Source organism: Erythrolamprus reginae, chromosome 7 (assembly GCF_031021105.1).
Source record: "Erythrolamprus reginae isolate rEryReg1 chromosome 7, rEryReg1.hap1, whole genome shotgun sequence".
Lineage (NCBI taxonomy): Eukaryota > Metazoa > Chordata > Lepidosauria > Squamata > Dipsadidae > Erythrolamprus > Erythrolamprus reginae.
In genome coordinates, this window is record NC_091956.1 from 32,212,901 (window position 1) to 32,357,079 (window position 144,179).

A 144,179-nucleotide genomic window follows, 5' to 3' on the forward strand; every position below is an offset into this window, starting at 1 on the left:
ATGCTTAAGACCATCCACCATTCTTGTAGCCCGTCTTTGGACCCGTTCAATTTTGTCAATATCTTTTTGTAGGTGAGGTCTCCAGAACTGAACACAGTATTCCAAATGGGGTCTCACCAACGCTCTATACAGCAGGGTCACAATCTCCCTCTTCCTGCTTGTTATACCTCTAGCTATGCAGCCAAGCATCCTACTTGGTTTCCCTACCGCCTGACTGCCTGAAGTGAGCCAGAACTGTGTGCTCACAGAAATTTGTTTCAATAGCATTAATCAATGAATTAAAATAAACTAAAATACACTGTCAAACTCACAGCCCGCAGGTAGCTGTGTCACATATGGGCCATGCCTACACCTGGTTTAGCGAAGGGGGGGAAAGTGCCAATACATCATGTGACAACATGAGTTTGACAATCCTAGTGTAAACTGTGATAGGATAAAGAAAAAATGTGAGCATTAATAAACTGCTGATTTCTGACCTCGTATGTGGGAGGGATTAATAAGATGGGGTGAGATGGAACTTCTAACTTCTCTATTAGATGAGAAATCCAAGGATGGAAAGCATGGCAAATGCCATTCTGTAACTGAGACACTACCAGCATTGTGGCATAAGAAAAGAAGGACAAAGTTATCGAAATGATGACAGGGTTGTTGGCTCTAATTTTATTTTTCTGGTACAGAACTTGGTTTTACTAACTTAAATATATTTTCTAGAAGATCAGCAATTTCATCTATGTAATTTTTAAGAATTCTCAAATCGTGTTTATTTACTTCATATGCTCCTGTGGCAAATGTCATCTATTTGAGATGATTCCTTGACTGCCTTCTCTTGTTGTCTCATTTTGACCTTTTCGAGAAAGTCAGTACCAGATCAGGAATCTGCCCTATATCTTCCATGGTAGGAATACTGTAGATATAAAGAAGTCACTCAGTTTCTCTGTAACCTCCACATTTCCTTAAAAATTTCATTTATTCTTTTATGTCCCATTGCTTCTCCTAACCCAAATCTATTTCAGTTAAGATAGGCTCTTGTCAAGTGTGTTGCTTTTAAAAAGATGAATGTTACTGCTTATAAATGGGATACCATGGTTTGGTTAAAATTTGTTTTACTCCTAAAAATAAAACTCAGTGGTATTTCCCTCAACACTAATCTCCCTATACCCTTTCTCCATCTGCTTGATTCTATGATAACAATGCCATGGTGACTTAGGTAAACTGCTGACTGTGGCAATCCAACATATTTTACTTTATACACAAATGCTATCTAATAGACCTGTCCAAGCTTATTTCACGCATACATATTATTTCAACTCTGACGGAGTGGCATTATTCTTATCTACACCAGGCTTTACTTCATCCCAGCATTGTTTTAAACCCATTGTACCATAGAGACACAAGTGGACTGTTAACTGCTACTGTGTAACATGTATATATTAGTATATGTACATGTATATTAGTATATGTACATCACATTTTTCTCCTCAGATATCAGATAAATCTGCTACCTGCCCAAACTTGCTGCCAAGGATCTTCCATCTGTATATACTATTTCAATTCTGATAGATTGGCACTACTTTTCTTGCCTCTATGTCCGCATGCCATATGCTCCTCAAATGTTATTTTGCCAAGCTTCTTCCACATTATTGGACACATTATTTAAATTTTGGTAATCTGTTTCTTTCTATGTTACATTGTCTATATTCCCAAATGATAATATTCTGATAGAACATTTGGCACCTACTGCATATCTTCAATTCTCTTACTATGAGGATAAACCCTTCCAGAGGGCAACCATTCCAATAACCAACATCTAAGTGGCTGCAAGTTATAAATGTGGATATATAAGCCTATAGTTACACTGAGATTTGAGGTGTCCTTCAAAGTTATTCTCATAAAATGCTACATTTGTCAAGTTTACAGAAAGCATACCTACAATAGTAGTCAAGGTAACAAGTGATCAGAAGTGGAAAAAAATAGATAGTAGACCTTTGACATGCATATTCCTAAATTTCATATTCCTAAAGTAAGCTATTCCAGTAGTTGATCGTCCTAACAATGAGAACAATCAAACAGTGGAAAGGCTTGCTTTCAGAAGTTATGGGTGCCTTATGACTGGAAGCTTTCAAGAAGACACTGGACAATCATTTATTTAAGATGATATAGACCAGTGATGGTGAACCTTTTTTTTCTCTGATGCTGAAAGAGCATAGGTGCATGCTATTGCACATGCGTGAGTGCACACACTCATAATTCAATGCCTGGGGAGGGCAAAAACAGCTTCCCCCACCCCCAGAAGCTCTCAGGGGGCTGGAAACGCCTGTTTCCCAACTTCTAGTAGGTCCAGTAGGCTCGTGTTTCACCATCCCCAGCCTCCCAAAGCCAGTGGAGGGTAAAAACACCCTCCCCATCCCCCCTGGAGGGTCTCTGGAAGCCAAAAATGCCCTCCCAGAGGCTCTGTGTGAGCCAAAAATCATCTAGCTGGCACACACATGTACTTGGAGCTGAGCAAGGGCAATGCCTCATGTGCCAGTAGATATGGCTCCACGTGCCACATGTGGCATTCATGCCATAGGTTCACCATCACTGATATAGACTCTCCTGCTCAAGCAGGGTTGAACTTGATGATGTCCAAAGTGCATTTCAACTATGTTATTTTATGTTCTATGTTCTAAATAGCCATGCTTACCCAAATAATTGCCTGATAACAGGGTGACAAAATAGTATGGTACTGAGGCTGGTTTAAATTTCAATCAACATGAACTAAATGGTCAGCCACATACCTTAAAATATAATCTTAGGATTAAAACGGTTAAGTTGTCTCTAAATGAAAGAACTGCTAAGTTCTAATGTTTGATAATTTTTATATTGATCAATGGCTAGGTCTTTATTTTATCTCCTATTATGAAACAAAGGAATGTGGTTTCATTTCTTCATGGTCTTGCCAACTTTTTTATTTATTTATTTTATTTTATTTATTTGTCAAACAAGTATAGTATTATAGTACATATTAACATAACATAACATAAGTAGAACGTAGTAATAGAAAGGATAATAAGACAGTAGAACAGGGACATTAGGCAAAAAGTGCACTTATTCACGCCCCTTACAGACCTCTTAGAAAAGGGGAGAGGCCAATTGTAGATAATGTAAGGTTGAAGATTTTGGGGTTGGGGGAAGCAACAATAGAGTCAGGTAATGAGTTCCAGACAGTGACCACTCTATTGCTGAAATCGTATTTTCTGCAGTCAATTTTGGAGCGATTAACATTCAGTTTGTATCTATTACGTGCTCTTGTGTTGTTGTTGTTAAAGGTGAAGTAGTCACTGACAGCGAGTACATTATGATGTATGATTTATGTGAACAACAGTTAAATCAGTTCAGAGACGAAGTCGTTGTAAATTTTCTAAATTTAGTATTTGAAATCTGGAGGAGTACGGTAATTTGTTACGTGAGGAGGAGTGAAGGACTCTTCTTGTGAAGTATTTTTGGACTCCTTTGATTGTATTAATATCTGATACACGGTGTGGATTCTACATAGGTGAGCTATATTCTAAAATAGGTCTGACGAATGTTTGTATGCTCTGGTTAATAAATCAGTGTTTCTAGAGAAGAAGCTATGTAAGATTAGGTTTACAATTCTTAATGCTTTTTTGGCAATGCTGTTATAGTGGGTTCTAACACTTAGGTCATTGGAAATGAGTACTCCAAGGTCTTTGACTGAATGAGGGTCCTCTGTTAGTTCAGTTTTACCAAGTATGAATTTAGTATTCGGATTCTTTTTACCAATGTGTAGGACAGAGCATTTGTTGGTAGAGATTTGAAGTTGCCAGTTGTTAGACCATTCAGCTACATGGTCAAAGTCCTTTTGAAGGGTAAAAATATTGTCAGTAGTATTAAATAGTTTAACATCATCAGCAAAGAGAACACAATTGCTTGTGATATTGTCACAGAGATCGTTTATGTAGAGTATAAAGAGAGTAGGTCCTAAAACACTGCCTTGTGGGACACCACTGTCCCACAATAAATCAGTATTGAACCCTGCACTGAAATTACGGCTGGCCAGTCCCATTGAATGAATTATTGGCTCCAACTGTACTTTACATTCAGAGAGGGGTGGCATACAAATCTAATAAATTGAATTGAATTGAATAATGCTGACAGTCTCTCCACAATAAAATTGATTCTGTGTCAAATTTACAATGGCAGGTGCAGATCCAGATATTTATAGCTTTTTAAAATGGGGAGGCAGGTTAGGGCGGGGAAGATTGGTGCAGAGCAATTCTTTTTATGTCATTTACTTTCTCTTCCATCTACTGATTTCTGTGGCACTGTATTTATTCTGGTAGCACGAGCCCCTGAGTAACATCTTTAACTGCTAACAAGATCTGGTACAATTGTTTTCCCAGCAACTATCCTGGCACCCCAGAGGATCAGGCTTCAAAAGTAGCAAAACATAAGCCTCTGGTATTCTAAAAAAAACCAAAGGCCATAAAATAGAAAGTTAAGATTTTAGAAGAGCTTTACCACATTTTTCAGGAAGCTTCCCTGAAGCTTCCGTAGTGCAAAAAACCATCCAATGGACAAATCAGAAATCTGTTTTTATGAACCGTTTGCCCAATTGGCTGTTTTTTTACTGTTCCAGACTTCAATGAGGCCTGTGCTCATGCGTGGAAAGGCAGGGATTGTACACATGCACAGGGGGAAGCAGGTGTATGAGGGAAGGGAAAGAGTATGGGCAGAAATGGGCAGCCAATTTCTTTACACTGTGGGTGTGGCTTATTTTGTGGGTGTGGCTTAATGTTCATGTGACTGGGTAGAAGTGGCTTGCTGGCCATGTGACCAGGTGGGAGTGGCTTGAACAAGCATCATTGTTCAAGTGAACTGTTAAGTCCTCGACTTACAACCTTACCTGTGTCATTCGCGGGGGTGACAATTTGCTTCATGTTTCCTGTGTTCTGTTTCCTGGGTCGCCCTCAGACTGGGTAGCTAGGCAAACAGGTGTTGCTAGAAGCATAAATGCTGCCAGCGCCGCTTCCACCCACACCTTCTGCTTGCACCTCAGGCAGGAGGTAGTTGCATGAGGCTGGAGGGGAGCTGAGCAGGAGAGAGGGAAGCTCGTCCAAGGCCAGGAAGGAGGAAAGAGGAAAAAAGCAAGGAACGCAGACGCAGCAGCAGGGAAAAAAGAGAGAGCTGAGCCGAGACCAGTAATTCAGGAAGTGACAGCCACTGATAAACTTGAGCTGCGCATGCATCTTCATTTCTGCTGGTGGAACTGCGTTCCATCCCATCCTGCCTGCTGCCCACCTCTGGATATGGACATGTGGGACACACACCCTTTTGGCACGTGAACTAAAAAAGGTTTGCCCTCACTGGTGTAAAGTTTATCTAACTTTATCTATTTATTTTGTTTAAAGGAATGTTAAAATGCAAAAATCCAAAAAATAAAAGCCCAAACAAACAAAAAATAAAAAAACCCATAAAACAATCAAATTTTTTAAAAGTGCATTAAAAAAACTCCCACATATACACATATTGTAACTGACTTCTGATAAATAGGTTACTATTATATTTATTCCCACTCTTTACAAAACTATCCCCTAAACTAAACTAAAACTAAAAGTTTGAAACTAGTAAAACTATTTGCAAATTATTGACCTCTTATAAACTATATTAAAGACAAAACAGTTGAAGTAGTATAAATCAAATAAATAAATAGATAGATAAATAGATAAATAGATAAATAATATTAGCAATAACAATAATAAAGTTAAAATTTCAAAACCCTCTGTTAACTGTTTTGTAATCAACTTGTAGAAAATTTACCATGGCATCTTATCAATTCCAGAATATCCACAAATGTAAATCATCCTGCGTCAAGTATCCATGTTTGTTTCTTAATAGCACCTCTTATCAGTTGTTGTCTATTTAAAAGTAATAAATTTAGTATCCATAGTAATTCTATCTTCCCAATAAAGCCCAACAATGATGACAAAATAACCGCAGAAAATATATTTTCTAGATGTTTTGATCCAAAATTAAATTAAAAATTTACTCTGAAATAAACTCCAACTAGTTTGCAAATACAAAAAAGGCAAAAGCCTTGTGGTGAGATTCTAATAATAATAAAAATCAAAGCACTTCACATTCAGAAGTACACTGTTTTCCATAAAGAGAGAGCAGTTATAGAAAATAATAATATAAAGCAAAGGGAAAGAAAAACAAACAGGTAGACTCCATCAATGGGTGAAATCAATCAGCATTGCTCAATTGGTTGAAAGCAGAATAAAAAAATTCAAAAAGTGAAAGTTAGAACTGCTGTTTGCTTAGAAAACAAAACTGATGATAGAAAGATAGAATTTCCCAGTGACTTTCTGACTGCACCCAAAGAGAACTGGAATATTCAAAACTCCCCTTCCCACATGGATCTCTAATTGTCCAAAGTTTGTCTTGGATCATTCCTAATTTCTCCAGAGAGCAATACTGCCAAAGAACTAGCTTTGGCAGAAAAAAACAGCAGTTTGTCATTAAGAGAGAACAAAGGCTCGTTCCATACAGCAGCCATCTCAGGAAGAGTCCAGCTTACCAGTATAGTCTGGTGCTATACTTTTATTCTTATGATTTTTACATTGATTGCCCCTTATGTGATGTTATAAACTACAATCACACACAGAAAGCATTGAACCACGGCTTGCCTCCATTGAAAAAACCATCCAAGATCTGATATACGCTAAAACACCAAAACAAGTACCCTACACCACCCCACTACCACCACTTTATACTCCACCTAGGCCACCACAACCTCTACCTCCAAATACAACTACTGACATCCCCACCCTACTTAAAGATGCCATGGAGCGTGAACAAAAGCGTCAGAATGCCATCCTATTTGGCCTGGAGGAAAATGGGGAAACTGATTTAACAAATATACGTAATATCATCCGCAACCAGCATCCTCAAATAATTGCCCCTGATGACATCTTAGAGGTCACTAGAAATGGCCCTGTACAGTGATGGATCAATGGCTCCCTGATTTTGCAGAATAGTCTGCAAAAGTGAAACTACCAAACAACAGTTCATCAAGACCATTAACTCCATCGCCAGAAATAATGCCAAATACAACAAACTCAGATCCAGACCAGATCTAACTCTACTCCAACGCATCTGCTCTCGTGAACTATGGGCTGAACTTAAGAGACGTCTTGATCATGGCAAAACTAACCTATACATAGACTACCGCTCTGAATGCATCAGAACCAAAACCCACAACCCTCCTTTCATCTCCCAACCCACCGTCCCTCCTCAGCCATCCTACATTTCTCTACCTACCATCCCTTATCAACAAATGGACATCCCCAGCACTTCCAACAAAGAATAGGAAAGTGCACCCCTTACTACCTCAATTCAATCCAATTTCAATTCAACTCAATCCAATTTCATCCCTGAACATAAATTCAATCTCAAATGTAAACTAATCAATGCAAGAAGTATAATCAACAAGTTGTCTGAATTCCTACTACTACAGTACTTGACACCAACATATTTGACATAATCTTTGTTTGTGAAACATGGCTGAATACATCCTATCCTGACTCCATCATCACACCAAGTAACTTCCTTGTTTTCCAGTCTGACTGTGAATTCCTGCAGAGGAGGTGGTGTAGCTATATTCTATAAAAATTCACTCAATCTAAAAAACATCCAAGTTGCACATGATCTTATCCATCCTGAAACCATTATATGTGATCTTTCCCTCAATACTACAGTCCGCTTCTTACTTTGCTCCAGAGCTCCAGACTACAATATTACCCATGCAACAAAATTAACCTCCCTACTAATGTGGGCAACCTCCTGTCCCTACTCCATTATCTTCCTTGGTGACCTCAACCTACCACACATCAACTGGACCTTAAACAAATGCTCCACAGAACCTATACATACTTCCCTTTACAACATCGTCACCAGCTTGAGACTTGACCAATTAGTATCAAACAATACCAGACTCAACAGCTGTCTTGACCTCATATTCTATAATAGCAAAAGTGCTTTCTATGGACTGCATATAAAAGAACCCTTCTCCAAGAGCGATCATAGTATGATTAACTTCAACCTCAATCTACACCATCTTGACACTCACCTGAATAACATGACACCTAAGTACAATTTTAGGAAAGCCAACTATGAACTCATAGATGCCAATCTCTCAATTCTTAACTGGCAATCTTTGCTCTATAACTGTAACACCAATGATGATCTCTATAACACATTCTTACTCCAAATTAAATGACTTATCGGACTACATGTACCACTCACTTCATCCAGAGGTAAAAGAAAAAATAACTTGCCTGTCTCGATAAAGAAACTGCAAACCAAAAAAAGATCTCTCTGGCATAAAAACAAATAAGGCCAAGTAACCAACTTCAAAAGCCGCTACAAAAGCATATGCCAGCAACTAAAAGCTGAATGTCTCAACTATCACAGCAAACAAGAGGAAAACCTCCTTCGCACCAAATCTAACCAAGCCTTCTACAACTTCATCAACAACAAACTCAATGACTCTAGACCTATTCCACCTCTCGTAGGACCCAACAACAAAGAATACCATGATGATCCATCCAAAGCTAACCTCTTCAACTCTTTCTTTGGCTCTGTCTTTGTTAACAGTAATGGCTCATCCCCCATCTTTGCAAATTGCACCTCAAACTCTCTCAACCATCTAACCCAAATAGACTTCACTGTAGACCATGTTGAAAAAGTAATCCATGACCTCAAACCTTCCCTATCAGTGGGACCAGACGGTCTTTGTTCATACTTCCTAAAAAAGCTCTCTTCTGCTATAGCTGAACCTCTGAGCATTATCTTCCAAAAATCCTTCAGGACCAACACACTCCCCAATCTATGGTCAAAATCAGTAGTCATCCCCATCTTTAAAAAAGGAGAGCCTTCTCTTGTTGACAACTACAGACCAATATCACTATGCTGCATCTCATGTAAAATCATGGAATCAATTATAAATCAATCAATCACCCTTTACTTATAATCTAATAATCTACTTGGAAAAAATGTCCATCTGGGTTCAGTTCCAAGTGGGAAACATGGAGACTGCTTGGAAAGATGGTTTAATGGTTGACAGGACAACACGGTTTAAGGTCCTGGGCAAAAAAAAGCACATGGGTAAGAGAGAGAGAGAGACAGGGGGAGGGAGGGAGAGAAAGAGAAAGTATTGCCTCTCTGTCTAACTTAAGAAAGTGATAACTTCTGAAATGATGTATTTCAAAAATATATTTTATGAAGTAGAAGTTAAAACAATCAGTTCAAAGCAATGTCTAAATACCCTTAGGCAAAACAGAGTTAAAGCAGTAGGGACCGCTCCCATTAGCCAGAATGCAGATTCTAACCAATACACAAGTGTGAAAATGTTTTGTTTATCAACTGCTCTGAGAAATATACATTTCTCTGACTATCTCCTCTTATCCATATAAACCTTCTCCAAAGGTGAAGTGATCTCAATATGCTTGGCATCAGGGGATAAACTGTAAAACATCACATGACACAGGCAATGCTAATAAATTGAACCCAAGGTCCGCATTCTTTCAACTGAATGGCAGAATCACTCTTTGGGATCTGACAGGGGGGATAGATTAAAAAATTGAGGTTTATACACCATTTGGGGCCTTACCCTGGAGCTTCCTGTTCCTGTGTAAGAAATGTATTCCAATTGGTTGTCAGATTGCCGTGGAGTAATTTTGTAGGTTGTCTTGAGTCCCAGGCCTGGTTGAATCTTGCTGGGTGATGATGTAATGAAGGGGCTTTGGGCAATTTTTATTAGGACTTGATGGCTTTGTTCTGGTTTGGATCTTGTATGATGACTAATCCTATCATATCCTGAGGGCCATGTCTTTTATTTTGTAGATAAACTGGCCCTGCTTTTGTTTTGTAGATAGGTTGGCACCCAAATATCTGCTGGGTTGCAAGGAGCTGAGACTTTGAGTTTATGTCTTTAGAAACTTTTTCTCCTTTAAGGAAAATATAACATTCTGCCTTTTTAGTATTTCCTAGAATATTTCATTTTTCTAGGAGAGGGTTGGGTGCTAACCTCCTACAATGTCTTTTTTAAAAAAAAATTAAAAATCTTGAGGTATAATATTTCAATCATTAAATCTTACCTTGCTTTTCTCATCCAATATCTCCTATTCATCAATTACTTTTAAGAACAAGTGTAAAACCTACAGTAACATTGCAGCGTTCAAATAGAATCTCAGCTTGAATTGTTAGGAACAAAGATGGCTAAAATGGAATTGCCAGAGGGTGTGAAATTAATAAAGTCTAAGTGAAATTAACATGCTGCGTAACAAGCTGACAATCTAACAAGATGATTACTGTATCCCAAGAGCAATTATCACAAAGCAAAGCAAGAAAAAAAAAGAAGGAAGCAACTCAGACATTTATAGAAGGGGCAAAAGGATACAATGTAAAAGCAGCCAATTAAATAGCCTAGATGGAAAAGTGCCTCACATGTAGAAATTAAAAAGCAACAAAACAGGTGAGCAATTAACCAAGTAGCCTCCAACAGACACATAGCAAATGGAGATGAATGCAATTAGTGGTTAATTCTACTTACCATACCTTCCAATCAATGACACCCAAGATAAAGTAGCCAATTCAACAGGGTTTTTACTGAATAGGGGTGCAGAGACAAAACTGATGATTTATGGATTTGAGGATTACAGAGTGTTAAAGTAGGAGAGAAAAAGTAAGAGGGCAATTACTTGATAGAAAGAAGATCAGATGCCATGATCCTATGTTTTGTTTTGTTTTCCCACTTCTTTTCTATACATGTTTTCTTTATTTTTTCATTTAATACTTTATATTTTTATTATATTGAAAAATTCTAATGAAAATACTAAAATAATATATTATTTTGGAAGAAGGTGAAGAGGAATAAACAAATAGCCTCCAGCAGAAGAAACAGAAATAAAAATAAGTTCGGAATAAAATTATGTGAAGAAATACCTAAAAGAATAAATTTTAGCTCTGATGAAAATGATAATGATGTCTTGAATTAGAATATGACTAGAGGCACATAACATTGTGTATTCTAATTGACTATTCTAATCAACTTCAATCATGTAATTATTTCTGTGTATACTTCAGAATGTATCAGAGATAAACTGAGAAAAATCACTTCAAGTATCTATAGATTTTATTAATTGACAGATTAATAAAGGAAAAGGGGTGTTATTCTGTTTTTCTCAGACATTAAATATTTTCTGAATAAAAGAAAAGACTACAGTCTTTGAGTGAAAAACAGCTTGTCACAACATTCAGCAGGCAAACAATAATCAGGATGAATGGTAAAATTACCACACAGTTTTGACATATCAACCTTTCTGAGTTCTTCACATAGCAACAGTAGCACATTCCGCAGAAAATGGTGTTGTTATTAAGCCACTATGGTTACAGCTATTTAAAAGATGGAATAGATCTGTGGTTTTGGTAAGTGCTAGAACATAAGTGTGCTTTTGACAGTTTTCATCTTTCTTTGGAATAAAGAAATATAGGAAAATGACATATGTATTAGATGACAACTTGCCCACCGGGGCATCATTACAAACACATGCTATGGAAAATCAAGATAACATTTCTTTCCCCATAAACTGTAGCTGAAAGCTGTCAAGTTTAGCTCTTTCCCTAAATATAACAAGCTGCTGCTGTTGCCATAGTATTCTAATGGATCTAGATATTATAAATTATTCTTCAGGGTTGTCCTTTTACATTAAACATTTGCATGTGTTCAAGATGTATTGTCTTGAACATTTATTATATCTATAACCTAAGCTCCCTAAGCTGTTCATCATGGATCATCAGTGACAGCAAAAAAGTGTTTCCTAAGAAAGGGGCGGCATACAAATCCAATAAATAAATAAATTAACTAGAGATATACAAGAATGAGTGGGCTGCTGCCAGTTTGGACCAGTTTACCCATACCCGTGATGGGAATTTTCCTCCTCTTGTTGAATCATCAGCAATTGCTAACTGGCCACACCCCTAAACCGGTCTCCTGTTGTCACTTCCTGAAAGCAGCTTGCAAAGAATACTCTGTGCGTGTATGTCCACTTCTGACGTGATGCGAACTGGTAGGGAAGGTGAGTAAAACCCACCTCTGGTTTGAGTGTATCATATTACACGGAGTTAGAAATTGGAATAATCTTTTCTTTTTACCTTCTTCATTTTCATCATGTAGTACCAGATTGTAGAGTAGATTATTGTGTTGGTCCATTGTGCTTCATCGAATCAAGGGTCAATGCATCCATCTACCAGGAGATTTTGGAGCACTTCATGTTTCCTTTTGCTGACTTCAATTTTACAGCAGGACATGGCACCTGCCCACACTGCCAAAAGCACCAGAACCTGGTTCAATGACCATGGGATTACTATGCTTGATTGGCCAGTAAACTCACCTGACTTGAACCCCATAGAGAATCTATGGAGTATTGCCAAGAGAAAGATGAGAAACATGAGACTGAACAATGCAGAAGGCCGCTATTGGAACATCCTGGTCTTCCATACACCTCAGCAGTGCCACAGGTTGATAGCTTCCATGCCATACTGCGTTGAGGCAGTAATTGCTGCAAAATGGGCCCAAACCAAGTTTTGAATACATATGCATGCTTATACTTTTCGGAGGTCTGGTATTGTTTTATGTACAGACCTTGTGTTATTGATTGCATGTAATATTCTAATTTTCTGAGAATTAGTGTTTTCGTGATCTATACCCCATAATCATCACAATTATGACAAATCATGGCTTGAACTATCTTGCCTGGCATCTAATGAGTCTCTCTCATATATTACGTTTCACCTTTTAAGTTGCATTACTGAAATAAATGAACTTTTGCATGATTTTTTGAGTTTCACCTGTATTCTGAATTCTCCACAAAAAAAATACAGGAAATACAAAATACAAAAAAAGAGGACGGCTTGGTTAGATAAATAATGAAATCTCCACAGCCAATTTAACACAAATAAGACAGAATACACTAAAATCTCCAAACCAGGAATTTCCATTACCCAACCAAACCATCATAGATGATTTTCTTCTTTTAAAAAGGTCATTGGATTATTAACATATTGAGCTTATATTATCATGATATGCTCTAGAACAGTTTTATTTATGTATTTAAAGTTAATAGCTACCCAACTCCAGTAGATTACAAAATTAGAAGAACCCTCACCCCAATAAAATATCAGCATTAACAGGATGCAAGAAACTGCCCAGAAAAAAACATGTAAGCCTGAGTTTAAGAAAGTGACTAAACCAACATATTACTCTACATTTATATTCATTATCACAGAAGCATGAACATTTTCTTCTTGAAGCACAGTTCATATGTTAATACATGAACATATACATGTACATTTATATTTTCAATATTTTCCTTCCATTGATTCTCTTCAGACTCACCATACAAGATATCAATTATTATTATTATTATTATTATTATTATTATTATTATTATTATTATTATTATTATTATTTATTAGATTTGTATGCCGCCCCTCTCCGCAGACTCAGGGCAGCTCACAGCAATGATAAAAACAATATACAATTACTCACCAACAACCAATTACTGCAAAGATTGGCATGCTTACACTTCTAGAATTTCTGATAGGCATTCATCCTTTTATCGGGCTCAAACAATTGGCACTCAAATGGATAGGATTTGTGCTTCTCTCCCAAATTATACAAAATGGTAAAAGGGTAATATAGTACAAAGGGTTTTTTTTTCCCTTTTCAAAAGAATTTTGAAAAGCTTTCTGTGCTTTCAGTCACAAGGGTCTATTTACAAGAAGTGTTTTAAGTTCCCAAGGCTGAACTTAAGTGATCATTTGGCATTTTAGAACACAACTGCAACTCTTGTTAGTTTCTATCCAAATTCAAAAATCCAACCCCAAAGGATGTTGAATCAGAAATCTGCCCTGCAAAGCAAATCTGTAAATGTGAGGGCTATGACTAATAGAATGGGTTACTCTAAATGAGTGTTTTTCAACCAGTGTACTGCGGCACACTAGTGTGCCATGAGACATGGTCAGGTGTGTCGTGGAGAAATTAAACATGGGTCCCCAAACTATGGCCTGCATACCAGCCGCCTTCATCTGAACATAAACATTCCCTTCACAATCCCTGCAGTTATCAACAACAGGAAGAGTGGATGCAGAGGGAATGCTCACTGACTGATCACCTTCTAGGATTCATCTGTCCACTAGCGATGAACCAATAGCAGGCCGCCTCTCATCCACACCCAGGAAGGTCTTCACTCTGGCTGCCACGCACTTGTCATTGTGTGGCTGCGGCGAGTAGTTGAAGCTGCTACTCCTCCCCGTGGTCCCGATTTCTAATCCTGGTCGGGACTGGAGGTAAATGTTGCTACCACTAGATGAAGCCTCAGCCTCAGCTGGTTATGTCTAACCTGATGGTGTATATAGATATTATTAACAATATGTATAATATGTACTGTATTAGAGTGTCATTTTGGTTGGTGGTGTGCCCCAGGATTTTGTAAATGTAAAAAATGTGCCACGGCTCAAAAAAGGTTGAAAACCATTGCTCTAAACAACGTATCTGACAGGCAGGAAACACGTTATGGAGATATTTACCCTCGAGGAGACATAGATAAAGATATTTATGCATTTTGTAACAAATCAAGTTTCAAAACAGAAGGTGAATAGGGAAAGGCAGTTAAGAGCAAGATAAGGACCTGAACTGAAACTTCAGATTTTTATTAAAATCTAGCAACATCTAAAATACACATTAATAATAATTTATAAGGTACCAGTGAAGCTGAAACAATCAATCAATAGAATAAATAAGGAAACCCCAGTTAGGTTATCTAGGATTAGGGTGTGAACTGGTTCATGTTTATTTTATATTTTGCCCTTGGGATAAGCTGGTATCTTAATATAACAGTTATATCTGTCTGATTTATAAAGAAGGAAAGGATTCAACTCACCCAAAGTCACCCAGATCTTTTCTTTACTGAGTGTAAATTACTAGCTTAATACAGCAACACTTGCAAAAAGAATAAAAATAACTTTAACCAAAATGATACATCATGAGCAAGGGGAAAGACAAACAGAAACAAATGGCAGTAAAAACCAGGGTTTTCTGAGAAAGAATGCAGGCACCTGCAGTAAGAGTCAAAAAGTCAAAAACCTACATATAATACTCAATACTTAAGTACCAAACTATTGGGAAAAGAGATAAAAAGTATTTATTGTCCTAATCTCACTGCATGAACAATTCATATGGTTAAAAGCAGCATTGAGTTGAATATATCTCAGAAAGAAAAAAGAAAATGTTTTAATCCCACAAGCCACATTGAGAAAATATATACCCACTTCTCCAAAGACATTGCAATTTATTTAAACAATTAAAAAATATGGGAAAGTGGAAGTATTAATATTAATAATGCATGATTATTAAGGGGATAGTAGGTATGGCCATTATGAAACAAACAAAATGTTATAAAGTTATGATATTTATGTAGTTACTTAGCAAACACATCTAAATTATAATAAAGTAACCAAAATATCTTTACAATCCCCAAGGATTGTCACAACTTTTGTGCACCCCTAATGTTTGGAAATTGAAAGTTGAAAAGTTTGACACATGCTAGTGACCAATGTGATAGATGTGGATTGATTGACTGGTTGATTAATTGACTGACTGACTCATTGATTGATTGGTGTGGGAAAGAAGATATAGGAAACAAATCTGACTCAACATTTGCATGTAACCAGATATTTTTAATCAATGTTTAATTTAGCTATTCCTCCACAGAGAAATATGTACATTGTACATTTCACTAAAATCAGCCAAGAACTTTCTAGTACTAATTTCATTACTTATTCTTCAGCAACTGCTCTGAAAACAGATGCAGAAAACTACACTAGAAGTCTGGAGAATCAGGTAGCCCTGGGGAGTTATGTGTTAGACACAAAAGTTCAGTAAGTAAACTAAGCTTAATATCAGTTATGAATCTATAAGTTTGGAGTAGTGAATACATGATTGTAGTATCATGTTTATATTCTCCCTATATCACAAAAAATTGACTAAATTTGTAGTACGGAACATTAATTACCAATAATAAAAAAATATTGTTAGTTGTGTTTCTATCTTTCTCTCCATTTTAACCAGGATACTTTTGAATTATAATTTGCCACATTTTCTGCATGCTTCTAAATGTTTTGTCACAACATGCTATCATTCACCTGGGGGCATAAAAATGGATAATGTTTCAAAATTAATTCAGGAAATAAATGGAACTAAAATTGCAGAGCAAGTCCAAACGAAAATCTTAGATACCGGTATCACTAATGTGTCCTGAGTGCTGAAGTGGACATCTCTTCTGATCTCAGTTGGATGTAATACACCATAATTATTTCTGAAGGAGAAGCCATATGAGATAAGCAAAAGAAGGAGCATTTCTGCAATATTGAATTTTGTATTACTCCTAGTGATATTATTTTGAAAAGTAGGATTCCACATATTATGTTGGATATATATTCTCATTATAATGTTAATTTTTTTTTATGTAGAGTACAGCATGTGATAATCATCTTTTTTTCCCTTTAAGTCACCACTCTATTGCTCCCACCCTATTGGCCTTCCATAAGGCCACGAAGACCTAGCTCTGCCGACAGGCCTGGGGGCCATGAACCAACAACAACAATAGCCAATTGTATGAATGTTAGTATGCATGTGGGGTTTGTTTTTAGGTTTATTAGGGTTTTAATTAATGGTTTTAAAACTCAATTTTATATTGGACTTATTTTTATTCTTGTATTTTATACTGTTATAAGCCACCCTGAGTCCTTTGGCATAGAAGTCGAATTAATAAATAATAAATAAATAAATAAATAATAAGAATCCTTAGGGATTTGACAGTATTTAAATATGATCAATCAATAAAAATTCGAATGTGAGCAACATGATCATAAATTTTTGGAGAAAAAAAGAACTTCCTTCCTCTCATTTCTGTTCACCAGCTCTGTTTCTGGCTACTGCTTTTTTTTCCTTCTCCCTATCATATCCCACCTATTTTTGCCTCTCTCTCTCTTTGACAGCAGCACTTCTCTTTTTCCTTATGCTTTTCCTAGCATCAGTTACTTCCAAACAATGGTGAAGACTGTAAACAAAGGAGTTTGGGGAGCTTATTACAAGCAATTTAGTTTCTGAGAAGCCAAGTTAAAGGCATTCAAAGTAAATGATTTTTTGTCTTGATATGTCTTGATTTGCACTCATCTCTTCTATTTTCATTGAAGGACATTCTATGAAATCTAAACTAGTCTTGAAAACTGTGGGCTTAGATTCTTGTCAACGATTTGTTCTGGTTTTATTTAAGGGATAATATCAATGGAAGTTTCAGCCCTGAGAAATTACCATCATCCTGTTAGCTATGCTGTAGTAGAACCATGAATCATAGTATCATGAACCACCAGCTGCAAACCTACTCATAGAAAAAATAAAGATGTACTGTAATAGATTCAATGTATTTTTTCCACAGCTCAGAGAATAGACTAGTCATTTCTTCTATTTACTTCAAAATATCTCAAGAGAAGAAAAAGAAACAAGGAATTCAGTATATTTCTCAAAGAAACAAAAAAATAATAACAGAACCTTATTATGTAAAAATTGATATAGCTGTGAAATATTAAAATAATATTAAACGGAGATTAAAAGTATAATATTTTTCTCACCTTTTCAGTAAATTTGTTAAATTGTTAAATTTGTTAAATTTGTTAAATTGTTAAATTGTGTGAGCATTTGTTTTTCATTAATGGGCTCTCCATTATATAAACTAGATGTGTTAGTTTTTGTCATTGTCAAGTGAGAGATTAAGGAATACATTTCTGTTAGATTTAAGCATGTTCTTTGTTTACTTATTAATGGGGATGTCCATTGCTTGGAAAGATTTGACAATTCTTCTGCTAAGGCAACAGAAAATAGGCTGGTATATTGGAGAAGTATCAATTAGCAATAAGGAATTTGCTAGCATCTGGCTAAGTGAATTTCCAATTGAGCTTGGAATATGAAGTGCCATCAGCTCTATGTAACATTCAATAATACATCATTAGCCATTATAATTGAACTGACACCAATTTCCACTGATAATATAGGAAATAGTACAAATTAGTGACTTACTGACATGCAGTTTTGTGAAGTTATATTCAGTAATGTATTAATTTAAAATATTAATGGCTATGCCGTAGAAGATTACAAATGAAATATTTGTATGAGTGATTGATTTTTAAACAGTATATCAAATACAAATTCCTAAATAGTGATGGCTGTTAATTCTTCCATGAAGGGAAATCATTGGCCCAGCGGATTTCCAAGAAATAGCACCCTAGATCATCACTGAACCCCCACCATGTTTGATGGTTAGGAGAAGGCAGTCTGGATGAAATGATTCTTTTGGCTGTCTCCAGACGTAAACAAGGCCAGAGGTCGGAAAAAGGGTAAACAATGATTCATCAGAGAAAATCACATTTTGCCACTGCTCGAGGGACCATTTCTGGTGGTTTCTACACCACTCTAAACACTTTGAAACATTTGTCTTTGAGAGCAGAGGTTTTCTAATTGCAGCTCTTCCATGGAATCCAGATTTGTGAAGCTCCCTTCAAACAGTTTTTGTGGAAACTGGCTTCTGTACGTGTCTATTGAGCTCTGCAGTGATTTTAGGAGCTGTGGTCTTGCGATCTGCTCTAACAATTCACTTTAGAGTACAACGGTCTCTATCAGACAACTTCAACTTTCGACCAGACCTGTGCTTGGCTGATGACGTTTTCCCTTCTCTTTCAAAAGCAGTCACTACTTTTGAGACATTACCTCTTGAAACACCAAACATTTGGGCACTTTCTGTTACACTAGCGCCCGCCATTTGAGCAACAACAATTTGGCCTCTTCGAAAGTCTGAGAGGTCTGCCATTTCTAGAAGGTTATAACCAATTTCCTTAAATTTCTGCAAAAAAAAAAGGGAGTTTAAAAAAACATATCAAAGAACAGATTTTTTTTTTAAAAAAAAACATTAAAGTAGGTCAAGTTTTGATTGATTTGAACATGTTCAAACATTATGATGCCAAAAAGTCAAGTGTTTCCATTTTGCCGAAGAGACGGAGTAACGACACGGACACAAGAGCTGGATTTAAACTTGGGTCATTTTATTAATAATAATTTGCATAATTTATTTTAATAAATTAGCATAAATTAGCATAAATTAGCATAAAATCAACATGCTTAACTATGACCCAAACAGTGGACCTGCAGGGTCAAACAAATACTTCCGGGGCGGAAATGACGTAGCAATCAACATTCCTGGGCAACTATGGGCGTAGCTCGATGCTAGTCCAGGTGAGGGACCTCTCCCTCACCTGAGACCCTGCCATGCACTCGCATGAGGGGAGTCCCGCCGGCGCACCCCTACCCGGGGACTTCAATGTGCGGGACCCAAAGACAGGTTCCCCCCAACTGCTCAGGTAGCACCCCACCATGAGCTTGGAGAGAACCTGTCAATCATCCCCAAAGATGCCCAAGGGAGAACGCACAGTTGCTAACCACCACCCAGGTTTCCGCCCCTAACCTGCCACGGAGCGGGGGTCAGATCTCTATCTTGGCCCCCCGACTCCCCCCTCTAACTGCGCCAGCTCACGCAGAGACCACTGCAGGTCCTGTAAGAAAAATGGTGTTCCTCTGTTCTGACGGAGGAAGACCAGCAGCGAGGTAAGGCCACCGCTGAACTATGGTGATGCGGGGACGGGCCACTACCACCCCGCCTAATTCTCCGACTACCGTACCCAGGGCCTTAATAACTCCCCGCCTAATCCGGTGAAGGGCCCTAAGAGAAATGGCGTCCCACCAAGCGATCCCCGGGAGGATCTCGACCACACCACTTGCGTGGAGGGCCGCACCGTGCGAAGCCACCGCAGGCTTCACGAGCCTGGCAGATCTAAAGTAGACCCCCAGGCCCACACAGGTCCTTGCCACCGAGGTGCAAGACCCACCACCTGGGCGCCGCAATGGGATGCAGCCCTCCCAGTACCAACTGGGCGCAGCAATGGGATGCCACCCTCCCAGCACACATCCAGGCGCAGCAATGGGATGCCGCCCCCGGCACCAACTGGGCGCAGCAATGGGATGCCGCCCTCCCAGCACCAACTGGGCGCAGCAATGGGATGCCACCCTTCCAGCACACATCCAGGCGCAGCAATGAGATGCCGCCCCCGGCACCAACTAGGCGCAGCAATGGGATGCCGCCCTCCCAGCACCAACTGGGCGCAGCAATGGGATGCCGCCCTCCCAGCACAACTCTGAGCGCAGCAATGAAATGCCGCCCCTGGCACCGACTGGGCGCAGCAATGGGATGCCGCCCCCCCAGCACCAAATGGGCACAGCAATCGGATGCCGCCCCCCCCCCCAGCACCAATTGGGCACAGCAATAGGATGCCGCCCTCCCAACATCACCTGGGCGCAGCAATGGGATGCCGCCCTCCCAGGACCAACTGGGCGCAGCAATGGGATGCCGCCCTCCCAGCACCAACTGGGCGCAGCAATGGGATGCCGCCCTCCCAGCACACCTCTGAGCGCAGCAATGAAATGCCGCCCCTGGCACCGACTGGGCGCAGCAATGGGATGCTGCCCCCCCCCCAGCACCAATTGGGCACAGCAATAGGATGCCGCCCTCCCAACACCAACTGGGCGCAGCAATGGGATGCCGCCCTCCCAGCACCAACTGGGCGCAGCAATGGGATGCCGCCCTCCCAGCACCAACTGGGCGCAGCAATGGGATGCCGCCCTCCCAGCACACATCCAGGCGCAGCAATGGGATGCCGCCCCCCGGCACCAACTGGGCGCAGCAATGAGATGCCGCCCTCCCAGCACCAACTGGGCGCAGCAATGGGATGCCGCCCTCCCAGCTATAGCGGTAGAAACGTCCGTCCCACCGCACACCCCGTCTCCCCCGCCAGACAACAAGGACCCAGCCGCCACGACAGCAGGGTCCCCACCCCCGACGGTACCTTGTTGCTGAGTGGTCTCGGAGCGCTCATGACCCCAAGCAACACCGTCGGTCGCATCCTGGCGGGGTTGAATAGAAGGGGACCAAAAGGGAACCTGGCCTAAGATCTTATCCCGGACCCTCAACAGGCCGTTCGTACCCTAAAACAGGCCGTTGACCGCCAGCGGGCGACTTCCCCGAATCCTCCGTATCGAGAACGCCGTTACCGCACTGGTGGCAGCGCCTCTCGAGAACGATTGTTCCCTAATGGCGGGATCCATACCTGGCCTGGCCAAACCCTACACCCTATCACCCACCTAACTGAGGTAATGAGATGGAAGGCACAAAAAGACCTAGCGGCCTGCAATAAGGCCCTGGCCCTAACTTCCCGCACCGTCACAATGCGGAAGTCACCATAAATCAATAACCCCGCCCCCGCCGTAGACCAAAAGGCGAAGCCGGCCATCCTGGACCAAATAGTCCAAACTAAAGGCCACGCTGCCTAAGCTGGACACAAATATGGCCATGTACACAACTGGGGCGGGCCAGCTATAGGGGTAACCCGTATGCTGCCTGCAATCCCCAAACTCTTCACCTGCCTGCTGCTAAGCCCCCCAGAGTGCCAGACACTCCTGCGAGTGCCGTAGCCCAGCAAGCCTCTACTCTCTACTGCCCGGAGCCCACCCAGGCTCCAAAAGTGGATAGGAAAAGCCTCTGGCGACACCCGTGCCCACGGGGCCAGGGTCCGAACCGGGCCAACTGACCACGGGACAAGGCGTCAGCAACCCCGTTATCTAACCCGGGGACATGCTTAGCCAAAACAATGTGTCCAGGGACAAGGACCTGTGCGCAAAAATAGTGAGCAAGCCACATGACCCTGCCACTCGTAGAGGACAGGGCGTTCACAACATGGACAACCACTAGGCTGTCACACCAAATTGCCCATGCTTGCCCCTGAACAGCTCACCCCAAAGCTCTAGGGCCACTATCAAGGGGAAGAGCTCCCAAAAAGGTCAAAACCTTAACCAATGAAGAGGCCCTCCATTCTGGAGGCCAAGCAGACCAGCACCACTGGTCACCTAACATAACCCCCAAAACCACTGGTCTCTGCAGCCTCAGAACACAACTGCAACCCAGCTTCCAAAGGAAGCTCTTGCCTCCAAAAAGACAACCCATTAAAACTTTCTAAGAACTCCCGCCACACGTAGAGGTCAGCCCTGACCCCTGCACATAAGCGGGTACGATGCTGGGGCAAACGGAGCCCCTACATCGCAGTATAATAACGACCAAGCCCAGACCACTGCGCCTCCTGAGCGCCCACACCAAGACGGCGCTAAAGCTCTCCGCAAGAGAGCATGAGACAGCGCAACCCATGGGGAAAGCCCTGTCCACATAAAAGCCCCCCTCGAAGTGGAAGCCCAAGAGCCCGCAGCCGTCTGGGTGAATGGGGATGAGCCGGGATGCCGACTCAATGTCGCATTTATCCATAAGGGCTCCAACCCCACACTTCCTTACCACGGCCACGGCCGCATCAAGGATGCGTGCCGGACTGAACAAAGTTTGTCAGGAACGAAATCATTCAAGACTCCCTTTTAGGGAAAGACAAGTGGGGAATCAACCTATATTCACCACTCGCCTTCCAGGGGACCCCCCATAATGGGGACACCCCAAATTTGGGAAGGGCGGCTCCGGAAGGGCCCAAGGACCCTCCCCTCGGCCACCTCCTTCGCTATTCTGGACCGAACAATGCCTTCATGTCCCACAACCGACCTGAGGTTGTCGGACCTGAAGGCTTGCCCAAACCCCCATGTAAGGGATCGTGAATCCCTTTGAGAAACCTAGCAAGAGAGCAGCAGCTCCCGAGCGAGGGTGGTAGTCCCTCAACCAACCCTCGAGTGTTTGTAGATCAAGTGGGCTGGGCCCATTTTCCCCCAGTAGGTGGGGTTTGTTCCCTGGACCCTCCCCCTCTTAACCGTCCCCTTTTAGGGGCATGGGCACACTGAAGCGGCATGGGAACCCTGCCTTCCCGCACGCATGGCTGTACCTACACCAAGGGGCGAAAACAAGCCCCTTTGCAGCAAAACCATGACATGCAACGAACGGGTCCCACACCGTGGTGGCCCCCATACCTAATACCCCTGGCCCCGACGGGAAAGCCGTCAAAAACAGGGGCGGAGGCACTACTGCCTGCGTTGGCGGGGTCCAACCCCCCCGCCCCTGACACACCAGGCCCTAGCAAAAGGCTGCCCCAGGGGCCTGTGCCCCCGCAGTGCGAGCCGGCGGGGGGGGGGCAAACCTGGTTACAGGCGCCCCCCCCCCGCACAAAACCCCCAAGAAAACTGGGACCGGGTGGCACCAACCGCATTCCCCCCACGGCAGGACCCACCGGGGGGCCCTTCCTGGCTATCCCTGGCCGAGGGCCTCATCACCCTCCCAGGCACAGCTACCGTGGGGCTACCAAATATGAAATAATCAATGTTTGACTATAACATTACTGAAGTTGGACTATGACTTTACTAAAAGAGTAGTAGATCCTTGGAACAAACTTCCAGCAGACTTGGTAGATAAACCCACAGGAACAGAATTTAAACATGCCTGTGATAAACATATATCCATCCTGACAAGATACAGCAAATAGTATAAGGGCAGACTAGATGGACCAAGGTCTCTTCCTGCCATCAGACTTGTTTCTATATAAATATTTAAATAATTGTCTGCTCATAATATATATATATAAATATATTAATCGCGTTAACCAAAATTACCAATATAATCAGTTTTATTATTATTATTATTATTATTAATGTGTTATCTCATTCTTATTTTTACACAGTAATGCCAAGAGGGCAGCAAATGGCCTCTGCCTGCACAGGCAGCGCAGCAGCAAGGAGCTGCCGCCAAGGGCCTAACTGCCCCCTATACCGGGGCCACGAAAACGGGGGGGGGCCACGCGATCCCCCCCGCCCGATCCCCCACGGTCTTGAGGGGGCGACCAGAAGGATCACCCCCAGGGCAAAATAGAGGGCCGAAACAGACCCGGCCTTCACACCGGACCCGAAGCCCCCCAGACCGCTCCACGAGCCTCCGGTGAGGCTTCCAAAATGGCGGCCGCAACCCTCGGCCGCCTCTTACGAAGCGGGAGAAGAGGGGCGGACCACCGGCCACGGATGGGGCTTTCGCCCAGCTGCTCCAAGTAGCTGCAGCCTCCTCAAGCCTCCGATGAGGCTTCCAAAAGCGGCGGCCGCCCACGCGGCCGCCGAAAGAGACTCCAAGAGCAGACAGCCATGTGTCTGCTCCAGCTGCCGGTCCGGGCGAGAAGGCTTGGCCCAGGGCCCGCAGGCCCTTAAATAGGGCCAGCAAGCCCCGCCCCTGATTGGCAGCAACGTCAGGCCTCGTAGGCCTGATTTTCGGCCGAAATCTCGTCTCGCGAGATTTCGGCCGAAAACAAGATGGCGGCCGCCATGAGGGAGTCCGGTGTCTGCCCGGTCCCTCCGGCAAATGCTGCCAGCCGGTAAGTCGACCGGCGCTATTTGTCCATCCCCTGTACATATGAAATAATATAAGAATCTAAATATAAATAATTAAACATTATACACTCTGAATAAATTATGTGTCTAAACCTGAATACTGCATAACTATAGTATTACTATACAAAAATAATAGCTTTTATGCAAATGGCATTTTTAACTACATAAAATTTGGTTCACATAGTGATAAATTCATGTTTACCTTTGGTAAGGCCCCACAAGCTAACTATGCACAATATGCTAGACAAGGCTAAAATGATGTAGGTAACTTCTTTTTAGGCATATTTTAGGAACCCAGTCTTTATCTCAGCATGTTGTATGAGTGTCAATCTCATATCTCAGCATGTTAAATGATATCACTTTAAACCATAATATGATATATTTGTTTCGCCATGTAAAACAACCCCAACTATTCTATTTTGATAGTTTACATTCAGAATTAAACATGTGTGAATCTATCATTGTACCTGGGCATTACACAGAACCACAGGGAATGTACATAAAATCCTTTTTCTTGTCATTTTAATCACTCTGCTCAGGTTCTTATTTGTGTTGTGCATTTAGTCCCTAGAGAATCTCTGCAATTTGATTCTTACAGTTATACACTTGAAGATTCTTCAGGAGAAAGTGAGATGAAGCATTTCCAGATGGAAGACAATTAATCCTAAAACATGGAACGTGGAAAAGTTAGCAGTGGAAGAAAACAACATCTGGAACTGTCTCCCTTCCTAATAAGATTTGAAGAACAAGGCAGAGTTATGAGACAGCAAGAGCTTCGGAAATACCCAGAGAGAAAATAGGAGAAGAAAGGAAGAAGAACTTACAGAAACTATTTTATCCTATTGATCACTTGGGACCTAGAAATAAAAATAAAGGGCAAGAAAAAGTCTTCCTTTCAGTTTCTTTCTATATCTTTGTTTTGCTTTCTCCTCATGATCATGGGCTGTCCCTTTAGTTGCTCCCTACAGGAATAATAGATTGCTTTCATCTCTCTTCTCATTCCCCCCTTAAGGAGAAAAAGTTCAGAGATGCAGTCTTTCTGTAAGCACATTTGATCTGTGATATTGAACTTGAGAAGGGGTGTTTCAGATTCTGTACAGCAGGATATAAGAAGGGTAAGAGATCAAACATAGGCCTCCTCAGTGGTGAGTCAGGCCTTGTAGAACAGCTTGACTCTTAAGGTTGGGCTACTCCTACAATGAATGCTTTTAGCAAAAAGTGTGCTCTTTTACCAATCTACAATCTAAAATACTAACTTGTTGAATAGATAGGGTTTGAGATGTATTTGTATGTTATTATTATTTTTTGTATTGAAAAACAACATATAAAACTCAAAGTTAAAAGATATACTGTTAGGCAAGATAGAGAGAAAGAGGGAAGAAAGAAGAAAAAGAGAGATGGATAGATGGATACATAGATACACATACAATCAAATAATTTTTAAAATGTACATATAGGGGCAAACCAATTTAATTAGAAAAGCAATTTTATCAACATTATAGACTGAACATATTATATACTGCTCAAAAAAATAAAGGGAGCACTCAAATAACACATCCTAGGTCTGAATGAATGAAATATTCTCATTGAATACTTTATTCTGTACAAAGTTGAATGTGCACAACAGCATGTGAAATTGATTGTCAATCAGTGTTACTTCCCAAGTGAATAGTTTGATTTCACAGAAGTTTGATTTACTTGGAGTTATATTATGGTGTTTAAATGTTCCCTTTATTTTTTTGAGCAGTGTATATTATGCTATGGTAATTGCAACAAATTTATTGATGGATTCTATTTGGATATACAAGTAGTTCAGTCATTAAAATCACATAGAGGTTGCCAAATCAATCAGCCCAGGTTCCAGTTTCAACATACATTTATGTGGACATTTTGTACAGAGCAGACCCTCAAAAATTTGGTTACACTGACTCAGTATAGGTGTGCCAAAATAGTAGCAGGTCTGTGCACCATACAAAGGAGGACTTATGATACTGAATCCTGAAAACTTAGAAGCCTGGGAAGTGACAAGCCTTTGTTATTCATACCAGGTCAGTGAGACTTGGAAGGAGAATATTAAGTATTTAAATTCCTTGATTTGATCAAAGTCAAAGCCATTAATTTTCCAAGAGTGTCAGCGGGTAAGAATTTCTTTGGAGAATTCAAATACTTCGGTTTTATTATACTTGAAAATAAGTTACTCCTTTCTAAAGTAAGGAGTAAGGAAATGAAAGACTCCTTTGCCCTAGGGAGAGAATTAGTGCACTGTTGGCATATGAAAGTATCAAATGATGTTTTCCAATACGAAGAACTAAAATTTAGCCAGATCTTTTGCTAATGAACTAGTGAAAAAAATGGAAGAGCTTGGGGCAGGCAAAAAAAGAAGGGAGTTTGCCAGAATTTTAAGCTGGCTTTTTCAGTGAATACACTTAACTACACAGAAATTTGTACACAGAACTTGCCACAGTCATCCCTATCTTCAAAAAAGGAGATCCAAGCAACGTTGAAAATTACAGACATATTTCTTTGTGTTGTGTCACCTGCAAAATTATGGAATCAATCATAAACCAATCCATTACACTCCACCTTGAAGCTAATAACCTACTTTCCAATTTGGTTTCAGAAAAAAATTATCCTGTAATCTTCAACTCTTACACTGTAAGAACATTTGAACCACTCAACTTGACCAAAGTTATCCAATTGATGTGATCTATATCGACTTTTGCAAAGCCTTTGACTCAGTTGTCAATGACAAACTTCTTCTGAAACTCAAATCCTACAGCATCTCTGGACTACTACACAATTGGTTAACAGCAGTCATATCTAACAGACAACAAGTGGTCAAAATGGGAAGTGCCACTTCTCTTCCTGCTCCTGTTAACAGTGGTGTCCCTCAAGGTAGTGTTTTAGGACCCACACTATTCACACAATACATAAACGATCTTTGCGATTGCATCACTGTTGTGAGCCGCCCCGAGTCTGTGGAGAGGGGCGGCATACAAATCTAATAAATAATAATAATAATCTCTAGCAATTGCGTTCTCTTTGCAGACGATGTCAAACTATTTAATACTACCGACAATGCTGCTACCCTTCAAAAAGACCTTGACCACATAGCAGAATGGTCTAAAACCTGGCAACTTCAAATCTCCACCACTAAATGCTCTGTCTTACACATTGGTAAAAAGAATCAGAATATTAAATATAAACTTGGAGGAAATGAACTTATTGATAACTCTCAATCTGTCAAAGACCTTGGAGTACTCATATCCAATGACCTAAGTCCTAGAGCCCACTGCAACAACATTGCCAAAAAGTTAAGAGTTGTTAACCTAATCCTTCACAGCTTCTTCTCTGGTAATTTTGAATTGCTAACAAGAGCTTACAAAACATTTGTCAGACCAATCCTAGAATACAACTCGCCTGTATGGAACCCACATTGCATATCTGACATCAACACAATTGAGAGAGTCCAGAAATATTTCACAATAAGAGTCCTTCATTCCTCTTCTCACAACAAAATACCTTACTCCGCCAGACTTGAAATTCTTGGTCTAGACAACTTACAACTCCATCGTCTCCGTTCTGACTTAATTATAGTTCATAAAATCATATACCAAAATGTCCTACCTGTTAACGACTACTTCACCTTCAACCGCAACAACACACGAGCACGAAATCGATTTACTAAATGTCAACCACTCCAAATTTGACTGCAAAAAATACGATTTCAGCAACAGAGTAATCAACGCCTGGAATGCACTACCTGATTCTGTGGTTTCTACTCCTAACCCCAAAACCTTTAACCTTAGACTATCTACAATTGACCTCTCCCCCTTTCTAAGAGGTCTGTAAGGGGCGTGTATAAGTGCACCACTGTGCCTACCATCCCTGTCCTATTGTCTTCTTTTGTTACTTTTTATCATTACTTATCTAATGTTTTATTTGTACAAATTATCACCCTATAATTGTTTGACAAAATAAATAAATAAATAAAATATTTAAAAAGCTTGGTTGATAACTGATATTTTGAGTCATTTGGTTACAGTTGTAAATTACAACATAAAAACTCAAAGTTAATGTTAATATAAAGCATTTACATTGGGACAAAACTGCAGGTAAATTTTTCTACATAGTCCTGCAAACCAAATGCAAATCAGGATGTCCAATGACTCAAATTCTAATTGAACCTAAGCTTTCAAATCTCTAAAAATCTGTTTAAGACTCAAAATACAATAATTTAGGAGAAGTCATTAATATTAATATTTTTCTATTGCTTCACAGCTTCTTTACCATTTCCAGCACTAAAACATATCTCCTTCCATCTCAACTTTCTCCATTCTTCTTTTATGGAAATAGCAGCAAAAATAAGAGAATCAAAAATGGTTCTGTTCATTCCTTGATATATCTATGATTAACTAGGATAATATAGTACACGTCTAACATGAGATCCCAAGTGCCATAAAATAGTAGTTTTTAAAAATCTAAAAATTATTTGTTTTGGAAATAACCAAGTGTTTTCTAATTTTAAGCATAAAATAATTCAATTATATTAAATATAAATCAAAGCAAAAAGGAGTTACCCATAGTATGCAAATCATAGTCTCACTGATAATTTCTAGAATCAGGTCAGCTTTTCCATGAAGCAGGTTGGTGGCTGCAATGCTTTTTCTTTATCTCCCCTAAAAATTGTTTACTTAAACTTCCAAGGATAATATCACAAAGGCCAATCAGTCTGACATCAATACCTGAGAAGATCCTTGAAAAGACAATCAAGCAATAGATCTTTGAACACCTAGAAGCAAAATTATAAACAGAAGCCATCATGGTTTTGTTAAAAACAGATCATGCCAAACAAAGCTATTTTATTATTTGATGAAGTGACTAAATTAGTGGACCAGCAAATTGCTATTGACATAATATATTTGGATTTCAGTAAGGCATTTGAGAAAATGGACCATATCCTACTTCTTGGTAAGCTAGAAAAATGTGTAATAGATAGCATCATCACCAGATGGATTTCCAAATGGCTGACAAACCGAACTCAATGTGCAGTCTTTAATGCAACTACATCCACAAGAGGGAAGTAAACAGTGGGATACCCCAAGTTTCTGTTTTAAGACCAATACTTTCAATTTATTAATAAACTATTTAGATGAGGAAAGAATAAGGGGACTCATCAAATTTGTAAATGACACCAAGCTGGCAGGAATAACCAGAAGATAGACTCAAGATCCAGTAGGATCTTGACAGACTTGTACAATGACACTACAGAAACTAAATGAAATTCAAAGTGGAGAAAAGTAATTTAGGCAAAAAAAAACCCCAAAACCCCCAACCAGAACCAAATGTACTGGTATAGATTAGGTGAATCTTGGTTTAAGAGTAGTAACTTGGAATCCTAGTGGACAATTGCTTAAAAATATTTTGGCAGCTGCCAAAATCTCAAAGCAATCCTAGACTGCATAACAGAGGGATAGAATAAAATCATGTGAAATGCTAGTACTGCTTTATAATGCCTTCATAAGACCTCACTTTGAATACTGCATCCAGTTTTGGTCACCACAATATTAAAAAGATGTTGAGATTCTGGAAAGAAAGAGTGCTTAGTAGAGCAACAAAGAAGATTGACAGGAGTGGGTGTAGAAGCTAAAATGTATGAAGACATTGCAAGAATTGGGTATATCTACTGTAGTGAAAAGGAAAAGTAGAGGCAACATGCTAGCAATGTTTCAATATTGTTGGCTGCTATAAAGAAGGGGGGCTCAAACTCAACCTGTTTTTCAAAGCACTAGAAGTCAAAAAGGTAGATGCTTCATCACTGGAGGCTTTTAAAGAGACCCTGGATAGCCATTTATATGAAATGCTATAGGGTCTCCAACTTGAACAGGTCCCACCAACTTGTTATTCTGTTATATCTCTTTTTATATTTGAATCTCAAGGCTTGAGAACAAGTTATATTATGATTACATTGCTTATTTTTTTGGAATTCTGTAAGCTGTACATCTTTCTATATATTTAGCAAAATATCTGTAAATGTTCATCCCAAAGAAATTCAGAATAACACAGAGTAAGAAAATAGTAAATTTTATTTATTTATTGTTTATTTATATATTGGATTTGTATGCCGCCCCTCTCCATGGACTCAGGGCGGCTAACAACAGTGACAAAAAACAGAATGTAAAAAATCCAATACTACAACAGCTAAACACCCTTGTTATAAAAACCAATCATACATACAAACATACCATGCATAAATTGTAGAAGCCTAGGGGGAAATATTATCTTAATTCCCCCATGCCTGACGGCAGAGGTGGCTTTTGAGGAGCTTACAAAAGGCAAGGAGGGTGGGGGCTATTCTAATCTCTGTGGGGAGTTGGTTCCAGAGGGCCCGGGCCGCCACAGAGAAGGCTCTTCCCCTGGGCCCCGCCAACCGACATTGTTTAGTTGACGGGACCCGGAGAAGGCCCACTCAATAGATTTCAGTATACAGAGAAGATTCTGGAAAAGATAATCAAGCAACGAATCAATGAACACCTACAAGCAAACACAGTAATAACCAAATATATGTTAATTTACTTGGACTTCAGTAAGGCATTTGATAAACTAGACCATAACCTACTACTAGATAAAGTTGAAAAATGTAGGTTGGACAGCAACACCATTAGATGGATTCAAAACTGGCTAACCAACCACACTCAATGCTTTGTGCTGAATGGAACTGCATCTACATGGAGGGAAGTATGCAGTGGGGTATCCCAAGGCTCTGTTTTAGGCCCAATACTCTTCAATATCTTCATCAATGACTTGGACAAAGCGATAGATGGGGAACTCATCAAATTTGCAGATGACACCAAACTGGCAGGAATAGCCACCTCTCCAGAAGTTAGGCTCAAGATATAGAAGGATCTTGACAGACCTGAACATTGGGCACTATCAAACAAACTGAAATTCAATGGTGAAATTCATTTAGGCAACAAAGACAAAATGCACAGGTACAGTATATGTGGTACCTTGCTCAACTGTAGTAACTGTGAGAGGGATCTTGGAGCCCTAATGGACAACCATTTAAATATGAACCAGAGGAGTGAAGGGCTGCAAAAAAACTTTACTACCACACTGTGGGTGTGGCTTATTGTGTGGGTGTGGCTTCATGGTCATGTGACCGGGTAGGAGTTGCTTGCCAGCCATGTGACCAGGTGGGAGTGTCTTGACAATCATGTGACTGGGGGTGGCTTAAAGATCATGCGACTGGATGGGAGTGGCTTACTGATAAGTTTTCAAATAGGTGCTTTGACTCTATTTCAGTCGATTAAGTCACATTATTTGAATAGCCACTAAAAGGACAAATGATAGACAGCTTTATTTGTCGAAGAGCATAGTAACATTTTAAGATTTTGTACTGAACCTACAAGGTTTAGTACATAACAGATTAGGCAAGTAGCTCATTTTTTAAAAATTGCTATAAAAGTTCACTTCTAGATAATGATTAAAATGATTAAGGCATTTATGGGTAAAATATACTATTTAATTATTTCCTATTTTAAAAGTAATTAAGTAATTAAGGATCATAATAAGGTACTAGAGAAGGAAGGACAATAAAAAACTATTAAGTATTCAATAAGTAGTGCATAAACTTACTACCCCCACTGCATCCCCCCTGTGGGGGCAGCAGTTCATCACGGACCAACAGCGTGCAGCAGCTGCCAAAAGCCAACATAGTTAACAGTGCAGTCAGGCGGTAGGGAAAGCAAGTAGGATGCTTGGCTGCATAACTAGAGGTATAACAAGCAGGAAGAGGGAGATTATGATCCCGCTATATAGAATGCTTTTGAGACCACATTTGGAATACTGTGTTCAGTTCTGGAGACCTCACCTACAAAAAGATATTGACAAAATTGAATGGGTCCAAAGACAGGCTACAAGAATGGTGGAAGGTCTTAAGCATAAAACGTATCAGGAAAGACTTAATGAACTCAATCTGTATAGTCTGGAGGACAGAAGGAAAAGGGGGGACATGATCAAAACATTTAAATATATTAAAGGGTTAAATAAGGTCCAGGAGGGAAGTGTTTTTTAATAGGAAAGTGAACACAAGAACAAGGGGACACAATCTGAAGTTAGTTGGGGGAAAGATCAAAAGCAACATGAGAAAATATTATGTTACTGAAAGAGTAGTAGATCCTTGGAACAAACTTCCAGCAGACGTGGTAGATAAATCCACAGTAACTGGGATAAACATATATCCATCCTAAGATAAAATACAGAAAATAGTATAAGGGCAGACTAGATAGACCATGAGGTCTTTTTCTGCCGTCAGACTTCTATGTTTCTATGTTTCTAGTTGTAGGCTGCACTAACAGAGGGATAGAATCAAGATAACAAGAAGTGTTAATATCACTATAAATGACCACACTTGGAATACTGCATTCAGTTTTGGTTGCCAGGATGTAAAAGGGATGTTGAGACTCTAGAAAGAGTGCAGACAAGAGCAACAAGAGTGCAGACAAGATGATTAGGAGATTGGAGGATAAAACATGAAGAACAGTTGCAGGAACTGGATATGTCTAGTTTAATGAAAAGGACTAGGGGAGACATGATAGACATGATGTTCCAATATCTTCAGGATTGCTTGCCACAAAGAAGAGGGAGTCAGGCTATTCTCCAAAGTACATAAGGGTAGGGCAAGAAGCTATGGGTGGAAACTAATCAAGGAGACATTCAAGGAGAAAATTCCTGACACTTAGAACAATTGATCAGTGGAACGGCTTGCCTCCAGAAGTTTCAAATGTTCCAACACTGGAAGTTTTAAAGAAGATGTTGGATAACCATTTGTCTGAAGTACTATAGGGTTTCCTGCCTAAGCGGGGGGTTGGACGAGAAGACCTCCAAGGTCCCTTCCAATTTTGTTGTTGTGTTGTTGTTGTTGTTGTTATTTTATTCACAAAAAACAGTAATACACAGCAAACGAGATTGATATGCTAGATTTTGTATCACAATATCACAAGTCAAACACTTCCCAAGCATCTAGGACTGTGTGATGTATTTTCGTATGATGCATGCATAGCCAAGTATGGTGGCTTTTTGCATCGTGATTTTGTCAATGTTTATTGTTTTCAAATGCAGGCTGAGGTCTTTTGGCACAGCACCCAGTATGCCAATTACTATTGGGATCATCTGTATTGGTTTATGCCAGAGTTGTTGTAGTTCGGTTTTAAGATAATGATATCGGCTAAGTTTTTCTTGTTTTTCATAAAATGATGAAATAATAATAATAATAATAATAATAATAATAATAATAATTATTATTATTATTATTATTATTATTATTTAATACCAATTTACCACAAAACAAAATAATGGGAAATAAAAACGGATGGACTCAGTATGTGGACCGATACCATTGATCTTTAATATTTTTAGGCTAACATATAATTTTCTGAAGTGAAAACAAATCATATTGGTTAGAATACAATGTTACTACAGTATATTGTTTTCTTCTTTCACTACTGTGCCTTGCAACTGACAAGTGATAGATTTTTTTTCTGCTCTTATTATGTAAATCTGCATTGAGCATAAATGTGAAAAAAGCAAATGATTTTATTTCATTTTAATAAACATTTCTGAAGTACAACCATTTATGAACAAGCTAATATGAATAATCCTCCTCCTGTAGAGAGTAACTAGAGGATTAATATTTTTCATGCAAAATATTAAATGAATGATTTTTTTCTTGTAAGTTGCCTAAAGACAGGTGATCTCCAAATTTAATAATAAATAAATGAATAGTACAAGGCACAATTTGCCATTTTTCCTTTATTGCCTGTGCTGACTTTCCTCCATGGCAATGTAAAAAGCCTATCAAGTTTTAAAACCTTAAAAACCTATTTAGGATATTGGAATAAGATACAAAGTCCACTTTGACATAATATAGCTAAGCATGACTTCAGATCATTCCCATGAGGGGTGATGATGATATAAGTTGTAGTTTACAACCATTCATTTAGCAAACTTTGGAAGTATAACTGCACGGGGGGGGGGGGGGGTGTATGTGAAGCACTTTCACAATTACATTATCAAAATTTGGGTGCATCCATTTATGACAGTTGCAGTGTTTTGGAGGTCATATGGTCTATATCTGCACCTTGCCAGCAAGATTCCTACTTGTAAAGTCAATGGGAAAGTCAAATTTGCTTAATAGCCATATGTTTTACTTAACAACTGCAGTGACTCACCTAACAACTATGCAGTGATGGGCTCCTATGGGTACGGTAAGATACGCAGTACCGGTAGCAAAAAATTTGATTTTTTTTCTTTTTTTCCCCTTCTGGGCTCTGGGTATGTTTTTCCTATCGCAGTAAATGAGGTTGAATGTGTATAATTTTAGAAGAGCTGTCCATGCATGTGTGTGCATACACTTTATATACTAGATAATCAGGGGTGGGTTACTGCCCGGATGGGGGGGGATGTAGAGGGGTAGCGAAAATGGAGCTTCACCCCAGAGTACTCAATTTTCACTGAAAGATGTTGAAACAAAATGCATAAGCCACGCCCACAGTGAGGTAGTAAAAATTTTGGTAGCCCATCACTGCAACTGTTCTGGTTTCTGGTAGAATTTTAGCTATTACAAATAACTTTTACTAATTGCAGTATTTCATAAATAAAGAAATTCCATCTTTATTCTCTTCATTCTCTCCGTATTCAAAATACACTTCATACTAGCACATTTCTTGTTCTCCCGTTATCTCTCCTAATTACATTCCTTTTGCATTCCGCCCAGCCTTCTCCGTTCACCAAAATTTATGTACTCGCAGTGTTGAATCCCTATGTAAATAGCTGTCTCTATGTAAAAAGCTGTCTCTGTTGAAAATAGTTAAAAATAGTAGTCGCGCCTGATTGGCTAAGGCGCTGACAGTTCAGTTTTGGCGGGAGCCTGAAATGTATATAAGGAGCGTCTTTTCTCTGTAAACCCAGACGCGTTCCAGCTGAAGTCACTTTCACTAAAGAGCTGAAATAAAGGAACCGTCAGTTAACCCTGGTGTCTCGGGACTCTTCACTGGCGACGTCAGACGGACAAACCTACGCTCTCCACCATGGACAACCTGCCTGTCGGAAGAGCTCCTGAATTCTTCAACCCGGAAAAGTCCACCTGGGACGGCTACATCTCAAAGTTCGAGATCTTCCTCGAAGCTGCCAGGATGAGAGACGCCGACAACAAACGGAAGCGAGCAATCTTCCTGAACTACTGCGGCTCGGAGATGTACGATCTCGCCCAGACTTTAACAGATCCACTACCGGCAAACTCCATCGCTTGGGACGCCTTGAAAACCAAGCTCGCCGCCCATTTCAAGCCCACAAAGCCAGCCATAGTGTTCCGGCATCAATTTTCGCGAATGGGCCAGCTCGACACCGAATCGATCAACCAGTATGCCACGCGTCTTCGTACGGTGCTGTCAAAATGTAAATTTGACAACCCAGAAGCTCACCTAATAGATGCCCTCATTTTCGGCATGAAGAATGCGACTGTCCGCAATAAGCTCCTCACGGAATATGAGCCTTCTCTACAAGCTGTCATCAAACTGGCACAGACAGCAGAAGTTGCCGAAGCTGCTGCCAAAGAGCTAAAGAAAAATGACAAGCAGGAAGTCGTCGCTCAGATCGACTCTCAAACTTCCCGCGCCGGGTCTCCAGATGACCTCAGTCAACCTGCCACCTCTGAAGACAGCTGTTTCCTGCTCCAACAGGACCACTCGAGGCCACTCAGACAACCTCGCCCCATCGTTCCCTGCTCCGGCTGCCGAGGGAACCATCTGCGCCAACGCTGCCCTTTCCGAGACGCCATCTGCCGCCGCTGCAACCGCCGGGGCCATATCGCCGAAGCCTGCAGAGCCCCCATGCCGGAAGAATCATTCTCTGCCCAGCGTCCTCCTCGGTTCCAGAACCAACCAGCCCAGCCGCGCGAAAACCGAACTCCTCGGTTTTCCGGCCGCAGAAACTACTCCAACTTCAACCGCGACTACGCAAGAGGTAATCAACCCTATTCCATCAATAGCACGGTAACAAATGACAGGAGCAAAATTGTAATTTCTCTGCTCCTTAACAAACAGCCGTGCAAGATGGAACTGGACACTGGTTCTAAGTATACCATTATGCCTTGGGAGAAGCTAAAATTGTATATGCCTCATCTTACAAAAGCTGCTCTTCTTCCTACTGCCTTAATTATTAAGGATTTTCAGGGGGGAATTATTCCAGTGTTGGGGAAAGTTGATGTACCCATATTGTTCAAAAATGTGAAATGTAACCTTCCTTTAATTGTGGTCTCAGGAGCTAGGCACTCCCTTTTGGGTTTAGCATGGATGGCTCCCCTGGGTATTGAAATCTCTGGTATTTGCAATGTCAAAACAAATAGCATTCCTAACTTCTTACAAGAGTTCCCTGATGTATTTAGTTCCACTTTGGGTTCTTACAATGGACCACCAATCTCTTTCTCTATCGACCCTAAAGTTCCTCCTGTAAGGCTAAAACCTCATAGGGTTCCCCTACCGCTCCTTCCTAAGCTAGATCTCCAGCTAGACAAGCTTATAAGTCAGGGCATTTTGGTCCCTGTGGACCAAGCCCCTTGGGAGACACCCATAGTCACTCCCTTGAAGCCTGATGGCTCATTGAGGGTTTGCACTGACTATAAGTCAATGCTAAATAAGGCTTTACAACACCATCCATACCCTATCCCAGTTGTTCAACAGCTGCTTCACTCCCTGGGGGAAGGGGAAGTGTTCGCCAAGATCGATTTGGCGCAAGCTTATCAACAGCTACCTGTCGATGGGCCAACCGCCCTCGCACAGACTATTGTCACCCATAGAGGTGCATTTAAATGTACACGGTTACAGTTCGGGGTAAGCGTAGCCCCTGGGATTTTTCAAAGCCTTATGGAAAGATTATTGGCAGGAATAAAAGGCACCATTCCCTACTTTGATGACATTTTAATTTCAGGGGAAAATCAGTCCCAGTTGAACCAAAGAATAAGGGAAGTGTTAAATAGACTACAGAATAAAGGTCTCAGAATCAAACCAGACAAGTGCATTTGGGGAACCAGTAGCGTAGAATTTTTAGGGTATAGGATCGATGGAGAAGGCATCCATCCAACTCCTGAGAAGATAAAGGCCATCGGAGAAGCCCCAGAGCCACAAAATAAGACAGAATTACAGGCATTTTTAGGCCTTCTAAATTTGTATTCTGTTTTTTTAAAGCAGAAAGCAACAGCAGCAGAGCCTCTACACCGGCTGCTTCAGAAAGGAATTCCTTGGACATGGGGGAAAACTGAGCGCGAAGCTTTCTCACAAATAAAAAACTTATTGACTTCTAAAAGTGTAGTAGTACAGTATAGCACTTTGTTACCCGTAAGGCTTACGTGCGATGCATCCCCATATGGGGTCGGGGGTGTCCTGGCACATGTCTTGCCTAATGACACAGAAGCCCCAATTGCATTCTTTTCTAGAACATTGTCCAGCACCGATAGGAACTACAGCCAATTAGACAAAGAGGCCTTAGCCTTAGTGGCTGGAGTAAAAAAAATTCCACAATTATATATTTGACAGAAAATTTGAACTAATAACTGTCCACAAACCTTTGCTAGGCCTGCTAGCCCCCAACAAACCCACACCTCCTTTTATGTCACCACGACTAATTAGATGGTCTATATTCCTTTCAGGTTACAATTATGATCTTAAGCATAGAGGAGGGACAGCAATCAATCACGCAGATGGGTTAAGTAGGTGCCCCATAGCAGAAGCAGTAGAGGACCCAGCCCCATCTGCAGATGTGTTAATCCTAGAACTAGAAGACAACCCACTAACAACCGCAAAAGAGGTAGCTGAACACACTCAGCGAGACCCAGTTTTACTAAAAGTGATTAATTGTGTATTAAGGGGTTGGCAAAATGACTCCCTAGGAGAAGACTTGACTGATTTTAAAAGTAAGAGACCTGAACTGTCATATGTAAAAGGGTGTCTTTTGTGGGGAGATAGGGTCATCATTCCTGTAAGTCTGAGAACCAAAGTATTAACTCTGTTACATGTGGGGCATCCAGGTATCGTAAGGATGAAAAGTTTAGCTAGGGGGCACTTATGGTGGCCTGGTCTGGATGCAGACATTGAAAAGTGGGTAGCCAAGTGTGACCCATGCCAAGAATCAAGGCCAAATCCCCCCAAGAACACGCCAGTGGATTGGGAGCAACCTACAGGGCCATGGTCCAGAATCCATATCGATTTTGCAGGCCCAGTCGGGTCCCAATACTTCTTGATAGTTGTGGATGCATATTCTAGGTGGGTCGAGATTATTGTAATGAGTAACATAACTACGAGTTCTACTATTAAGGCCTTGTGCCATCTGCGGACTCTTCACACAGCATGATTCAAAAACAACAGAAATGACTAGAAAATAACACAGAATGAGTTTGCTTGCTTGGGAGCTGAACGGGCACACCTTCCATTTTTGTTCTACAACATTGAAACTCCACCCTTCTTCCCCACTGACCCCCTGACATACCAAATACATCACTCCAGTATTTAACCCATTCCTCCCCTTAATATCTTCTTCCAAACACTTGTTCCTTACGTTTTTGGACCCTTCTGAATTTAGGATCGACCCAGCAAACATCTGATTCTTCCTCGCTAGATTCTGGACTCATAGCAAAATTCTGTGGCTGGCCTCCCACCTATTCTACTACCTGTAACCCCAGGCCCACCACTAATTCATAAACACTATCTGTATCAGAGTCCTCAAGTTTTTCATTATCCTCCAACTGACCAGAAGTATGTACCACAGCAACTATGGCAAAAATAGTCATCAAATCAGGCACAACTTATTTAATAACCACCCTTAGCAATGGAAATGGAAACAACTGGTCCTAAATTATAAAGGACTACCTGTAAAAATAGTGTTATGGTGACTTAAGAGAAAGAAATGTTTCCGGGACATATTTGTTCAATCCAAAGGTGAAATTAAACATTTTCTGTGGACATGGCTTGGTGGGCATGGCAGGGGAAGGATACTCCATTACCATCCCACCCTGGGGCTAGCCGGAAGTGGTATTTGCCAGTTGTTGTTGTTATTATTATTATTATTATTATTATTATTATTATTATTATTATTAATTTATTTGTCAAACAAGTATAGTATTATAGTACATATTAACATAACATAACATAACATAACATAAGTAGAACATAGTAATAGAAAGGATAATAAGACAGTAGGACAGGGACATTAGGCACATAAGTGCACTTATGCACACCCCTTACAGACCTCTTAGAAAAGGGGAGAGATCAATTGTAGATAATGTAAGTTTGAAGATTTTGGGGTTGGGGGAAAAACAACAGTCAGGTAATGAGTTCCAGGCTGTGACCATTCTATTGCTGAAATCGTATTTTCTGCAGTCAAGTTTGGAACGATTTACATTCAGTTTGTATCTATTACGTGCTCTTGTGTTGTTGTTGTTAAAGGTGAAGTAGTCACTGACAGGGAGTACATTATGATGTATGATTTTATGAACAACAGTTAAATCAGTTCAGAGACAACGTAGTTGTAAATTTTCTAGATTTAGTATTTGAAGTCTGGAGGAGTAGGGTAATTTGTTATGTGAGGAGGAGTGAAGGACTCTTCTTGTGAAGTATTTCTGGACTCCTTCGATTGTATTAATATCTGATATGCAGTGTGGATTCCACACAGGTGAACTATATTCTAGAATAGGTCTGACAAATGTTTTGTATGTTCTGGTTAATAAATCAGTGTTTCTAGAGAAGAAGCTACGTAAGATTAGGTTTACAATTCTTAAAGCCTTTTTGGCAATGTTGCTACAGTGGGCTCTAGCACCTAGGTCATTGGAAATGAGTACTCCAAGGTATTTGACTGAGTGAGGGTCCCCTGTTAGTTCAGTTTTTCCAAGTATGTATTTAGTATTTGGATTCTTTTTACCAATGTGTAGGACGGAGCATTTGTTGGTAGAGATTTGAAGTTGGTAGACCATTCAGCTACATGGTCAAGGTCCTTTTGAAGGGTAGAAGTATTGTCAATAGTATTAAATAGTTTAACATCATCAGCAAAGAGAACACAATTGCTTGTCATGTTTCACAGAGATAGTTTATGTAGAGTATAAAGAGAGTAGGTCCTAAAACATTGCCTAATGATCTGAGATTAAGGGGCTTAGAAGTGTTGCCTTTGTCGTGGTCAGATCATTTCCTACTGCGGCTTAACTTCTTGGCTCCAATCCTTCCCCGCAGGGAGGCGGAACCAATTAGGAGGTTCCGCCCCAGACGCCTGATGGATCCAGAAGGTTTCCAGATGGCGCTTGGGGTTATTCCAGATACACTCGTCCACAGTTCGGCAGAGTCTCTTGCTGAGGCCTGGAACAAGGCTGCAGTGGAGGCTCTTGACCGGATTGCGCCGTTGCGACCTCCCCGTGGCACTAGACCCCGTAGAGCTCCATGGTTCAACGAGGAGCTCCGGGTGTTGAAGCGCCAGAAAAGACGTCTGGAGGAGCGATGGAGGAAGAGTAAGCCCGAATCCGATTGAACACTTGTAAGAGCTCATATTAAGACTTACAAAGTGGCGCTCAAGGCGGCAAGATGCGTGTATCATGCCGCCTTGATTGCATCAGCAGAATCCCGCCCGGCCGCTCTGTTTAGGGTAACCCACTCCCTTCTTAATCAGAGGGGAGTTGGGGAGCCCTTACAGAGTAGTGCCGAGGATTTTAACACGTTTTTCGCTGATAAAATCGCTCGGATCCGAGCGGACCTCGACTCCAATTGTAAAACAGAGTCGACTGACAATGAGTCAGTCGAGGTGACTGGGGCTAAACGTCTTTGTCCATCTGTCTGGGAGGAGTTTGAGTTGGTGACACCTGATGAAGTGGACAAGGCCATTGGAGCTGTGAGTTCCGCCACCTGTTTACTGGATCCGTGTCCCTCTTGGCTGGTTTCGGCCAGTCGAGGGGTGACACGGAGCTGGGTCCAGGAGATTGTCAACGCCTCCTTGGGGAGAGGGTCCTTTCCGGCCCTTTACAAGGAGGCACTCGTGCGCCCCCTCCTCAAGAAGCCTTCCCTGGACCCAGCCGTGCTTAATAACTACCGTCCAGTCTCCAACCTTCCCTTCATGGGGAAGGTTGTTGAGAAGGTGGTGGCACTTCAACTCCAGCGGTCCTTGGAAGAAGCAGATTATCTAGGTCCTCAACAGTCTGGATTCAGGCCCGGCTACAGCACGGAAACTGCTTTGGTCGAGTTGATGGATGATCTCTGGCAGGCCCGGGACAGGGGCCTGTCCTCTGTCCTGGTGCTCCTTGACCTCTCAGCGGCTTTTGATACCATCGACCATGGTATCATTCTGCGCCGGCTGGAGGGGTTGGGAGTGGGAGGCACTGTTCTTCAGTGGTTCTCCTCCTACCTCTCTGGTCGGTCGCAGTCGGTGTTAGTGGGGGGTCAGAGGTCGACCCCGAGGTTTCTTCCTTGTGGGGTGCCTCAGGGGTTGGTCCTCTCCCCCCTGCTATTTAATATCTACATGAAACCGCTGGGTGAGATCATCCAAGGGCATGGGGTGAGGTATCATCAATACGCCGATGATACCCAGTTGTACATCTCCACCCCATGTCCAGTCAACGAAGCAGTGGAAGTGATGTGCCGGTGCCTGGAGGCTGTTGGGGCCTGGATGGGTGTCAACAAACTCAAACTCAACCCAGACAAGACGGAGTGGCTGTGGGTTTTGCCTCCCAAGGACAATTCTATCTGTCCGTCCATTACCCTGGGGGGGGGAATTATTGACCCCCTCAGAGAGGGTTCGCAACTTGGGCATCCTCCTCGATCCACAGCTCACATTAGAGAAACACCTTTCAGCTGTGGCGAGGGGGGCGTTCGCCCAGGTTCGCCTGGTGCGACAGTTGCGGCCCTATTTGGACCGGGAGTCATTGCTCACAGTCACTCATGCCCTCATCACCTCGAGGCTCGACTACTGTAACGCTCTCTACATGGGGCTACCTTTGAAAAGTGTTCGGAAACTTCAGATCGTGCAGAACGCAGCTGCGAGATCAATAATGGGCTTCTCTAAGTATGCCCATATCACTCCAACACTCCGCAGTCTGCATTGGTTGCTGATCAGTTTCCGGTCACAATTCAAAGTGTTGGTTATGACCTATAAAGCCCTTCATGGCACCGGACCAGAATATCTTCGGGACCGCCTCCTGCCGCACGAATCCCAGCGACCGGTTAGGTCCCACAGAGTGGGCCTTCTTCAGGTCCCGTCGACTAAACAATACCGTCTGGCGGGACCCAGGGGAAGAGACTTCTCTGTGGGGGCCCTGACCCTCTGGAACCAGCTCCCCCCTGAGATTAGGATTGCCCCCACCCTCCCTGCCTTTCGTAAACTCCTTAAGACCCACCTCTGCCGTCAGGCATGGGGGAACTGAGGCATTTCCCCCTTGCTCATGTTGTTTTGCCATTTGATTGATTGACTGTGTGCCTGTTTTTATATATTTTGGGACTGTTTTATGAATTTATTAATTTTAAATTGTAATTAGATTGGTGGGTATTGGATTTGTTATTATGTACTGTTTTTTATTATTGTTGTGAGCCGCCCCGAGTTTGCGGAGAGGGGCGGCATATAAATCCAATAAATCTAATCTAATCTTGTGGGACACCACTGTTAACTGGATCAGATTAGATATGGAATTACCTATTTTGACCACTTGTTGTCTGTTGGACAGGAACGCTGAAATCCAATCATGCAGAGATCCAGAGATGCCCTAGGATTTTAGTTTCTCTGAACTACTCCAAATTCTTCAGGACCTGTCATAACCTGCTGGATTTCACCCCTGGCTCAATGCCAAAAAAAATCATCATTATCATGTCTTTTGTCTGTGACCTTTTGCAGTGACCAAATTACAGTAGGCTTTATTGATAATAAGATAATATGATTGATAATAAGATAATAGTTTAATAAATTTGTCTTTGTGTATTTGTTTTCATTTGTTTTATTTGATCAGTCAGCAAATGTATACATTATTTGTTAAGCTTGTCTGCAGCTGATGAACAGCAAGTAGGATAAATCATCCTATACAATTTAATAAAGACCCTTGTAACAAGATCATATTCTTTAGACATCTATTTCAGCCTTGAGAAATGCCCTTTGCATTGTCTCATCAATACTGTACATGCTTTTTCTGTGTGTTCTTACTAAAGCTTTGTAGATACAATTCTAAAATTGTAGTGAACCTCGAACCTCTGGTACAATATCTGACACTTTTACAGTTTGATATTTTTTGACATTCTGTTAAGATAACAACAAGAATTTATGTCTACTTGCCTCATGTTTTCTCAGGTGTGTTGCAATAGTAACTTCTAGAATATGAAAGGAAACCAACTTGTAACAGCCAGAGCATGGAAGGAATTAGATGCAGGTAGTCTTCAATTTATAACAGTTCATTTAAGTTACAACAGAACTGAAAAATGGACTTATGACCATTTTTCACACTTATGACCATTGCAGCATCCCCATGGTCATGTGATTTACATTCAGATGCTTCGTGACTGGTTTATCTTTTAGAAAAAGCAAAATCAATGGGGAAGCTGGATTCACTTAACAATAGTGTTACTAATTTAACAATGGCAGTGATTCACTTAACAAATATTTCAAGAAAAGTCATAAAATATGGCAAAACTTAAATAACAAATTTCTCATTTAGCAATGTAAATTGTAAATGTAAATCAATTGTGGTCGTAATTTGAGAACTAACAGTATTGGTTATCACCAAGTTACAATACTGGGTAGATAAATGAGTACAGTTCTTCAGTAGAGGCAGTATGTAGAACTGCATTTGTTAGAGAATGGATAGAGTACCCAGAACATATTACAACAGACCTTCACATTCATATGAATACATATAACATTTATTTTTGTATACATCATACACCTTCTGAATAACAGAATGACTGTGTGAAATATATTTTAAGGTTATCTGTATTAAAACTAACATGTATTTTCTTTTCTTTCTTTTTCTTTTCTTCTTATATGACTCAAATCATGTAGATTGTGTACTAGATTAACAATGGTGCAAGTGTGATTAGATTGACTAGACCAGCGTTTCCCAACCGGTGTGCCGCGGCACACTAGTGTGCCGCGAGACACCGTCAGGTGTGCCGCTGGGCCCAAAGAAGGAAGGTGGAAAAAAGGAGGCAGGGGCAGGGAGGTGCGGCAGTAGGAGTAAAGGGAGCCGCGGCTGCCCCTGCCTCCCCACGGTGCCTCCGGCCAAACGCGCCCCTGGCTTCTCCGCCCTGCCCCATTGCCCGCCCGATCCGGCCACTCTCCTCAGCCGCCGCCGCCTCAAGCCTTGGGGCGTGATCCGCCCCCTCTCCTCCGCCGCCGCCTCCTGCCTTGGGGCGAGCAATCCAGGAGTCCGGGACTGTGTGGCTTTGCGCCATGAAGAGAAAACGGCCGACTTTTCCCTGCTGCCGTTTTCTCTTTATGGCGCAAAGCCACACAGTCCCGGACTCCCGGATCGCTCGCTTCTCCGGTCAGCAAAGCCATCTGCCCAGGAAAGCGCCGCGCTGGCCGGAGAAGCGAGCGATCCGGGAGTCCGGGACTGTGTGGCTTTGCGCCATGAAGAGAAAACGGCAGCAGGGAAAAGTCAGCCGGGCTAACGGGAGGCGGCGCGAGGCCGGGCGCTGGGGACGTCTGGGAGGGCGAGGAGGCTGATGGCTGCTGCGCACTCCACTCTCTCTCCGGCTCTCTCTCGCTCTTTCTTTTTCTCTCTGTTGCTGGCGTGGTGAACGAGAGAGAAAGAGAGAGAGAGAGAAAGGAGGGGAGAGAGAATGAGAGAGAAAGAAAGCAAGAGAAAGAGAGGGAAAGAAAGCAAGAGAGAGAGAGAAAGAAAGGGGGGAAGGAGGGAGAGGGAAAGACATAGAGGGAGGGAAGGAGGGAGAGAGAAAGAGAGCAAAAAAGAGAGGAAGAAAGAAAGAAAGAGGGATGGAGAGAAAGAAGGGAAGGAAGGAAGAGAGAGAAAGAGGGAGGGAGAAATAGAGTGCAATGGAGGAAGAGATTTTTTTTTTGTCCAAACTTTTCTTTAGCCTCCCCCCCCCCGTTCAGTGTTCCCCAGAATTTTGAAAACATGAATAATGTGCCGCGGCTCAAAAAAGGTTGGGAAACACTGGACTAGACCAATCTCTTCATGTACAAGCAATTTCTACCAAAAGCAATTTTCTGCTGTAAGTAGATGGAGTATTGCTTTTCAGCACCAAAACATTGCACAAGGTTTAACAACAGAATTTCATTGCCATTTCTTTTTAAGGACAACAATAATGCCATTATGTTTTTTCCAAGTGGTTCTCAAATTCCAACTTTCATTATTTAATGGTCAGCAATACCATTCCTAACACAGATTAAAAAAACAAAACCATTTAAACTACTAGTTAGTTTTACACAGATTTTTTTAGAAAAAAAAATGCCACTTAAACAAATCATATGGAGAGTTGAGGGTTAACAGATTGGATAAAATATTTCAGTTACATAAAAAGATTATATTACACTTATCAAATTATACTATAATATATTCTAAGATCATGTTATTTCCTCTATTTTTGTAAAATAAAAAATAAATAAAATGCAATGCATAGATAGTCTTACCATAGAAATGTCAGTGGAGTATATTGTTCGGGTTCGGCGGGTTCAGGCGAACTTTAAAAAAAATTCAGGTGACGTCACAGAACCCTGAACCCGAACCGAACTCTGAATTTTTTAAAAAATAGAGCCATGGAAGACAGCGCAGCCCTGTGCTTGCCCACACAAATTAAATTTGCAGGAGGGTGAACAGGGACGCAGAGTAGGAGGAGGAGGCAACAGCAGCCACCCGCCAGATTTTACCCAGCAATCCAATATGCCGCAGTAATCTTCACAGTAATTTTCACAGTAATCCCGTGTGATGGAAGGCCATGCGCTCTGTGGCGCCATCAGTCTCTGGCTGCTGTGACCAGTAGTAACAGCTTGAGGCTTCAGCTTACACAGAAAAAGGAAAGGCAGAGAAAGAAGGTGTCCCTGCGGTTGACCCAAAATTACATTTAGAGAGAGCGCTAGTGGCTTTGTCTTGCATAGGAAAAGGAAAGGCAGAGAAAGAAGGTGATCCTGCGGTTGCTCACAAATTAAATTGAGAGTCAGTGCTAGTGGCCTTGTCTTACATAGAAAAGGAAAGGCAGAGAAAGAAGGTGGTCCTGTGGTTGACCCAAATGTACATTACAGGTTCTCAGAACAAAACTGTGCAAAAAATAGGTTTATTGAACACAAACCTTAGTCAAACACAAATTATACCCAAACTTTCACCATAAAAATATAACTGACTATATACATACATAACATGATGAATTTTACAACTGTCTGTGAGGGTGGTATTGGTGGTGGTGGTAGCGAATGCTCTAACCACTCACTCAGGTAGTGGCACAGCAACATCCTCTGTGATCCACGACTGGTTCATTTTTAGAAATGTCAGTATGTCAACGTTGACTGTGGATAGGTGGATCCTTCTGTCAGTGATGACCCCTCCTGCGGTGCTGAACACATGCTCTGACAGGACGCTTGCTGCAGGGCAGGCCAGCACTTCGAGGGCATAGAGGGCAAGCTCTGGCCGCGTGTTCAATTTTCCTACCCCAAAATTGAAGTTGGTGGAGGCATCACTAAGAACCATCATGCGTGTGGACAGGTATTCGTCCATCATAAGGGTCACGTGATGCCTTCTGCTATGGGACATCACATCCGAGGGTGGTGCATCTGTGTGGAGGTCGAATAAAGTATCATGCATATTTGCAATGTCTTCCAATGACCACCCCCCTGTGTTGCTGCCAATGTCCCCACTACATTGCCGACTGTGTCTTACTCCTGCTCCTACTCCGCGTGCCACCACTGGGCACTCCAATTTCTGTGGGAACTCTTCCAATAGTGCGTCCATTAGCGCATGCTTGTACTCACCCGTTCTGTACTCCTGCTCGTGCACTGGTATGAAGGAGGTGATGCGGTCCTTATAATGGGGATCCAGCAGGGCGGCCACCCAGTAACTGGCCAAGTCAAGGATGCGGGCTACCCTGGAGTCGTTCTGCAGGCACTGGAGCACGTAGTGGCTCATGTGAGCCAGGCTGCCCGGAGTCAAGGTGATGTTTTCATCAACAGGTCTCTCCTTCTCCTCCTCCTCTTCATCCTGCTCCCGCCTCCAGCCACGCTCCATTGGTGCCTGTAAGCTGAACTGGGGGCTGCCCTGCTGCAGGTCCTCCTCCTCCTCCTCCTCCTCCTCCTCCTGCCCCCAAACTCTACGCTGGCTGGACAGCAGAGTACCTGGCTGCTGTTGGCACAGACCCCACCCTGCGAGACATAGATTTGCTGGGAAAATGGGCCTTCCTCCACCTGCTCCTCCTGTTCCGCCTGCCACTCTGTTTCCTTCTGTCGCACAACCTTCATGGCCTGAAGGGTTTTTTCCAGTAGGCAAACCATGGGGATGGTAGCACTGATGACAGAATTATCAGCGTTGACCATATTGGTGACATACTGGAAGCCATTCAAGATGGAACAAATATCCCTCATGGAGGCCCACTCATTGGGAGTAAAGTGCTGTGGGTTATGAAACTGGTAATCCACTATTGCCTGCTGTTGCTCACACACCCTTTTAAGTATATGCAGCATGGAATTCCACCTGATTGGCAAATCGCAGATGAGGCGATGGGTGGGAAGGCCTAAGTTCCTCTGCAGGGAAGATAGGTGAGCAGCAGCAGGGTGGGAATGTCGAAAGTGTGCACACACCGCACGCACTTTACCCAGCAGCACCGGTATGCCCGGATAATTGGCCAGGAACCTCTGCACCACCAGGTTGACCACATGCGCCATGCAAGGGAGTTCTGAAGTAGGCGGTTGCCAGGCTGCGCTTACTGGGTGTGGAGGAAGAAGACGGGGAGCAGAGTAAGAGCAGGAGGCAAGAGCAGGCACCAATTGATGTCCAGTAATCCTGGGTGGTGGACGGATATGTGCTGAACTGCTTCCCCCCTCATTCCCGACCACCACTACATTCACCCATTCATCCAGTGGGCAGTGAGAGAGAGCTGGTCCACGTGTTGGTGGTGAGGTGGATGCAGGAACTGACAGCATTTTTCAGTGCACACCGAATTTTCTCCAATACATGTTGGTGCAGAGCAGGGATGGCCTTGCGTGAAAAGTAATAGTGACTGGGAACGGAGTATTGTGGGACAGCCAATTTAAGAAATCTCCTGAAACTTGGTGTCTCAACCAGGTGGTAGGGTAGCATTTCAAATGCAAGCAGCTGTGAAATGCTGGCATTTAGGGCCAGGGCTTGTGGGTGGGATGGCCCGAACCTCCGCTTTCTCTCAAAACTTTGAGGGATGGACAGCTGATGAATGCTTCCCTGGGACGGTGTAGACATGCTTGACGATGGTGGTGGTGGTGCTGCTGCTGCCGGTGGTGCTGCTGCCAGTGGTGCCAGTGCTGCTGGTGGTGGTGGTGGCAATCCATCAATGTCCCTTTGGGGACAGACAGGTGACCTTGTTGTTGGGGGGGGCATTGGCAGTGTCCGAAGCAGCCACAGCAGAAGAAGAAGACCCAGGCGTTTGAATACTGGGTACTGGTTTTAATACTAAGGTACTGTCGCCACCGAAGGTCATGTTTTGAAATCAGGTGCCTGGTCATGCAGCTGTTGCTGAGATTATGAAGATCTCTCCCTCACTTCAGGGACTGGTGGCAGAGATTGCAAACGACCTTTTTCTTGTCTTCTGCTAACTGCTTGAAAAAATGCCATGCTGATAAGATTCTTTGTGATTCTTCTCCCTCCGCTTCTGCTGGCTGCCTGGGGCTGTGGGACTACAACAGCCTCTTTCTCCTCTGAACTCTGTCGGCCTTCGGTCCATGTGGGATCTAGCACCTTGTCATCTTCTTCCACCGACTCCTCCCCACTAGCCTCTTTCTCAGACTCTACATTGCAGTAAGCTGCAGGAGCGGGGATCTGGGTCTCATCATCATCAATCGTGGTCTTCCCCAATGATGCCATGGACACCTCCTCTTTCTCCGGCAGAAACTCCTGGCTATCTGGAAACTCAAGGTCTGCAACTGCGGATTGGGCAGGTGGACACCCCATGGCATCCCAGTTGCAAGTTTAAGAGAAGAGCATTAAAGACGCCGCTGCTTCTGGGTGATACGGCCTTGCTGCTTTGGAGGGTGGTGATGACTTTGGAGGGTGATGCTTGGAACAAACTTCCAGCAGACATGGTTGTAATGGTAAATCAACAGTAACTGAATTTAAACATGCCTGGGATAAACATATATCCATCCTAAGAATAAATATAGGAAATAGTATAAGGGCAGACTAGATGGACCATGAGGTTTTTTCTGCCCTCAATCTTCTATGTTCCTATGTTCCTGTGTTTATCCATAGTGCATAAGCTCTCAGTGTACATTAGAACAACAAGTACTAATAAATCATGATCATAAATAAAATTCATTACTTTGTGCTAGTTTTTAACTTTTTGTTTTAAAGTTTTTATCAGATCTATGTATAAAAAATGGTTTAAAAATTTGAAAGTGGAAGTATAGGATAGAGAAATAAATAACCCCAACCCCCCCACACACAAATTAATATTGTTGTGCCCTTCCATGCATTTGTACACAAAATGAATGGAAGGAAAATGTAAAAGTGGAAGTGTAGCAGAGAGCAACTGTCCCCATGCCTCCCCCCATTTTTTTCTTCTTCACTCACCAAAGTTTTCTTGTCTCTTTAACTTGTATGAAGTAGAAGAGTCTTTGAGGTCTCTCTTTCTTTGCAGCAGAAACAAAGTGAAACCTAGTCTATCTCTCCTTCTCAGTAAGTAACACAGTTTTTCCCTAGCTGGTATCTCTCACAATGGGGCTGGAGAGCAAGGTGCTGCCTTTTATAGAGGCAGGTCAGGTGTCCTTGGGGACCAATGCAAGCCATGAATACTGCTAGCCAATGAGTGGTCAGCAGGGCACATGGCCAATCCCAGCCTTTCATTTACCTTGATGTCCGGAGACTGCATGGCTTCAGGTAAAAAGAAGGCTGTCCATTGGTCCGCCACTTCACCACACTGCCCGAACCGAACCCGAACTTCGGCACGGGTTTTCAAAAAATTTCGGGTTCGAGTCCGGGGTACCGAACATCATAAAATTCGGTATGGACCCAAATTGTGAGGGTTCGGTTCGTCCATCACTAATTACATATTAATTACCTTGAATTTACTAATTATCAAGAACAAATTGATTTTGTTATAAATTATTAAAAACATATAATACCATGGTTGATTTTCCATTTAGGAGGGAAAATATAACCACTTTTATCTTTTTTATAACTAATTATATATTATATCAGCATAATTTGTAACAAAACATATAAAAACAATTGAGTCAGTAACAGACTAGACTAACAAAAAGAGGGGTTTAAAAATGTTCACTATTTATTGAAAGAGAGAGCTAAAAACTGGCCTTTTTCTATATTTTCACTTGAGCAGATATAAATTCAACTGTGCAGTAGAAAGCAATATGCAATGTCTTGTCTCTCTTCTATAAAACTAAATAAACAATGCACCTGAAAAGACCAAGCAGAATTGCTATCATATATACAATTTATATACTATACTGGTATGAATGTGTGTGAGTATATATTTATGGGTGAATGTCTTTGGAGAGTCTCAATCATCTAGGTAATGGCTGTCCCAAAGGTGCTTCTTCTTCAGTGAAAAAGCTTCTTGGATGAGAAATTAAATATTTTCGAGAAAAACACCAGCTGCCTTTTAAAAAGCACATTTGGGACACCTTTATGGGTGGTACAACCACTTGGAGTGGCAGTTTGCCAAATAAATGAAGGATTTCTCTGAACCTTGAATCTCTTCTAAGTCATCTTGTCCTAGATGAGTGTGATGTTCCACCTTAATGAAAGTATGCTTATGTGTTGTTATGAAATATTTATTAATTATGTATTTTATATCCATGTTTATTGTTTTTATAAACAACTTAAGGTGGTGAAGATACTCTCCTGCCTATTTTCCCCAGAAAAATAACCATATGAAGTGAGTTGGGCTGAGAGAGTAATTGGCCTAAATTCATCCAGCTGGCTTTTATACTTAATGCTGGCCTCCCAATTTCTGGTGCCTTGATCACTGGACCAAGCTGACTTTCTATCCACTTACTTTATTATTTTTTTGTTAATTTTGAATTCATTGAAAATGCTAATTTTCCTCTAATCTATATATGTAAAATAATTTTGAAAGAAAGGTTATTTACATGATCTCTTTTTCAGTCAAACTCTGTAGAGGAGTTAAGGAAAATCTTTTCTGAAGTGTATTTAACTTTTCATTGATTCCAAAAACAGTGGTGCAGGGAAATAAAAAATAATAACTTATTTTAATTGCTTTGGGATTTTCTTTATATTATTAAATTCAGATTCAGAGTATTTATCACCAGAGAGCAGCAATGATGTTGTGACTAACATCAATTTTGGCAGGCAAGAAAGTAAATAAATAAATAAATGAACATATTTTTCAGAACTCATCTCAATCTTAGAAGAAAACTGATACTTGTGAATGCACAGAATTTTTATTTTTATTAAAAGTTCTTTTACATTTTGTCTTATACATTATTTACAGTAATTTTTTTCAATATCTGTTTTATTATTTATAGTGTTGCCTTTCTCTTATTGACTTTAAAAGCACTAATTATATATGTCTGCAACAGAGGTGTCAAATCATGTCACTACAGTGTCATGTGACCTATCGGGAATTTTCCCCCTTCACTAAACAGAGTGTGGGCGTGACTCATACATTCCTGGAGCCAGGAGTTTGACAGCCCTAAATTCCCTAAAAAGAAATTATTAAGACATTTCTTAATAAATGTTGAAGAGGAAGGGAAGGAGGAGGAGGAGAAGGAAAAGGAGAAAAAAAATAGTACAATAGTACAACTACCGTGTTTCCCCGATAGTAAGAAACCCCTGATTGTAAGACATATGGGGGTTTTCAGGGGGGTCGGCTAATATAAGCCATACCCCGAAAGTAAGACATTTGTCTTACTTTCGGGAAAATACGGGAGTATTGCGTGGGGGAGCCCGATGACATCGGGAAGAACAATCCAGGCTCGCCAACCCAGAAATGCGGGGTCACTCGGAAAAATGGAAGTTCTACAACTTCGGACCAGCGCCGTCCTTCGCCTCGCATTTCCAGGTTGGCGAGCCTGGATTGTTTTTCCTGCGAGCGAGAATTCTCCATCTTCCACTGAAGGGGTTGTGGTGTTTTGGACCAGCGCCGTCCTTCGCTTTGCCAAGCTGGGGAAGAGGCGGTGGCAGCGAGGTGAAAGACGGCGCTCCCCTCCGCTCAGCTCGCTTCGGACCAGCGCCGTCCTTCGCCTCGCCGCCACCGCCTCTTCCCCGGCTTGGCAAAGCGAAGGACGGCGCTGGTCCCCGCTAAGCCTTCTGCGCCTGACTCGGTGAGGCGAGAGGGAAGAAGGAGAAGCGCAAGTGGATGCGGAGCGCCCGGGAGGCATTTATCCGCCCGCTCGGCTCGCTTCGGACCAGCGCCATCAAAGCGAAGGACGGATAAATGCCTCCCGGGCGGATAAATGCCTCCCGGGCGCTCTGCATCCACTTGTGCTTCTCCTTCTTCCCTCTCGCCTCGCCGAGTCAGGCGCAGAAGGCTTATCGGGGCTTCCCGGGCAAAGGCCGGGGCGCGGCGGCGGGCAAGGCGCGTAAGAAAACCCCGCGCAAGAAGAGCCCTCCGGGAACGGCTACCTTCACCCTGTCAATTTGCTGAGTGGAGGCGGGAAACAGCGGGGGGGGTCTGAAAGGACACGTGCGCCGCGACGCTCACACCTGGCTCCGCGCCTTCCCGGCTCCCGTAGTTCCCTTCACTTCCTTTGCCTCGCGCACCCCCCGCCCCCCCAATTGTCTGGCCCGTAAAGCTTCCCCCGCGCGCTCCATCGACTCGGCCGCTTGGGTTTGTCCCGAGCGGGTGACGAAACCTTCCCTGGGTCTTCCCCACCGCCCACGCAAAGGGGAAACCCCAATCTTCACCTCCTGCAGCCGCTGAAAGGACCCTTTCATTTTTTTCCCCAATGTAAAACATACCCCGAAAGTAAGACATAGTGGGGCTTTTGTGGATAAAAAAAAAGTAAGACACTGCCTTACTATCGGGGAAACACAGTAGGTTAATGTACTAAATACTAATTGAAATATTTTCACATGTTATTACTATTCCATACATTTCCCCTGTAAAAGATCCTGAAATTTAATAGGTAATGTTTCAAGATTCACTCTTCATTTTCTTTTATACCTATAAAAGAACAAGTAGAGATTTCGATAGTCAAGGTGCTTCTATTGTCAAATAGAAATATCCTACTGATGTCACAACTTTAAGAAAAATTGCATAGACTTTGTTGACTGTTAGGTACCTCAGTAAATAAAAAGTACATGTCTAAATCTAGACAAAGAATGCTGGCACTGAGGAAAATAATATCTGTGGTGAAACAGTATACATTCAGAATGAGTACTAAGACAAAAGAAGAATTTGGGCAGAGAAGATAGGCAAGAACATGAAAATGCACAAAGTAAATATTTTTGTAATGGTACCAGTTTTTAATTAATTTACCTCAAATCATATGTCAATACAATATGATATTATACATTTTAGCCACATAATCCATCTGTTTTAATAACCAGTCATATGAAACATATTGATCCATGCCAACTGACTGTATGGTTCTGTCTATTATCATAAACATTTATCAGTCCCACCGTATTCTGCCCATTTCTTCTCCCCTCCCCCTCCCAGTCAGTCGGGGCTGCAGCAGGAATCACTGAGAAAGAACAGCTAATGTCTGACAAGGGGCCAAGGATAATTGCAAGGCGACAACTCACTCAGTGTAAGGTGGGAGGGGGCAAGAGAAGGGGAAAGAAGTAGATAAGTAGACAGGCAGGCAGGGAGAGTGAATAAGAGAGCGGACATGCATGCTCACACACACAATACACACAAACACATGCAGCATGTGAGATCTGTGAAAGGGGTGTGCAGAACTCTGCAGAACTGATCTTTTCTCAGAGCTGAACTCCCATGTGCACGGCTGCCTCCTGATTCTGTGTGTGTGTGTGAAGGCACACTTGGAGAGAGGCAGTGGCTGTGGCAAGGGAAGCAGGAGAGTGAGCCAGCGCCTTCTCCGCTTTGCTCTTTATCTGTAATTATTTTAAAAAGCAGACTGGAGCAGTGCAGGAGAGCTCTAGCCGCCTCTCCTGCACAGCTCCAGTTCACTGGCGAAAGCTTCAGCTGGGCTTTCCCCCGTTTGCCTCAGAAATGGTCCAGTCCCACCTCTCCTGCGTGGCTCCAGTTTTTGCAGCTCACTGAGTTGGGACAAAATAAAAATGTACAAAAGGCAGTGGCTTCTCTTTCGTCCTTCTCCCTTTCCCCAAGCAAACCCAGCCAGCCAAAGGGGCTTTTCTTTCCCCCTCTTGCAGTTCCCGCAGGGAAGAGGAGAAAAGAAATGGCACAAAGCCAGAAAGAGATTGCAACAATTCTGCCGGCACTTTAAAAGCACCTTCTTCCGCTGCCACCAGCACCTGGCTCCTCCTCCTCTTCTCAGAAGATGACAGCCGGGCGATGTCACAGTGGGCAGGGCCAGAAGTGTTCAGGTTCGGGTTCAGTGATGTCACCCGAATTTTTTGTAAAGTCCGCCCAAATCCACTGAACCCAAATTTCATCGGGTTCGCCCATCACTAGGGATAACATCAGATCATCTAAAAGGCCAGAGTTGGAATTATATTTCTTTCTTCCTGCACTGATGGACCTTTTGGTATATTCAGGTTTCTTCTATCTATATATCTATCTCACATGTTTCCTGCTGCAATTTTAAAATTAAGGGAGACTACTAGGATGGCACCATTTCGGCCTTGTTCTGGCCTCATCAGCTAGCCACCAGGGTGATCCGACATATATATATATATATATGACGGTCTTGGTATATTCAGGTTTCTTCCCGTGTAGGATTTGGAAATTTCTGGCAACCGAGGGACCCTGTCGAAACATCACCAGAAATTTCCAAATCCTACACGGGAAGAAACCCGAATATACCAAGACCGTCATACCTGTACCCATGAAAATCTACGAAAACACACACACACACACACACACACACACACATATATATGTATGTGTATATATATATATATATATATATATATATATATATATATATATATATATATATATATATGTAGATTGTTCTGAGTTCGGGTTTTGCCCCGTGTAATACTCAAAATATTACACGGGGCAAAACCCGAACTCAGAACAATCTACATACATATACCCGTGAAAATCTACGAAAACAAATATATATATATATATATATATATATATATATATATATATATATATATATATGTCACATGTTTAAGCTGAATTTGAAAATTAAGGGAGACTAGGATAGATCTATTTCGGCCTTATTTTGGCCTCATCAGCTAGCCATACCCACTGGGACTTGAACCTGCAACCTTTGCCTTGTAAGGCAGAGAATTATCCTCTAGGCTACAGTATCCAATCCCTTCAGCTCTGTACCAGGGTTATATATATATATATATATTTATATCACATATTTTTGCTGAATATTTAAAATTAAGGGAGACTAGGATAGATCTATTTCGGCCTTATTTTGGCCTCATCAGCTAGCCATACCCACTGGGACTTGAACCTGCAACCTTTGCCTTGTAAGGCAGAGAATTATCCTCTAGGCTACAGTATCCAATCCCTTCAGCTCTGTACCAGGGTTATATATATATATATATTTTATATCACATATTTTTGCTGAATATTTAAAATTACGGGAAACTAGGATAGTGCTATTTCGGCCTTGTTCTGGCCGCATTAGCTAACCATACCCTTACTGGGATTTGATCCCGGGGCTTCTGCCTTGTAAGGCAGAAAGAGTGCAAAGAAGAGCAACCAATATGATTAGGGGACTAGAGGCTAAAAATGTGATGAATGGTTGCAGGAAATGGACATGGCTAGGCTAGTGAAGAAAAGGACCAGGAGAGACATGATAGCACTGTTACAATATTTGAGGGGCTGCCACAGAGAGGAGGGGATGAAATTATTTTTCAAAGCACCTGAAGGCCAGACAAGGAATAATGGATGGAAACTGAACAAGGAGAAATTCAACCTGGAAATAAGAAGAAATGTTTTGACAGTGAGAGAAAGCAACCAATGGAACAGCTTGCTTTCAGAAGTTGTGGGAGTTTCATCGCTGGAATCTTTCAAGAAGAGAATTGTGGAATTGCTGGAATCTTTCTGTAAGAAATTGCTTTGGCAGGAAGTTGGACTAGATGACCTATAAGGTCCCTTCCAAATCTGTTAATCTGTATTTAAGTCCATATATACCGTATATATTTTGGAAAGATATTAAAATTTAGCTGATTTAATAAGAAAAATTAAGGATATCTTAAAATTTTGAATTACATATTAAATAAATACTGAATTTATAGTTAATTATATCTTACAGAACATAGAAATTAATAAAAGGTAAGGGGCATATATTTTATTTGTCATTAAAAAGCAGTGTTGAGAGTGTTTATTTCAGATTTAAAATAGTCTATTCTGAATGTCCATCAATCAATACAGTCAATATAACCAATAGTCATTAATGATGGCAGCTGCATTAAAACATTTCTAGAAGGCTGCATATCATTTTTTAATTTACTTGTACACTCTTTTGTTATGATCAACAAAAACCAAACTCATTACAAATTACAAATTTGGTTATCTATTTAGAAAAACACTTTATGTGAAAATTATTTTCCAGATTAGAGCAATTCTGTTTGTTTTCTGCTATTTCCTTTCTCCCTCCCACTTTGCAAAATTCTGTCCATGATTTTATCTGTTAGTTACTTTACCTGTTGGGGTTTTTGCAATGTATGTTTTTAATGTTTTTCAATATCTTTACGTTGTGAGTTAGCCCAGTGTTGTTGGAGACAAGATGGGGAATAAATATATTTTATAAATAATTTGCTTTCTACAAATAGCCATAAGAATGACTGAAAAAAGGGAAATTTCTGTGAATGGATATATTAACGTATTAGTATATTCAGGCATACTATATTTATGCAACTATCTTTAAAACTATTTTTGGTGACATAGGGTTTTATAGCAGACAGAATGTTCCTGCAATTTAATATCTGTTATTTATCACAAAATATGTGAATTGTGTGAAAGATGACAGCTTCTAGAAAAATTCCTCAAGTATTGTGAGGGGGGTGGGGAAAACATATTATGCAACAGCAATGGCACTAATTAAACTATAGCACACTTTAGATTTATTTTATCTATTCTATTTCTATCTTCCTGACATTCTTTTTTGCAGCACAGCTTTAATAATTTTAGCAACACAGCTTTAATAATTTAACAACATTTATCAGGAAAATTTCATCTTAATACTTATTATATATTTTTGTATTAAATACAATGTAGTAGCCATTCTGGAGGAAAGTAACTTTTATTATCTTGTAGTGATCAGTCTTAATAATTATTTAGGACTATTAGTTGAAAGGGAATGTACAACACATAGTCATATGAACATATGAAGAAGAGCACTTCGTATTTCATAACGTCATCAAGCAATCAATCATGCCCAACTCATCGCCACTCTATGGATTAGCATTCTCTTGGCTTCAAGTAATATTTTTTGGTGAGATCCAATCTAGAACTGCTTTGTTTTGCAATTCATGGAATGTGTAATAGTCACCTCCAACATCAATTCAGAGTCCATGTTTTGCAACTATAAGTAGCAATTGAAATCTGGTTGTGAGGTTGTGAGGAAGAGAAATAAATTATTCATTTTAAACATTGCAGTTCTCCCAACTACTATGTGCCTTCTGATCTCAGGGCTACCATCACCACTTTGGTTGATTTTAGAGTCCAGGAGGATGAAGTCCTTTACTGTTTCGATATCTCATTGTTACTCTGCACTCTGACCTATATGTTCCCTGCAATTGTAATTATCTTTGTTTTCTTGAAATTAAGTTGCAGTATAGATTTTTCACATTCATCTTTGACTCTCAGGATTAAACACTCCAGATCTTCCTTGCTTTCCATGAACAATATTGTGTCTTTTGCATATTGGAGGTTATTGATAGTCCTACCATTGATTTTAACCCCAATATTGTATTCTTCTGAATATGAATTTGTCATAACTATTTCTGGTTAATCTAATTAATGTATAATTAATTAGATGAGGTCTGTTTAAGGACAAATTAAAGGAAAGCTAGATGGTTTTGTGGAAGTTGAGATTTAAATGGAATAGGTAGGTCTAGGACTTTTCATCTCTGACTCTTCATTTTCCTTGAGTGTTACTCCTTGAGTGATTATCCCCAATTTATCTCCTTAGGTGATATGCCTCTACTCATTTGCCCTGGGCAATTGGTCACCAGCATCTGCATCCCACACCCTTCAGTAGGCTGTTTCACACAAAAAGTATCTGTCCTGGATATTCTGCCTCCATGGACAATTAGCCTCCAATCAATCAACTAGAATGTTGTTAACTCCCAACAACAATACAAATCCAGCAAAATTAGAGAGGAAGTAATAACCTAGCAATCATTTTGCTGAACTAGAGACCAGGCTATTGGGGTGGGGGATGGGAGAAAAACACTTGGATTACTCAGAATAAGTCTCACTAAATTCAATGTTAGGATTGAAATAATTGCCTAATATTTCAAATGGAACAGTTGGTTTACTTGGAAGTAAGAATTTTTTAGGGGACAATTAATATAAATCCAGCAAAAGGAGAGAGGGGTAAATTAATTTGCCAAAATGCCTTCCTTGGTCTCTCTCTCCTACCACAAACCCCCCCCCCCCCAATACAGAGAGGAACAGTTGGTTTACTGTTTAATCTTACAGAAGTAAGTCTCATCAGTCTAATCACACATCTCTGCACCCTGACACACACAAAATCCTTCTGCACTTTTCCATTTCTACACCTGGATTCTCCTCACAGTGGAAAAAAATGTTCCCTTTGAGGGGAGGGGCAATTGAGATTGCTAGGATATCACACTTTTTCTCCACTTTGAGGAGAATCCCAACACAGAAGTACAAAGGTGGAGAAGGTTGTGTGGGTATTACACATATCTACCTGACTCAGGGTATAACTGTATAACTGTAAAAAACTCTCTACATGAGAGATAATGATGTGACTGCATTCCTTGCCTCATTCACTTCCCCACATTTAGTGTATCTATTTCTTTTTGGGGTTATTTTAAAAAGGCCATTTAAACAGCAATTTATGACTATCAATTTGTTCTGGCCATAATCCTCTGATTAGTTCAGGTCCCTAGTGCCTTCTGTTCTTACTAAATACACAATTTAGTGGAGCCCAGCCTTTGTTGCTAGGTAATTGTTACTTATAGTTTGAAATGAAGCTCAGTTCCAAGCCATTTGCATTTATGTGCTGAAACTAAATGATTAATATGAATTTTTATACATTTTGGGTTTAATTTCTCAGTCTAATTAAATAATAAATTTAAACTTATCTCCAAAAAGAATCTACTACTGTTTTATTCACTTCTGCATATAATTGGAAACATGGCTATAGTATACTTGAGAAAACTATTTAAAATTTAGTTTATTTAGAAGTGGAATAAATGTTTTATAGTATTTCCCATTTATTCTCCTCACATTAAGTCTTTAAAAATTAACATGTTCTAACTTCCAAAAATTATGTTTTCAAATTGGTATCTCTTTCGACCTGGGATAATTGAAAATACACTACAATTATTTATACTCTTTCTGTTTGGCATGGCTGTGAGTCCCAGGAGGACAGTACTCTTGTACCTGATTACTGTCACCCATTTAGCACTGTCCAGGGAGCATATGTAGCTTAAGCAATGCTATGAACATGGATGGCTTTTGTTCCCCAATACACTACAATTAAATCAGATTAATTCTGAATTGAAATGCTAATACATACATATTTTCTATTAATTGAACTTTCTGTCAAATGGCATGACAATATTACTTAAATTAATCTGGGAGCAATTCATGGAAATCCTCACCTATTTAGTTTTTGTGTAATAAAAGTAAGCAACATAGGAAAATATTTAGTTCAAAATATCTGGGTCAGGATCAGAAAATAACTTCATCTATTTCACAAGAGAATTATAATATTTACAGATGAATTTATGGTGCAGTTATTCAGAACAAATTAAAGATTATTAGTCTGATCAGATTCTAAGGATCAATTTATGCGATACATTATGTACTAGAGTATAGCTTCCATACTAGACTTTATTCTAGAGTAATAAGGGCCTCAATTTCAATCAGGACTAAATATGAGAAATAAATATATTGTGATAAGCCCTAAAATGGGAACCTAGTATTTCACACAGAGAGCTCATGCATCACCAACCCATAAAGCACCTTATGGGGTGTTGTGGTTCAGCCTGAGCCAGGCTCCATGCCCGGGGGAGGCTGAGAGCGGAGAGGGGAGTTCTTGGCAGTCAGACAGTGCTGACAGCAGTCACGAAAGTGAAGGTGATGCAAGACCTGGGAACCCTGGGGAAGGACTATCTCAAACAAATAGCTGTGATTCCCTGGCGTCCCTGGATGATGACGCACAAGCTATCATTAGTATGCGGCAGAGACGCATAGCTCAAAGGAGAGATCAACTGCGTAGATATTATCAGCGTTGAATGAGGAACACCAGGGGGTTGGGTGTGGTCCTCATTAGCAGGGAAGTGTTTATAAGGCATGAGAACCATTCTGGCAGTGTGGAGTGTTTTCAAAGGGGAGTTGGTGTCATCAGCATTTTCTCTCAGCATTTTTGTTCCTGGCTCGTGGCCCAGCAGCCTTGAAGACTGGTGGGAGGAGTGTGTATGTTAGCTCAACAGCCTCGTCTGCATTAAGGATTCTGTGTTTCTGTATGAACAATTGCCTTCGTGTATCTATTTGGAGTTCCAGTGTTTTCCTAATCTGTAAGGACATTTTCTGTTGGCTTCTTTTCTCTTTACCATTATAAAACTGTGTTTGGATTCAACCGGTGTGATTGGCTTATCTTTTTGGGTTGGTCATAGCTTCCGGAGTGACCCAGACAGAACATGGGGATTAAGTTTTAGGGTTTTTTCACCAACATTCTTTCTACATTGTTACTATTTCTATTAAATTGTATGTATGTATATTGATTTACAATTTTTGATTAATTTAATCTCTTTCTCACACACATATATTGTGATGTATTGGGTGAAAGCACACATAGAAATATTGGAAGGATGGAAAGCCCATTCAAAGCAAGTAATTGTCTTGATAGTTTTAATTTACGGACATGTGCAAAACTTTAAGACTTGAAACTTCTAAAAATCAAGAAGGGTGTTTTGTGTCTTCAAAAGGGAAGACAGAATAATGGCACTTTAGTGTAAAATAATGGCAGAGAAAAATAAAAAGAACTGAGTAAACCTGGTCAGAAGTTCTTTAAAAAAAAGTAGGCAGTTTTTAGAAAATAAAAGAAATTAGAGAAAAATAAAGAGGAAAATAGTAATAAAATAATAGAATAATGAAAGAGAATCTTGTCAGAAGTCCTAAAAATAAATGGGAAGTGTCACATAAAAATAAGTATGCATTGGGTGTTTTCCATCTTAGTTTGTCTGGAGCTCTAATCTCACCTCCCCTGCTAAAGTTTGAGTTGGGTAGATTTATAATAGAAAAAATAAATGCATTGCTTTTAGTTGAGAAATTAAAGTATAAGAAATATTTTTGTTTCTCTGCATTCAGGGGCTGTATGTAAGAACAAATTAGATATCAAGAATACTTTCTCAGAAGTTTAAAAATAAGTTAAAGTGCGAGACAAATGGAATGGAACACTGAAGTATGCTATAAGCCCAGATCTGAGGGTAGAAAAACTGTTTTATATTTGGGAATAAAGACGTTTCAGGCCATCATAAAGTGGGAACAACTCAACCACCATAATATCATGCCCTTGGAGACTAGCCTTAAGCAAAGTAATACAGATAAAGACCACAAGTGATGGCAAATAAAAATTTGGAAAAATCTAGTAAAATTGAAGCATCATGGATCAGCAACCCAGTAAGTCATCAGTTATACCAAGCCAATCTTTTGGGGAATGTGTGTTATACTGTATTTGAACTTTGAGAGATAAAGGGTATATTCAGTGAAGGGCTACCAAAATTTTTACTACCACACTGTAGGTGTGGCTTATGCAGGATGCCCTGCATTTTCTTTCAACATCTTTAAGTGCAAATTAGGTGCTCTGAGGTGGACCTCCATTTTTGCTACCCCACTGCGTTCCCCTTGGGTATATTCCATAAACAGGAAGTTCAAGTATGGTTGTATGGGGTAAAAGTCAAGTTTAATTTTATTTTTAATCAAAATCAGTTTAATGTAATTGAATATATATATTATGATCACTTACTAAGTATTTACTCATTTTCTTTCTATAACTTATTATAAATTGGTTGCTTTTAGGGTCTTGTGAGATGCGGGACAGCAATCTCTATCCATGAATTGAAATGCAACATTTTTCCTAGTTTAATTTTATTTTAAATTGGAATGAATCCAAATAGTTGTCTTTGTGTTAAACATTGCAATACTCGAATGCTTTACTCAAAAACTAGCTTTGTTAGAAAGCTTTGTGTTTATTTTAACTTTAACAGTAGTAGAAGTCATACATCAATTTAAAGACAAATTCTTTCTAAAGGTCAAGTCCTCAGCTCCATTCTGGCAATTTTAAATAAATATGAATATCATTGATTCATATAAAAGGTATTCAAACTGCCAAGTACTTTATATTCCTAAGTTGCACAAATTGAAGCATGTCCACTGAAACATGACTAGCTACGTTCCTCATTAAATCTGTTCTTTATTCCCTTATCAGAAAAATATACAGGTATAATTTTATATCTACAAAACGAAATCAAATGTGCCACAGCAAGTTTTCAAGATTGCTATAATCTGATCTATAGAAATATGAAATAAAGACTGTGACTTTCAATGTGTTAGATAAAAAGCTATTTGAAATAGGCAAATGACTGTCACGGAGCAGGCAAATCCAACATGGATATACATTTCTACACCTTCAATGCAATCATTGAAAGCATCTTCATCAACTCAGATAAGAGTGGGGTAATTGTCAGTGGTATTGTAAATAGTGCATTAGTAGACTTGCAGTGTTGTAATTGGGGTGGTGGTAGAGTTCTCCAGGTTTATGCTCTTGGAAGATTTCAACCAGTTTTCTCTAGGAGTGGCATCTGAGGCAGCTTGGGACTCCATGGCTATAATGATAGCTATGGGCCTGTCTCACACAGTCTAAAACTTCATAGCAATAGTGATAGTAAGTAGTACCTCTAGATACAAGTTTAATTCGTTCCAGAAGGGAGCTTGTATGTCGAACAACTCGTATCTGGAACAAATGGCTTTTGTTTTTCCCCTCCAAGATAACCAGAAGTAAGGATTCTTGCACCACCTAGTGGACGCTCAGCTCGTATCCCGAATTTGAGCTTGGATCTCGAAAAGAAATTTCTCTCCCGTCGTGGCTCGTATCTTGGAATACTCGCATGTGGAGCAGCTCGTATCTAGAGGTACTACTGTCCTTAGACTTATATATCTTCACAGTGCCTTTGCATCCTTCTCCAAGTGGTTTACAGAGTCAGCATATTGCCCCCAACAATTTGGGTCCTCATTTTACCCACTTTTGCAGGATGGAAGACTAAGTCAACCTTGAGTGTGATGAGGTTCAAACTGTCAAATTGCAGGCAGCTGGCAGTCAGTAGAAATAGCCTGAAGTACTGCATTCTAATCACTGTGCCACTGTGACTTATAATAGTGGTATTGTGCCTGGCATGGTTTTTATGTCAACAGTAGCAAAGTGTTTTTGAATTCTGAAGAGATACGTATTTCTCCTGTCATGGTTAAATCACTCCTTGTTTTGCCTGCAGCTTTCTGATACCCTCCTCCACCGTGGGGAGTCTGGATATATTTGATAGGCCCATCCAGGCCTTGTTTGGGTTCCAGGGAAAGTTTGGAGTTGTTCAAGAAGATCTGCTGCATAGGTCTGACCTAAACCTGGTTGATGCCCAGAATGAAAAGAAACCTGAAGCCTTGGATCAGATCAATCTGAGCTGTTTCTCCATGCTCATGGATTCTAGAATTCACCCTGGTTTATGGTTAGGGAGATGAAACATCTGAAGAGATGCCTAGGGAGCCACTGATGGACAAAGAGTGACCTGACTGAACATGGGCTATAGCACTTACTAAGCCCACCTTGTAGCAATAATAACTGCAAAATGTGATTATTTATCCACACATATTGTCTCTAAAGTACACCAATAGTGCCTTGTTTTGGGTGACCTGGAGTTCCCTTGGAGGAAGTAATTCTACTTCACCCACAGGGCTACAGTGAGGAATATTTTGAGCATATGATGGATAAGGTTTCTCAGAATATTCTTGCTCCTGGGATCAAAACTGTAACTGTGACGGTAACTTGTTGCTTATGACTGTAACTTAAGATTTTTATTAATATTGATTGTTTCCTGATCGCTTATTTGACCCCTATGACAATCATTAAGACAAATTCCTTGTGTGTCCAATCACACCTGACCAATAAAGAATAAAGAATTCTATAAAAAGCCCCCGACCCTGCTGATCTTTTCTAAGGCACTAAAATAAGGTGATCAGATTATAAATTTGGCGAAGCGGGACACCATTGACCGGGGAGGGGGGGATGACTGGAAAATCTCTACAAACTTTTCTGGCCCTTCTATTGCTATAAAAATTGCAGTAAGAGAAGGAGAGAGAGCAAAATAGCTTGCCTGTTCTGCTTTTATAGTTTTTTCTTATACTGGAATGCCAGATAGGAGTGTGCCCGGTCTCTCTCCCCCCCTCTCATGTGCATGCTGTTGGGCATGCACAAAGGGACCCATGGTGATGCCATGTAATCACATGGCATCAAAGGAGCATTGCGGCTCCAAAGCAATTAAATCCAGGGAGTCAATCAACATATGTCTTTCACGCAATCAGCGTATGTCTTTCAAAGAATCGGGACTTTTTAGAAACACCACGGGATGTGGGACAAATTGGTAAAAAGACAGTCACAAAAAGGGAGAAAAAGAATAAGCACATATGCAAACACACATGCTTTCTTCAATCACAATTTCCATAACCATAATATTTTTAGAAATAATCAAATTTAATTATCTCCATTTCTTTTTTCATCTCTTAGGACTCTTGTTTTTATCTCTCCATGTTTTTAAGGGAATTTTTTTTAACAATACTGTAATAAATAATATATCTCTTTATAATAATTATATCTTTAATATTTTTTTCCCCGTTTCTCAGCAAGAAAGCAAGGATTACTCAGTTCACACATGGACTGAAATTTCAAATTAGCCTATTCACAACTTGGTCATAAATATCACTTCAAATCCCATCTCCAGATATTTGATAAACTTGGCTAGTACAAAGAAAACCCTGGACTATTTTCAAAGTAAGCATCAAATAAGTGTCTTGGAGTTGCTGTTCGGTATTAATCTACTTTCTATACTAAATTCTTCTGAGCAGCCCATAAATTCTTTAAGTGGCTAGGCTATTTGTGGCAACCTTAATGAAAATCCTGATGAGCATTTAAGCACATTATGAGAAATAGAAGAGATTATGATTCAACTAACTTTCTTTTTCCATTACCCCTGCTGCCCTAGCAGTTCTCTGTTGTAGATGCTCTTCCTAACAAGAGAACATAGAAATCTGTGGCAATGGTTTCTGAGTGAAATACTGTAACTATAATCCATTTAAATTGGGTTGTAGCTGAGACAATAAATAATTATAATGGTGCATTTGTATACATTTGCTTAAAGTAATCTGCTGAACAATCTTTTTAAAGGAGATTGGTAAACATAAATTATGTTATTTTTTTTAAAAAAAAAACGTTCTCATTTCTGGAAGATACTGTACTTAAAATTTGTGTATCTATAGGTACTGTAGTCTTGTCTTTTTTCCATAACACCCTTACTTTATATTTTTATAATTATTGGTTGTACAGTCTGGATTTGACATTTTTATTCATCTATCAAATCTTTCCAGATGACCAGGAATAGGCAAACATTGTTTGATAGTGGGTTTTTTTAAAAAAATTTTTTTTTATTAATTTTCATAAAATAGACACTCAGACACACATACATTTAACATAAAAGTGGGGTTGTATTTCCCCGCTTATCTCAAAAGTATAAATTTGAATACAGAAAAAAGAATACATATTTAAATACAATACATTATTATAAATGTTAAGAAATAATTTGTTAAACTTCTCATTATAATTTTTCATATTTAAACTAATTCTAATATAAATTCAAAATTTGTCTCATAATAATTCTTCACATGTAAACTGATTCTAATATATTTCTAAAGCAAACATATTCTAACTAATTCTATTAAAACACATAAATCTTATCTTTACCGAAACAATATACTCATTTGTTTAATTGTTTTCTTAACCTTCTACTGTTTCTTCTTATTTATCCATATATAAACTTTGTTCCATGTATCGTAAAATTCCGTATCTTCTTGATCATTTAAGCGTCTTGCCATCATATCCATTTCAGCGCAATCTAATATTTTTGTAATAACTTCTTCCTCTTTGGGGATATCCTCCCCTTTCCAATTTTTTGCATATATTATCCTAGCCGCAGTTAAAATATGTATAACTAGATATAAAATTTCTTTCTTATAGGTCTGGTTAGTAATTCCTAATAAATAAAATTCCGGGGTTATTTCTACATCTTGCATTACTATTCCTTTTATTATCTTTTCTATCATTTTCCAATAGAGTCTAGCTTTGCTGCACGTCCACCATTGATGCTAATAAGACCCTATTTCCTTCTTGCATTTCCAACATAACGGAGAAGTTTTGGGAAACATTTTTGCTATCCTGTTTGGTGGGAGATGCCTATTGTTTGATAGTGTTAAAGGTATCATGGCAAGATACAAGCTGCGCCAAATGGGCAGACTGGAAGTTCGGAAAAGGAGACTTCTGTTTTGCCCATTGTGCTGTTTTTCATACTTCAGAGCCTTCAGGGAAGCTCCATTTTTCTAAACTTCCGATTGTGCTGTTTTTCACTCTCTGGGGCTTCAGGAAGCTTCCCTGAAGCCTCTGAAGTATAAAAATCAGCACAATGGGCAAACCGGAAGTCCATTTTTCCAAACTTCTGTTTCACCTGTTGGACAGTTTATTTGCACTCTGGGGCTTCAGGAAAGCTTTCCTGAATCTTCTGGAGGGCAAAACTGCTTTCTCCAAAGCTGAAAATCAGCTGGCTAGTGCATGCATGCTGGAGCTGACATAGGACAACACCTCACGTGTCCTTTGATATGGCTCTGCATGCCACTTGTGGTAGGTGTGCTGTAAATTCACCATCATATTATTCCTGTGATGAGATCTGTATGGTATGGCTGAATCCTTGGCATAAGGCTGATTCTCCTCAGGACACACAAGCCCCAAATTAACATCAAGATTATTATAACTTAAATTATTTCCACCCAAAATATTCCTTTTCACTAGGAGGAGTCAATATTGATAGTATATAATCTAAAAAACTTTGCCTAGACATAGAGATTTCCTTGGATATATGAGAGTATCTTTTTTACCAAGTATGTGAGTAAATGAAGGAGCAATTACTATTTTTGAGATCCTCAAAATAAATTAGTCCACTGTTAGTATACTAATTTTTTGGCATGGAGTGAGGAATCAGCAGTTTCCTAATAGTAACTGATTATATAGCTCTTGTTTGGGCTAGATAAAATAAAATGCATGCCTTTTGCCTTAATTAGTTATTGTATATATTCTATTCACTATATTAGGTAATCTAAAGTAAACAAAAGGAAAGATAAACAAAAGCTGAATAATGCAAACAGACTTAATAAGTGTTTAAAAAGCTAAAGATAATGTATACTGTGATTGCATGGCCAACTCTAATCAACAAGAGTATTTATTGCTTCACTTCTTAGAGAAAGGTACTGAAAAACTCAAAAATATAACATAAAAGATCAGAACAAAATGTGAGAATTACCATTTGTAGGAACCCTGATTCATACCACTTGTGGGCACTATGATTCATAGAATACTAAAGATAGAAACAAAGTATTGGAAAGCTGAGCTACATCTACAAAAATCTGGACTACTTATTTATTTATTTATTGTATTTATTTATTAGATTTGTATGCCGCCCCTCTCCACAGACTCGGGGCAGCTAACAACAATAATAAAACAGCATATGACAAATCTAATAATAAAATAATTAAGAAACCCTTATTAAAAACCAAACATACACACAAATATACCATGCATAACTTGTATAGGCCTGGGGGAAAGGAATATCTCAATTCCCCCATACCTCATCAGAGGTGGGTTTTAAGGAGCTTACAAAAGGCAAGGAGGGTGGGGTCAATTCTGATCTCTCGGGGGAGCTGGTTCCAGAGGGTCGGGGCTGCCACAGAGAAGGCTCTTCCCCTAGGTCCCGCCAAACGACATTGTTTAGTTGACGGGACCCAGAGAAGGCCAAATCTGTGGGACCTAACTGGTCACTGGGATTCGTGAGGCAGAAGGCGGTCCCGGAGATATTCTGGTTACTTAGCCAGCAAATAGATTGGAACATATTTTTCCCATTTTGTTTTTTATATTTAGATGTATTGCATGCATGAGTATATTCTAATAAAGGATTTGGAAATAATTCAGTCATCTTGTAGGACATCGATAAATGCTTCCCCTAATATTTCATTCAATAACCCAATCTTTTTGAATTACAGGCAGGAGATGGAGATGAAATTCTATTTGATTTCTGAATAGTATAAATGTCTTAAACAGATTTGGTTCTATTCCAGCAAGATATAACAGCCTGTGGTTCAGAAAATGATGACTTTTAATAGGAGGTAATTTTTTTATTACTTCTCCATATAGATCAACCCAACAATATGAAGACCACCCTAGATTTGTGTCTCCTAGAACATCAGGAAGAAGCCATGTTTTGCAAAGTTTCATCTTGTGTCTAATTGCAGCAAATTCAAGATCTGGTGATGTTGCTGAAGATCACTCATGCCTTTCTCATTTCCTATTTAAACTATCATTCCTCTTGAAGCCAACAGCTCCAGTTTTTCCAGAATGCACTGGCCCAAATAGCAGACCCAATAAAATATTACAGGTCTAATACAGGAACTGCAGTGATTGCTAGTAACTTCTGCAACTGCTTTTAAAACCTCTTTTTTGTTTAAGACATGGATATTTATAAAATTTCATTCTTTGAATAGAATCTGTTTATCTTATAGAATCTGGAAATGTCATATTTGAGATGAGCCTTCTCAGTGGTATCACCCCTTACTCAGGGACCCAGCCTGAACCAATGAAATAAAGTCCTGGATCTTTGATAGTTTTGAGTAATGTGTAAGTTACTTGGAATAGGTCTAACTTGAGTACATAAAATAATAAATAAATTTTATTTTGCAAATTTGTAACTAAATATTTTCTTGAGTTAGGAAGTTGTGTTAGATTGGACTAGCAAGTAGCAAACATATTAATAGTTTCTAATGGTTAAATCATTAACTTGCTTAGCAAAGTCAAGGCTTTTATATTAATGCATCTTTGTGAAATCGTTAATTATGTTAAACAATGTATTTCATGTTAAAATAACTATTCTTTAGGCAAAGTGCTGCATTTATATTATAAAAATACTAAGTGAAATCAATAGGACATTCTAGAGCCAAAGTGACCAATCTCTAAGTTTTTCTTTTTCCTGTGTCACCCACTAACTTCCCCATGATTGCTGCTTTCATCTATGAGATCTTCCATTGTGACAATGCATGAACAGGTGCAAAGAAACCTCTCCTGCTCCCAAGTCAGTGAGTTGGACCTGTCTTTCAAGTAAGCTATCAAAATCATGAAGACCAACGTAAAAGAATGAAATATATTGCGTGAAGTCACACTTTGTCTAGCAATGCATGCAGTTTATTTAAATTGGAATATGGTATATTGTCCAGCTCATCTTTTTAGCGATGAAAAGTGACTTCAGACAGGTGTACTGCTGGAAGTAAAATGTATGAGAGTGATGTCCACAACAGATTTTTCCTATTCTGTTGTGGTTTCTCTTGAGTACCTGAGGCATCTCTGCTATTTTGTCGAGTGTTATTTCAGAAGACAGCCACTATATCTGCCTAGAAAGGAATGGGCTAGAAGGGTAATGTTTCTCAATAAGGATGCTAAGTTTTCATATACTGCTGAGTGATTGAATCATTATGCTTTCAACTTCTGCACTGGCTTAACATATGCATCATTATTATTTTTCTATCTTGTATGTGTCTTTGTTTTCTATGAACAGTACTGTGAGGATAAGTGGCGTATTTGTTAAGCAAGTTGGGAATGGGAGATGAGGATGAAAGCAATAGAGAACAGTTGCGCTGGGAATCCTGCTTTGAATTATTCTGACACATATGGTTACATGCATACAAGCCTGTACAGTGTCTTGGTGGTATAAGAGGTAAACTGGGCAATACAATTAAACCAATATTTTAGAAATTCAGCTAACAAATGTCTAAGTTCAAAAAAATAATTCCCAACATGATAGGAACAAATGACCAAAAATCCCAAAACATGTTTTTCTGTATTCTTATCTCTGATAAAGGACAAAGGAATATAAAATGAGGGGGGGAGAGAGACATACAATTCCTTTCTGCATTGACATAATGCTTGTGGAATAAATATTAAATTGTGCTTATTTTAAAAGATTAAAATTTTTATTTATTTATTTATTTTATTACTTGGATTTGTATGCCGCCCCTCTCCGAAGACTCGGGGCGGCAACATATACTTTGGCTTTCAATACAAACTATGTTCAATATTGTTCCTTTTTATATTTTTGATAAACATTTATGAAATGTAGATTTTACAAAAGCCCAAAGAATAAGACTTCAGAATCCATCTATAATAACATATTTATTGCCTTATTATATGTTAATACAATGAAAGGTCAAGTCCAGTGCAAGTGCACAAAAAAAGTACTGCTACTAATTTTGGCCAGTTCAAGTTAGGTTTATTTTATTTTACAGAATTAATCCAAGTGCTATTCAATGCTCTTGAAAACTACAAAAGCAAAAACAAAGAAGTTAGAGTTTTAAAAGTAATAATAAATCCCTCTATAAAAAGAGTCTTTTATATGCACTTACAACCAGTTGTATAATTCTGACTTGAATGTGATTTGTGACCCTTTTTGATCACTTACAGAAAAAAAATCCAAATACCTCCATTTGGGAAGTTACATTTGCTTAATGACCATATGACTCATTTAAAATATATATGATTAACTTAATAACCATTGTAAAAATGGCCATAAAATGTCATGTCTTACGATCGCAATGACTTACGTTGGAAATTTTGGTCTCCATTATCATTGTAAGTCAAAGACAACCTGTATAGGTACACTCCAGTTAATTAAATCTTTTAAAGGTATACTGGAAGAAATTTGAATTACAGTGAACAAACTGTAAAATCAATATATATTTATTTATTTGTTCTTATTAAAGAACAAAAATTCAACCAAACACAGACATATATTACAATATAAGCTTAAAATCAATTCTTTTTTAAACAATGAATAAAACTTTGTCCATTCATATTTATTGATCAATCTTTTCTTAGCATCATGACCCAGCTAATCCCAAAATGGAGAGTAAATACATTTCTTCAGTCTGGAATTTTAAGTGAGAGTGGTAGTTACTTTGAAACAATTAAACCTTTCTTTTTTAACCACAATCCAATTAGTTCAGAATTTTTTATAAATCCCTAACATTCAGGATTCCAGAATACAACAATTTTATATTACACAAAAACAGGAAAACTGTAGAACAAAATCACATCACCTGTGTCGGACTCCCTTCAAATATGTTATCCTTCTCACAAACAAGAGAAATCACATCCTTATTTGAATATATTGTCAAATTGTATAATAAAAATAAAAATAATGTTTAGATGAATTAATATGTTAAGGTAACAAAATGCATTTATTTATTTATTTCAATCATTTATATTGTTGCCATTCTCAAATCAGTGACTCTAAGCCATGAAAAATCTTAAAAATGATTAAAATAGTTAAAATACAGTACAAAAAAATTTAAAATCAAACCCATTACAAGAGTTATTATAATCTATCAGTATCATTGTATTAAGACACATTTAAGAATATTTTAAGAATTCATATATTCAGTTGTCTTCAATATTACAATAACAATTTTTTTAAAAAAATGTGGTTCCACTAGTCAGTGCCTGCATGTTTAAAATGTTTTGTGCAAGTATAGAGTAGGATGAACAACTACTACAAATAATAGTCAATATTACATATTGCAAAAATACTTGTTGTCAGCCTCTGCATTTCTTCTTGACCTGATTGCCTTGGCTGTCATAGTAACGTAGAGTGGGGGAGAGATCATTTAGTATTTGGGAGGGGGGAAGCGCACTGGGGGTTGCCCTGTTTGAAGTTTAAAATATTGATAAGGGAGAGTTGTTCTCATCACTGTCTGCCTGGAACAACTGGGCATCATGGACTTGTTTACAGCCTACTCAAGGCCAACAGCTTCCGTGGCCCAGATATGGAAGATCTAACAGCCTGGTGCACCCACCTGACACCTTGGGACATTTGGATTGGATAGATGATCCGGGGGAGGGGAGTTAATTGGGAGGGTTTGGGATTCCTTTGTATCTGCATCTTTTTGCCTCAGAACTTGCTTTCCTTTTGTTGCTATCACTTCTTGTCTAGTAAAAGTACTCAATTTTAACAAAGGGAGCTGGGGGTTTTCTTTGCTGGACTTTGAATGGAAGCACCCATGACACTTGTACTATAAGTTTTAATAAATGCTATCGAAATACAGTATGTGTTCTGATACTTGTTCAAAAGTAGAGTTTTGTGGCAGAGATGTGGAGAACTGACTAGCAATTGCAGGGGCCACAAGGCAAATATTGGATACCCAAAGGTTTAAGGAGTCTTGTGTAATTTATTCATACTTATCCTTTAAGCTCTCAAAAATGGAACTTTAAACTGAAAAGTTTCCTTTGAAGCTTCTATCAAATTATTAAATTCAATTATGATATCCAGCTAAAAAGAGAAACCATCTTAGTAATAGTAATTGATGGTGTTTATAATCCTGTTCTTCATCTGTGCTGGTTTGCCAGCTTCAGCTGAGGATGTTTACACAGCCTCTTCTCTTTCTTCTGGCTCTCTTTCCTCCCTCCTGACATCCCATCCCAATGGAATATCTTCTGCTTAGCTGGTTCAAAGTCAGGCTATATTGAAGGTGGGAGATTCTTTAGAGGCCTGATTAGGAAAGTCCAGCAGCAGTTTGTTTTCCCGTTAGCTTTTGCTCTTTTGTCAGCATGAGTCCACCTTCAACCTCCATCCTTTCATTCTTGTCAGTACAAATTTTAAGTTCAGCAGTCATTGAATCTGAAAATCCTCATTCCCTGCTGATAGGCTGATTTTCAAAGAGGTTGATGTCTTCTTTCACCATAAGTTTCAGCAAAAAGATCCCAGAATAACATAGCTGGCTACAATACCATTCATTTATATTCTGTAATGAACCTCCAATTTTAACAGAAACACTGCTGACTGGATCTCAAACCCAGGGGTGGGTTCCAACTTACCTCACTGCTGGTTCATTTCCTCCTGCACTCGGTGGCTGCGCCTCATGGGCACACACATGTCGTGCGCACACACATGTGCACTGCAAAAAAACAAAAAAAATTGTTTTAAAAAAGCTGGGGGGGAAATGGCAATGCATACACAGTGCTGGAAACTCAGATTCTTAGAAGAAATAAAGATTTAAAGATTAAAAAATATCTTTTTTTAAAGAAAATATGATGATGCCTATGGACTGGAACAGACCAATCTGGTTAGATGATGTCATTGTGACATCACCAGCAGATAGCTACCGGTTCAGTTGAACCAGTCCAAACCAAGAGGAACCAAACCTGCTGAAACCTGACATCCGCATCTGCATAATGCAGTAAGGAAACGCCACTTTATCTCTTGGAGATAAAGCCCGGAATGCTTTTATATATTTGTCCTGAGTGACCAACCTATGCTGTGCAAAGACAGAATTAAAAACCTGACCTGGTGAGGCAGATAGCAAGGGGGGGAGGGGAAATCATTCCAAGATCTTCTAGATCAGTTTAGGCTGAATTGCTTTCTTTTAAGATTTTTTTTTTTTACAGTGGCAGCTATCAGAGGATATACAAGACTATCTCTAAGGAGTAAGTATAAGGACCTTTTTTGCCTTTACTCCCTCCACTCTTGCAAATTTGATTTCTGGCCTGGGTTTAATGCCAATGACATTTAGAATAGAATACAATTTTGTTGCCCAAGTTTAATTGGATGCACAGAAATTTGTCTTGGTGCATATACTCTCAAAAAAATTAGTCATTTGTGGGAGAAGATGCGTGATGGGAATGCTGAGAAGATTAATAGTACTGCAGATTTAGTAAATAGTTTGACAGTGCTGAGAAAATTATTTGTTTAGCAGAGTGATGGTGTTTGGGTAAAAAACGTTCTTATGTCTAGTTGTTCTGGTGTGCAGAGCTTATAGCATCATTTTGAGAGTAGGAGTTGAAACAGTTTATGTCCAGGATGTGAGGTGATAAATTTCCATTTGGAGGATTGGGCACATTCTTTTAAAAATTTGATTAAGTTATAAATCTCATCACTGCTAATTCTTGAATGTATCCCCCCCCCCCAAAAAAAGGATAATTAATCTCAGCACTTTAAAATGTATGGACATCAACTCTCAGAATTCTGCAGCCAGCACGCTGGGAATTGAAGTCTACACAGTAGCTAAGGCTAAGGAATAATGCAGTAAGGAAACACCACTTTATCTCTCGGAGACAGCCCAGAATGCTTTTATATATTTGTCCTGAATGACCAACCTGTGCTGTGCAAAGACAGAATTAAAAACCTGACCTGGTGAGGCAGATAGCAAAGGTGTGGGGGGGGAATTATTCCAAGATCTTCTATTTATCTACAGCTAGCGTCACTTGAGGGAAAGCTGCAATGGTAGGATAACTGGTTCTTTTTCCTTCCTTCCTGGCCTTTGAGCAATCTGAGGTCAGGTCCCCTGGATGGCCTTAACAACCAATGTGATCAATGAAGCATGCAAAACTATCAGCAACTCCTACACAGCTGGACTCCAAGGAGACTGTTTGATCTTGCAGCATTATGTATTGTGACATGAAGTGCCCCTCCTTATACAGTTGATGTATTGCGATAGCACAAGTTTCTATGAAAAGGACAATGTTGTAGGCATTTTAACAAAATGAATTTTGAAGATACCTCGTTATAAGTTTCTTTAGACTTTAGTCTGGAAAAACCAACTGGCTGCATCTAATCAGCTAAGCCCAGGTCAGACAAAGAAGCAGAATGCAACCCTATTAGCTTGTCTAGGTATCCTAATCTAAGAAGCTAAGATCAGGCTGAGCTGACTGAGCCAAAATCTCTAAGGGAAAGAGACAGTTTGGAAATATGGTAAACAAACAAACAAAGAAACAAACAAACAAACATCAATGATGTGTATGTATCAAAATCATTTTCTTTTCTTCCCATTTTTCTGCAAAACCTCTAGAAGTTCAAGATCCAGGACTGTACTCCAGTTATTCTTTTTATCTGACACTCCCTGTAATTTATTATTATTTATTATTAATACAACACTTCACTTCCTTCTTTGTTGCAGAGCCCTTGATTATGACATTGCACATGTGAACAAGTTAACTTCCCTACTAATATGGGCAGCCTCCTACCCATACCCCTTTATTTTTCTTGGTGACCTCAATCTACCTCTTATTAATTGGACCTTAAACAAATGTACAACTGAACCCATCCATCCAACCTTATGCAATACTGTTATTAAACTGGGACTAGATCAACCAATAATTAACAATACTAGACTCAATAACTCAGGAGTGGGTTCCACTTACCTTTGCCACTGGTTCACATCACAACATTCCATGCACGAATGCTCAGTCCATTTACACGCACATGTTCCCTCATGAAATTTTGCTTCCATGCATGCTCAGTAGCTATGATCAGTCCAAAACACAGCTGAGGAGCTAATTGGCTGTGCTTCGGGTGAAAGGGTCTTTTTTCAAACAGCAGCAGAGAAAAAAACTTCCAAACAATAAAAAGTTCAGAAAAAAATATTTTAAAAAGATGGCAGCACTCACGGACCAGCACCGACCAATTTGGTTTAAAAAAAAATTATCCTGTAATCTACAACTTCTACACAGCAAAAACATATGGACTACACAACTTGATCAGGGCAAAGCAGTAGGCACAATTTATATACCGTAGATTTCTGTTAACCCTTTGATTCCGTGGTACATGACAAATTAATTCTAAAATTAAAATCCTATGGCATCTCTGGACCTCTATATAATTGGAAAGCTGTGTTCCTGTCTAACAGACAAGTGGTCAAAATAGGGAGCACCCTATCAAATCCTGCACCTGTTAACAGCTGTGTCCTCCAAGGCAGCATTCTAGGACCAACACTCTTCATACTTTATATAAAGGACCTCTGAAATCATATTGCGTTGGACAGGGAATGAAGACTCGAACACAGTAGCTGGATGAAAATGGGTCAGTTTATTGATTACAGTAAGAGACCTGCAGAGGGAAATAAATGGGGCGGAATACCTGAACATAACATACCTGAACAACGTAATGGGCGAACTCCTTGCTTGTTAAGAGTGAAGCATGCCACGCCTTCACCCCAACGTTACAACCACGCCCAGTGTGTGGGAGGGCTCACCTCCATGACCTGGAACCGGAAGTGACGTAGATGAGCCCCAAGCACTCCTTCTTCCCATCACACCGTCTGGGGAGGAAGCATGAGTTGTGTGACGAAGGAGCCCATCACCTTTAAAAGATGCCCAAGGGAGAACACCAGTTGCAACTGACACCCTTTCCGCCCTGTTTCTGCCAATAGTGACCAATAATAAATTAAAGCCAAAACAACCTATTTACAATCGATACACCCTCTAACCCTTTAAACCTCGCGCCTGACCAGGAGGGAGAAGGCAAAAAAACAATCTGTGATAAAACTATCAAATTGCAAAAAATTCCTTCTCGGCCCTAAAGGGCGGCCTCCGAAAGACACCCTGGATAGAGCGGAGGGTGGGTGGGTGACTGTTCAGGAAGTGAGCAGGGAGAAAAGGGGGGAGGACGGGAAGTGCAGGCCCTGAAATAGGCCTGCACACCCCTCCCCTCTCCCGGCAGCCCTTGCAGAGCTGGTTACAGCTCGAGGGTACGCTCGCGCTAGGCCAACCCCTGATCAGCTGGGAGGCAGGGCCTCGGCCCTCCCGGCAGGAGGGAATGTCGGGCCAGTGGCATTTTTCCCCCGGCCTGGCCAAACCATTGATTTGTTGCCAGGCAGAAAGGAGGCACGTCCCGTACTCGCACAGGCGTGCCCAGTGAGGGAGGGCAGTGCTTGCGCCCCTCCCCACAGTCCAGAGGCGTTTCCCTCCCCCCCAGCATGATGTGGGAGCCTGCCTGCTGCCTGGCCAATGGTGGGCATGGCCACGCTTCGTGCGGGCACGCCCAGCTGGGGGGTGGTGTTCTTGTCCCTCCCAGCCACCACAAATGTCGGCCTGGCCTCTCAATTATAAGCAACTGCATTCTCTTCACTGACAATGTGAAAGTATTTAACATCACTGACAATGCTGCTACCATTCAAAAAGACCTAGATTTGTGTCACAATGGTCAAACAATTGGCAACTTCAAATCTGAACCAACAAATGCTCTGTCTTACACATTGGCAAAAAGAATCAGAACACAAAATACAAGCTGAGTGGACACGACCTCATAGATGACCCTCACTATGTCAAGGACCTTGGAGTACACATATCTAATGATCTAAGTGCCAAAGCCAATTCTAACAATATTGCCAAAAAAGCATTAAGAGTTGTAAATCTAATCTTGCATAGTTTCTTCTCTGGTAATATTTCACTACTAACCAGAGTATACAAAGCATTTGCTAGACCAATTCTCAAATACACCTAATCTATCTAAAACCCACACTGCACATTGGACATTAATACAATTGAATGTGTTCAGAGAAATTTCATGAGTAGAGTCCTCCATTCCTCTGCTCACAACAGAATATCTTATGCCACCAGACGTGAAATTTTGGGCTTAGACAACTTAGAACTACACCAGCTTCAGTATGACCTAAGCATAGTTAATAAAATTATCTGCTACAATGTCCTTCCTGTCAATGACTACTTCAGTTTTAACCACAACAATACACCATCACAGAATAGATACAAACTTAAAGTAAACCACTCCACAAACTCTATTACAGAAAATACAGCTTTAGCAATAGAGTGGTTAATGCCTTGAATATACTACATGACTCTACCAAACTCCCAAAATGTTAACCTTAGACTGTCTACTGTTGATCTAACCCCATTTCTAAGAGATCTTTAAGGGGCGTGCATAAGTGCACCAGCTTGCCTAAGTCCCTGTCCTAACATCCTCATGTATTCACATTCATTTCATGATTTCAAATCATGTTTATACCTATATATGTTATGTAATACATGCTTGACATATAAATAGTAAAAATATTTCTTAACATAAAGAGCTTTCGGTTCTTCTTCTTCTTCTTCTTCTTCTTCTTCTTCTTCTTCTTCTTCTTCTTCTTCTTCTTCTTCTTCTCCTTTTTTGGCATTAGAATTTCAGACTTCCTATGCTTAAATACAAGTACCGTATATACTCGAGTATAAGCCAAGTTTTTCAGCCCCAAAAATGGGCTGAAAAACCCGACCTTGGCTTATACTCGGGTCACCACAAGAGGGCGACGAATCACCACAAGAGGGCGCCCCGCGGGAGCCTGGCAGGCATTTCTGGCTTGGGCGGGTGAGGGAGCTATGGCAGGTGCCTGCTGAGGCAGCTTCGGGGGCGCCTTTGGGAGGGCTGGACGCAGGTACTGGGCTGTGAAGGTCACACTTTTACACCCTCCACAGCTCCAATGATGCCGGAGCTCTTGGGGCTATGGTTGGCTGGTGCCTTTACTTGAGCCGGGAAGAGGAGGCACCTGTCCCACCCCTCCCACAGCTCCGACGGCATGTGAGAAGGGAAAAACGCAATGGAAAGCCAGTGAGGTGGGGGGTGGATTCCTGCTTCTGTCTTCTCACCCCTCCCCCACCTCATCGGCTTCCCATTTTCCCCCTCTTGCGCGCCGTTCGATTGGTTGGCTGGAGCCTTTGCTTGAACCGGGGAGAGGAGGCACTTGCGAGAACACAGAAGCTCCAGATTTGCTAAGGAGATCCACTTGGGAGAGCAGCAGGGAATGGAGGAGGAGGAGGAGATCCAGAGTAGCCTGCAGCCGCAGAGGAAAAGGAGGAAGAGGAAAGAAAGAAGAACCCTCGCCGACAGCATAATTATTTATTTAAGTACCGGTATTTTAAAAATAAATTTAAACTCCTTGTAGCGGCAGGAGAGCGAGAGAGAGAGAGAAATGAGCCTTTTCCTCGGAGGAGGAGCAGCAATTGGCTGGTGTCTTTGCTTGAGCCGGGGAGAGGAGGCAACGGCCCCACCCGCCCCACAGCCGCTCTCCTAGCGAAGCGGCAGTGGGGAGGGTGGGGCCGTTGCCTCCTCTCCCCGGCTCAAGCAAAGACGCCAGCCAACTGCTCCTCCGAGGAAAAGGCTCGTTTCTCTCTCTCGCTCTCCTGCCACTACAAGGAGTTTAAATTTATTTTTAAAATACCGGTACTTAAATAAATAATTATGCTGTTGGGGAGGGTTCTTCTTTCTTTCTTTCCTCTTCCTCCTTTTCCTCTGCGGCTGCAGGCTTCTCTGGATCTCCTCCTCCTCCTCCTCCTCCATTCCCTGCTGCCCTCCCAAGTGGATCTCCTTGGCAAATCTGCTTCCCCGAACAACACATGGGGCAATAAAGGGAAATGGAGGAGGAGAGAGCCAGCAAGCTAAAGTGGGGGTGGGGGGAATGGCATGAACTTTCTCCAGGCTTCAGAAGCCCCCAACCAGAGAGAGAAGCAGATTTGTTAAAGAGATCCACTTGGTAGGGCAGCTGGGGAAGGAGGAGGAGAACAGCTCTTTCCTTTCCTCCTCCTCCCCCTGCTGCCCTCCCAAGTGAATCTCTTGAGCAAATCTGCTTCCCTGCACAACACATGGAGCAGTAAAGGGAGAGGAGGAGGAGGGAGGATCAGGGGTGGAAGATCCAGCCAGCCAGCCAGCAAGCTAAAGGGGGGGAGAGGAACGGCATGAACTCTCTCCAGGCTTCTAAAAACTCAAGTTTAAAGAGCCCTGGGTTAGGGTTAGAAATGCAAGAGTCTTCAAACCGGGAAAGATTAAGGCTTGTGGACTTCAACTCCTACTCCTGAAGTAGCATGGCTGGTGCAGGAATTCTGGGAGTTGAAGTCCACTAGTCTTAAAACTGTCAAGTTTAAAGAGCCATGGGTTAGGGTTAGAAATGCAAGTGTCTTCAAACCTTAAGACTTGTTGACTTCAACTCCCACTCCTGAAGTAGTATGGCTGGTGCAGGAATTCTGGGAGTTGAAGTCCACCTGTCTTAAAACTGTCAAGTTTAAAGACCCCTGGGTTAGCTTTAGAAATAGGTTTTAGCTTGGTTGCTGATTGAGCTACTTTTTTTACTTTTTAATTTATTGTTATTACCAGATTGCTTTTGTTTACCCTCTTTTAAATTTACAGAGCTAGTTTACTGGTTTTCTTTAAAATATATATTCTAAAATATTTAATCTACTGATGTCTCAATTAATGTAATTTTATTGGTTTCCATTTTTATAAGTTACCAGTAGCCACTGCATTTTCTAACCTCGGCTTATACTCGGGTCAATAAGTTTTCCCAGTTTTTGTGGCAAAAACTGGTGCCTCAGCTTATACTGGGGTCGGCTTATACTTGAGTATATATGGTATATCTTGTTTCTCCTCGTTTTCTAAACTGTCCTTTATCTCATGGTTAATATATGCTTATACAGGTAATATATTTGGTTTACTCCCACCACTCAACTGCTTTGTACATTTTCTTCAACTATTAGCCTTTAGCTTTTCATGGCTTACTGCCTCAGTACTGACTGAAATTATGTCTCAATCATTGATATTTTCACTTTTATTATTCTTTTCCAGCAAACTTGTTTTCATTTTGTGGTTCCTCGGTAATCTGAATCTTTGTCAGATGCATGTGGGATTGTTATTTTTGTGGTTCCTATTTGCTACTCTATCTCACTTTTATTTATTTATTTATTTATTTATAATTTATTTTGTCAAACAATTATAGGGTGATAATTTGTACAAATAAAACATTAGATAAGTAATGATAAAAACTTGCATTCCAGTCCCTGCATAGAACTGCTCTTTTGCTAAAAACAATCCAAATGATATAATTTTGTTGACTAGTTCACTGCTGCCTTTATAGAACCCTCCTATAAAAAGAATATATAGTGGAGAAAACTAAAAGCATTTTATACTAAAATTAAACTCACATTATTCCATAGTAGTGGTTTTATTTACTTTTATTTTCATGTTCTTTATTGAGGTAATTATAAATTTAAAAATTTGATTTAAATATTTTCCCTTTTTGTATAGAGATACATAATATCTGCTCTAATCAGGATTGGTGTCTGGCCAGGAAATGCTGAGCTCCAGCTGTAGACCCAACTCTACCCCGAATTATAGGATTTGAGGGTCATAAAACAGGAGGGTACTATGGATTCAATTAATTTAAAAAATTGAATTGAAAGAAAAATATAGTTACCTATTGTTGCTATATATGTATCATAAAATATAAAGACAGATGCATGAGAGAGGGTGTTTGTATGCATAAAGTGCACTAATGTGCCTATTGTCCCTGTCCTAATGTTCACTTTTATTTGTATTCATTTCATGCATTAATAACCGTGTTTATACATATACCTACAAACCCGAGCCTACGAAACTGTAACCGGAAAAGGTAGGGAGAAGCCTCCATAGGGCCCCTCTAGGAATCTCCTGGGAGGAAACAGGGCTGGAAAAGGCAGGGTGAAGCCTCTGTGGAAAAGGCAGGGAAAAGCCTCCATAGAGCCTCTCTAGGAATTTCCTGGGAGGAAAACAGGGCCTCCACCCTCCCTGTGGTTTCCCCAATTGCACACATTATTTGCTTTTACATTGACTCCTATGGGAAAAATTGCTTCTTCCTACCAACTTTTCTACTGAAGAACCTGATCACGGAATGGCTTAAGTTCGTAATCAGAGGTACCATTGTACGTGCTTGACAAAATAAATAAAATAAAATAAAATAACTGACTACATGTATATGTATATGCATACACATATATATATACGGTGCATTCAAAAAGTATTCACACCCTCTTCACTTTTGTTAATTTAGTTGACAAAATTCTAAAGTTCTGTTTCACTTTTGTAATGGTAATTTTTCAGAATAATATAATAATAAAAAGTATTTTGTAGAATGTCTATAAAACCATGAGCTTGACTAGATTATAGCTGATTTGAACATTACCAAATGATTGGTTTCTAAGTATTGGCATTAGAGAGTAATAGGAAATTCTATAATATCCCACAGGAGTGTACTCTGGTATTATAAACTGTCTCTCTTCAAACTGATAAGCATTGAATGAATAAATATTGTTTTAATGCAACTTTAGCAGCTTAAAAATAAGTGAAGTTGTTTTTATGTTCATCTAGGTTTAAATAACTCTGGGCAAATTTTCAATTGTGAAAATCCTAAATAATACATCCAATTGCAAACTAGTGTTGAATGAAGGAAAAGTGTTTTATGTATATTTAACAGATACCTATAACTGAGGAAAAGGGGTAAATTACAATTATGACATTTCTTCTCTACAGTATATATTTTCAAATGCTATACTGCTGTTGTTAAACAAATTATAATGATAAATGTCTCAAAATCAAATTGTTTACATTCCTTTCCAGCATGTCTGAAACATTATTTTTAGAAGAATTTTTTTTAGGTCATCTTAATTGTAAAGTGACCTCCAAAGGAACATTGCAAAGGGAGAGCTTAATTATTCATTACATCAATACAAGGAAAGGAAGGAAAAATAAGGTTGTTTTTTTTTAGTGAGATTTAATTCCCTAGCCATGTTGATTTAAAACATGTACCACTTTCTCTAAAATATCTCCATTTAATAATCAATATTAAAAGCCAAAATAATACATCTTATTAAACTTTATAAAACACCGACATTAAAATGGATGGCAGTAATTGGGGATAAAGTAAATGTGTGTAAGCTATTCCTACAAGAATCAGAAATCCCTGGGTAAATAGAGAGGTTCTTTTCCTCTCACATGCATCTCCCAGAAGTTTATGAAGGGTCTACTCTGGAGGAAGGAATTATTTATATGTTGGTTGGTTGGTTGGTTTTGTCAAGTACGTATTGGTGGTATACAAATATATAATAATATTTATACACATGATACTAGTGAAAGAGAAACATTAGGACAGGGGACAGAGGGCATCCTGGTCCACTTATGCACACCCCTTACGGACCTCTTAGGAATTGGGAGAGGTCAACAGGGGAGAGTCTAAAGGTAAAGTTTGGGGGGTTAAATGATGATACTACAGAGTCTGGAAGTGAGTTCCATGCATCAACAACTCAGTTAGTAAAGTTGTGTTTCCTGCAGTTGAGTTTAGAGCGGTTTATTTTGTATCTGTTGTGTGCTCATGGGTTGCTGTGGTTGAAGCTGAAGCACCTTTACAGCTACAGTATGAGAGATGCCAAAAACCTAGCTACAATAAATCTAACCAAAACTGGAAGAAGAAGTGGAGTAGATGGTGGTAATTTTACCCTAAATTGGGAAAGTTACCAAAATGTCACAGAGCATTGAAAAGCCTAATAATGATTGTCTATAGCCTTAGAAAGGGATCCAAGACAGGAGAAAGAAGGGAGAGAAATGTAATTAACCTCCCTCCCTGAGAAATACCAAGAAGCCAGTGCAAGGAAGACCCCCCAAAGGATTAGAAGAAGAGTCTCACTAGGTGCCAGCTATATTAGCAGAAAACAACCATGCCAATAATTACATCAAATAAAAAGAGGCAATATATCTCCATAGAGTACAATGGTAGAAAGAAGGATTGCGCTAGTGGGCTAAAGAAATTGATAGTGGATTATGATGATGATGGCAGCAGTGAAAAGCAGCTTAAGAGGTTCAGCAAGTAGTAGTAGTAGTTACTACAAAATCAACCAGTGAATAAATGGCTCACGCCACTCTGGTTTGCACCAAGTGCCAAGATAGGCAAAGCTAGAAAAACCAATGAAACATTTTGTTAGGAAATTCTAATATTTATTAGATAATATTTTCTAACTCTTTAAGTTAGAAAATTGAAGGGACTTAAATCTCTTCATTAATATGGATCAAATTTTGTTATAATTCTGAAAATTAAATATGTTATCCAAACATATAGTTCTCTTTTATTCATGCACCTTTCTTTTTCTCTCCTTTGTTGAGGTACTGTGGCTCAGTGGCTTAAAAGTGCTGAAAATGGTGCTTGCTCCAACGGTTCAAGTCCTAGCAGTATGTGGCATTATGGCAGAGAAAGCTCCCATCACTTGCCTCAGGTTCTTCCCACCTAACAGCTTGAAAGCATGTTATAAGCAAGTAAATAAATAGGTACCACTCTGGTGGGAAACATGGAAGCATTTCATGCAGACAGTCAGATCCCTGCCAATGTTGAACCTGATCAGACACCTTGCCCAACTGTGAGGCAACATTAGTGGTGAATGAAGGACCTGGATCACATTGCAGGATGCTGCTCATCTTTCTGGACCAGTGTTTGCCATGTGTGGAGCACCCTGAATAAGTGTGGCGGTACGAACTACATGGACTAGCAATTTTTGGCAATCAAATAACTATTTTTTACTAATTCTGCCATCTCCATTGCCATACACTAAAGAAATCAAATGATTGTCTTCTGTTATCTGTCTATGAAGGGAATCAAGGCTTTCCTCACCAGCTGATTTTAGCTTCTGTTTTAATTAACTTTCATCAATTTTGTTTATTTTGTTTGTTGCTTTGCTTTATTTTTATCATTCATCAAGAACCACCTGAATATGGAAGATTAGAATATAAATTAAAGTCATTAAGTCTAAAAGATCAAAGTACAAAAGGAACGGGATAAAAATCAACTGTTGTGGAATGCATCTTTAAGAAGGCACTGAGAAGACTACAAGTCACCCTGTCATGCTTCGTAACCTCAAATAACAGTTATTGTATTAATCGATTGCTCCTTTACATCAATGCTCAAACTGAGTCCTGTTTTCCTGATTACAATCCTGCTGACATATTTCACAATGGTGGTAATAAATGTATCAATCTCTCTCTGCCATTGGCCAGGCAGGTTGGACATCTTGTCACTTAATAACTTAATTCAATTTCCCTTTCCAGTTTGCAAGTACAGTATTCTTTCATTCAGGCTATGTTTAATAAATATTTAATACTTCCCAATACAAAGAAGAGGAAATTTAACATTCTCCATTGCTGATGGACTTATAACCATAAGATACACAAGAAGACAGAGAGTATGAGAGATCGGAGAATTAAAATGACTCTTGGTGATCTCCCAAGTGAGAAAAAAAACCCAATACATAATAACAAATCACCAAATAAAGAACTGTTGTTAATTTCCCTGCTTCATGAGCATGGATTTTTTTATTCCGTCTCCAAAACAGATTTTTTTTTCCAAATGGAATTGCCTGAGGAGCATCTGCTAGTTTTAGATAGCAGGGTTAGTAGAGTGTCTTTCTCATCATATTAAAACTGTTAAGAAACCATTTAATCATAAGCTTAGGGTGTTATTTCACATTTTCTATTACATCTGGAGTTTCTTAATCCAGCATGTGTTGCATTATTGGTTAAGAGAAGAATACGTTGCACATTTCTGCGATATTTTTCCATCCTTGCATCCTCCTCCTTCTCCTCCTCCTCCTCCTCCTCCTCCTCCTCCTCCTCCTCATCATCATCATCAAAAAAAATTAAGTCTTAATGTTTTGGATTTTCCTAATGGGCTTGCACGCGTTATTTGCTTTTACATTGATTCCTATGGGAAACATTGTTTCATCTTACAAACTTTTCTTCTTACGAACCTTGTCACGGAACGAATTAAGTTCATAAGAAAGGTACCACTGTACATCATGCATCTTTTTATTTATTTATTTTTAATCGTTTTTTTAATTTTGTCAAACATATATTAGATAATACATGCTGTTATGAGTATAAACATGAATTGAATACGACATGTATTTGAATAAAAATAAAAAGGTACATTAGGACAGGGACAGTAGGCATGCTGGTGCGCTTATGGATGCCCCTGACAGACCTCTTAGGAATGGGGTGAGGTCAAAAGTAGAGAGTTTAAGGTTAAAATTTCACTTCTGGAGCTGTGGGTTTTGCCTTGAATAATCAAGCTGCAAATCTTAATACACTCAGATCTTTCAGCTACCATGTTGTAAGAGGCACATTAGGCTTGTAAAATGTGGTATATTTCCAGATAGCATTCTAGCATTATAAATAATATGCATAGATTTGAAGATGTGCATTTGTTAAGCTTTGAATTATTTGGACTGCGAATGTACAACTTTTGTCAGTTCAAGGGATGTCTCAGGCCAACCCATCATGTTGTTATTAATATTCCACCAATGAACACATTCAGGATGCCTTCTGGAGCAACAACCACCTTGAGGGCCATGGCTCTCCATACCTTCATATCACTCACATTCTGTCATGTGACCACCTGGGATATACCATTTGTATATTTATTTGAAAATCCTCTGAATTACATATTTGAGTCCAGTCACTTCTTACATATCCACCAAAGGAGAGAAAACACAAATCATATGGCTTCTGTACAGATTGTTATACTTAGTTTACATTGTTCAAGGACTACAATCAAGATATCAGATTTTTTTAAAAAACTTCTGAAACACTCTATCAGTACAGACTCTTGGGACCCCGTTTTAAATATGGCATTCCTTTATGGGATTTTGATAGAGCTAGTCAGCTATTCTAAAATGAAAGGTGATATTTGTATTTGCGAAAATTGAAAATTATATTGGGACTTCACCTTATTAGTGAATGTGTCTCTTCCAGTTCTACTTCACCACACCTTTTTAAATGGGGCACTTGTTATAAGTATCTGCCTTTGCATAAGTCAGAAAATTCAAAGGTTCATGTGTTATAGAATGAGAAATTTGTTGAAAATAGGGTTACATATTTCCAGTGTTTTTAAATAATGTTCCCAAAGCACAATATTTATGAATTTAGTGTCTGGAACTTCTATAAAACTCATTTCTATAAACATCTATATTTCTTTAAATATCATTTTTACTAAGTATATTTTGAAAGATATACCTGTACTATGCAGGGCAGTTTTTCAGCATTCCGTTTGGGATTACTCGGTAGATGATTTCCCTCTAATGAAAATTTCTAGTTTATCCTGCTACCTAACTAATGACTCTAGCAAATTTTACTATTCCTCCTTTCTCTCTCTTTTTTAAAAATAAATAAATATAAACATTAAAAACATTAAAGACAAACATATAAACAAAACAAAACAAAACAAAACAACACCTTTACATATCAACCTCTTTGGCATTTCTACAATAAATTGTCTTAATGTTAAGTTTTCATTTATATATAGTTCATATAAACTATTTCCTTTACAGTTTTATCTACCTCTTATTCTAGATACTGTTCAATAAATTGATCAGCTTTTTCTATTGTATCTTTTACCTTTCCAAGTCATAAGAAGTCCCCCCAGAACTAACCACCTAAATGGTATTTCTCTTCTAATTAATTTTATTGTGAAGTATTAGAAATCCCTACTTTTTTCTAAGATTTTTAATGGGATCTGCTTGAGGACTATGATGTCCTTTTCCAAATAGTTTATTTGTCCAACCTTTGCAGCTTTGTAGATCTCATCTGTCATATAGGGTTGTTTTGTGTGTGAACTTAAAATGTATTTTCTTTGACAATCTGTGTTTCATAATTTCAGTCATCAAATTTAATGTATCTTCTCTCTCCTCTGAAACATTTTGGAATCTCAAGCAATATGATGCTTTCTCGAGTTCCAACTGAGATATTGCCCCCTCCAGTTTCTTACTCTCAATTCTCAATTTTTCCTCTGTTGTTTCTTATCTTTTTTCCATCCGCTTCGTTATTTCCTCTATTTTTTTAATTTTTTTGTTCACGGTTAGCTACTGTTTCCTCTATTAAGTTTCTTAATTTCTCCTTTCACTTCATCAAAGTTTCCTTTCATCTCTTCATGATTATTTTCAATTGTTTCTTGTGTTTTAGTCGCTGACTCCTGAGATTTAATCATAAAGTCCATTATTCTGTTAAGGGAGGCTAGCATAGAATGTAGGGAGGGGGGTTGTTTAAGTTTAAGTTTAAGTTTAATCAGATTTGTATGCCGCCCCTCTCCGCAGACTCGGGGCGGCTCACAGCAATAACAATACAATGTAAAACAAATCTAATATTTAAGTTAATTTAAAAACACCACAAATTAAAACCAATCATACACACTAGTGTACCATGCATAAATTTTATAAGCCTAGGGGGAGGGAACATGTCAATTCCCCCATGCCTGACGACAAAAGGTTGTCCTTTTTTTCCTATTTTTCTCATTTCTGTTAGTAGTTTTTGTCCCGCTTGTGAAGCTGTTCCTGAGGTAATTTTCTTTATGGGTTTGTTTTGTTGATGAGAACATTTGTGTTTTTGCAAAAAAAAAAATTCCAAGCTTTCATGTAACCCTTAAGTAAATTATCAATATCTCTGTTTGTTTACTGGTTCCTTTTTTATGCTGACTGCATGTTATTATTTATTTATTTATTTATTCAACTTCTATGCCGCCCAATCCCAAAGGACTCAGGGCAGCTTACAACAACAATATAAATACAATATAAATAGATACAAAATGATAAAAAAGAAGTTGAATATTATCTAAGACGAAAACATTATCTAAAACTAAAACCCTATAAAAAAGTTATTATAAAAAAGACAGTCACAATCATATAGATGCACACCATTCATACAGTTGGCCATCAAAGATGTAAATTTATGTCCCCTAGGTCTGCCAGGTCTTACAAAAGGCCAGCAGGGTGAGAGCAGTATGGACATCAGTCGGTAGTTGGTTTCACAGAGCCGGGGCAACCACAAAAAGGCCCTCCCCCATGGTCCTGTCAACCTGCATTGCTTAGTCGATGGGACCCAGAGGAGGCCAACTCTGTGAGCTCTTATTGATCTCTGGGAGGTATGTGGAAAGAGATGGTCCCATAAATAGTCTGGCCCTGAGCCATGTAGGGCTTTATAGGTAAAAACCAACACCCTGAATTGTGTCCGGAGACTAATAGGAAGCCAGTGCAGTTTGCAAAGCATAGGTGTTATATGGTTCTACCTCTTGTGGCTGCATTCTGGACTATTTGCAGTCTCCGAACACTTTTCAAGGGTAGCCCCATGTAGAATGCATTGCAATAATCAAAGATGGGAGGTGATGAGGGCCTGAGTGACTGTGCATAGAAACTCCTGGTCCAAGTAGGGCCACAACTGGTGAATCAGACAAACCTGGGCAAAGGTCCCTCTAGCTGAAAAGTGATGGTCAAAGCTCAGCTGTGGATCTAGGAGGACATCCAAGTTGCAGACCTATCTGAGGGGGACAATGTTTTCACACACACCCCAGAACAATGGACAGACAATGGACAGACAGATCGAAGAGTCCTTAGGAGGAAATGCCCTCAGGTTGAGCCTGAGCCTGAGCCTGTTGGCCCAGGCCCAGATCCTTGCAGCTTCCAGGCACTGGCACATCACATCCACTGCTTCAATGAATTGGCATAGGGTGAAGATGTATAACTGAGTATCATCAGCATACTGCTGATACCTCAATTCATGCCGTCGGATGATCTCACCCAGCAGCTTCATGTAGATATTAACATTATCCCTATGTATAACAATCACATTACAATCAAGTATTTCAACAAATTCATAAAGTTTTTAAAATAAATATTCTATGTAATTCTATTTTATTACAAAAAGAAAAGGATTAAGTACCTCGCTTATTATATATATATAACCATGTATTTTAACCTTTCACTATGACTGTCACTTAATCAATTAATCAATCAATAATTATCACTCTATAATAATAATAATAATCAAATATTCATTAAATTTATCAAATTAAATTTCAACTATAAATATTTTGCAATATGGAATAACTTATATTTAATAGTTGATGGGTTTAATAATTAATATGTATTTCACTGTTAACCCCTACAATTGAATTGCATGAAATCTTAATAAAACACTAAGTTTATATATTTGAGATTCAAGATAGAGAAAATATTTTCCTTTTTCCCCTTTTTCCTTTTTTTCTGTGATTGTTATCAAAGATTATTGTTCTGCCCTTCCCCTCCTTTGAGCAGTCAGTATATACAGTGATCCCCCGGGTATCGCGATCCCGATCATTGCGAACGGGCTAAATCGTGATTTTTCAACCCGGAAGTCAAAACACCATCTGCGCATGCGCGCCCCTTTTTTATGGCCACGCATGCGTAGATGGCGCCGGGCAGATCACCTGCTGGGCAGCTTCCCTGGGTCTTCCCCCTCTTGCTGGCGGGAGGGCGAGCGGCGGGCATCAGCGAGGAGTTTCCCCACCGCCCACGCAAACTCCTCGCTGCCGCTCGCCCGCCCTTCGCCCGCCCACGCCATTCGCTCCCCCTCTTGTTGGCGGGAGGGCGAGAAGCCCCCCCAGCACCCGCTCGCCCGCCCTTCGCCGCTCGCCCGCCCTTCGCCCGGCCACCCGCCCTTCGCTCGCTGCTCGCCCGGCCACCCGCCGTTCGCTCGCTGCTCGCCCGGCCACCCGGGTTTGGGGGGGTGCTGGCAAGCCCCCCATGCCGGCGGCGACGTTTTAAAACAGCCGCGCGGCTTCCCAATGAGTCCCGAAGACAAACGCGGAAGTTCGCCTTTGACGTTTGTCTTCGGGACTCAGTTGCGAAGCCGCGCAGCTGTTTTAAAATGTCGTCGCCGGCATGGGGGGCTTCCTAGCAGCCCCCCAAACCCGGGTTGGGGGTCCGGGGGGTGCTGGCAAGCCCCCCATGCCGGCGGCGATGTTTTAAAACAGCCGCGCAGCTTCCCAATGAGTCCCGAAGACAAACGCGGAAGTTCGCCTTTGACGTTTGTCTTCGGGACTCAGTTGCGAAGCCGCGCGGCTGTTTTAAAACGTTGCCGCCGGCATGGGGGGCTTCCTAGCAGCCCCCCAAACCCGGGTTGGGGGTCCGGGGGGTGCTGGCAAGCCCCCCATGCCGGCGGCGACATTTTAAATCAGCCGCGCGGCTTCCCAATGAGTCCCGAAGACAAACGCGGAAGTTCGCCTTTGACGTTTGTCTTCGGGACTCAGTTGCGAAGCCGCGCAGCTGTTTTAAAACGTTGCCGCCGGCATGGGGGGCTTCCTAGCAGCCCCCCAAACCCGGGTTGGGGGTCCGGGGGGTGCTGGCAAGCCCCCCATGCCGGCGGCAACATTTTAAAACAGCCGCGCGGCTTCCCAATGAGTCCCGAAGACAAACGCGGAAGTTCGCCTTTGACGTTTGTCTTCGGGACTCAGTTGCGAAGCCACGCGGCTGTTTTAAAACGTTGCCGCCGGCATGGGGGGCTTCCTAGCAGCCCCCCAAACCCGGGTTGGGGGTCCGGGGGGTGCTGGCAAGCCCCCCATGCCGGCGGCGACATTTTAAAACAGCCGCGCGGCTTCCCAATGAGTCCCGAAGACAAACGCGGAAGTTCGCCTTTGACGTTTGTCTTCGGGACTCAGTTGCGAAGCCGTGCGGCTGTTTTAAAACGTCGCCGCCGGCATGGGGGGCTTCCTAGCAGCCCCCCAAACCCGGGTTGGGGGTCCGGGGGGTGCTGGCAAGCCCCCCATGCCGGCGGCGACATTTTAAAACAGCCGCGCCGCTTCCCAGCTGAGTCCCCTTCCCAGGAACCCCAATCTTCGGCTCCTCGCTAGCGCTGCAAAAGTAAAAACACCATCTGCGCATGTGCAGATGGTGTTTTTACTTCCGCAGCGCTACTTCGCGAAAACCATTGCTAGTGGTCCTGGAACGGAACCCTCGCAATGATCGGGGGATCACTGTATATTTCTTAGTAGTTATTCAAAGTCTTACCACCATACTTGTTCTATCCCACTCTTTCTGTCCTCTTTCCTTTTGGCATTTTTAAATTGAAAATTGTAATCCTCAGTCCAATTTCCCAGTTGTATTTCATCTTTTCACTGTTAATCCACAGCCTAGACAATTGTCTCAAGATATATATTTTAGTTTTTGAATTGATCTCTCGGCGAGGGTTGTTTTATTTCAGAATATCACTGGCAGACCTCTGTTCCTTTCCAAAATGTTGCTTCAAAAAACTGGTCAGTCACGCCCTTTCTTCTCCCCTCTTTCTCAATCTTCTAATTACTCTGTCCCACAATTTTCCAGATATCTGATCTCAAATTTAAGTTATACAGCCATCTTTCCTATTCCTCTTTAACAATGTTTCAGTTTTTTTTACTTCTCCTTACTGCTTAAATGCTGCCCATTCCTCTCCAGAGACTTTCTCAATTCTGCTAAGCCAAATTCTCCCTTCAGAGGATTCTCGGCATTCCACACTCAGCACTCTGCATTTCCATAGACAAAATTCATCAAAAAATTCCATTCTCACTCTCCTTCCTCTATTTGAAGTTCAAGCCACCATGCCTCTGGATCATCTTCTTTTGCTGATTTCTTCCGAGCCTGCTTTCAGGGTTTTCTGTCTGCTACAGTGGGAAGTCGCACCCTTCCATTTCTGCAGTAAACTCTCCCCATTCTTTCTGTGATCTCCTCCAAAGAATTTCACGCCATTCTCAAAAATCCAGGACACAGAAAATTGGGTGCTAGCTCTCCTCACATCACACAACCATGGCGCCACCCCACAAGAGAGAATGGAGGAAGTTCTCTCCTCCATTCTCTCTTGTGTTACTCTAAAAGAAGGCTTTACTACATCCATCAACCTATGTGTGGCTAGGATTTTAAAAAATACTTTTTACCTTCACTATGAAAAGCAAACATTGTTAATTACAGATTAAGAACAGGCTATTGGTTCAGTGATACAAAATTCAGTCAATGTTTGAAGATTGGTGGATTTGTGTTAATGGACTAGAATGCATTCTGATTTAAACTTTTATTGTAATATACAGATTTAGTTCCAAGACATTTTTATGTGTACCTTTGAGTAGACAGGGACTAAGGACATGAAAGTGAAGAATGTTATTTGTTTACCGATTACTGTTGTAATAAAACATAAAACATAAGCACCTGAATATAGATTATAAAATCCAAACATAACATCAATAAGCAAAGTTGCCCTTCCATGAAATAAGGCCTTCCTGCAACTTGTGTGTCAGCACTATTCACAAATGCCTAGGTTTGTTCTTTTTATTGCAGTAATAAAACAATTCTGCTTTCCCTAAGTTTTCTGCATCTTCCTCATTGCTCTTCCCATTAATCCTTGACATCAATGCTCTATTTTAAGGGAGAGGAATTTAGTCTTTATTCTGCTTAAAAGTGGATACAGAAAGCTAAATCCAAGTGTTATGCTGCAGCACTTCAAGTCTAGTAAGTAGGTGGACATATCAACAAACTGAGGTTCTTATTTTGCTTATAAAACACATTTCTGTAGACCTCTACTGTTCTGCCTGACTGGGCTCAGGCAATGCGTAACAGTCCAAGGAAAAGAAATCAAACACACACATGCTCTGCTAATCAGCAAACTTGTATTAAATAAACAAAAAAGGGTTACTCAAAACAGTCCTTAGTGTCCGGAAACAATGATAGTGCAAGGCTTACTTCAGCTGCATACAAAAACACAGGAAAAAACAAACAAAGACAACCTGAAATAAACAAAGACATTTCAGGAGTCCTTTTGAATCTTTGAAGCAAACAGCAAGTCCCAGAGGTTTCACCTCCCACGTGTCTGAAAAAGCTGGGTTGAAAACTCCAAAGGCACGGAACAGAAACTTCAGAGCAGGAACCACAAAATAACACAGATAAACAGCCACAGTTTGCCTTGTGCCTTTGCTCTCTTTTATACCTTTAGCCCTCATTAAGGGAACCACACCCAGCCCTCAGTATAAGAACCACACCCAGCCCAGGTGCTACTCTGATGACTTGTAATACTCCTTCAATCGATCCCTTCTTTGCATAGCTCTTCGGCTACGCAGATCAATATATTGATCTGCAGAAGAATCCAAGGACGAAAGACTGTCTGAGGGACTGCATGCCAAATCCCCTGGGCTGTCTGCTGAATCATGCGAACCTGTGGCCTTGTCCTCCTGGCTGTCTGCCATGTCGTCCTGGCTGTCTGCCACATCTTCCTGGCTGTCAGCCAGGCTTTCGCACTTACTTTGTGCCGCGTCTCTCCCATCTGTGGGAGCAACGGCTGGCCCAGGTCCAAACACAACATCTACTAAGAAATATGAACTTCTACTCATAAAAATCAGTAACTGCCCTTGTCATGATAGGCTTTAAAAAATTATTCAAGGAAGTGCGTCTCTTTTCAGATTACAAATAAAATTAAGTATGTTTATTATGATTAGATAAATTGATTGTTACTACCTACTGTGTATCATTGAAATACCTGCAGGATGTGCTAGAGCTAATATATAAGAGAAATTAAAAGTCCTGTAACCTGCCCCTCAGCATTTTTAGCACCGCACTGGCTCCATGGGGAGGCAGGAATCTCCCTAGGATAAAAGGAAATGCCAGCGGTGGAATATCCATATCTGAGGGTGATCTTCCTTTCTGGATTTCATACATGCCATTGTAACTTTGAATGGTCACCAAATGAACTTTTGTAATTCAAGGATCTGTATATTCTATTTTAAAGAGTGAGTAAAAAAGGAAATTGTCAGAGTGTGAACAGTGTGAATACTATTTTGAGAAAGCCCAGGAGCAAAATACAGTATACAGAGGTTTGTCTTACAGTGGTTTATATACAACCAGGGGTGGGAAGCAGGCAGGACGGGGTGGAACACAGTTCCACTGACGGAAATGAAGACGTGTGCACAGCTCCAGCTGATTGGTGGCTGTCACTCCCTGGATTACTGGTCACGGCTCGGCTCTCCTTTTTTTCCCTGCTGCTGTTTCTGCGCTCCATGTTTTTTCCTCTTTCCTCACTCCTGGCCCTGGACAAGCTTCCCTCTTTCCTGCCCGGCTCCCCTCCAGCCTCATATGGCCCCCCAGCTCCTGAGGTGTGGATGGAAGTGGCGCTGGCAGCATTTATGTTTCTGGCAGCACCTGGCAGCACCTGTTCACCTAGCTACCCAGCCTGGGGTGACTCAGAAAGGAGAGCGCAGTAAATGCGAAGCAAATTGTCACCCCAGCGAGTGACACTGATAAGATTTAAGATTTAATTGGATTTGTATGCAACTAGTAAGGTTGTAAGTCAAGAACTTAACAGTTCACTTGAACGATAATGATCGTTCAAGCCACTCCCATAGTGTAATGTCTCTGTCCAGTGTTAGGTAGAGGGAATGTGTCATTGTCTGTTTCTATCACTGGGTAGAGCCAAGTTGGTGTTCGCCTATTAGTAGTTATGTTGATGAGCCAAGGTATAAAAGAGCTGTCCCGGCTGGTTTACCTGACATTCGTGTAATCCATGTCTGTTGTTTTTCCACGTTTGGACTTAAATAAACTGCTGTTACTTGTCCGCTGAGTCTCCAACTCAATACACCTGATCACATGGCCGGCAAGCCACTCCTACCCAATAAGCCACACCCATAAAATAAGCCACACCCACAGTGTGGCAATAAAAAATTTGGCTGCCCATTACTGTATACAACTATATACATACATACATGTGATAGGCACCTACCAGACAAACAAGCAATATTCACCTCTACACTGCAGATTGAACATGAGGAGAGAGAGAGAGACAAAGAGAGAGAGAGAGAGAGAGAGATGCCCTCTCATAGCCTCCCTTATATAAAAAGCTTCTTAGTGGCATTTCCATTGCATCACCATGCCAGTTTACAGCCTTAGATAAATTGGTCAACTTTAAATCATCATTACCCTGACAGAAATACTGATTCCTATCTTCTGCTTCTTTCTCTTTGCAACGCCATAACAAAATTCAAGTTATTTCATACTTTCAAGACCACGTCTGCCAGGTTGGAGAACTTCTATAACTGTTACTATAATTTTATGTTTCTTCATTTTAACAATATTTAAATGTGCTCAAACTTGTTAAGCAAACAAATCTGGTGAATTCAATATTTTCAATATATAAAATGTATAAACAGTTTGCAAGTAAGAGCTTTGAGATCAAATTTAAAAAGGTACAATACATTTTCTAAGATCACTTCAAATTAAAGCTTTTATTGAAGACAAAGAGAGAAGTGGGGAAGTAGCTGAGGAGGCAACTGGCATATTCTTACCTTTACCAAGTGTTTTTTTATTGGTCTCCAGCCATTAAAACAAAAACTTTAGCAAACTGTTCAAACTTGTAACTGTCATTTCATTTTGGCCTTTCTGGTGATTCAGAAACGGCAGGCCACAATATGGTGGGGAAGTGAGAAAGGAATTATGCCTCCTGCTGCAATCAGGCTGTTTTCGCTTATTGTTTTTCTTCAAGAGAGCTCATGCAGTGATAAATGAAGGATCTCCAAGAGTACAGCAAGTACCTAATATAAATGAAAAATCCTGTCTATGTCATCATTATGCACACAGAAATGGGCACAGAGAAGCAGGTCTGCATAGAGACAAATTACTCAACTATGGTGTTTTTAAAGACAAGATGTAATTTTTGCATATAATTCTAGTGTTAAATGAAAATGATATTTCAGGAGGATTTTCTAATATGCTATCCCTGATATGCATCACTAGCACAGATGTTAGGGCTCATTAACCTATTCCATCACCCTATTCTAACTGTATATATTTAGTGTTAACAGATAAGATTAATATCACAAGATTTCATTCAGGCTGCTTTTGGTTTTGAGTAAATGGCAAATGAATTATTGAAGGCAAAGAGAGAAGGAGGGAAGTAGCTGAGGAGGCTACAATGACTCTATCTTGATTGTCAACAATTTATCCATTACCATTATGTTTAGCACATACATCTCTGAGATTAACTACAATCCTAATATTGATTATCTGACAATATTTATTGATTATGGAAATCGTTAAATAAATAAAATAATCACCTACCTTTATTTTTTTTAATGAAATTGATTTACCCAAAGCATTTGAAAATCCTCATCAGATGAAGTATAAGCATTTTATCAGTACTTATCAGTACTTTCTTCTTCTTCTTCTTCTTCTTCTTCCTCCTCCTCCTCTTCCTTCTCCTCTTCCTCCTCCTCTTCCTCCTCCTCCTCTTCCTCTTCTTTCTCCTCCTCTTCCTCCTTCTCCTCCTCCTCTTCTTTGTCTTCTTCTTCGTCTTCTTCTTCTTCCTCCTCCTCCCCTCCTCCTCCTCCTCCTCCTCTTCTTCTTCTTCTTCTTCTTTTTCTTCCTCCTCCTTTTCCTCTTAACAATCTCTTGGTTTCTAGCTTGGTGTCTTACACACATAAAATCTAATTTTATGAGACTTTATAATGACCTTAATTCCAATATGTGCAGGCTATATGCTTTTCTATAGAACATTGTTTCTTAACCCCTGAGAAATTCTGAGATTTTCAGTCCATCCATCTTAAAGTTGAAAAAGGTTGAAAAATATTGATACAGAGGAAACTAGATAGCTCTATGGGTTTCTACAGAACCCTAGCATGCCCTGAAATAAGATTCTAATCTGTGGCTGTGGTGTATATTATTTTCTTCCAATGTTAGACTATCCAATTCTCAAGAAGGAAAGGAAAAGGGGCAAAAGGGCAAAGGAAATCAAAATATTTCAGCTCTTAGGGAAAGCTATTAGGATCCTTGCTCTTTTCAAATGCATGGATAATCTACAAATTTAGCAGATTAGTTTTCTAATGTTTCTCTTCAAAGAAAAATATTCCCAGCCTATTGTTTCAAGGGCAGACTGTGTGTGTTTGAGAGAAATGGCTATAAGTTTCATTTGTTCATTTCTAGTGTGCTGCACTTGCTTTTATGAGGTACTTGATGTGCCTTCCTAAGAATCTAAGTTTGTAAGCAGTTTGATAGAACTTTTTCTCCAAAGAATTCTTGAAGCAGCTGTTGAGTACTTAAATAAATTCAGCCCGTGGTGCATGACTTATTCATACTGACCTAAACAGAATAGATATTAGGAGTTTTTATTCTTTTTATGGTAAGCATAGTTGTTGAGTAAAAAAATAAAGCATTGTTGCTGACTAGGGAAAGAAAACATTTATTATCTCTCTTGCAAAACGTATGCCCTAATAAATATGAAAGATGAGAGAATAAAATGTCAAGAGTATCATATTCATTTGCTACTATTATAGTATTTCTCTGATATATAAAGCCAACTAGACCATAAATAACTATATTTCTATAAACTTCACAATTGTGTAGTTTGTATACTGTGAATCACTTTAATAAAATGCAAATTTAGAATCTAGTTTTCCCCATTTGTATGTACAATATTACTATGTTTTCTTACATTTATTGAAGTAATGTCTCTCTTCTGCCATGAGAATATTCAGAGCTCATCAGCTTGCAAATTTGTCTCCAGAGATTACTTTCCAGAACATACAAAAACAGTACTCTTTAGGTCAACATTTCTCCTGCAGGGAGAATATTAACATTGGAAGATCTGGAAAGTAATGAATGCATCTCTATTCAAATTTGTAACAGTTTCACAGGAGACATTTCAAAATATCTCTAACATCAATTCTTTTGTCCTTAACAATCAGACATTTATATAATCAAAATTGTATTTCATTCTTTATTATGCAACTTTTTCTTTATTTTTTTAACATTTGCAGTAGAATTTGGATGAAACATCTACAACATGATGCCTACAAGTCAAATCTCTCTAATCAAAATCGTGGTAGATCTAGAGCAGGGTTGTCTAACTCCTGCATTATGCACTGGCCACGCCCACACCCAGTTTAGCTAAGGGAGTTAAAATCCCAATATGTCACATGATGCCACCATGATGATGTGAGTTTGAAACCCTTTATTTATTTATTTATTTATTTATTTATTTATTTATTTATTTATTTATTTAATTAGATTTGTATGCCGCCCCTCCCCAAGGACTCGGAGCGGCATACAAATCTAATAAATATATATAGTAAGAGGATATAGCACTTGTTACATTTGTTGATGATTTTTGAGCTGGGATTGGATGGTTCATCCAACAGATGTTTTTAATCAGTGGTTTTTAATACCATGGTATCTCTCTGCTCAGCAGTAGCTGCACTACTGCTGCACTACTGCAATAGCCAGAGTGGGGAGTGCCACAATAGTTCTCCTCTGTCTTCAGTGGTTCATGCTAGTCACAGTAGTCTGGAGGAATGAGATTCACCTGTAAATCCTCGTTTATGGGATGTCTCAAAGATGAATGGTTTAATTAATACTTCAATTTATTTTATCTAAATAAAATCACTGGGTAAAATAATCTTTCAATTTGGTTGGATGTAATTAGTTATGCTGAAAATACCCAGGTACACAACTCAAACTAAGCTGCTACTGTGCTGACCCAGAATCTGGAGGCTGATCTCACTTGTCCTTTTGAGACTAGTAGACAATTTGGGGATCCTCCTAAACTGCCTGCTACTGCTCTAAAAGCAGGTGGCATCTCTGAACAGCAGAGGCCCAAAGACTAGCTGGTTGGTGAGAAGCACACACACATGTGCGGTGCAGCTGAGCTGGGACGACGGCTCACATGCCCACAGAGAGGGTGTTGCGTGGCACCTCTGGCACGCCATAGGTTTATCTATGAACCTCATGCCATAGGTTCAACATCACTGGTCTTGTATAAAATATGGTAAAGTCCTTTTGTTGGTTTCAACATTATTAAACATTTGAAAACATGGAATGGTTAAGAGAAAGAATTATCAATTTAAGTACTTCACAAAAAAAATAATCTAGATTTAAGGTTTGTCTAGTCCAATGCTGGTGAACCTTTTTTTCCTTGGGTGTCGAAAGAGCATGCCCACATGCTGTCATGCATGCGTGAGTGCCCACACCCATAATTCAATGCCTGGTGCAGTATCTGCTCAGTTACAGCTGCAGATTAGAGCCGTCCGATAGGCATCCCTATCCAAGGTCCTGATTGGCCACCTGTCCCTAGTTACAATGTAAGCGGGAAGTTTCTCTCTGTGTGGATTGGGTGCGGCCTCAGGCAGCTCGTTCATATATAAGCCTGTATTCTGTTTTGCTCTCTAAGCTTGTACCTGCCATGTCTGGCATGTGTCTGTAATAAACAGTTTGGTTTACTGAGGCTTCTTTACACTGGCGACGAGGAAGTGAGCCTGTCACAGAAGACTGACAGTTGTGACAGTAAGTCAGGATGTCTGTACAATTAACATTTGTCCCCTTTGATCCTCAAGGGGAGACGTGGGACTCTTATGTCGCCCGTTTCAATTGCTTCCTGATCTCCAATGGATACATGGAGATTTCAGGGGATAGAAAGAGGTCCTATTTTCTGGGGTTTTGTGGCCCTGACATGTTCGAGACAGCTCGTGCCTTGTTTGCCCCAGTTTCCATCCATGATGTGCCTTGGGAGGATTTTTTGAAGACGTTACAGGACCATTATGCCCCTGCCCCTTCACGGTGTGCGCGGCGTTATAAATTCTATCAGTGAAACCAAGCCGAGGGGGAGTCAATTAATGACTTTGTGGCCACTCTCCGCCGAGCGGCTTTATATTGTGAGTTTGTGGATCTCAATGACTACCTACTGGATAGATTAGTTTTCGGAGTGCGAGACGGTCGCCTCAAGCGGCGTCTCCTGGCTATCCAGGACTTGACATTTCAGGCGGCGCTGGCGGAGGCTCGCGCTTTCGAGTTATCTACTCAATCATTGGCCACGATGGACAGCTCCATAAATGTCACACAAAAAGCACCGAGTGTGGTGGATAAGCCCAAAGTTTCCCCAGACGAGGAGAGCACTGTGGGGGCGGAGGAAGAAGAAGTTTGCAGGTTAGCTGCAAATCGAGCTCGAGAACTGCCTGCTGGGTGCCCCCGTCCCCCGCTGTCACCTTGTCGTGGATGTGGTGGTAGTCATTTTAGATCCAGTTGCCCGTCCCGGGACGTGGCATGTTGGCGCTGTGGCGCTAAAGGCCACCTTGCCAGGGTCTGCCGCTCTCGCAGATCTCCTACGACCGCGTTCAAAGAGCAGAGGGAGTTCCAAAGCTTCAACCCCCGGGGACAACGGAGATTTCTCCCGGGTCGGAGGGAGGACTGCAATGCTGTTTACAGCCGCCCTCATCCATCTCCTACTTATGTCAGGAAGACGTCCGATTCTGCCGAAAAAAAATCAGTTGTGGTTCAACTGGGCAGCTCAAGGTGCCACATGCAGGTGGACACGGGCTCGGCTCATTCGTTGGTCTCTTGGGCCACCCTGAAGTGTTGTTTCCCGGTCATGAGCAAAAGTCGCCTGCAGCCCTGCGCGTTGAGCCTGAGGGACTACCAAGGAGCTCCGATTCCACTTCTCGGCGAAGGTCGTTTTGCAGTCCGCTTGAAGTCTTTTGCCGGCAGATTACCACTCATTGTGGTAGATGGACCATTTGCAAACCTGCTAGGACTGGACTGGTCCACTTCTCTTGGACTCTCAGTTATTGGGGTAAATGTAGTTAAGGGGGAGTCGGGTTTTGACAGGTTGGCACGGGAATTTCCTACCGTTTTTGACGGCAATTTGGGTTGTTATACGGGGACCCCGATTTCTTTTAGTTTGGATCCGCAAGTTCCAGCGGTTTGTTTAAAAGCCCGCCGTGTGCCTATTCCCCTCCGACCGAAAGTGGATGCTGAATTGGACAGACTGATTGCTCAGGGGGTTTTGGAGCAAGTAGATCAAGCGGTGTGGGAGACCCCGGTGGTGATAGCATTCAAGGGGGATGGTGGTATCAGATTGTGTGGGCACTACAAGTGTTCTGTGAACAGAGCATTGGCCCACCATTCATACCCCCTGCCTGTAGTGCAACAGTTACTGCACACTTTGGGGGAGGGTTGGGTGTTTGCGAAGCTTGATCTCTCTCAAGCTTACCAGCAGCTCCCCGTCGATTCCTTAACAGCAGAGGCCCAGTCCATTATAACCCATCGGGGGGTATTCAAATGCCATAGGCTGCAATTCGGGGTTTCCATTGCCCCAGGGATTTTCCAAGGTTTGATGGAGCGGCTGTTATATGGGCTGGATGGGACGGTGCCGTACTTTGATGACGTCCTGGTGTCAGGGAGTTCCATAGATGAATTAATGACACGGGTTAGGAAGGTTTTGTCCAAGTTTAGGGACGCGGGCCTGAAGCTGAAAGCCAAGAAGTGCATGTTTGGTGTTCCCCAGGTGGAGTTCCTGGGCTTTACTGTAGATGGGCAGGGAATCCACCCGACCCCTGATAAGACTCGAGCCATCAGGGACACCCCCAGGCCTCAGTCCAAGGGGGAACTCCAGGCTTTCCTCGGACTGCTGAATTTCTATGCGGTCTTCATCCCGCATAGCCGAACCTTTACACCGGCTGCTGGATAAACATTCCAGTTGGCATTGGGGGGAAAGGGAGGAAGTCGCATTCCAGGGGGTCAAGGAAATACTCACCTCTAACAATGTTCTGGCACAATACTCACCTGGGTTGCCCTTAGTGCTCACATGTGACGCTTCACAATATGGGGTGGGCGCAGTCTTGAGCCACAGATTGCCAAACGGTACTGAAGCCCCCCTGGCATTTTTTTCCCGCACTTTAGCCAAGGTGGAGAGGAACTACGGTCATATAGATAGGGAGGCGTTGGCTTTGATACCGGGAGTCCGTAGGTTCCACGACTACCTGTATGGCCGTCATTTTGAACTAGTGACTGATCACCAGCCTTTATTAGGACTATTATCTGGCACCCGGCAAAGTCCGATTGTGTTGTCCCCCAGAATGTCACGTTGGATCGTTTTCCTGGCAAACTATAATTACACCTTGTCCTACAAACCCGGGCGCAATATAGCTCATGCTGACGCCCTCAGTAGGTGCCCCTTGGCCGATGTGCTAATTGACCCTGCACTTGCATGCTCAGTTTTCACCCTCTCCGAACGGGTTCTCATGCTGTCTGCATCCGATGTGGCATGGGAAACAGGGCGGGATTTCACCTTATCCCAGGTAAGGCAATGGGTGTTGAGGGGGTGGCCAGTTTCTGCCCCAGCCGAAGAATATGTTCCCTTCCTCAGATGTCAGACTGAATTCTCCGTGGAAAAGGGTATCCTGCTGAGGGGGTGTAGGGTAGTGATTCCAAGTAAACTGCGCAGCCAGGTGTTGGCACTTCTGCATGATAGCCACCCAGGTATCATGCGCATGAAAAGCCTGGCGAGGGATTATGTGTGGTGGCCGGGGTTGGACAGGGAGGTGGAGCAAAAGGTGGCGGCGTGCAGAATATGCCAGGAGAACCGGCCATTTCCCCCCCGGGCCGAGCCGCTGGCATGGGAGCCACCTGCGGGACCATGGGCTCGTCTACATATAGATTTGGCCGGCCCGTTCATGGGGCAGATGTTCCTGGTTGTCGTGGATGCACACTCCAAGTGGGTGGAGGTCGTCCACCTTAGGTCAACTCAGTCCCAGGCGATCATTGAGGCATTGATGACATTATTTGCCACACATGGGTTCCCGGACCTCCTGGTCTCGGACAACTGGCCGCAGTTTACGGCGGTGCTGTTCGAGTCGTTCCTGGCATCGGTGGGCATCAGGCACGCCCTGACATCACCTTGGCATCCGACCAGTAATGGCCAAGCAGAACGGGCAGTTCGTTCGGTCAAGGACTCCCTCAAAAAGATGCCACAGGGCTCATGGCAGAAAAGGTTGGCAGATTTATTGTTAGCGCAGCATTCTACTCCCTGCGTTGCTACCGGCAAAACCACGGTGGAGTTATTAATGGGTCGCAAGCTACGGATAGTTTTGGATAGGTTCCATCCCTGGTATTCCCAGACAGTGCCATGGCCGGAAACCCCGGCGAGGAAGGTAAGGGTGGGAGATGCTGTGTTGGCGCACTCATATTCAGGGGGACAGAATTGGGTGGAAGGAATAATAAGCAGGGAGTTGGGTCCTAGGTCTTTTGAAATCATTTTAAGGGATGGCCGGGTATGGAGAAGACATTTGGACCAGATCCGTTTAGACATGGGAAAGAGTTCGGGAAATGGAAGGGATTGTGGCCACCCCGGGGAAGTCCTTGGAGAGAGTTTAAACCCGACCAAAAGGTTTGAGGAAAAAGACATAGCGGAGGAAGCTTTCCCGCTTCCAGGCAAGGAAGCCAGAGTGACGGCCCCTGAGGCCAGAGCCGAGGAATCTATAGAGCCATGACGGTCCAGAAGGATTTGTAAGAGACCGGAATATTTGAATGATTATGTATGTGTCAGCGAAAGGGATAGGAGTGCAGTATCTGCTCAGTTACAGCCGCAGATTAGAGCCGTCCGATAGGCGTCCCTATCCAAGGTCCTGATTGGCCGCCCGTCTCTAGTTACAATGTAAGCGGGAAGTTTCTCTCTGTGTGGATTGGGTGCTGCCTCAGGCAGCTCGTTCATATATAAGCCTGTATTCTGTTTTGCTCTCTAAGCTTGTACCTGCCATGTCTGGCATGTGTCTGTAATAAACAGTTTGGTTTACTGAGGCTTCTTTACACCTGGGGAGGGTGAAAACAGCTTCCCTCACCCATTGGAGGCACTCTGGAGGCTAGAAACAGCCTGTTTCCCAACTTCTGGTGGGCCAAGAAGGCTCATGATTCACCCTCCCCAGGCTCCAAAGGCTTCCCTGGAGCCAAGGGAGCGTAAAACACCCTCCCCCACCCCCCCACCCCTGGAGGCTCTCTGGAAGCCAAAAACACCCTCCCAGAGTCTCTGTGTGAGCCAAAAATCAGCTAGCCGGCACATACATGCACAGTGGAGCTGAGCTAGGTCAACGGCTCACATGCCAGCAGATATGGCTCCGCATGCCACCTGTGGCACCTGTGCTATAGGTTCGCCATTACTGGTGTAGACTAAAGCAGAGAAAGACTTGGGAAGCATAATATTTGAGATGCTATCACAGAGTATATAAGGTTTATCTAGACTCTGGAAGCACCTAGTGGTAGGACAAAAAGCAACAAATCAAAAAGAGAGCAAGCCTAGAGTTAAGGAGAAATTTCAGAGAGAGAGGTTCCAGCATGAGGTCCAAAGCTCAGAAGACAAAACCTCTGGTTCTGGTGACTGACCCAGATCGGATCCTGCAACGTTATCCTGGGGCATGTATATTCACCTTCATTCATGGGAAAAAAAACCATAAATCATGGCCTGAACCATGACAAGTGACAAGGCTCTATTTCCTTTTCATCTTTCTCCTGTCAGTCCTAGCCATTTTCACTCAAAGTGAAGAGGGGGGCAGGAATGGGGAATGGGCAGTCGCTGAAGGAAACAAGGCCAGTTTTAAAACCCTCTTTTTTTTTTTTAAGAGAGAGAAAGTTCTTTGAACTTCCTGGTAAAAAGTAAAAAGCATATAATCATTGTACTTCAGTTATTTGCTAGTTTCGTTGTAGATATACGTTGTATTTTACAAAAGTTAAGCAAAAGAAGTTATGTGGTAAATTAGAAAATGATAGCTGAAAGCTAAGAACTGAGAAGCACCAGGCACCTTTGCTAGAGTAAATATAAGAATTGATTTCCCATTGCTGATATAAGATCCTGTTTCCTTTCTTTCCTAATTTTCTATTGCTTTAATAATTCAAACCTAGAGCGTACCCCCATTTTGTTGATAGTTGTGTGATGTATGGATTCTTCGTGCACAGCTCAGCCATGTTTTCAAAAGCCCTGTAGCATCAACACTACAATTTTCAATGAATGGTTTGGAAAAGAAATGAAAATTCCTGAATGTGTGTTTTTCAAAGATGTATGAGAAATGAGTCAATGATGTAGAATTAAATTTGTTATGCATCATTTCCCCAAGACTTCTCCATTTTCCCCTTGCCGGGGAATAGTTGTGAAATATGTTGTGAAATACTCTTAGACTGTCCACCGTTGACTTCACCCAATTCCTAAGAGGTCAGTAAGGGCATAAGGAATAAGCACACCAGCGTGCCTACCGTCCCCGTCCTAATGTTCCCTCATGTAAGTACCCATCTTATGTATATAAGCAACGTTATATCTATGTGTATTATTAATATGTACTTGACTAAATAAATAAATAAATGTTCTGTAAACTGTATTTTTCTAGTTACAAACGTTAATGCTAAGAATTAGCAGGGAGAAAATTCCACTGAATTTTCTGCAACTTACTTCTCAGAGATATAAAGGACTGGATATATGGATGGATTGAGATAAATTGCTACACACGCTACAACATGAGAAAGGTAAAGGATAAACAAAGGAGACTGAGTAGAACTGAAATAGTGTATGTTATGTACTATGGGGAGAAAAACCTAAAACACAATCAGGTCAAACACTCAAGGAACAAAATGAGTTTTAGTAGATATACCAAAGTGTCAATGCCACCTGAATATTTTTTTATGAAATACCGCAACTGAAAATACAGATTGAATATTTTATGATCAACTGACAGGAGGAAAGTTATATTCTAACTTCCTATGGAAGCTGGGGACTTGGAAGCATCAATACATATCTGATTGCAGCAGTGACTACAAGTACCTCCCTATCAGGGCTCCCTCTGTTACTACAAAATGCAATGAAAATTCTAAGTCCTTTCTATGTCTCCAAAAAGTATTGTGATGAGAAGTAAAAAGGAGGAATTTGATAAAATTATCCCTTTGTGAGAACCAAGAGCTCTCAGTTAATAATAATAATAATAAATTTTATTTATGGTCAAAGACCATCAATATAATATTAATAATAATTAAAAGGAAAAAGAACAGGAAACAGGACTTTTGACTGAGCAACCAAGATTGACCCATTGTAACTATACAAGAGATGTACATATCTCGCTATGAAGGCACACATTTGCGATGAATCCCTGTTGCTGCTGCGCAGAATCTGGCCACCTGTGCCATAATCCTGGCCTGCTCATCCCCAAGCAACCACTGGAGATAGGCAACGTCCGAGCGGCCAGGATATCCCTCAATAAGTGGTAGAATATGATTTCTCTTAATGTCAGTGTAAAAGGAGCATCTCAGGAGCATGTGTCCCTCAGTCTCCACCTCTCCTGAGCCACAAGGGCAAAATCTTTCAGTGGCTGGAGTTCCCTTGTACTTGCCGTACAAAACAGCATATGGAAGCGCACGGTACCGTACAAGAGCAAATGTCTTTTGATGTCTTGCTAACTCTAGCTGTCCCAGGTATCTTGCAGGAGCCACAACATATCTAGTGGCATCTGGGGCCAGAAACAGCGGACCTCTACCCAAGTCCTCCTGCCTCTCAATGTCCTCCACTCTTTGTCACAAGGCCTGTCCTGCTAGATCATAGTTCATCTCAAGTATTAAATCTGGGGAGAAGCCTAATTTGTGAAGATTGAACTCGATGGCCTTAATCCACGAGGAGGAAAATTCATCGTGAAAGATTAACAGAGCAAGATCTTGCAGAAAAAAATTAAGCTTTAACCACATATTTAGGGACACTCTACAGATTCTTGCTTCAACTTTTATCAGTCCAGTTTCCAGATGCAGAAGTGTGTTTGAGATGCAACGTGGCATCTGGAGAATTACCCTAATAAATTTGGATTGAACTAATTCTAGTGGTGTAAAGTGTAAAGCTGAAGCTGAAGCTGACGGTCCAAGCAAGGACCCATAAAGAAGCTGAGCTAGCGACTTGGCCTTAAAAAGCTTGATAGCAGCAGGAACATAATAACCTCCCTTTGTGCGGAAAAAATTGAGAATGGCGCTTGCTGATCTTTGTCCCAAGGCAGCTGCATATTCTCCATGTGCTTTCCTTGAGCCATTGGCCTGAAAGACCACCCCCAGGTATTTAAAGGTGGTTACCTGCTCTATTTTGTGCCCATCAAGATACCATGAGTAAATTTTTGGCCTTTTTGCAAAGGCCATGATCTTTGTTTTTTCATAATTTATACTCAGGTTATTGTTTATTTATTTATTTATTAATAGAGTTGAAAGGGACCGTTAGGTCATCGAGTCCAACCCCCTGCCTGAGCAGGAAACCCTACAGCACCCCAGCCAAATGGAAGTCCAATCTCCTCTTGAAGGTGTCCAGAGTTGGGGAGTTCACCACCTCCCCTGGCAGGCAGTTCCATTGGTTGATCGCTCTGACCGTCAGGAAGTTCTTCCTTATTTCCAGGTTGAATCTCTCCTTGGTCAGCTTCCAACCATTGTTCCTCGTCCGGCCCTCTGGTGCCCTGGGGAATAAAGAGACCCCCTCCTCACCGTGGTAACCCCTCAAGTATCTGTAAACTGCTATCATGTCCCCTCTAGACCTTCTTTTTTCTAGGCTGTCCATGCCCAGTTCTCTCAATCTCTCTTCATAAGTCTTGGTTTCGAGTCCCCTAATCATTTTGGTTGCTGTTTTTTGCACCTTCTCCAGAGTTTCGATGTCTTTTTTGTAGTGAGGTGACCAAAATTGGATGCAGTACTCCAGGTGGGGTCTGACCAGGGCATAGTAGAGTGGTATTAGTACTTCCCTGGTCTTGGAGCGTATTCCTCTGTTGATGCAGCTTAGGATTGAGTTGGCTTTTTTGGCTGCTGCTGCACATTGCTGACTCATGTTTAGTTGATTGTCCACCAAGACTCCAAGATCTCTTTCGCAGTCACTACTGCTGAGTGGGGTATCTCCCAGGCTGTATGTATGTCTAGGGTTCTTTTTGCCGAGGTGGAGGACTCTGCATTTGTCGGTGTTGAACCTCATTTTGTTGGTATGGGGCCACTGTGATAGTCTGTCTAGGTCTTCTTGTACTCTGAGCCTGTCCTCAAGGGTGTTGGCTACCCCCGCCAGCTTGGTGATTACAGTACTGAAGAAGGGCTCGCAAGGCTCTTTTAAGGCCTACTGTTGTCCTGGAGAGGATCATGGCATCATCCGCATAGAGAAAAAGGGTGATGTTTCGGTCGCCTATTTTGGGGGTGTGTGATTTGGTTTGTTCAACCATTTTACCATATCATTTATATAAAAGTTGAAAAGTAGGGGGGCCAGGATGCACCCCTGTTTAACCCCTCTTTCAGTTTTAACTGGCTTTGAGAAGGACCCTTGTGTATTACACCTCACCTTGAGGGACGTCTTAGTATGTAGGGCACGTAGTAAATGAAGAAGCCTTTGATCAATGGAGGCAGCTTCCAACTTCTCCCATAATTTAGTCCTAGTTACTGAATCAAAGGCTGCCTTGAGATCTATAAATCCAGCATATAGTGATACAGAACTATTTGAGATGTATTTTTCTATAAGATGGCTCTCAGTTACAAACAATACCATTCCTCTAAAAAGCATTGAGGCTGAAATGTACCCATTTTTACAGACAAGGCTAGCTACTTCACATCTTGATGATGTTGGGCTTTATTTGGTTCTGGCTCATAATATTGTGTGCCCACAATCACTGTGTCAGACTGTGCAAAAGATTGTCAAATCAAGCAATAGCTTAGAGTACCATGTGAATTCAATTACTGTCTTCTATTTCTGAATTTCCAATTCATTCCTAAAGCTTTAGAAGTACATTTGGACATTCAAGATTGTGTCTTGTGCAGCCCCACAAAATAGCACTGAGCCAATACCAGATGTATGTTACCCTATCTAAGCCTCTCCCCAAAAGCATACTATACAGGTTATTTCTTGCTTCCCTTTCAAATACCACCCTTTTCATTTTTACATTAAATTAAAAGAATCTAAAGGAAATAAATCAGGTTAGTCATGAATCTGGCTAGCATGAAGAAGATGATGGTCATGTTTAGAGATCAACAGCATTATGGATGGCTTGGGCACATGGAGCTGTGGAATCTGAGACTTTTTCATCTTTGACTGCAGATGAGATGGTCCATCTTGAGGGTTCCCCTGGACTCATGACTGCTGCTGGAGGAGCAGATTGCATTCACACCTACAAAAGCATTTTCACAACTTTATGTTGGGTGCCAGTTTTGGCCTTCATCAGAATTCTCTGTGCTCAGCCATTCAGTCCCTGGTCATCTCACAGTTGGACTATTGTAATGCACTCTACTGGGTTGGAGTCCTCTTACCTGCTACCACCAATGCACTGTGCATGCAGAATAGGGAGTCTTACATGTGCCTGCACCCCTGACATAAATCTAATGAGGAAGCGCATGCACGCATGAGATTTTGGTGCCAAAATCTCGTGTACACGAGCATCCCCACACAAGATTTTGCACAGAAAGCAAAATTACCAACAATTAAAGAAAAAAGATGGCGGCATCTGAAGTACTGGCACCAGGGCGATTGTGTGCAAATTGTGCAATCTCATTGCAGTCATCTAATGTACCAATAGCAACCCAACTCAGCACTTTACATAGAGCTACTCTTGAAGTGCATTCAGAAGCTGCAACTGGTGCTGAGTGCAGCATCATGAACAGTTTGGGGGATCCCAAGAATGGTGTCTGTATCACCACTGCTCCGTGAGCTGTGTTGGTTACTAGTCTTCCTCCAGTGTAATTCAAGGTGTTGGTGATCACCTTTTAAGCCATTCATAGCATGGGTCCAGGTTGCTTGAGGGACTGTCTAACCCACCTATCCTGTCCCATTCATGATGGAGTGTGGACCCTGTCAGTCTGATTATTCTAGCAGACAGGGTCCTGGAGGAGGACATTCTCAGCTGTTGCTTCCGTTCTCTAGAACATCTTGGGCCACTATATGTGGTTGGCCCCCATCTTCTTATATTTTCATAAGGGCCTAAAGATGTGGCTCTGCCAGTTTGTTTGGGGCCCCAGTGAGGGAAGAGAAGAGTGTAGGTGGTTGATACTGTTAACAACAGATCCCACAATCTCCCATTCCAACCCTGCCATCCCCATATGTGCTTAGGTTTTAATGTTTGATTTTAATTATTTATGTTTTAATTGTATGTGTATAAACATATTTTATGACTGTAAGCCACGCAGAATTACTCTATGGTAAGATGGCCAGTCAATAAATTTTACAAATAAATAAAATAATAATAATAATAATGCACTGAGGTAATTTAAATATTACTTTTTCAGAATAAGTATCTCAGCATATCGGCAAAAGAGTTCCTAATGACTAGGAAATGCCAAGAGCCCATATCATACGTTCTATCTACATGAATAGGGTTTTCTTTATAGAAAGTAAAGTTGGGTGTTCTCCTGGCTTTATATACTATAGTTTTCACTGCTAGATCACACAATGTCCAAATTGTATAGACATCTTGAGTAAAAAATGATATTCTAATTTGAAATCTAGGAAATATGCAATCATTTTAATTGGTATTCAGAAACTACGGAGATGCAGAAATTGAACTAATAATATTTCTTGTGGTGTGCAGATAAGAACAAATCTCTCTTTTTAAAATTTATGAGTGAATGGCTCAGGACTAAGGCAAAAGGGGAAAAAAGAAACTAAGGTCACAAGTCATGTGGAATTTCTGTCCTAGTTTTAAACTTATTACTTCTAGTGCTCAAGAAAAAAAGGTAATCCAAAATCATTTCACTGTATTTTATGTGGAACTGCTGTGTCAGACAAGCCATCTGTGACCTCTGTACAACAAGCTTGCACAAATGGAAGAAGGCATAAAAGCACCAGTGGAAAATAACAAGCTAGAAAATTGTACCAGTGACAACCAATAATAGACTGCAGCTGTGTTATGTAAAACAACATTGGGAAATCAATATAAAGGCTAATTGAAGTTTATTACATTCAATGGAAAATTTCAGAAGAAAGGGTTATTTTAAAAAATCCCCGGAAAATCTGGTTTTGCAGGTAGTGTGAACTGAGACTCCAGTCATCCAATTAAACTTTGATATTATAGGAACTAGAATATTACTAATAAAAGAGAAACTTATGACAATATAATTAGATCAGTAAAAAGGTTCGTGGTAATCTTCGTATTCATTAAGCGATTAAATGGGATAGCTGCATATGTTATAAAGACACAGATTGTGTCAGGAACAGTTCTGTACCTTTTCTTGCCTGACTTTAGCATAACAGCTGCCTTACTTGATTCTCTAATGGCAGCTCTGGCAAACAGCAGAGCAGTGGGGATAGTTTGTACATTATGCTCTCTTTAAAAGGCTGGGGAAGAGTTACTAAATCTAGCATTAAGGTCACTCAACAGCTTAGAGTACAGCAATATAATTTTTATTGTCCGAATAGGAAAATATTCTACTGACAGCTGGTGAATTTTGTTTTGAGGGGTAATTGCATGTGAGACTCTTTTTATTATTAATGGTTTAAGGCTGAAGAACTCCCATTTAAACGGTTCAGGATTGATTAAATGATCTCAGTGTTATTATTTGGTCACACTTCTTGAACTATATCATAACCCCAAATTTAAATTATCTTCAGAATGCAGTTTACTAGAAATCTCATCAATTGTTTTACTGTAGAAAAATTATTATGAATGTCTTAGAAAAAAGACAATTCATTTCTAGGAAAAGATTTAATACTCATATGATTGGTAAAAACAGACAGGCTGACACAACTGTTTTTCTGTTTTTCTTCTGCTTTGCAGTAATACGCTAATTATCACTGTGAGGGAACTAAAGCTCTTGTCTGTCTCATCATAATAATCATTTTACGCTTCCATGCAATGTCAGAACTTGTCCTTGCCTTGCACTACCACACCTTCTGATGGGAAAATGAAACATAGAACCCCATTTCCCCCAAAACCTGTTTTTTTTCCCTTCTGATATTTTAAAGTTTTATGTCAAAAGAACAAAAAATAAACCATAAATATTGTCTCTGGTGGGGAAAGAAAATAGAAAAAAGGAAGAATTGAAAGGGTGGATAGAGGCATGATAAGGTGTTTTTGAAAATGAGAAACCACCTTGTCCTGAAGCTCCAGAGGAAGTATTTATTTTATTGTATTTATTTATTTTGTCCAAAACACAATGAGAGTTTTAGTGGGTATATATGTATGTATGTATGTATGTATGTATGTATGTATGTATGTATGTATGTATCAAATGTTTTTAGCTGAAATTTTAAAATTAAGTTCGGCAAAAGTTCGGGTTCGGGAGGCCGCTGAGAAGCCCTGCCGCCCAGCTGTCACCTTTTGAAACAGCCGGGGAGCGTCTCAGCGTCCTCCTGAACCCGAACGCCAAACCCGAACTTCCGGGTTCGGTGTTCGGGAGGCCACCGAGAAGCCCCCCCGCTGTTTCAAAAGGTGACAGCCGGGTAGCAGCGGTTTTTTGCGGGGCGGTTTCGTTGCACGGATTAATTAATTTTACATTGTTTCCTATGGGAAACAATGTTAGACCGTCATACCTGTACCTGTGAAAATCTACGAAAACAAATATATATATAAAACCCGAACTCAGAACAATCTACATATATATATATATATATATACACACATAGTAAAATACATGATGAAGATTATAGAGGAGATACTCATAATAAAATATATCTATGAAAGAATAGAAAAGAAGATATAGTAACAGAACATATCAATGAAAGAATAGAAGAAGAAATATAGGAGATATAGGAGAGCAATAGGACAGGGGATGGAAGGCACTCTAGTGCACTTGTACTCGCCCCTTACTGACCTCTTAGGAATCTGGATAGGTCAACCGTAGATAATCTAAGGGTAAAGTGTTGGGGGTTTGGGGATGACACTATGGAGTCCAGTAATGAGTTCCATGCTCCGACAACTTGGTTACTGAAGTAATATTTTTTACAGTCAAGTTTGGAGCGGTTAATATTAAGTTTAAATCTGTTGTGTGCTCTTGTGTTGTTGTGGTTGGAGCTGAAATAGTCGCCGACAGGCAGGACGTTGCAGCATATGATCTTGTGGGCAATACTTAGATCATGTTTAAGGCATCTTAGTTCTAAGCTTTCAAGACACAGGATTATAAGTCTAATTTCAAAGGGTATTCTGTTTCGAGCGGAGGAGTGAAGGGCTCTTCTGGTGAAGTATCTTTGGACATTTTCAAGAGTGTTAATGTCTGAGATGCGATATGGGTTCCAAACAGATGAGCTCTATTCGAGGATGGGTCTGGCAAAGGTTTTGTAAGCTCTGGTAAGCAGTGTGAGATTGCCAGAGCAGAAGCTACGTAGGATTAGGTTTACAACTCTTGAAGCCTTCTTGACTATGTTGTTTGGCACTTAAATCTTTTGTTATTAGTATACCGAGGTCTTTAACCGAGTGGAGATTATCTGTGATAATTTGATTATTCAGTTCGTATTTGAAGTTCAGATTCTTCTTCCCAAAGTGTAGGACAGAGTATTTGCTAGTTGAGATTTGGAGTTGCCATGTGTTAGACCACTCAGAAACAGAGTTCAGGTCTTTTTGGAGAGTAGTTATGTTATCGGTGGTGTTGAAGAGTTTTACATCGTCAGTGAAGAGGACACAGTTGCTTGTGATGTAGAAGGTGGAGAAGGCCTGCAGGGCGGTCTTGACCATCTGGCACAGGGGGGCTTGGCTCCATCAGCCCCCCACCTCATCGTGTTGTTGGGTAGTGGGCTCGGCTGGGCGAGAGGCTGTGGCAGTGGCTGGGCAGGGGCCGACATTCTTGGTGCTGCTGCTCCTCAAACGAAAGCCGCCAGAGCCACTGCCTCTGCTGGGACTGACTAACTCAAGCGGCACACCCACCATGTCTCTGCCAGCTGGAGGCCCCAGGCAGCCACCTGGAAAGAGAGGCTTTACTGCTGGTGCTACTCCCAGCACCCTGCCCATCCTCGGGACCTCGGCAGCATTTGATGTATAAGACACACCAAATTTTAAAGTGCTTTTTTTCAGTAAAAAGGTGTGTTTTATACACCGAAAAATATGGTAAGTTATTATAAAAGCAGTTTTTATTATATAAGAGTATGAACTGAAGAGAAATCTAGAATATTCAGGACTGTTATCTATGCTTTTCCAGTAGATATTTTCAATGACAAGCTATTGGTCTAAAAATAATGGTTTGTTAGTTTGTGCCCTTAGATAACCAGCAAGTACAGCACCCTTAATGTCCTTCGATAATATTTAAGATTTTTTATTGTATTGTATTTAATTAATTAATCCCTACTTCACATTAATGTTCTACCCAAGAAATTTCAGTGTTCATAACTGAGCAATAAAAGGCATTTTACCTCCTTGTACATTTAGTTTTTCTAGCTTGTTAATTAAAAAGTGATACAGCTTCTACTCATTCCATTCATAGGAAATTAAAAGCAGGAGCATTATGATCACAGTTATTAATGAAGCTATTTCTAAAAATTATTTTTTTTATGATGTGCATGAAGAAGTGAATAGCATATGTAGTAAATGGAATGTTGCCAGATTTTGATTATAATAATTAGAAATGCTGAAGAAAAATCATCTTGAAATCTAATGAAAAGCTTTCTGGCAAAATTGCTGTAACATTTAGTGTGCAAAATAATGCTTCTGAAAGATGTCAACAACTGGGTATTCCAAGCTTTTGTTAATTCAGATTATCTGAATTAGTTGTGAAAAACAAAAAAACAGAAACCATAATGATTGAAAATAAAAGTTGTCTATATGATAAAACATCTCATTCAATGAGTGGTCATTTCTTGCTACAAGGACTTTGGTTTTGCTTTAATGCTTATAGGTGTTTATGCATGTGACATCTTTAAGATTGGATTGAAATTCTAGACATTAATTAAATATCTAAGAACTAAAGTGTTACTGTCGATAACCATGGCATATGAAAAATGTTAAAAAAAGGAAACAATAATTAAGCTATAAAAGCTGAGATTAGTTAGGCAAGAATTAATCGTTCCCAAGTTAGAAATAAATATATATATCAGTTTCAAGAAATCCACCAAGTTATCTATTAATAGATGGAGGAAGCATTGAACTCTATAGCTGAGTACATATATGAAATCTCTTATTTCTTTACATTGGTGTACAGTTCAGCAGAAAATAAATCTGTCAGATGACTTTAATAAATTAATGAGATGAATCAAAAGTGAAGAAGTGGTTGGGCTACTCAGAGATCCAAAAATGAATGAAAGGACAATCACCTTAGAAAAAAGACTGGTTGTTAATTTATGGTTTAAATATAAGACTACTCACATGGCAAAATGATAAATGGACAAATTTAAAAACACAAATAGTTTATAATCAGCGTTGAGGGTGATGAGAGGATTCAGATGTGAGACAGATCATTATCTTATTCCATTAACTTTGGAAAAAATAATATGGAATAAATGTAAAAAGTGAATGAAGCTGAAGTAAAAGTAGAACACTAACATGAAGTATATCTATGGGTGAATACTAGGCAGTGTGTCAGAGAGAATGGGGACTGGAGACTGGGAGGTATTCAGTCATATTTCAAAGTAATTAAAAGTATTATATGGATTTAACTTGCTTAACAACTATGTTCCAGTGATAAAACTCTTAACAGTATCATTTTTAGAGGGTGTATTTGTATCATGCTTATCTTTCAGTCCTTCAAATGGTGCAAAATGTGAACTTTAATAATTTAGAGAATGTATCTTATTTTCCTCTACAGGAAACAAAAGGTCACAATAAATTATGTTAAAAACTATGAACAGGATTAATTGTGCCTGGAAATGCAGGACCAGCGGTACTTACCGCAGGCCCAAGGTTGCACCGGGAGCTGGAAAAATGTGACTTCTGCTCAGCGCAGCTGGCTCCGGGCTCCAATCTCGCTGATCATTGAGATCATCGAGTTTTGGCTGCGTGTCAAGGTGCGCAGCCTTCCGGGTAATGAGGGTGGTCCTGGGCGCACCCTATAAAAGTGAATGCACATGTAGCATTCGCATTTTGAGACCCCTATAGAGCGGCCTGGTATTGGCATATTTGGATCCGAGGGTTTGGCTTCTGGGCGCCATGGATGAGCATTTAAGTTTGTCGTGAGTAAGACATCCAATGTTAATGATGTTCCTGGCTCATTTCATTACTTGCTCAGCTAATTATAATGATAATTAAAAATGTCATCAGCCCAGAGGAGAAGCATCTGACTAGAACTGACTAAAAGGGTAGCACCCTTGACAGTTATATATATCAATGATGATCCCTGATACTAATAACCAGTCTAATTTTTATGACTCCTCTGGTCAGTCGGGCCTGGGGACTCTGTGGTCTTTTACAGCTTTTAGCTAGGCTAGCCAGTTAGCTAGGCTCCTCTGGTTGGCCCTTGAGGACTCAGGCCTTTTAGGCCTACAGCCTTCCTTCTAGTTATCTCCCTGGACACTGCTTTTACATATGAGTTAGTCATTATTATAATTATTTCTATCATATATATTTTCTATTATTCATATTTTAATGGGGTCTTATTAATTAGTCTTATCAATTATAGGGGAAAGTCAAATTTGTAATTTATTGATTACTAATCATGAATTATTCCCGAGCTATTCCTGTGTATACAGAAAGTGGGAGTTTAATTTATTTGTCAATTACACATTTTAATTCATGGATTATTTATTGAATAATAATGAATTGTGGGAATACTTTGATTGGGCCTCTCACCTCAGGGCAGAGGGCTACACTTTATTCAGCTTACAATTATTATATCAGTTAATGCATTGTATGCAACATAAATCATGCAATAACAGTCAGTAATTTAGGTTAATTTTGAGCATTTAACAAACTGGGTGGCTGGAGTAACCAATTTGGCTTGGATGAAGCTCATGCATTTAATTGACTGAGGTATGGAGCTTTGTTTTATTTTAGCATGATTTAATTGTTATTTATGATTGGAATTCTATTCCTTTTTCACGCAGATTTGTTGTTTATTACCAGTTATGAACTGAACTATTCCCTGATCCATGTATGCATATGGATAAATTGAGAATCCAAGGCTGTTACAATATATTCATTGAATTATTGAAATAATAGTAAATTGGAGGGTATAATTAATCCTTTACATTAAGAACCAAGACGCAGTAAGAAGGACCCTAGATTTAAGCCTAAGAATGAGTGGGCCATTAATTAATTGGGGCATTTTATTTGACTAGGCCTATATTTTAAGGTCAGAGGCCTACATCCCATTTGCCTCACCAACTGTAATCCATTTGATCAGTCAGTAGGATATGATTATTTGTCTTGGTTTATTAACATTGAATTAATAAGATTGTGGGGTTTCATTTAAAGTAAAATTACCACTAATTAATTGAGGGGTGTACTTTAATTAAACTATTATTAACCCGTGTATTAGTTGGTATATATGTGTATGGGTATATACGAGTGTGCAGGCAGGTATAGCTGGATATGCATAGGCGTGTATTCACTTGTGTATAGTTTTACTGTGTGCATGTACACATGTACAGTTACACAATGCATATAATAATAATCATTAATGATAATTGTGAGGAGGTATGGTTCTGTATGGGTACATGGGTGCATATGTGTATATAGCATGGAATCAACAGTCCTGAAAGGAATTTAATGACCCATTTTGGCCTATATTTTAAATCTGATGTACAGCTGTTGGCTTTACACCTACATGCTAGATGAATGAGATATGCCTTGATTGGCAATCTATGGCTTCATTGGCAATACATGTACATACAGGCCACTTGATAATGGTGGAACAATTTGGCTTGTTTCTTATACAGTGATACCTCATCTTACGAACCCTTTGTCATATGAACTTTTCGAGATACGAACGGGGTTTAAGATTTTTTTGCCTTTTCTTCTGAACCATTTTCACCTTATGAACCTGCCGCCGCCGCTGGGATATCCCACCTCCGGACCTTCCATTGCCAGCAAAGCGCCCATTTTTGCACTGCTGGGATTCCCCTGAGGCTCCCCTCCATGGAAAACCCCACCTCCAGACTTCCACATTTTTGCAATGCTGCAGGGGAATTCCAGCATCGCAAAAATGGGTGCTTCACTGGCAATGGAAGTCCAGAGGTGGGGTTTCCCAGCGAGGGAAGCTTCAGCGAAATCGCAGCATCGCAAAAACACTGAAGTCTGGAGGTGGGGTTTCAAGGACTTCAGGTTTTTTGCGAAGAATCGCATCATAACTGTGAGTTATTGTGAGAATTCCTGTAATAAAATGATCTGTGATATCTCCTTATGCTGAGTTATCTGACTGGGAAAAGTTGAGCTTGTACCAGAACAGTAAAAAGAGGTTGAAATTCATATCCCCTGGCAGAGCTGCAAGCCTTCAAAGCAATCACTGCTGCCTTAAAGAAGTAATAAGCCTACTAAAAAGGATTAAACCTCCCTCTGGTTCCCTGCAAACATAATAGCAAGAAAGAGGTCTGATCCCTCTTTTCCTGATGATCAGAAGCCTTACATTCTCATCCTGAGGGTGCTGCATGCTATGTTACTGCCTTCTGAAGCCTTAAGAATAAGAGAAAAGAAATTTCCCCCACTTCTTCCTCCCACTTACTGCCTTGGAAAAGTATTGCTCTAATCTGTTCAGCATAAGGAAAGAAAGGGGGCACGTTTGCATTTAATGGCTATTGTGCTTGCCTGTTTCAATTTTTGTGGATCTACAAACTCAGAGTCTTTGCCTCTCCCCACAACACTAACTAATTAAAGTTATGCCTGAGAATTGAACACTAACTAATTAAAGTTATGCCTGAGAATTGAATGCTTGTTCTAGAAAACAGCACATGGCCCCTTTAGACAAAGGAAGGGCCAGTGCACCTAAGCCTTTACTAGCAAACGGCGCCATCTACTGGTTGAAGTGGAAATCCACTTGAATATGCCCAAGCCTTAGCAAAGAAGCAGCGCCATCTGGTGGTCACACTTTGAATATCAGTTAAAATACGCCAAAACTTAGAATATGCTTGCCGCCTCCCTCTACTGGCCACCAGCTGAATTTTGTTAAACACACTAAAGCCAAACAAGCCAAGTGTAGCCCACTACAAAGCCCATAGTGCACCCTGTTGTCCAAAGCAAGCCAAGCCAAGTGAACCTAAGCAAGCCAAGCCAAGCCAAGCCAGAGCAATCCAAGCAAAGCAAACCAAAGCAAGCCAAGCATAGCCTAACAAGCCAGTCCAGCAAAGACCAAAGCCCAAGTACCTCCCACTCTCAAACACCAACAGCACCCCATAGTGGCCAAAGGGCAAATTGCAAATCTCTTCCCCTTAACTCCTCTTGAATCTTCATAAGCATGGCAGAGGCTGCAGCGCAAGAACAGGCCGCCCTAATCAATTTTGATGCAAATGAAGACACTGACATCATGGAATCCTTCCCAATTGAAGAAAAAACATCTGCTTTGACAGAAATACAGAGCTACTTGCCCAATGACACCAGAATCTCTGAGTTTAACCCGTACACTTCAGAAGAAGCAGGGGCAATTCAGAAAAGCTACAATTTGAGATTAAATAGATAACTTACTGAGACCGCGCAGCAGAACCTAATTATGGAATGGGACAAATACTACCAGAACTGTCAAACACTTGGGAAGAGATTATTACATTTCTCCAACATTAAGGAAGAGGACCTTTCCCCAAATAAAATATCTTGGAAAGACAGTGAATGTCAGCTAAGTAGCATACAAAAGAAGCTGCAGGACAAGAACCTGCTGGAGAGCCTACAACATCTCCAGAAGAAGAACAAGGAACAAGAGAGGTCTCTCCTATGCAAATTTCATTTTCTCAACCCTGGGTTTCAGCCCCATAACCAGCTTCAAGCAGATATCCTGACAAGCAGCAAGGATACACACAAGCTGTTTTATCCTTCATGCGCACCATCACCACAGCCATCTAGAATCTCTACACACATCTCTAAGAAATCCTCCTCAGCACACATACAGGACATCAGAGGCATCCTATCACTCAAAGAAAGCCTCCTTCTTTCACTCCAAGACAGCCCGGTCTCATGCAAGCAGCAGTGTCTCACGGCAATCTTCCAGCCATAGCCATATATGCTTAACAATGCTTTTTAGGAGGATATACACATTTTGTTTCACTGGCCCATCTAGCTAATGGAAAGGTAGCAGTTTGTTGCTTGAGAAAGTGATCAACATGTACCGCTTAGTCTGTGAGCATCCCATTTGAAGGGATCCACAATTACGAAGGTGCAATCAGTTAGGATTCTCATTTTACTTGTATTGTGTACTGATCAAAATTGCTTTTATCGAGTTTTCTGCAGTCTTCGCTGGTCTTTCCCATCACCCTTTCCCCATCAGCCATTACTAATGGTTTATGAATCTGAAGGCTGGAATATTGAGGAAGAGGATGGAAGTCACTCTCGTAATGTTGGTAAGATTGGCAAGAAGGTTTGGTAAGGCTCCAGGTATGATATGGTCCTTCGCTAATATTATGACCTGAGTATTGTTATTCAGTAATGGTTCATTTCAACATACCTGAAAGATGTTTGGCATACACAGTACACCGTACTACCAGGTGCATTTTATAATTTATGCCTTCTGCCAAGGAAATTTACAGGCGGGTCGCATATCCAAGAGCCTGTGGTATAGAAGTCATACTTCTACCTTGCCAGGAGACGTCGCAAATTCGTATCCTGGTGAGGATATGGCTAGCTGAGGCGAGTGGAACAGCTTGAAGTGTATCTTATTAGTCCGTTTTCCTCGGAAGGCTTTGAGGAGTGCAATGCTGTGGCTGCTTCAGTTGATGCTGGCTGTGGTCCAGCAGTTCCGATTCACCACCGGCTGAAGATCGACATGGGGAAATCACCTTAACTAGGTATTTCTCCATATGCCTTAATGTTAATGTTTTGGAGGTGTATCGGTCAATCTGCTAGTTTTACAGATTGGGCTTTCTAGCCATGTAATGGTGTACACCCAGTTATGGTTTTATATTGTAAGTACATTAGGCATTCCACCAATTCCCCATGTGGGGAAATAGGAGTGCAGTATTGAAGTCATATACACTGAAGGGAGCTAATTTGGAACCTTGGTCCTCGGCTAGTTAGCTAGCATGAAATTCGGAAAGGAAAAATGGGGGGGGTGTAACATTATTTTATCAAAAGAGTAGCAGATGCTTGGAACAAACTTCCAGCAGATGTGGTTGGTAAATCCACAATAACTGAATTTAAATTGCCTGGGATAAACATATATCCATCCTAAGATAAAATACAGGAAATAGTATAGGGGCAGACTAGATGGACCATGAGGTCTTTCTTCTGCCATCAATCTTTGATGTTTCTACCCCAGGACAGTTCCTTAAAAACATTTAAATCACACTGCACTTACTATTTAATACCATTATGTGATTAAGGGCCTAATTAGATTGGAGCGTACTAATGCTGTTCAACACCGACAGAACTAACCACCTCCCAGGTTTTCCCTTATGGACTAAGAAGCTTATATGGTAGAGGTTATTTTGCCATACAAGGCAAAGGCTGCTAGCTTAATCCCAGCACAGCATGGTAGGCGACAGTTGTCAGCGGGGCTATCCAGATTGATTAGCATAGTTTACTGGGTATATTTCTATCAGGATTGCAGTATTTCCCTAGATGGTCTTGTCAACAGGATCAAGGTCTTAGTTGACAATAGGGGTCGGGCACAAAGATGGCTTGGCTTATTCTATGCAGTTTAATTTTCCCCTTCGCCCTGGCGATCATGCCAGGTTCAATTTACCCAATGGGGGCATGGGGTGCTGGAGGCTTCTCGGTCATATCATACAATCACCCACCCATTTTAGGGAGATGGAAGTAGAAAGGCGGATATTGTTTATTACACCGTTTCTGTTGCCTTGCTCTTCTTTGGCATTTTTTCACCATCTGTGCCGGCTGCCTCTAATGGCTTAGCCATTAATGTACAGAATTGCGAACAATTAAACTTATCAATGGCCATTAAGTAGACCAAGGTCTCTTTGGGTTCGTTGCATAGGGATCTAGAACCGATACCATAAGTGGAAAGTTGCTCTTAGCCTTCCTCCATTTCAGTGAGAGTTTTTGATACCGGCAGCAGTGGTGGCATTAGTCACTAAGGCTGTTGCCTTCCTTAGCAGGGCGGTCCCCGGGCTCCAGGCACCAAACTTAGTGGGGCCCTGTTCAAGAGGGACCCATTCTTGTCCCAAAGGGCACCAGCAGTGCTGGGGTTTTTATACACGTTTGTAATACCATCGGCCACGTTGGGTGACAGTCTTGGCCATGCATCTGACAGCATGCACAAGGTGGCCTTTTCTCTTGAGTTAACCTATATTTCTGTTTTCAGTTGCTGGTTGGGAGAAGCCCCAATGATCTCCGAAGTCAGGCTTTGAATTGCGGCAGTACAGGGCCGGCGGACAGGGTCTACCTGGCTGAGCCGAGAGGCTGCGATGAAAGGGCTTCTCCTAATCCTTGTTGGGGGCGGTTATCACCTGTGGTGCCACGTAGTTCACTGATGTGGTACATTCAGCAATATTTGCTTTGGCATGGGGTCGGGAGTGACCAGTTGTGCCTGTGAAGACCTGCGGTCTGGTCTGTTGTCCCCAAGTGTGGTCCCCAAGGTCCTTTTGTTTCACTTGTTTATAACGTTTAAAGTTACGTTATTTAAAGTTACGTTAATTTAAATAAAGTGACCCAATTTAAATTCCAGCTCTTGTCTCCGTGTTGTTATTCCACTTCCGATGCAAAGGTATGTAGTTGGAATGTACAGAAGGCTTTATGCTGGAATGAGGATTTTCATACCTGATGAGCAATGCTGCTCATTGAAAAAAGTATGAATACCGGGTTGAAAGCCCATTGTATGTTACTACTTGTAGAGAGTACATATGAAGAAAGTGAACAAATTTTGTACAGCAGTAAGGATCAGATCTATTCTCATATTAGTAAGCTTTGGTTTTAATCATCAGCGGCCTCAAACATAGAAAGGTCTTTAAAATCTTCGTTGTATTTTCTTTCATAGTTCTAATCCTGGGCATCTTACATCTTACATCACTGATTTATTTTCCTATTCCTTCCACCTCAGTCCACATCAGTTGATTCCATCACAGTCAAAGAGGCACCACAATTTATATCAATCTTTTTTCTTCCAACTCAGCTATTTCAATTCAGATATACCATGGAGAATTTGGCTGTTCCTTCCTTCAAGAATGCTATTTCTGAAAAATTGATCATATTCTTTGTTATATGCATTAAATGGCTAATTAAAAATAAATAAATAAAAACTATCATTCAAAATGCCCTGCATTCTTTTCTGTGACACTTTATTCTCATAACTTTCTGGTGAGAAACAAACAATAAAGTTACATTATGAAATAATAGAATAATAAAATTTACTTTCTACTGCTTGTTTCAGATTAGGGCATTGAATTAGTCTAGATCATTTCTAAAGTAATGCAGCTTTAGTAGTTTCAGTATGTCCTTGTAGCAGCATGGCAAACAAACTGAAAATTTCACAAACATACATTTCACATTCCCTGAAGATACCGATGGTCCAGTGAACGTGCTTCTTGAAATGATCAATATTATGTGTGGCCATCAGAAAAATAACTTGTCTTTGATAACTATTGACCAGCCTAAAGGAACCTTCTGACTTTAATGGGCCAGAAGACTCTGCATTGTTTTCAGATATAACCAGAAATTGATATAAACTAATCACCATCTGAACAAACATCTCTTCCCAGTTAGATCAATATTAAAGCTGAGTCTAATGAGTTTCCTTGTTATCTCACTAGCCTCCAGCTCTCTGTGAAGTTCTTTTAACAATCAGACCTAGAAACATTCACAGATTCACAAACCTCTGATCAATAGTATTGACAGTTTGTTTAGTTAAGGGTTAACTAATCAATGATCGGCTTTAACATGCTGATCAGCCTTATCAGCAAAAAAAGTAAAATAGGTTCACTTCTGTAATTCATACAAATTTTCTTTGTAGTATTCAGTGTCTGAGTAGTGAAAAAGTTCTACATTGCTTGAAAGGAATTCAGCATTTTTCTTTTTTTGAGGGAGAGACTATATTAGCACGATTCAAAGGTAAAAAAATGTACTATGACCTTGACATGAGCTGTACTCTCATGCCACAATTATCCACAATATGCTAATTGATAAAATAATCATCTCAGCTGGCCATCCATATCATACTAGAGAGATTAACACATGGCTGGCCAGTTTATTATTCATGTGAATACACACACAGCCAGACCCAGTGGGGTAGTAGAGACTCCAGCAGTGGTGACAGCCCAAGACACACATACACCCGGTGAGAGAGTGATCCCCCAGAGGCATCGGATTTTAAAGATTCTGCCACTGGAAGTAAAATATGGTGGGGATCCCAGGACTTTGTGGTTTTTCCTGACCCAAGTATGGAATCATATGCAAGAATATGGGAAGGATTTCCCCACAGAGACAGCTAAAGTGAGATGTGTCACCATGGCCCTGGAAGCCCTGGAAGCCCTGGAAGCCCTGGAAGCCCTGGAAGCCCTGGAAGCCGAGTGTGTGGTGGACCTCCATAATGAGGATTCCCCAGTGATGAGGAATTATGAATTATGATGCATTTATGGCTGCCATCTGATTTCATTTTGATGACCCCCTTGCTGAATGTAAAGCTGGAACCATGATGAAAACCCTGAGGATATCTACCAAGGCTATTGTTCTTGCGGGGTCCCCAAAGACTTGCAATGTTAGTGTGTGATAGTGACTGAGGTGGAGATTAACCAGGAAGGAGTATAGAGGAGATTGCGGTTGGAGCAAGCCTTCCCTGTTTGCACTGAAAAAGGCCCTTAAGATGGTGAAGTGGGGGGGGGGGTGAGGTAAGGACCAAGGCCCAGATCATCAGCCTGCTTCAGATTGGAAAAGAGGGACACCAAGCAGTTGAGTGTTTTCCCAAGCCCATCTCTAGGATGAACCCTGCTGGTGGGGAAAAGATTGATAAGCCAGCAGCAAAAATCTATGGTATGGACAGGTGTGGAAGTCATTAAGTTTGCCCATCCAGGCCTGGAGAAGTTGGGAGCTCTGAGTACCCCAGGGCACAGTGACAGCGAATCTGATGATGACCCTCTGGTAAGTCAACCTGTGGGCCTCTGACAATCCCACTAGAACTACAGGCACAATCATCCAGTGCCCAAAGGAAGATTCTGGCCCTCTTGGACTTTAGGTATAGTAGATGTGTAATTGGCCCAGAAGTGGTGACAAAAATGGTATTGACACCGATATTGATGAAAGTGCCCATTGCCCTCTGTCAATTGGATGGTTCAGCATCTGGGGGGAGGGGGGTATCCATTTTGAGACTGAACCAGGTGAAATTGAGAAGACAAAAAGGTAAGATTCAATATTTGATAGCCTGGAATCACTTCTCACCCCCACATTCTGAATACATGGATGAGCAAGATATCAGAGCCCCTAAATTAATTCAGTTGTTCCTTTCCAAATACCCAAACTATGAATGACAAACTATGAATGTGCTTTCCTTGTTATATTTATATGTTTTTGCTTTTCTTCTGTTATATTTTGTTTCCCTAAGACTAACATCTCTATTGCAGGAGGTCCGAATGTCAGCCTCCATGCTGCCTGATTGCTTCAGCTGCCATAGAAATAGGAAATATTTTATCAAATATTATGATAACATTGTGATGGTTAATGATGTGCAACAAGAGGAAGTAAATCATAGAGAGGAAAGAAGGGAACTCTTATGAATGGACAGGTGTTCTGTCTGGGTGCCCCCAGACTTCAACACCAACTGGAAAAAACAGCCAGACACGCTGGTAAAAGCAAAGGCACTTTATAGTTTGAAAAATAAACACAGAGAAAAACCTGTTCTTCCCAACAGGCAGGCTATGAGGCTTCACAGCAGAGTCCTGACAGCCAGACAATACAGCAGACTTCTTGCTGGCACACACACCACTGTAGAGAATAAGACCCACGCCTTTCCCCCCAAGGCTTCAGCCTTCAAGGCCACAAGCCAGGATCAGAGACGCAAAGATCACAGCCATGTCCCAGGACTCCCAAAGATAATACTCCACAATACAGGAAGGGTGGGTCTGCCTTTTCAGCCTTTCTGGGGAGAACCACACCCAAACCCAGCTGTTGCCTATTTAGCGCTGGAAATACCTGGCTAATTGTCCCCTTCGTTGTGCTGCTCTTCTCTGCCTGAGATCGATGATGGCTTGTGCATTTTCATCTAAGGACTCCAGGCTGCTTGCTGGGGAGAGCTCCACCCCGGGGGACTCAGGCTGTTCTCCCTCTCCCTCGGCCTGATATTCCTCCTCCCCGTCTGCCTGGGCCTCCTCCTCCTCCTCCTGTTCCTCATCCTCCCCCTCTGAGCATGGAGCCGACAGAGGTTCAGCCGTTCCCTGAGGAGCCTCAGATGGAATCACAACAGACAGGATAATGATTATATTTTACTTTATGATTACACTGGGGTATACAGTGAAAAGAAAAAGACAGAGTATAGACAGAAGTATTGGATATGGCAAGTTGATGAGGTGGGAAAATAGAGGGGACAGAATGAGAGGAATGGATTATGGAAATAAAAAGAATTTGAAAATGGGTAGGCTAATAATTATATTGTATTTTATGATTACAGTGGGATAAACAGTGACAGGAAAAGGACATTTTGGAAATGGCAAATTAAAAACGAAGAAAAAAAGGGAGGGAAGAGCTTGAGAAGAATGGGGAAAAGAAATAAGAAAAAGAGGAAAAATTTGGGATGCAGGGTGACAAGAAAGAAATTGGGGGAAGATAGAAAGGAGAAGTTGAAGTTAGAAGGAAATGGTTGAAGAGATATCAACTTTTTTGTTTTTTATTATAGATACTTTCCAGTATGAGTAATATAAGCATTAATGAAAAGATGAAAATTTCTATGACTGATTATATTTTAATTTTTTTCTTTATTATAGGTATTAAAATTTTAGATTCTTAATTTAAACAAATACAATTATTAATGAAAACATGAAAATTACTGATGATTAAAATTAAGAAATATAAAAAATGGATAGAATATAAATGAGTTAAAGCTTTAATTTTTGAAGGAGTGAGGTTTTTATTGTTATATAACAATTTCCTTTTTGCTTGTTTGCTTCCTTTTTCTTTCTTTTGTTATGTTAGATATATCAATGGGATATCAATGGATATAAATATGACTAATTGATTAAGATTAAGAACATAATAATTTATACAAATTTATGTAAATTTATGTAATTCAAGTGAAGATTAATGAGATTTGGATGAAATTTTAAGTTAATGAATATATATGGTACTACTAAGTGGAAGAAAAATCACGATGAAAATGAAACATATGATATTCAAAGATTTATTAGTTAGGTTATTAATTAGAGAATTGTTTTTAAAGAATTTATATTATATTGGTGGTTGATTATTATTTATAGATAAATGTGGACTTGTTAAGAGGTAAGGGGTTTTAGTTATTAGGGGAAAAAGATAAGTAGAGGTTACTACGGCCTAGTTTTAAGAAGTTAGATATATATTTATCGGATGGAGGGAATATTAGCATTAAAATTAATTGAAAGATAATTTGATTATCTGGATGATGAAATTAGGAAGGAGGCAGCAAAAATTAAACAAAATATATCAAAGACTAGGATATGGATTTGTGAATTTGTATATGAAATTGTGTTTGAAAAGAAGATACAGTATATGTTTGAGCTGTATTGAAGATATATGGAGTTATAAGCATGTTTGCTATTGTGGAGAAAAAAATGCAAATTGAAGGAAGTGAGAAAATGGGCCTCACTGTTACATGTTTCATCCATAATCACATAGTTTCAATAGCCATGACATCATCATCACCATTGTTATTATCATCATCATTATATTTCTGTTAACTATTTTGTTATTAATATAGTATAAAGAAAACAGGTCAATAATTTGTAAATAGATTTATTAGTTTAAAAATTGGGGGTCTGTCTCACAAAGAGTGGGGACCAATATTGTACCGTATTTAATGTATTAATCAATATTCAGTTAAGGGAGGAGTTGGAGGCAGTTTTTTAATCTCTTAAAATATCTGTTTAATGATTGTTTTGTGTTTTCTTTTGATTTTTGTGGTTTTTTTAGTTTTTGGAGTTTTGTATTTTAACTTTCTTTTGAGTAAAATAAAAAATAGTGAAAAAAATAGAACCACATTAAATTTTCCTTCCAGCTCCCATCAAAAAGAAATCAGATAAGTCTTTAAAACTGTACTTCTTTTCTATAAAAAAATATCTCAAATTATTTGGCTGCTGTTGTTGCTAGTTATTATGACTGATAGCATAGTTATAAGCATTTTATGTCCTGTTTTCTAATAATTTTGTTGTGGAAAATCAGAATACTGTCACCTCTGAGATTTTAGAAGCCAAAATATTTGACCTAAGCAGGTGATTGTCCCTGGTCTGGCTGCATTTCTCTTCTATTTTCCCAGTAAATCCTATGAATAATAAATAGTACTTCGCAGCAGGAGGCCTTTGAAGGTGCTTTACATGTCAAGGAACATATCAGCCCAGCAGAGCTTGCTCTAGAAAGCTAATAAATCAAACAGGATAAATGCTGTAAAAATGCAACACCAGCAAACGTGTAAACAAAGAAGAAATCACTATTTTGTTTCCTTGGTTTTATTCCCTACGTACCTTGTGCCAGAAAAAGCCAAGTGTTTCCATCACAATATTTGTGTGTTTTAAAAGGCCGTAACTGGGATTATTTCTCATGACAATTCATTATTACTGAAAATTGTGTAGTTCAATTTTTAAGTAAAGACATTTGGATCCAGGAATGGAGGCAAAACTCTTTCATTTATTCACATTTATCTGAAGCAGAAATTGTTCTGAAATATTTTTATAATATTTTGAAAAGCCCAGATCACCTCATTAGAGCTAGACATTGTTTGTGAGCTCTTGTCATTGGAGAAGGTATGTATAAAATTGCAAAAATTAGTTTTTAGGCAACAGACCATCACAGTCAAATTTTTGCCAAGACAAGTGATAAGATTTCAAAGTGAAGTATTTCCTTTGTTATTTATGGAGAGTATAGGTTTTTTATTTTCCTTGACAAATATCAACACTAGGAAATAAAATGCATTATTGTTTCAAATCCCAATGCCCAAAGCATTCAAAACCTTTCCAAAGCATTTAAATTATTTAGAAACAAAGAATCATTACTCATTCAGAACAATGAGCCAAAAGTTACTGTTAGACCTTTTCCCTTTTGCTCCATAATTGGATTTCTTTTCTCCTGATCAGTTTGGGATGAAAAAACTCCAACTTTTCTACAGTATCATCCTGGCTCTAAAATCATAATCAATACATCAGAAAAGTTTGTTTGTTTGTTTGTTTGTTTGATTGATTGATTGATTGATTGATTGATTGATTGATTGATATGCCACCCCTCTCCAAGGACTCAGGGTGACTTGTTAACATGTTATAGACCTAATGTAGCATCCATTATATGGGTGGATAGTAACAGTAATGTGTCCAGGCCTGGAGCTCCATTTCCTGGCTATGTTAACAATTATAGATTATAATATCTCTAAGGTAAAATATTGAAAAGTTTAAAAAGGAGTAAAAAGAAAAAAAAAGCCTTTAAGAAATCTCATCCAAAATTTTACCCTTACATGTAGTATTCATGGTAACTTGTAATAGATATGCAGATCAACAAATATTTTTATCTGCTCCAATTTTAAAAATCCAATGCCATTCAAGTGTTCTGCTAGCCCATTAAAGCTCTGCAAAATGGGGAAGAAACAGTTATCACCAAAATTTCAGATGTCAGAACTAAAGCCCATATATAACCAAGCAAAATTCAATCAAGTCCAGTCCTTTATTTGTTTACTCATAATGAACAGATTATTGTAAAATTAAAGTTATAGTTTTTTAATTTACTAAATATATTCAATGGCATGGGGAGAGGGGGATGATGGATGATGGACCTTGGTCCCTTATGATTTTGTAATGACTCAAACTGTAATTCTCCACTTGATTCCTGTCCCTGGCTCTGTCAGTCTCTCTCCAACAATTTTATTTTAATTTATTTATATCCCATCTTTATTATTTTTACAAACAACTCAAGGTAGCAAAACACAGCTTCCTTCTATTTTTCCCCATAACCATAATCTTGTGAGTTGAATTGGGCTGACAGAGAGTGACTGGCCCAATGTCAGTCAACTGGCTTTCATGGCAAAAGCAGAACTGGAACTCACAGACATCTTGCTTCTAGTCTAGTCTAGACCAAATTGGCTGTCTTGTTTACTTATAAATGTGTCATTACCCATTACCTAATGATGATGACTACCATCTAGGTCAGGGATCCCCAATCTTTTGGACCTTGGGGATCACCAAGGTCATACTTTTAAGCCCTGCGGACCACCAAATACATAGTTTTAAGTCCCACAGACTACTAGTATGATTTTTTTTAAAAAAATACATTTGTAAAATAATGATCAGAGAACTTCCATTTTATTAATATGAAATGCACCTATTTAACCTAACAAAATTATTAATGCTTATTTAATCATAACAAAATCATTAAAGTTGTTTTATTGTAACAAAAATATTAAAGGTAGTGTAATGATTACAAAATAACAGAACCTTATTTGGTGGTGGTTTGCTGATGTTGTTGGGAAATCAGTCCCATATTGTAGCTGTAGTCTCTACCCTCCTCCTTTCCTTTCCTTTCCTTTCCTTTCCTTTCCTCTCCTCTCCTCTCCTCTCCTTTCCTTTCTTCTCCTCTCCTTTCCTCTCCTTTCCTCTCTCTCCTCTCCTCTCTCTCCTCTCCTTCCTTCCCTTTTCTTTCCTTTCTTCTTCCTGGACTGGATTAATTGCTCTCTGCCATATCTGGCCCAGGGTCAAGATTTCTCCATGGAACACCAAATTTTTCTCGCAGACCACCAGAGGTCCACGGACCACAGGTTGGTGACCTGAAATCTAGGTGACATCATCAGTGCTAGTGAGTGTAGAGTTTGCTCCCTGTTTACTGTTGCTTGCCCTGCCACCTTTGTTGAGGTTGTTATTTTCTCATTGGTGATTTCTTGATTAGGGTATTGTTTTCTTAGTCAATATTAATCATGGTTTATTAAGGTGTCTATTGCTATGTTCTGGTATTTTTCTTTCCTTTTTAGCTTTTTTATTATATTTGTTATGGTATAAATACATGGTCTATGTCTACCTTCCAGAAATTCCTAGCATTTCTGTATTTAGCTTGGTTTATGATATCTATAGTTTCCCAGATGTAACGAAGGTTGAGTCCACCCACGTACAATAAAATTAAGGAGTTCTCATCATGTCTTCTGACTTCTAGTTGGAGTTCATGGATGAGCTCTTCTAATCTTCTGTCTGTCTATCCTACATAGTGGTTGTTACGGTTCTTATGCTGCGTGTTGTGGGAAACACTGCATTTTTCTTCTTGGGCTAGTGATTCTTATGGTTTATTCAAGGTGTTTTGGAGAGCTTTAGTTGGTTTGTGTGCTATGGTGATGCCAAATGATTATAATAGTCTGTTGGTTGTTTCTGAGATGATTTGAGGGATGCCTTATACAAAATACAATTTTTAAAATCTTCATGCTGCATCTTGGACAAAATGTGCATTTTTGTATATAAGGAATTAAAGGTTTTTAAGGCAACTACCAGAAAAAAAGCAATAAAAGTGGCCAACTATAAAAAGAACAATCAAAACAGACAGGCAGACAGAAGACAGTCATATAAATAGAGAGTCCATCCTTATTACATGCATGCTTTTCTTTTTAAAAAAAAACCAATCATTTTGAAATTAATTAAAATAAGAATAGACACTTGCATTTGGCAGGAAGTCAGAAGATGGCAACTAGCTACCATTAAAATGGCAAAACATATATAATCGCTCTAGTTCCATATTGCTTCCTATCTACTTATTATCATTAAGCTATAACGTAAATAGAATGAATTAAAAGAGAAAAATGAGCACATAAGGCATTACAAGATCACAAGAACAAAATGAAAAACTTAAATTAGAAATATGTCAAAATATAACATATGGAGGTTTCTGCTAGTATCAGAACCATTCTTTTTATTTAATGGATTCCCTCTCCTCTTCTAATTACTGTAGTGCTTTTTTCCCCTACAGAGTGACTTCTGGTGGCACATTTTTCATCCCTACATGCTTTTCTGCTGTATTCCATGATTTTAACAACAGGACTATTAGAATTAATGCTCAATCTTCCAAACAGAAATTTCACAGATGATTTTTTGCAGCAGTTAAAAAACTGGTTCAAACATTTCCAATGTCATGGCAGCTTGGTTTGAGAGTTGAGTCAACTCATTTGGCTAGCACTAGATATTTGACACCAGAACACAGATAATTTTTCTCCTTGAAGCACTTTGGACTTATTAGAACATCCATTATATTATTACTTTTTCCAATCAAGTTCTTTATTTTAGATATTTGTACATTTTAATGTGTGAATGGCGTGATTCCTGAGTAACATACATTTCAATACAAATAAACATAATAGTATTATCACTCATAATTATTACATTTCATTTTCATTATTTCATGTTATTTACGCATATTTTTTTACTATCACTCTTTCATTCTGAACCTTATTTTAAGAGTTTTTCCCCTCTTGTCATGATAATAACCTTTCTTTTTTCTTTTTCTAGTATCATCATTCAAAGTCTAATTTCCAGTTAAAACATAATTCTTATTCATACCTCTATTCATAGTCTTTCCAATCCTCTTATCTATATACAATACTTCTACTGTTAGGGGGCATGCATAAGTGCACCAGCATGCCTTCTGTCTCCTGTCCTAGTGTCTCTCTCTCACACTAGTATCATATATATAAACATTGTTATATCTTTGTATACTACCAATACATATTTGACAAAAATAAATGAATAAATATGACACTACATACACAGTAATCATAACTTCTACCTTTTTGATACTATCATTCAAACTCTCATTTTCAGATTAATATTACATTCTTATTCATAATTTTTCCATAGTTTCTTATCCATTTATATTAATATATTTGTAACAACATCATTCAAATTGTCATTGTTCAATTAATAATTTTTACTTATTTATTTATTTGATTTTTTTTTTATGCCGCCCTTCTCCTTAGACTCAGGGCGCTTACAACATGTTAGCAATAGCACTTTTTAACAGAGCCAGCGTATTGCCCACACAATCCAGGTCCTCATTTTACCCACTTCAGAAGGATGGAAGGCTGAGTCAACCTTGAGCCGATGATGAGATTTGAACTGCTGTCCTGCAGATCTAGCAGTTCTTAAATTAATTCTCAGTTGTAACATTTCCATAGTTTAATATCCATTTATATTTAAATATTTATCCTATTATTCTATTATATTACATATAAAATAATTGTCCAGCCTACATAATTCTAATATTAATACACTTTATTAAAATATACTCGTAAATTACTCTTTTTCTCCCCTTATCCACAATCTCTTGTCCATGTCTATTCGTTTAATATCTTTTTTTTACTTATCTCCCATATTTTCCCCTTAAATCTTTTATTCCATCTATTTCAAAGTTTATATCCTGAATCCATTGTTTATTTCTTTCTCCTTACTCTACCCTTTCCCATTGTTTAATTTGAAAATGTTTTGTTCTAAATCCTATCTCCCCCCCCCAGTCTCTTCTATTCCTCCCTCTTCTTTTTTAATTTTTATAGTGTTCCCCCTCCCTTAATTCCTCAATCATTATTATTTTAATAGTGGCTTCTTGTTATCTTCTTTTTGCTAGTTTCTCAATTCTATTCCGCCTTCTGTTCCAACAGATAAATGCATTCTTTCCTTATTGTCCTGGTCTTTACTCTTGTCCCTTGTACGTAATTTTCCAGTCTATATGATCAAATGTTTCCACCATCTCCTTATATTGTTCCAGTATATGATCTTCAATGTTTTGAATCATTAACTCCATTCCATTCAAGCCACCACAATCATTAGTTCAGAAACCAAGGCCCTAAGTCAAAATTTCATGTCACATCAATGTTCAGTCAAATTAGTTAATTACTTCAGGGATCCTCCACTCCTCAAGTCATTTTTGTTTGTATTCAGGGGTCTCCAAATGCAAAACCTTATTTGATATTCCAATCTCCAGTGGTTATAAGGTAAGTACAGTATGTATAATTCAATAATTATTTCCAGTTCTATCAATGTTTGTTGCCAAGTTACACACATTTACTTTCATCGGCATACAAGTCTAATAAATTATTGTTATTGTTGTTATTTTTACTGCCTTTGTAATTTTTATACTGTTGTGAACCGCCCTGAGTCCTTCGGGATTGGACAGCATAGAAGTCAAACAAACAAACAAATAGACAAATAAATAAGTTTTAAAAGAGAGGTATGGGGAAGGGGAAGAGAAGTATGAAAACAGAATTAATGGAAAGCTGGTTAAACAAATTCTCTTAAGGATTTCAAACTAGGATGGAAATCAGAATGATGAAAATAAGAAATTAGTCCATTGCCAGCTCAATAACAAGCACTTTTATTATGTATTTCAATATGTAGGAAATAAATTTACCATGTTGTTTTTAAGCAGCTCAGTCCTGTTAAAATGAATGATGACTATTTCTACTTTGTATGATCTAATTTATACTTAAAACAGGGTAAGGAACAAATAGATTGAAAAGAGGAAAAGTAGTAACAGGTATAAAATGCTAACTAATCTATTCGGGGGGGAAATTCTAATCTTAAAGCAAACTAATACCTAAAACAATTGGGTAAGTCCCTTGTGATGTATACTGTATAGATCAGTGATGGCGAACCTATGGCACAGGTGCCACAGGTGGCACGCAGAGCCATATCTGCTGGTATGCAAACTGTTCTCCCAGCTCAGCTCCAACATCCATGTGTATGCCGGCCAGCTGATTTTTGGCTCTCATGGAGGCTCTGGGAGGGCAGAGAGCCTCCAGGGGAGGGCATCTTTACCCACCCATGGCTCCAGGAAAGCTTTTGGAGCCCGGGGAGGGTGAAACACAAGCCTACTGGGCCCACCAGAAGTTGGAAAACAGGCCATTTCCAGCCTTCAGAGGGCCTCTGTTTTCACCCTCCCCAGGCATTGAATTATGAGTCTGGGCACTTGCACATACACAATAGCACACACACACATTCTTTCAGCACCCGAGGGGGGAAAAGGTTGACCATCACTGGTATAGATAGAACAATCCGTTTTTTAAAAGGATATTTTCCTTTATCAACCAAGACCTGCAGTTAGTAAAAAAAAAAGTTCCTAAATCAGCTTGCCAGATACAGTGGGTATAAAAAGTCTACACATTTCTGTTACAATTCCAGGTTTTTGAGATGTAAAAAAAAAATATCAAAGATCCCCACACACACCTTTTAATATAACATATATTAACTCAACTGAAAAACAACTGTGTTGCTTAGTATATCCAGTTCTGAACACAGCCACATCCCTACTTATAAGGTTAGGTTGCACACCTATGCAGTCACATTATTATAGGGGGGATAATAATAAAAATTAGAATAATGTAGCTACATAAGCATGCATACCCTCTTATAACTATTACTAACCATACTCAAACCTATGATAAATAATAGTTAGGACACAATTAAAGTGACTCTGATCAAGTCCATTAAAAGTTCAGCTTGTTTTAATAGGATTTTTCCTGATATTTAGTCATTGCTTCTGCAAATAAATTACAAAGCATTGCTGGAAGCTATCAGTCAGCAAAATAATACAAAAGCATTTCCAAGACATAGGATATACCATGAACAAAGTGAAGACAATCATTAAAGAGTGGAAGAAATATGAGACAGCAGTGACATTACTAAGAACAGGATGTCCTTCCAAAATTTATGAAAAAACAAAGGCTGCCAAGACTCCTACAGCAATATTAAAGGAACTGCAATTTCTGCCAAGAACTGCTTGTGTACTACATGTGAAAACAATTTCCTGCATTTTTTACCTGCCTGGTCTGTGGGGTACAAGACAGAAGCCTATTTGTGGGTGGGTTATAGTTTTTGTCACTGCCAGTTTGCTCATGTATGCATGTGTTTTGCACATGCGCAGTGCTACAACAAAGTTTCTGTGCATGCGCAAAAGCCAAAAACAAGATAGTCGCATCATAGAATACAAAAGAACCAGTTTTGGGGTCTCTGGCCAGGCTGCCATTACTGCCAGTTCAGACAACCAGTCCCTATTTTTACTATTGACATAAGTATTGCCATATGTCAGATCCAGCATGCATGCGTGTGCTGGCCAGTTGATTTTTGGCCTTGGATAAGGTGACCAGATCATGAGTTAGATACGGTGAGATACCATTGGTGGTGGCGGGAGGTGGGGAAAGATGGAATACTGACAAAACTAAAAACGGTCAAAAAAGCTTGCCTGTTCTTCCCCATGAAGACATAGCTGGCGGAGGGTGGCAGAAGGTGGCAGCTTCAATGGTGTCCACAGGGCCCCTGTCTTGTAGGTGTTGCTGGAGGGCTTGGAAGGTTAGAGGGAGACTGCAGTGGGAGTTGTGGATCCCACAGCTTCAGGGCAGGTTTGGCCCATCGTTTGGGGTGCAGAAGCGGTTTGGGTCAGCTTGCTGGCTTGCAGAAGCCCAGCAGCAGGAGGGCTGGATGGGCAAGGGGCATCGTGGCGATGGGGCGCTGCGGAGCCAGAGCGAGCAAGCACACTTCTGCAAACTGGCCACTTGAAAAAGCATGACATCTGGTCACCTTAGTCTTGGATAAGACTGTTTTGACCTCCAGAGGCTTCAGGGAAACTTCCCTAAAGCCCCATAGTGTGATAAAAGGCCCAATGGGCAAACCGGAATGGATATAGATTTTCTATATCCATTGCATGGTTCAAAGTATAGTAGAACAAGACATAAGAGACTAATCTGGTAAAATCTAAATAACTTTCTGTACAAATTAAGGAGTTTGTTTGTTTGTTTGTTTGTTTGTTTGTTTGTTTGTTTATGCATAAAACAATTATAGGATGGTAAATTGTACAAATAAAACATTAGATAACTAATGATAAAAAGTAATGATAGAAGACAATAGAACAGTAGGACAGGGATGGTAGGCACAATGCACACCCCTTACAGACCTCTTAGAAAGGGAGAGAGATCAATTGTAGATAGTCTAAGGTTAAAGGTTTGGGGGTTAGGAGAAGAAACAACAGAGTCAAGTAGTGCATTCCAGGCGTTGATTACCCTATTGCTGAAGTCATATTTTTTGCAGACTAGTTTGGAGTGGTTGACATTTAGTCATGTGTTGTTGCGGTTGAAGGTGATGTAGTCACTAACAGGTAGGACGTTTTGGTATATGATTTTATGAACTATAGTTAAGTCGGAACAGAGATGATGGAGTTGTAAGTTGTCTAATCGAAGAATTTCAAGTCTGGTAGTGTAAGGTATTCTGTTGTGAGAAGAGGAGTGAAGGACTCTTCTTATGAAATATTTCTGAACTCTCTCAATTGTGTTGATGTCAGATATGTAGTGTGGGTTCCATACAGGTGAGCTGTATTCTAGTATTGGTCTGACAAATGTTTTGTAAGCTTTTGTTAGTTCTTGTATATAGCTTCAGCCTTTTATATCAGATTTGTTATGTAATAATTTGAAATCTCTCCAGTATATCTTTCTGAAGATTTCTACAGAAAACCCTCTATTTAGAAGCAACTTCAAATTATAGAAACATAGAAACATAGAAGACTGACGGCAGAAAACGTTCTCATGGTCCCTCTAGTCTGCCCTTATACTATTTCCTGTATTTTATCTTACAATGGATATATGTTTATCCCAGGCATGTTTAAATTCAGTTACTGTGGATTTACCAACCACGTCTGTTGGAAGTTTGTTCCAAGGATCTACTACTCTTTCAGTGAAATAATATTTTCTCACGTTGCTTTTGATCTTTTCCCCCAACTAATTTCAGATTGTGTCCCCTTGTTCTTGTGTTCACTTTCCTATTAAAAATTGAAATTGAATGTGAAAATCTGCATACTATCTGTGAACAAAATACCAAACTACTCCTTTTTTTAAAGGGGAGGGAAGTATTTTCTCTTTTTTAAATCATTGTAGGAAAATAAAGAGCATGTTTCCATTTAAACATGGAGGGGGGTTGTTTTTGCTTTTGTTTTGGAAAGCGGGATTAATCCTAAAATTGAACATTACAGTTTGTACAACGATTTGATTTTATTCAAAAATAATTGAACTGAGTCGACAAATTTAATGCATTTTGTAAATGTGATCAAAGTTAATTTAATGATTTAGAAAGGATTTTCACATGAGTATTTTTTCTCAAACATTGGGATATTTAATTCTATTCCAATAATTTAATTGGTTTTAGCTCAATCAAACCCAAAATAATAGAGCATGCCCAGCTTTGCTATAAATATCTAATGTAGCAAGATGGAATTTTCAGACTAGAACTTGAACAATGAACTTAAGGTCATTTATTTTGAATTGGAAACTCTTGATGTTTAACTTCATTGCAGTAAAAATACAAACTGTTTTATATTGCTGAATAGTTTTCATAAGATGTAATCTTTTATTTTTATTTTATTTAATTTTGTCAAGTACGTACTTGACAAAGTATACATAGATATAACACTGTTTATATACATGAGAAGGAATAATTAGAATAAGAAAGAAACATTAGGACAGGGATGGTAGGCACGCTGATGCACTTATGCACGCCCCTTACTGACCTCTTAGGAATAGGGTGAATTCAACAGTGGATAGTCTAAGAGTAAAGTTTTGGGGGGTTGATGACGAAACTACAGAGTCAGGTAGTGAGTTCCAGGCATTAACTACTCGGTTGATGAAGTTGTATATTCTACAGTCAATTTTGGAGCGGTTTACTTTGATTTTGTATCTGTTGTGTGCTTGTGTGTTATTATGGTTAAAGGTGAAGTAGTTGTTGACAGGAAGGATGTTGTAGTCAATGTTTTCATGAGCTATGCGTAGGTTGTGTTGAAGGCGACGTTGTTCTAAACTTTATAAACCTAGCATTGTAAGTCTAGTTGTGTAGGATATTCTGTTGCTAGTAGAGAAGTGGAGGACTCTTTTTGTAAAATATCTCTGGACACTTTCTAATGTATTTATGTCCAAAATGCAATATGGGATCCAGATAGATGAGCTGCATTAAGAGATGGGATGGCTGTAAAACATAAAAAACACGTTAGACATAGCCGGTAGGATGGGATGGGTACCCTGTTCAGGTGCCTGCACATAAGTACAAAAACCAGTCGACCGCCAACAGCCGATAGACATAATCCTGTTGTCCTCGAAGCTGGATGCGGCCGCCGTAGTAGCGGCGACGATCCAGAAAGAGTGAGTTCTGTTGAATATTAAGTGTATTGCCTCAGAGTATTGCCATGTAAACTGTCTCTAGGCAGACTATGTAAATAGGTTGCGCCTGATTGGCTGCGGCGCTGACAGCTCGCGTTTGAGCGGGAACTTTGTGTATAAATAGAGCCGGTTTTGCCGGCTCCAGCTGAGACGCGTTCCAGCTGGTAGTCACTTCTAAAGAGCTGAGAAATAAAGCGAACCGTCTCTTTACGTGCTGTCTCGAGTCACTTCACCTGGCGACGACGGAAGAACGAGCCTGCGCCTGCCGCAATGGATCCCTTGCCGGTCGGGAGAGCTCCAGACTACTTCAACCCGGAGAAGACAACATGGGACGCTTATCTAGCGAAGTTCGAAGTGTTCCTCGAGGCTGCGGGCATGAGAAACGCCGATGCCGATCGGAAGAGAGCAATCTTCTTAAACTACTGCGGCACTGAAATGTTCGATCTCGCCCAGACGTTGACCGACCCTACTCCGGTGAATTCCATTTCCTGGGACTCCCTGAAGACTAAGCTCTCCGACCATTTCAAACCGACAAAGCCGCCGATCGTCTACCGCCACCAGTTCTCCAGAATGGGACAACTTGAGGGAGAGTCTATCAACCAATACGCGACGCGCCTCAGAGCCGTGCTGTCAAAGTGCCGGTTTGAAAACCCGGAAGCGCGCTTAATTGACGCCCTCATCTTCGGGATGAAAAACTCTACGGTGAGAAACAAGCTCCTGACCGAAGAGGAGCCTTCACTTCAAAACGTAATAAAACTCGCCCAGACAGCTGAAGTCGCTGAAGCAGCTGCTCGAGAACTCAAGCAAAACGATAAACAGGAAGTCGTGGCTCACATCTATTCGCCTCCTCAACAAGCCAACTCTCCTTCCGAAGCAATTACACCTCCACACCCCGAAGACGACTGCTTCCTAATTCGACAAGACCACCTCCAAGCGTCGAGACCTCCACGTCAAATTCTTCCCTGTTCCGGGTGCCGCGGCAACCATCCCCGCCATCAATGCCCCTTCCGGGACGCCGATTGCCGCCGTTGCGGCCGCCGTGGGCACATTGCGGCCGCTTGCAGAGCCCCAACTCCTGAGGACACCTTCTCCTCTACAAGGGCTGCCAGATTCAACAACCAAACCCGAGGGAATAGAGGCTTCCGTTCCTTCGGCCGAAACAAGCACTCAAACTATAACCGCGACTACATAAGAGGTACTCAAAACATCACTATTAATACGGTAACAACCAACAAAACAAAAATTAACATTTCTTTACTGTTAAATGCTAAACCATGCCAGATGGAACTGGACACTGGTTCTCGTTATAGCATTATGCCTTGGACAAAGGTTAAACTGTATATGCCTCATGTTAACAAACATAACTTAATGCATTCTGATTTACGTATTAAGGATTTTCAAGGGCAATTAATTCCTGTTTTAGGCATTGTAAATGTACCAATTGTATACAAATGTTTTAAGGGTGACCTCCCATTACTAATTGTGTCAGGTCAAACTCATTCCCTTTTAGGCTTAGATTGGATGGACCCATTGGGAATAGGGATTTCTGGAATCCACACAATTACACATTCTGACAATCCGGATTTTGTCAAGGAATTTCCAAATGTATTCAGTCCAACTCTAGGGACGTATAAAGGGCCACCTATATCTTTCTCACTAGACCCTAAGGTGCCTCCAATCCGGCTCAAAGCACGGAGAGTCCCTCTACCTCTGTTACCCAAACTAGATATTGAGTTAGACAAACTCATCCATCAGGGTATTCTAGTGCCAATTGATCAAGCGGCCTGGGAAACACCAATTGTCACTCCCCTCAAACCAGATGGCTCGTTACGTGTGTGCGCAGATTACAAGTCAACCCTGAACAGAGCCTTACAACACCACCCATACCCCATACCTGTTGTACAACACTTACTGCATTCCTTGGGGGAGGGGAAGGTGTTTGCAAAGATTGACCTGGCCCAGGCTTACCTACAGCTTCCCGTAGACGAACCTACATCATATTTCCAAACCATTGTCACCCATAGGGGAGCGTTCCGATGCACACGATTGCAATTTGGGGTTAGTGTAGCCCCGGGGATATTCCAGAGTTTGATGGAACGCCTCCTCACTGGAATAGGAGGAACTATACCATATTTTGATGACATTTTAATTTCTGGGAAGGATCAGGCCCAATTAAATGCTAGAATAAGACAAGTTCTAACTAGGCTACAGGACAAAGGCCTTAGGGTTAAACCAGGGAAATGTGTATGGGGAACCAGCAGTGTTAATTTTCTGGGATACACTATTGATGGCGAAGGGATTCATCCCACTAGCGAGAAAGTTTGGGCAATACAAAACGTTCCCGAGCCAAAAACTAAGTCTGAATTACAAGCTTTTTTGGGATTACTTAATTTTTACTCTGTTTTTTTGAGGCAGAAGGCCACAGCAGCGGAACCCCTCCACCGGCTGCTTCAGAAGGAAGTTCCCTGGCAATGGGGGAAAACTGAGAGTGAAGCATTTACCCGAATAAAAAGTCTATTAACGTCCAAAAGCGTAGTGGTACAGTACAGTTCATTACTTCCCCTACGTCTTACGTGCGATGCTTCCCCTTACGGGGTGGGTAGTGTACTGGCTCATGTACTGCCTAACGGTACAGAGGCCCCTATCGCATTTTTCTCCAGGACCCTGTCTAGCACAGAAAGGAACTACAGTCAGCTAGACAAGGAGGCGTTAGCATTAGTCTCAGGAGTAAAGAAATTCCACAATTACATTTTTGGTCGAAAATTCCAATTAGTAACAGATCACAAACCCTTGTTAGGCCTTCTAGCCCCAGACAGACCAACTCCACCTTTTATGTCCCCCCGCTTACTAAGGTGGGGAATATTCTTGGCAGGATATCAATATGAACTAATTCATAAGGGAGGAACAACCATCAACCATGCGGATGGCCTTAGCAGATGCCCCATTCCCGACTTAGTAGAGGATCCTGCCCCATCCGCTGATGTCTTATTAATAGAGTTGGCTGATAACCCAATGACTACTGCCAAGGAGGTAGCCGAGCATACAGCTAAAGACCCCATTCTCATTAAAGTTGTAAATTGTGTTCTCAAAGGGTGGAATAATGAAAACTTGGGGACAGACTTGTCTGAATTTAAAAGTAAAAGGTTAGAACTCTCTGTTGTTAAGGGTTGCCTGTTATGGGGCGACCGGGTTGTAATTCCTGAAACTCTGCAATCTAAGGTTTTAACCATGCTACATGTGGGCCATCCAGGCATCGTGAGGATGAAGGGGTTAGCAAGGGGCCATTTCT